The sequence below is a fragment of the Tamandua tetradactyla genome, chromosome 16 (genome assembly GCF_023851605.1).
Source record: "Tamandua tetradactyla isolate mTamTet1 chromosome 16, mTamTet1.pri, whole genome shotgun sequence".
NCBI lineage: Eukaryota > Metazoa > Chordata > Mammalia > Pilosa > Myrmecophagidae > Tamandua > Tamandua tetradactyla.
In genome coordinates, this window is record NC_135342.1 from 71,877,300 (window position 1) to 72,021,478 (window position 144,179).

The 144,179-nt window shown below is 38.2% G+C and overlaps 1 long non-coding RNA gene, 1 other non-coding gene and 1 pseudogene across 5 annotated transcripts; 1 reads left to right on the top strand and 2 right to left on the bottom strand.

Moving 5' to 3' along the window:
* Nucleotides 1-2,153: 2,153 nt before the first annotated feature.
* Nucleotides 2,154-95,903, bottom strand: LOC143659778 (uncharacterized). 4 transcript variants are annotated; one of them, XR_013163720.1, is made up of 7 exons: nucleotides 95,806-95,903; nucleotides 95,176-95,233; nucleotides 82,543-82,639; nucleotides 81,913-81,970; nucleotides 71,750-71,865; nucleotides 61,132-61,313; nucleotides 60,754-61,003 (listed from the first exon to the last, which is right to left on the bottom strand). It is a non-coding gene; the product is annotated as an uncharacterized LOC143659778 (long non-coding RNA). The 4 variants fall into 4 exon arrangements; XR_013163721.1 differs by lacking the exons at nucleotides 60,754-61,003; nucleotides 61,132-61,313; nucleotides 71,750-71,865 and adding exons at nucleotides 2,154-2,616; nucleotides 4,489-4,641; XR_013163718.1 differs by lacking the exon at nucleotides 71,750-71,865.
* LOC143660482 (U2 spliceosomal RNA) lies at nucleotides 32,949-33,132 on the bottom strand. The gene has a single exon (XR_013164079.1). It is a non-coding gene; the product is annotated as a U2 spliceosomal RNA (small nuclear RNA).
* A 9,524-nt stretch (nucleotides 95,904-105,427) lies between the features above and the next one.
* LOC143660376 (ubiquitin-conjugating enzyme E2 variant 2 pseudogene) lies at nucleotides 105,428-105,759 on the top strand (annotated as a pseudogene).
* Nucleotides 105,760-144,179: the final 38,420 nt, after the last annotated feature.

The following is a 144,179-nucleotide window of genomic DNA, read 5'->3' on the forward strand; positions in this document are numbered from 1 at the left end:
ACTGAAGCTTTTTCCAAAATGTTTCCCCCCTAAAGGGCTCCAGTAAGCAACCCCACCTCGATGGGTGGAGACGCATCTCCATGGACACTATCTAATCAAAGGTTATCACCCACAATTGAGTGGGTCACATCTCCATGGAAACAATAAAAAATATCCTACCCAGAAATATTGAATGAGGATCAGAGAACATGACTTTTCTGGGGTATATCAAGGTGTAAGATATTATTAAAGCTTATAATGAACAAGAAGTCTAATTGCTATAGAAAGGCGTATATTTTCAGGCTTTGCTACTACACATGTGTGTTAGTCAGATTCAGTTGTCAACTTGGCCAGGTGAGCATACCTAGTTCTGTTGCTGCGGACACAAGCCAATGGTACGTGAACCTCATCTGTTGCTAATTATATCTGCAGTCAGCTAGGAGGCGTGTCTGCTGCAATGAGTGACGTTTGACTTAATTGGCTGGTGCTTAAATGAGAGAATGCAATGTAGCACAGCCTAGCAGCTTGGCATTCCTCATCTCAGCACTTGCAGCTCAGCCCAGGCCTTTGGAGATGCAGAAAGAAGTCACCCCGAGGAAAGTTGTTGGAACCCAGGGGCCTGGAGAGAAGACCAGCAGAGACCATCCTGTGCCTTCCACGTAAGAAAGAACCTCAATGGAAAGTTAGCTGCCTTTCCCCTGAAGAACCAACAAAATAAATCCCCTTTTATTAAGAGCCAATCCGCCTCTGGTGTGTTGCATTCTGGCAGCTAGCAAATTAGAACAACATGAAAATGCCTATGTCTGCTACATTTTTTTTAAATTCCTTGTGTTGAATTATTTTGCCTAGGAGAGAAAACTTCAGGGAGTGACTTCCAGAGAGTTCCATCCCTGGCAAGAATTATGAATCAATGGGGTGGCATTCTAGTTAGTAAGCTGCCAGAATGCATATACCAGAAATGAAATGGCTTTTAAAAAGGGGAATTTATTAAGTCGCAAGTTTACAGTTCTAAGGCTGTGAAGATGTCCAAACTAAGGAACCAACAAGAGATTACCTTCACTCAAGAAAAGCTGACGAAGTTCAGGGTTTCTCTCTCAGCTAGAAGGGCACATGGCTATGTCTGCTAGCTTTCTCTCCAGGAATCTTCAATGGCTTCCCAGGAGCTCTGCCTGTTCTGTTGGTTCTGGTGGATCTTGTGGCTCTGAGTTTTTTCCAAAATGGCTCCCTCTTAAAGGGTTCCAGTTAGCAACCCCACCTTGAATGGGTGGAGACACTTCTCCATGGAAACTATGTAGTCAAAGTTTACCACCCACAACTGATAGGTCATATCTCCTTGGAAAAAATAAAAAAGATCCTATCCAGCAATACTGAATGTGGGTTAAAAGAGATGGCTTTTCTGTGATACATAATAGCGTCAAACCAGCTCAGGTGGGTAGACAGATATGCAGGTGTTTCCTTAGACTCCAGAATGTATGATATTAATTGCTTCATATAGATTTCCCTCCATCTGGAATACTGCTAAAGGGGGCAACTAACATTTCTGAATTATACACACACACACACACACACACACACACACACACACACACACACACACATGCACACACATTGGAAATGAAACTGAGAGGGGTCACTGGATTCAGTTTTTAAAAAGTATGTATTATGGGTGTGCTGGTTTGAAACTGTGATGTATTCCAGAAAAACCATGTTCTTCTAATCCATTCTTTTGGGTGCAATCCTATTGTGGGCAGAACCTTTAAATTACATTGTTTCCATGGAGATGTGACCCATCCAATTCCAGGTGGGTCTTAATCTTCTTTACTGGAATTCTTTATGAAAAGATAAAAAGACAGTAAAAGCCAAGAGAGCCCAGAGACATTTAGAGTGAAAAAAGAAGCACCCAGAGACATTTCTGGAGAAAGCAGATACAGAACCCAGAGAGAGAGAGAGAAATGTCCTGGAGGTGCAAAGAGTGGACCAGCAGGACACAGAGAGCTCAGAGAGGTGTTCCCAAAGGAGCAAGCAAGGACCCACAGAAGCTCAGAGAGAAAGCTCCTGGGATCAGAATCTGGAAGCAGCACAACCAGGGAGTGAAGGACCAGCAGATGCCAGTCACATGCCTTCCCACGTGGCAGAAGAACACTGGATGCCATCGGCCTTTCTTCAGAGTCGAGGTTTCTTGCAGCCTTAAGTCAGACATTTTCATGGCCTTAGAACTGTAAATTTGTAACCTAATAAATCCCCTTTGAAAAAGCGAAACCATTTCTGGTATATTGCATTCCAACAGCTTTAGCTAACTGAAACAATAGGTCTGCTGGATGCTTGAGCATTTTTCTTCTGTTTTGTTTGAAGAAAACTAACAACAACACGAAGAATTTCCCTTTTCAAGAAGCTCTGCTCTGGAACCAGAAGCTCACTGCTGGGTTAAAAACACTTCAGTGAGTATCAGTCAGATCCCTCTTCTTAAACCAGCAGTTGTCAGCACGATAAACACCACCAAAAAGGAAAAGATCACCAAAGCGGCCCTCTCCCTGTTCTGGTGGAGAGAACAGGGTCCAAATGCTGATGGTGACACCATTGCCAGCTGAGAGGCTTGGACAAAGCCAAGTAACGTCCCTCCAAATTTTGCTTCCTTACCTGCAAAATAGGAAAATAATGCTGCTCGTAGGGCAGCTGTGAGATGACACACAGATAACTCAAGGGGATGCCCTCTTGACACCCTCTCCTCAAACAACCTCCCATGGGGCCTCTGCCCCCACGTCAACATGAGATCCTTTCACCCTACTCTTATGCTGCAGTCCCCAGGACCATCTCTGGCCACAGAAATGACCAAATGATTAGAAAATAGACCTTCTACTCCTTTGATGTACAATGCGATAACTGCTAGCCACAGGTAGCTATCGAAATGCGACTGGTCTGAGTTGTGATGTACTGGAGGTATAAAATACACACCATGTTTCAAAGATTTAGTATAAAAAATGTAAACTATCTCATGAATCATTTTATACTGATTATATGTTGAATGGATAATATTTGGGATATATTGAACTAAATGAAGTATATTACTAAAATTCATTTCACCTGTCACTCTTTACTTTGCTTTTTTAGTGCGCCTTACTGGAAAATTTTTAAAGTATGTACGTGGCTGGCTGTTGTATATTGAAATGTTATTAATGATCTTGAATCCCAAAAACTTGTATTCATGTTTTGACCAGAAAATAGAACATAAACTAACTGAGAAAAACATCAAAATAATGTAAACATGTTGACCTCAAATAGAACATAAAAGCATGTATTGGTAGTAAGTGATAAGCAGACATTTGTACAAAGAAATGAAGTAGACTGGCTTAATGCCAACTCAGGCTGGCATTTATAAAACCCCAGTGAAAATTCTGCTTGAGTAAGACTCAGGTCAAGGCTGCAATGTCTGTCTGTGATATGGAGAAACTGGCTGCCTTTAGCCTCCACAGCCTGCAGTCAGACCAGTGTCTCTGACCTCTAGAAGGCTTTAGATCTGTCACTGACACTGGGACCTGCATCCCAAGTCCCTCATTAAAGGGTATTTGCCTACAATCCAGCAGCTCTCAGGTTGATAGATTTTAAAGACTTTGATATCCTCCACTTTAAATGTATTCTGTGCCCTGGCCTGGTTATTGTGCATTAGATGTATCGGAAGCTGCAATTAAGCAAGCAAATAAATTGCATTGAGCATTTAAGCCAAACTCCTGTGAGAATCTGCTTTACTTTCAGTTTCGATCTGCTTTGGGTTTGTTACAACAACACTGACAGGGCACTGGCTTTATATTTCTACTGGGACAGTGCTGATGGAGAAGAGAGGTTTTCCTTCTGGGTGTGGGTCTGATCAGCTTGCACTTGCAGCCTCTGCCTGGCATAATGAGCGCAGTACGGAGGGCATGACACGCTGGGGAGAGGTAAGGATGGAAAGAGTTCCACCATCTCAGTTTTCACCGGTTTCTGGCATCTGGCAGCTGTGATCTGAGCCACCCAGCTTCCCCCCACCCCCACCGCTTCCTCTACATCCTGTTCCCTCCCCCTTTGTCTTCCTTGCACTTTCCTTATTTTTAATTTTTTTCTAAAATCATTTGTACCACTATCATCTGCCATTGTTGCACTGTAGTGGCAGTGAGAGATCAGTCAGATAACTAGCTATAACTACTTCACTCATCATTAGCAACTGACTTATGGGAAAGCCTTATTCCAGATAAAATCATTACCCACCAGTGTGAGATGACTTGTCAGGACAGGTTTTGTCTGCCCCGGATACTTCCAATATTTTTAAAGTAACATGTCCTCTTTTATCTTTGTAAAATTGACCAAGCCTTTTGGTTAGGTCAATCAAGGTATACCACACCTTTCCTCTCCCCGCTGAACACTTCAGGGCAATCAGGCTCTTATTCCAGGGATGTGAGTCTCCAGGGGAGGGACAGAGCTCTGTAATGGAGGTGGAGCTCAGCCACTTGTTTACATCAGTGTCTGAAGGATACTGACCAAATGCTCTTTCTGATGGGTCCTTGGAACTGCCTCTGATACTGTCTCTGATTTTCAACTCTTCCTTAAATCCCTTGAGCTGGCTGGCAGTGACACTGATCAAAAGCAGTGGATTCTCTTCCTGATACGCTCAAATGACCAATTCCTGAGACACTGGGGTTTCAAAGAGAGAAAAAGTTCAATGCTAGGAGTGAAGCAGGAGAGCAGACAGTTTATCTCCCCCAACTGCAGTAACCTGAGAGTTTTATAATATCAAAAGATGGGAAGCGGCAGGCCAGGATGGCCCAGTGGCAGAGTTCTTGCCTGCCATGCCAGAGACCCGGGTTCCATTCCCGGTGCCTGCCCATGCCAAGAAAAAAACAGATGGGCAGGTTTTAGGATAATGACCACCATGGCTCCTGATGACATAATTAGAAGTGATCTAATTATTGAGCATGGGCAGACTGATTAAATGCTTAGTCATAGAATGTATGTAAGAAAATGGTGGCCTTAATATGATGATGGGTATGATTTTTAGCACTATAATGAGGTAAATCAATTAAAGTTTACCACACATGCAGACAGGCCAATTTTGGTCATATCTAGCTTCGATTATCAGGATAACTTTGGACTTGGGGTGGGTTAGTTCTTGCCTCACCCAAGGGCCTTCATTAATAAACATTAAGGACTGTCTTTAATGATCCTAAGACTGAAGTTGAAAACCAGATAAAATGGTTACTAGTAAGTGTCAGTCATAAGGTTTTCACAATCACAAGGACACAAGATAAAAGCTATACAGTCATTATCAGAGATCAAGGCAGCTGGATTGCAGTTCAGAAACTGCAGGTATCTCCCTTTGTCTACTCTAATATACTAGAAAGTAAAAATGAAATATTTATATAATGATTCAATCATAATAATCATCCTTTAAATCCTAACTTTTCAATGTTACACTAATCTTCAAATAATTTCCTTTTTCACTTAAGCTACCCAGAGTCAATTTCTATTATTTGTATCCAAAGGCTAGAATATAGCCCTCTATGCTATATTCTAATTTCACAAAACTGTGACATGCTATAAAAAGTATTGAAGGACCCAGGAATGCAAGGGTAGTTCAGTGGTAGAATTCTCACCTGCCATACGGGAGACCTGGGTTTGATTCCTGGCCCATGCTTCCCAAACAAACAAATGAAAACGCAAACAAACAAAAATTCAACAATGGTGCTGCAATAAAAGGATACACACATGGAAAAATAATGAAATGTGAACTCACCATACAGCATAACAACAAAAAAAAAAGAATTGAAGGCCCCTTATCACTGGCTGCAGATATCAGTATCAACAAGAATAATATAGGACAAAGAGATAAATTGGTTGAAATAGAGCCGTCTACTTTATCTTTTGGTAAAACTACACTCGACCTGGTTCTGAGCTATCTCAACTGAATGTGGAGATATCTATCACCAATGCCTGGCAGACCTCACCTCTGTGCCATGGGGCTGAGCTCTGGGAAATGGGAGTCAAGTGGAATGGGACGGCCTGGTTCTCTTAAGTCTTCCACTTTTGGAACACAACTAGAGTGATTTCTTCACACTCAAACTGTCCTTCAGGAATTGAGTTTTGTGATGCCTGAAGCTACATATCTCTGCATGATCTTTAAAAGTATTTCTCAAGCTTTATCCTCAAAGAAGCATCTGTTTTCTTGTGACATGTCTAACATGTCTAAGAAAGGCAATTTTGTCATTTAAGAAGAACCCTAATAGTTCTGCCAGAACTTCCTGGCTAACTGAGGCTTTCTCTCCTCAGGAAGCTGCCCAAACCTCCTCTTATTTGGAGGTTTTAAAAGTTTGACTTTAGGCTCTCACTAATTCTGATTATTACCCAAGTGAACATCTTTAGCATTTGAACAATTGGGAAAGGAGTAGGGGCTACCTAGGACTAAATCTGAGTTCTGCAGCTGTGAGCTATGAATTTGTTGTTGCTAAAATGCATTGCATTTCAAAATTAAGTATCAAGAAATTAGTCATTGCTTGGTGAACCCTATACCTATAAATATGATATTTGTTAGAAAGGTAGTTCCTAATCAGAAGAAAAGGACTCAAGGGTAAATCTAACTCCATTGCTCTGTGTAACCAAGAAACCGAAGTAATATTTATTTATACAAAAATCTCTACTGATTGCATACTAAGTTATTATCTGAACTTTACAAACAAAAGGAGGCTGAAAATCAGAGTAACTAAGTGAACTGATCAAGATTATCCAGCTAAGAAGTGGCAGAATGAGATTTCAAAGTCCAATGTTACTTAATTTCAAAGCCTATGCTTTTTTCATCAGATCTTCACTCTCATTGCTGTTACTGTTATTGTTAATAAAAGTCAGTTTTGGTTATAAAAAGCAGTTAACATTAACCAGGCATAGCCTATTTCTTATATGTTAATCTTCAGTAATATATGAAACAGGAGTTAAAGAAACAGATCCTTCAACAAAGATAACTATATTAACCCAACACATGAGTTTAGATACCACTTTTTGAAATTTAACTCCAGCTCCCAGCTACACTGAAGATATCTGACATCAGGAAGTATCTTTCACAGATACCGTAGGTTTGGGAAATTCTCCCGGGTCCTGCTGCCTGAAGTTCCTGGATCCAGGAACACTGTTCTCTTCCAACATTCTATAACTTGTTGACTGTCCTTCCTCACCGGTAAGATCGGAACACACTTACTTCTTCGCTCATCTTACCAGGTTTCTCCCTGAGACTTAAACGAAACCTGATTTTACAGGTTACCACCACCCTGCAAATTTGAACAAGCAAGAAGAGAGCAGCTGGTAGGGAAACAGGGAAGAAACAGATGTGGAAGGTAATGTGAAGTCAGAATGGTAAATCCCTTTACTAATCACCTTAATGTGCTTAAACTTCCATTTTTACTCAGGAAACTACAAAGAAGAAATAAAAAGCAACTGAGGCAGGCTGATATAACAACAATCCTTTGCAGGGCTAATTAAGACCCTTGCCTCCATGGGAAAGGAGAAACTGATAAACAAGTCATGCTGACAATAGCAAGTCTAATTGTCACCAAATAAGCCCACTCCTACAGACATCTGGCAAGCAGTACTTGCAAATTTACCCAAGGACATCCTGCCCCAGACAGCTCAAAGCTCCTGTTCTCCCTGCCACATCTTCCCCACACCTCCACACCCTTTCTTTGTTCTAAGTAACTACATAAACTGTTTCCCCACCACTTTTCTTTGAAGAATAACTTTCTTTGTGTTCCACTCCCATGCATGTCATTTATCTCAGTGCACTTATTCTGCAATTTAGTTTTCAGTCTGTTTTCAACTTAACAGCAACTAAGTCAGGTTTATTGCACAGCCCTTAGAGCAGAGATCCTATAGCTGAGGGCCTCTGCCTCCCTGTACAATCTCTGCAAGACTAGTCTCTAGCATTACCATTTTTGTATTTCTATAATGTCTGTGGTAGGCAGGGTTTCTAAACTGGCTCCCAAAGTTGGCCCTCTCTAATGAAAATAAACCATGAATATAATGGGAAAATATTGTTACATGGCAAAAGGGGCTGTACAGATGTAATTAAGCTTACTAATCATCTGACTTCAAGAGAGGGAGATAAGCCTGGATTATTCGGATGAGTCCAATGTAATTACGGGTCTTTAAAAGCAGAGAGTGGGTGTGATGTCCTGATACATCCCAGAGCAAGCTGGGCTGAAGACTAAAAAGTATTTGGAACACCCCCTTGAGGAACTGGGGAAAAAGGTGGATACATTAAACTTCCCCACCTGGGGAAGACCTGATATTCTCACAAGCATTGAGGACTGCCGATTTGATGCGCTAGGCCCATGATCTTGGGGCTTGCCTTTATGAAACTTTTCCTGCAAAGGAGAAGCTAAGCCTACTTATGATGACACCCGAGAGTCACCTGCCAGAGAAACTCTTGTTATTCAGATGTGGCCTCTCTCTCTAAGCCAACTCCACAGGTGAGCTCACTGCCCTCCCTGCTATATGTGACATGACTACCAGAGGTGTAGATCTTCTTGGAAACATGGGACATAACTTCTGGAGATGAGTCTGGCCCTGCACTGTAGAACTGAGAAAGACTTCTTGACCAAATGGGGGAAGAAAAAGGAAACAAAATTAGGTTTCAGTGGCTGAGAGATTTCAAGTAGAGTTGAGAAGTCTTTCTGGAGGCTATTCTTATAGTATTTAGATACTCCTTTTCAGTGTTTGGTGTATTGGAATAGCTAGAGGAAAGTACCTGAAACTGCCAAACTATAATCCAATAGCCTTGATTCTTGAAGATGATTAACTGTAGAGCTTTTAAGGTGTGGAAATGTGAGTGTGAAAACCTTGTAACTGACACTCCCTTTATCCAGTGTATGGACAGATGAGTAAGAATAAAAAAGACAAAAAAACAAATAAACAATAGGAGTAAGGGGTTTGTGAATGTTTTCAGTGTTCTTCACTTTTATTTTTATACCTATTTTTCTTTTTTTTGAATAATGAAAATGTTCAAAAATCTATTGTAATGATGAATGCACAGATTTGTGATTTTACTGTGAATCACTGATTATACACTTTAGATGACTACATCTCCATAAAAAATTAAAGAAAGAAGCAGAACTTCTGGTAAGATGGCCAACTAGAGTAGTTCGAGATTAGCCCTGCTCCACAGAGAAGTTAGAGAAGGGGCAGGACAGCGACTGAGGCAGCAATTTGGGAATGCAGCTGACCTGGGAGAGCCTTCTGCACTGCATGTGGCAGCCCTGGTTTCAGAGGCCAAGGAACTGAGAGGCAGAAAGCCGGAGCCTGGTGCAGAGGCACAGAGCCCACAGGAGTGCACAGACAGGAACCAGGGACTAAGAAGTCAGCCAGGTTGCATTCCTTGGGTGTGCTACCCTCACCAGTGCAACCCCATGACCAGTAACTCACCCCATACCCCACGCACCTGAACCCCATCATCCACTCCCATTTCCCATACTCCATGTGTCCCCACCCCACAGCCCCCAGTGAACGTACCTGCCCCACACCCCCATCCAAGTCCAGCCCAACCCACCTCTCTTGCACGCCTCCAGAGCACTACCTCCCCCTCCCTGTTCCTTGCAGGCCATTGCCAGCACATAAAGGTTGTGGGAACTAACCTCCATACCTAGGCTACTTTGCCCCTGCCCATAGTGTCGCACAGCATCACCCCACCCTCGCTGAGCTCAGTGCATCTGTTTATAGCACTCCCAGGCCCACACAGGCACAGTGGAATGACAGACTCAATCATGTCATTCAGCTCCAGAAACCACACTTTACAACAGTCCTAGAACCATGCACATGCACAGCCCTCAGCCTCACTTTCCAGCTCTGAGAAAGTGCTGACCTGCTCAGCCAGGTCATATCTGCCCCAGTCCATGAAAGTGTAATGCAGACCTGTGCCACAGCTCTGCACATGTGCACAAAGGGCCCCATGGCTTAGGCCAACTCAGGGCAGGGTTACGCCCCCAGACTCATGCACCCACATGGGTGGTTATGCCCCCAGTAGTGGTTACGCTACATTTCCCTGGCTGTTGGACAACCACATTCAGAAGCATCAGCATAACATACCCAACCTGCGCCCACACCTGCCCTGAAACAAATCACTGAACTGAGTGCTCCACCCGTGCCCTGCTCTCTACTGTACAACAATCCCGCAAACACAAGGCCTTAGACTACTGAAAGAAATCAACTCCCAAAGTAAATTAATCAAGATATTTACATGTGATGAAGACAGCAGAAGATCACTAAGCATATCACAATGCAGAAAGATATAGCTCTGCCTGATGACCAAATTAAAACACCAGAGGAGACACAGATGTTGGAACAACTAATCAAATATGTTCATACAACTCTACTTAGTAAAATAAGTGCAATAGCAAATGACATAAAGGAGATCAAGAAGACAGGAGAAGAGCAGAAAGAGGAATTTGAAAGAATAAATAGAAAAACAATGGAAATAACAGAGATTAAATACTCTGTTGACCAAATAAAAAACATACTAGAGGCACACAACACCAGATTTGAAGGGCCAGAAGAAAGAATAAGTGATATAGAGGACAGGATAATTGACTTTGAAGACTCAAAACAGCAAATGGCAAAAAAAGACAGAAAAAATTATTGGGAACTCAGGGAAATGATAAACAAAACAAAGTGCACAAATATAAGTATCATTGGTGTTCCAGAAAGAGAAGAGAGGAGTAAAGAGCTAGGAAGAGTAGTTGAGGGTATAATGGAGTAAAACTTCCCAATTCTCATAAAGGACATAAATATACAAGTCAAAGAAGCCCAAAGAACTCCAAATAGAATAAATCCAATAGACCTTCCCCAAGGCACATACTAATCTGTCTCTCAAATGTTGAAGAGAAGCAGAAAATCCTGAAAGTAGCAAGAGAAAAACAATCTACTACATACAAGGGAAATCAAATAAGACTGAGTTCAGATTACTCAACTAGCATCCTAGAGGCGAAAAGGCAGTGGTATGATATATTCAAGATCCTGAAAGAGAGAGACTTCCAGTCAAGAATTCTGTACCCAGCTAAACTGACTTTCAAAATTGAGGGAGAGGTTAAAGTTTTCACAGACAATGAAGTCCTGAAGAATTTGTCAACAAAAGACTGGCCCTACAAGAAATACTAAAAGACGTTCTGTCAGCTGAAAAAAAAAAAAGGACAGAAGAGGGAGGTCTGGAGGAGGACACAAAATTGAAGAGTACCGCTAAAGGTAATTTAAAGAATACAAAGAGAAAGAGGGAAATAGATCTGACAAATATAATAAAAAAGATAAGATGGTGGAATCAAGAAACACCCTTTCAGTAATAACTTCGAATGTTAATGGACTAAACTTACCAATTAAAAGATACAAACTGGCAGAATGGATTAAGAAACATAATTCAGCTATATGCTGCTTACAAGAGACTCATCTTAGACACAAAGATATAAAGAGATTGAAAGTGAAAGGACGAAAAAAGATTTTCTGTGCAAGTTGTAACCAAAAGAAAGCAGGAGTAGCTATACTAATATCAGACAAAATCGACTTTAAATGTAAAGACATCATAAGAGACAAAGAAGGACACTATATACTAATTAAAGGGTCAATTCACCAAGAAGATATAACAATCATAAATGTTTATGCTCCCAATCAAGGAGCTCCAAAGTACATGAGACAGACATTGGTAAAACTGAAGGGAGTGATAGATGTTTCAACAATAATAGTAGGAGAGTTCAATACACCACTCTATAGATAGAGCAACCAGACAGAAGATCAGCAAGGAAATAGAGAAGTTAAACAACATGATAAATGAATTAGAACTTACAGACATATATAGATCACTGCACCCCAAAGCACAAGGTTATATATTCTTCTCTAGTACTCATGGAACATTCTCCAGGATAGATCATATGCTGGGACACAAAACAGGTCTTTATAAATTTTAAAAAATTGAAATTATTCAAAGCACTTCCTCTAATCACAGTGGGATGAAGATGGATCTCAATAACCACCAAAGAACAAGAACAGTCACAAATATATGGAGATTAAATAACACACTCTTAAACAACCAGTGGGTCAAAGAAGAAATTGCTAGAGAAATCAGTAGCTATCTGGAAATGAATGAAAATGAGGATACAATTTTGTTTCTTTGGTCTGAAGCTTGAGTTTACTTCAGACAGACTTCACAACTTATCAGAAATTGTGGGATGCAGCAAAGGCTGTGCTGACAGGGAACAAAAGAAGTCCTCAAGAAATAACTCTTAGGCATGCCTATAGATAATCTAAGCTTCTCCTCTATCTACATAAGCTTCACAAGAATAAGCTTCATAATCAAAGGCATGGCCTATTGATTTGGGTGTCTCTAAAGTTTGACAAAGTATCAGGGGATTCCCTGATGGTAAGGTTCAATAGTTCCATATCCTTTCTCCTATCCATCAGGGGACTTTTTGATTATCTGCTTAATATACTCTAGGATGTATCCAGGCATTACAATAATCTATACAGGATTAAAGGACCTCTTTCTTATTCTGGGCTCCCTGCATTTCAGTTGTTTAAATGAACTATACAGACAGGTTGAATTAGAGGGGTCTCTAAAATGACAAACCTTGGTGAAGGTCATTTCTATGTGCTAGCCTGCTGGATGGGGACTTGGAACAATGATTTAAATTTTTTTCTGATCGCAACCTATATTAAGAAATACACCTTGCCTCTGTATACACATATTGATTTTCTATATTTAAGCAAATTTATTGAGCATATTTATATCCCTTATGCAAAATGCACTTTCTATTTCCTATTCAGTTTCCATTTTTAATATTGGGTACCAACCACTGAGTTGATTTCATTTCCCACAATTTGGAAAACACTGCCTTAAATAGCTTTTCATGAGACACAAAGACCTCTCAATACTAAGCAGTAAAGGAAGATGTGTCACCAGGGCAAAGGAAATAACAGATTTGGTGAGGGGGTCAAATACAGCAACCCAAATAAAAGCTCATTCCCCTAAACCCTTCTTATTATTCTTCAGTTGCTGGGCCTGATTAAAAATAAGCATTTAATCAGAAAATAATGATCACAGATACCAACCCCACCCCCAAGAAAAGGTTAAAAGAATAAAATGAGTTCTCCAGACTCAAAAAGGACAGCAGACACCCTGATGTGTTAAAACAGTTATAAGTATACAGATTCAAAGAAGAAATTAGAGAGATAGAAAATAAACTGTCTAAAGAAATGAAGATTTTAAAAATTACAGAAATGAGAGACTTATTAGAAGCCAAAAAATATGTAATAAACATCAGAAGGAACAGTTCAGAAAAAAAATAAAATAAATTCAGCAAGGTGGCAGGATATAAAATTAATGTGCAAAAATCAGTAACATTTCTATAAACAAGCAATGACCTAGCTGAGGAGTCAGTTAAGGAAAAAAAATTCCATTCAAAATAGCTATTAAAAGAATCAAATACTTAGGAATGAACTTAACTAGGGACGTAAAGGACTTGTACACAGAAAACTACATAACATAGGTAAAAGGAATCAAGGGAGATCTAAATGGGTAGAACACATTCCCTGCTCACGGACAGGAAGGCTAAATATAGTTAAGAAGTCAATTCTCCCCAAGTTGATCTACAGATTTAACACAGTACCAATCAAAATTCCAACAACCTACTTTGAAGACTTGGAAAAGGTAACTACCAAATTCATCTGAAAAGGAAAGAGATCTCAAATAGCTAAAAGCATCCTAAAAAAGAAGAACGAAGTGGGAGGATTAACACTCCCTGACTTTAAAACCTATTATAAAGCCACAGTGGTCAAAACGGCACGGTACTGGCACAAAGACAAAAGCATTGACCAATGGAATCGAATCAAGAGTGTAGAAATAGACCACCAAATTCATGGTCAACTGATTTTTCACAAGGCCCCCAAATCTTCTGAACTGGGATAAAACAGTCTTTTCAATAATTGGACATGGAAGAACTGTATGTCAATAGCCAAGAGAATGAAAGAGGACCCCTATCTTACACCCTACACAAAAATTAACTCAAAGGGATCAGATACCTTAATATAAGGACTAGCACCACAAAGCTTTTAGAACAAAATGTAGGGAAACATCTTCAAGACCTAGTAATAGGCAGTAACTTCTTGAACTTTACACACAAAGCACAAGCAACAAAACAAAAAATAGATAAATGGGAACTCCTCAAAATCAAATGCTTCTGCATCTCAAAAGACTTTGTTAAAAAAGTGAGGAGGCATTCAGTTCTCCCACTTATTGGGAGAAAATATTTGGAAATCACATATCAGACAAAGGTTTGATTTCTCGTATATAAGAAGAAATCATACAACTCAACAACAAAAGAACAAACAACCCAATTATAAAATGGGCTAAAGATATGAATAGGCATTTTTCTGAAGAGCAAATACAGATGGCTCAAAAGCACATAAAGAGATGCTCATTTTCATTGGCTGTAAGGGAAATGCAGATCAAGACTAAAATGAGATACCACCTCACACCTATAAGAATGGCTGCTATTAAACAAACAGGAAACTATAAATATTGGAGAGGGTGTGGAGAAATGGGGACACTTATGCACAGCTGGTGGGAATGTATAATGGTGCAGCCACTATGGAATACTTTTAGGTGATTCCTTAGGAAACTAAATACCAAGTTGACCTATGACCCAGCAATAGCACTACTTGCTATCTACTCAGAAGAGGTGAAAGCAATGGCAAAAACAGACATTTGCACACCGATGTTCATAGCAGCATTATTCACAATCGCCAAAGGATGGAAGCAAACCAAATGCCATTCAACAGACAAGTAGATCAACAAAATGTGGTATATACATGCAATGGAATATTATGCAGCAGTAAGACACAATGACGTCCTGAAGCACATGACAAGATGGATGAGCCTTGAGGACATAATGCTGAGCAAAACTAGGCAGACACAAAAGGACAGATACTGTATGATTCTACTATTATGACAAGCATAAAGGTATAATCAGAGACTTGTAATATAGAATACAGGGGACTTAGGGATATATAGAAGCTAGAGATGGCTGAACCATTAGCTAATAAGGATGAACTCCAATGTAAGGGAATAGATAGGAGTGAAAGTGGTTCTCTAGTGGGTCTAGAATTAATATTACCATATTGAAAATGAACAAGATTGAAATGGGGTTATAAAGACCTACGTGTCTCACTGACTCACACTAGAAATATGAATGCGTTCTCGTAAAAATTACTTCAAAGACATGATTCTTGTATAAAGAGTGTTTAAGTCCAGGGTATAGAAGGAAAATTGCTATTGCCTGCTATGAGCTATGTTCAGAAGGAAACCATCAGCACTACCACAGCAACAGCAGAGGTAAATAATGGGGGGAGGGACAAGAGTTAAGAGGAGGTTTAGATTTCCTATTTGGTGAGGGTGTGTTTATTGGTTTTCTGTCTCTTGGGAACAATGAAATTATCTAAAATTGAGAATGCTGATGGACTATGGATTTTTGGCCTTCTACATGATTTCTGATGAACGTAAGCGGTTGAAGGATGCACTGACAGAGAAGTAGATTTGGTGAACGATGGTCTATACTTATGAACGAAGGTTGTGCTGCTACAAAAAGGAACAATGCCATGAGGCAAGCAATGATGTGACTGAACATGTGGGACATTTGGTGAAACAAAATAAGCCAGAAACACTAACACAACACTGGTATGGTCACCTTTAGAAGATGCTCATAAGAAAACAGGGGCCTAGATTATAAGCTTTCAGAGCAGACATATTAAGTTCGGAGTCGTGATTATTATTTCTGGATTTTTAGAGGTTGTTTTAAATATATAACCTGATATTTAGAGATAAGAACAAAGATGAACAGGTTGGGGTTAAAGCAATTCAGAACATAGGGGCAAGGAAGACAGTATCTATATTTTAGACCTATACATACTCTTTGAGACCAATGGAAGAAAGGTTCGTTTGGTCTGGAACTGACATTTTCTGTAGTGCATAGTCGAATTCAACCTATCTGTATAGCTCATTTGAACAACTGAAACACAGGGAATCCAGAATAAGAAAGAGGTCCTTTAATCCTGTATAGATTATTGTAATGCCTGGATACATCCTAGAGTTTATCAAGCAAATAATCAAAAAGTCCCCTGAGGGAGGGGAGAAAAAATATGGAACTATTGAACCTTACCATCAGGGAATCCCCTGATACTGTGTCAAACTTTAGAGACATCTGATACTGTTTCAAACTTTAGGGACACCCAAATCAATAGGCCATGCCTCTGATCATGAAGCTTATTCTTGTGAAGCTTATGTAGATAGAGAAGAAGCTTAGACTACCTATAGGCATGCCTAAGAGTTACTTCTGGAGGACCTCTTTTGTTGCTCAGATGTGGCCTCAGTCTCTCTAAACCCAACTCTGCAAGTGAAATCATTGCCCTCCCCCTACATGGGACATGACATCCACGGGAGACTCTACTTGGTGCCATGGAAGATGACTCCTAGTGATGAATTCAGGCTTGGCACCATGGGATCAACAATTATATCCTGACCAAATGGGAGAAAAGAAGTGTAATTAAGAAAGTATCAGTGGCAGAGAGAGTTTGAGTCAAGAGGCTATGCTGAACGTTGCTCTTATGTAAGCTTCAGGTAGACCTTGCTACCTATCATAAATTGCCAAGCCCCAACCAGGACCATTCCAGCCAATCCTAAAGAACACCTAGGGCAATATATAAGATTCCACAAGGATTCCAGGCACTAGAGTAACTTTCCAGATACCTACAACCTCCAAATGGGTCTCTAGTCCAGATAAGTCCTGAAACCTAGCCCAGCCTCTCCAGAACATCAGATAGTTCCATCTCCCTACCCCATATTAGTGACAGACCCTTCCAATATAAAAAAATTTAGAATTGCCATAGCCTCAACAACCCTAAAGTGAGGTATGTAAAGATCAAAGGTGATGGTGGAATTATACAGAGAAGATAGGACTTAACAAATTAATATGAATGCTGAATCATTAAATTGATATCTCTTTTAGTCTCCAGTATTTTACAGTGGCTAGAAGTAGCCTAAAATTGTGAAACTGTAATCTATGTCAAAGTCTGAAATATGTTCTACAACTAACTGTGGTGCTGTGCTTTGAAATATACAGCTTTTTTTTGTATATATGTTATTGCTCAAAAAAAAGAAGAAGAAAAAGTTGATTGTGATGATAAAAAAGTATTTAAGCCCTCTAGTCTCCTATATTCTGGAGTAGCGAGAAGAAAAAACCCAAGAGGATCATATGGTAGCCCATGGCAAACTCTGGGATCTACCCTGTAACCACTTTTTGAAGAGTGTTTTGAAAACTATTGCTTTGCTTTGTATATATATTGTACTATAGAATAAAAAAAAAAAAAGAAAGAAAGAAAAAAGCAGAGATTGGGGCAGAAGAAGTCATAGAGTTCCAAAGTGTGAAATGAACCAGACCCAAGCAAGCTATAGCTGGCTAGAAGATGGAGAAGGCCTTCTGGAAAGCATAAGAAGAAAGTGAATTCTCCCAACAACCACTGAGCTTGGAAGAGGGCCTGAGCCTTAGATGAGAACTGTGGCTGGCATTATAATACCTTGAGTGTGAGACCCAGAGTAGCAAACTCAGTCGATCCCATAGGACTTTTAAGATACAATGTAAGACAATAAGTGATCAGTCTCTTTAGTCACAAAGATTGGGGTAATTTGTTAAACAGCAACAAAAAAATAATACAATGTCTCTTTGGCCACATATCCTTATGTAATGTAGTGAAGTATCCTGCTACCACCCATCAAGAATGGATGAAGAAATAAAATAAATGATGCAGACTTTACCAGAATGGTCAACCACAGGCAAATCTGTGGTGAGACAAAAAGTAGACATTAAGGGATAATATAGGTTTTTATTATTACAGCAGATCTAAAACAGAACAAGAAAAATATCTAATGCTACATTCACACATTGATACCAATTATCAGCTTAGGCTGCAGCGTTCCTTGGATAATTTCCTGCACAATAATGCAATAGTTAGCTCTCTCACCGAGTCTTTTTCAGAACTACCTATTCTTGTTTTGCAAACTCCTCTTCCTACTTTATCAGCAAGACTCTTTCTTATCTGTTTAAGGATATTAATTACACTAAAATTCCTATCTTAATAGTTCTACTAACAGATGTGCATGTGTTTGCTTCAAAGGTCTAATAGTAAAAGGAACAGGTATGTCTGAGGCTTCCTGTTGTAAGACTGTCAAAAGGCTATCCAATTCTGAGAAGCCCAACTAGACCAGGTAACAGATAACACTATAGCTGTGCCTGCCTACCTAAACCATACATGGGCTAACAGGCCACATGGGCTTTTGGCAGAAGTTCCATGTATTCTCCCAGCCTGGATGAGACTTGGGAGGAGGAAAGAAGGTCTCCAGAGAGTAAGACCTCTTTCTGAGAGAGTGGTATGAAGATTTGCAAGGAAGACTCAAAGAAAGAGCCACTGATGGAAGAGAAAAACCTTGAGGGACAGAGGAACTGGGAGAAGAGGGAATTCCCAAATGGACAGACAACTCCAGAGAGTTGGTAAGGCCAAACCTCCTACTTGCTGCTGTATATTACTAGAAGCTTCCATCTAGGAATGGAAAAGGGTCCAATATCTGAAGTTCTAGTTTGCTAGCCGCCAGAATGTGATATATCAGAAATGGAAAGTCTTTTAAAAAGGGGAATTTATTAAGTGGCAAATTTACACTTCTAAATAAAGCCATGAAAATGTTCAATTATGGCAAGGCTATAGAAATGTCCAATCTAAGGCATCCAGGAAAAGATACCTTGGTTCAAGAAGGCCAATGACATTCAGGGTTTCTCTCTCCAAACTGGAAATGTACCTGGTGAACATGGTAATGTCTGCTAACTTTCTCTCCAGATTTCTTGTTTCATGAAGCTGCTCCAGGGGTGTTTTCCTTCTTCACCTCCAAAAGTCTTTGGCTGTGTGGGCTCTTGTGGCCCTATGCCTCTCTCCAAAGTATTTCCTCCCTTAAAGGATCCCAGTAAACTAATCAAGACCCATGTGGAATGGGTGGGGTCACATCACCCTCTAATCAAAGGTTGATACCCACAACTGGGTGTGTCAAATCTCTGTAGAGGTAAACTAATCAAGTTTCCAACCTACAGTACTGACTGAATAGGGACTGAAAGAAATGGCTACCTCTAGAAGATGGATCAGGATTAAAATATGGCTTTTCTAGGGCACCTACGCCTTTTAAACCAGCACACTTGAGTTACCCTATAATCATCATTCTTCCTCTTTTATTTGATCTGTGTTCACTTAACTATTCACTTATGTCCATTATTCTATTAAGCTATCTATTGAGGTTTTTAAGTCAATGGTGGTAGAAATACAAGGAAAGAAAAAATGTTTTAATCATGTGAAACCATGCTAAAACAAAAAAGTTTTTAAAAAAAATACAACTACTCCTTTATGCACAACTTTTAAAGTCAAGTACAAGAAAAAAATCACCATATTCCTTAGGAATTCTCCAAAATCTGGGTTATCATTACACAGTCTATCTTTCATACTTCATTAAAAGACTGAGTTAACAAACCCAAAACTCTGGGGACAACCAGTCACATGGGATGCTGTCTTCTTTATCAATGACCTAGGATAATTAACAATATAGGATAGGGATCTGCAGCATTTCTATAAATCATGTGGTTTGTCCAGATGTTCTGTAAAATTCAGTAAGATATAACAAAACCTACATTATCTACATAGGAATTAGATCGCCTTCATTCCCAAAGCCTTCCTCATGTTGTTTACAAAAGGAGGGTCTCCTATAGTGTTGCAACAGCAAAGTATTTCCTGTCAGAGTAGGCATTTCCTGTACAATAATGCAATAGTTAACTCTCACTGAGTCTTTTTCAGAACTACCTATTCTTGTTTTGTAAACTCCTCTTCCTACTTTATCAGCAAGACTCTTTCTTATCCGTTTAAGGATATTAATTATACTAAAATTCCTATCTTAATAGTTCTAATAACAAACATCATAGACATAAGTTCTCTTTATTACATTTGTGGATTCTTTTATAGAATTAGTACTAAAGGAAATATTTTGGTGATTCTTGATAGGAAACACAACTTTCAGGGGAGAGCACCTTCTATTCTCCTCTGTGCCTGCCACTGTAGGCAGCTGCTGGAAGAAAGGGGAGAAAGTAATTTAGGGGTGTGCATTCTGCACTGTTTTCAGTGACAGTGGCACAGGCCGCTGGGTGAAGTTTCATAGTCGATGCTCCTCTCAGCCTAGCTAGTCTTGATTTTCTAAGCTCTCACTGCCACCTGGGATACTGAACTGTCTTGCCACCTTTGGTATTGTTTCCACTTAAAGAGGGACACAATTCAGGGGAGGGATGCAAAAGGGTCAACTATTCTAGTTACTCCTTATGAGGTCCCTACAATTCCCCCAGTTTCCATCAGCCCCATCATGATGGAGCATGGAGTGTCCATCTTCTCTGGCTGGGCTCTCCCTAAGAGAGCATTTAGTTCCACTATCACCCCTTCAATAGGATCGCTCTTTATTTCAGACTTCCAGAGATCGTATACAGTTTCTAGTCACCCAGTGAGTGTAGCTATAGATTCACTTATTAGGTTTTACACATTTCCTATCTTCTCTAAGGAGTGGGGCAGGGAACAGCAGAGAAGAGGCAGCCAACTGAGCTCAGTCTGTCATCTACCTCCTGACTCAAGTCTCTGCTGCTTAAGATAAAAAGAGATTGACTGAAATAGAGATTTTATAGAAAAGCATATGTATGATCTTGGAGGGAATAGGGGAAGGCAAAAAGACAAAGGTTTGAGTCAGACAGCAGGTAAATTATCTTTTCTCATCCATTCTCTCTGCTTCTGAATCATTTTTAGGGCAGTGAAGAAAAAATATATCCTGAAATCATAAAATACATGTTACTCTTATACCCCATGATACCACACCAGATTTGTTACAATTCTATGAATCTGATAAAATTGAACATTTGAATCTAGCAAGCACTGAGTACTCCTTTGAAATATAAAGCACAAAACATCCATTGTTTACAGCTATATATGCCATTAAAAATCATTCAGCAAATAATTTCAAAAAGCAAAATAAATCAAGACCCAAACTTTGCTCAGTTTAATTAGAAAATAATCACTTGATTGGCTGTTGAAAAGTAGGAACATGGAAGCCCTATGGTTCCATGGAAGGAAAATTGAGATTAGTCCTACAGTGGCAGCCAGCAGTGGATGGCAAGTGCTCTGAAAAATTTCTGAGCTATATAATCTCTAACCTTGCATCTTCATGGCTAGAAAATGAATGCAACTGGTCATTTCAATCCTGGCTCTTCTGTTTGCTAGCTGTGTGACCCTGGGCAGTGAGCTTAACCTCACTGTTAATCAATTTCATCAGCTATAAAATAGGCATGTTTATATTTGCCTCATAGGAATTTTGTAATTGTTAAACAAGGCAATACAGGTAGAATAGCTGACTCAGTCCCTGACATGGTGGATAATTAATGGATATTAGTTCTATATTCTTATAATTTGAGTATATCTAACATAGAGGGATGTTTGAAAAGAACCTGGAATTTTACTACAAATATTGTGGTCCACTGTGAGTGGACTCAGGTTGATATTCCATTCAGTTGAGACTTCTCAATTCCCTAAAAAAAAAGTCACCCTCATCAGGTTTGCAAAGCTGGTGTGCTATCAGATATTGACTATTGAGTTTTATTTTTCTGAGACTCAGAAGTGTGGTGCATTCTTACCTCAAAGGATTATGGGGGTAGAAAATTATATAAGACACCTGATCCAGTACAGAATCAGCACATGGATATGAGGGTGTGCTTGTTTCGGGTGAAGAGATTTTTGCCAACCACAAAGTCATGAAGTTATTCTCCTGTGTTATATTATAGAGACATTATTGTATCTCTTTCATATTTATATCTTCCATTCACCTGGAATTGATTTTAGTTTATGGCATAAGGAAGGGACTTTATACTTCTTAATATTTATAAGCTAAAACCAACAAGGGGGTTGAATCCCAGCTCCTTCTTCAGTAGCTTCTTCTTTATCCACATTCATAACTTTTCCTTCCGGAATTACAGGCTCTATTGTATTTTATCTTCCTTCCTCCCTACTGCCCGTCTCAAGTTTTCTTTCCCATCTTCAAGCCAATTCCCTGTTTGAACAGATATCCAATCACAGCATGAAATTGTTCTCTGTACCCCCCCCCCCCCCCCAACCACTAGAAAGGATGATTGGGTTGGGTTTAGATCATGGTGAGAAATCAGTGCGGGAAGAACCACAGCACGGGCCCTCTCTCCCAGCTTTGGTTCTTACAGGCTTGGGAGGGAAACAAGACAGGAATGACAACTGATGCAGCACAGACAACTCGGAAACTTCTTATTAAGCCCTGAAGGTAGAGTCTGACCCTTTTTGTTTGGTCTCTGGTGACTCTTTTTCTTCAGCTTTGGGTCCCACTTACTAAGGCCCAGGCAACCAGAAAAGTTCAACAGATCAAGCTCTCCCGTTACCAGGGTGGACAAGCCGGGGAGAGGCGCAATAAGAGGAGGCAGCTGGGATTCTAAACGATGATGGTGTCCATTTCTCACTTACCAAGGCTGAAACAGAGCGCATGCTTAGAGAAAGGAGGAGTGCTGGCGCCCCCTGCAGGACGGAGTCCCCTCAGACTACGGTTCGGGGTGCACGTCCACTCAAGGCCCTCCGGTTACCCCTCCAAGTACGAAAGTCACATTCTCACAGCTGAGCAACTGGAGACAGCGTTCATTAAAAACAACAAAAGAAGCTTGTGTGCTGTCGAAGAGCCGCACAACATGAGAAAGAGCAGCATTCCTGTTTGGAGAGCAGTGGGGCAAAATTAAAGCTAAAAAATTGTAAAAGCCCTTCTTCTATCTCAAAAGACAGACTTTTTTCCAATTCTAAAAATGTGAGTTACGACCAATTTATAAAGCTCCTTGAAATGAACAAGTTACGTTAAAAATGCTGATACAGCCGTATCTAAAAGTGAGCAAGAGCAGTCGCACTGCAATGAGAAAAGCAAAGCAGAGAAACTTCTAAAGCATGCTCTGCACCTAAACAATGAAAAGTTAAGGACTCTTTGCATATTATTGTCCGGACCAGAGTCCATCATATATTTTTCTGAGGAACTTGGAATTGGGCCCAAGAGTGTGAGAAGTTCCTGTAAGTTTGAACACGTAACATGGGAATTTGAGAAATGTGAGGGCCGGGATTTTTACATTGAAGCAAGAAAGGCTAAATGATGAGATAGATATATCAGAACTTTTATCTTTTTATGGCTCAATAATATTCCACTGTGTGTATATTCCACATTTTGTTTATCCATTTATCTGTTGATGGGCTCTTAAATTGTTTACACCTTTTCACTTTTCCTAATAGGTGAATAATGCTGCTATGAACATTGGTGTACAAATGAGTATCTTTCAGAGTCCCTTTTTATATTTGAATCATGTTCTCCTTTACATGGGTGAGGGGTGGTAGACTTGAGTGGGCGACTCGAAGCTGCTGGGATGCATGCTTTAACCACTCTACCGCGCTAACGGGGGCCAGGTAACCAGCAAGCCACAGGACAGTCCTGGTTTAAAATAAGTCTGCTAACATCAACCTAGATATTGTCACAGCATTGACTTGAGAATTTATGATCACACTGACTCAGGGTAACACAGTTAAAAATGTTTCCCACACCCACTCTATCCAGTGCTCCAGTGGAGGAGATTTTACCAAAAGTATCACAGGGTTAAAGGAACAATTATTTTTTTGAATTCATGAAACTCCAGTGATGCTAACAGCAAGTACCATTTTGTTATTTCCTTTTGGAATAAATAAATAAAAATAATATATTCACAGGAAAATTTAAAACGATAAGACTGAGCAAGTTGCTTAAACTTTCTGGGGTTTGTGTACTTTTTTAATGTAGAACAGGTTTAATATGTATTGCCTCATAGGGTTACTGTGGAGATTAAATAAATTTGCCTGTACATAACAAGTGCTGAACAAACATCTCATTATTATTATTAAAGATACCTAGCTGCTTCTACCAACTTGACTTCAAAGGCGGATGAACACCTCCTTACCCAAAAATATTTCATGTACTATGCCAGCCAATAGAGATTCATCGCTCTGGGTTGTCAAATCATTCCCACAGTCACTCAGAAAACTGTAGTAGGAAATGGGAAGTGCCATGTATTGGTCATCAAGTCTTTTATAAAGTAGGTTTCAAAGTAGATTACATCTTCTTAATGGGTATTAATAAAGAGGAGGGGATGATTAGCCACAGGACCCTGGAGAGAGGAACAGATGGGGGTGAGTGACGTGGGTCCTGCGGGGCTGTGTCACAGCAGAGGGCTGGGGTGGGGCAAGGCCTGAAAAGGGGAAGTCTTGATGGAGAGCTTGCTGATATCACAATGAATCCTAATTCTTAGGCAGGTGAGCTGGTCCCCTACAGGTGCCTCTGTATCAGGAACATGGCTCTTTCCTACCATCTAGTGGTCATTTTTGCAAAGGCCAACTGTCTTTATGTAAACAAAGGAGGTGGTGACCTTAGTAGGGAGTTTGAAGTCTCTTCTTTCTTATCCCACCTTAGACCTTGCTTATGAACCTTACTGGCTTTCAGGCATCTTCTTCCCAAAGAATTTCTCTGCGATGGGAAATAAAAAATACTGGATCTGCAGGGAGGCACAAGATCAGGGCAGGTCTTTAGAAGACCAATGGCTTAGCCACTGAGCCTGTGGGTGGCCCCGTGGCAAGTCTCACTTTCCTCCCAACCTGCTCTCATAAGTATAAAATGAGTCATTTTGGCTCGTCCTTGATAATACTAATATTATTGAGGTTTAGAGTCCTTCATATTTTAATTTTGTTTCAACAAGCATATCCGTACCCTTTCACAGAAAGCACTAAATCAAGGAGAAATTGTAACATTTAGACATTTTACTAATTTACTATCCTGAAAGACAACAATTGGGTATAATGTTTCTGACATCATCTTCGTTGTGCAGAAGTTGTTTTTTTTTCTCGGTGGTGGGGGATGCATGGTGTGGGAATCAAACCCAGGTCTCCTGCATGAAAGGTGAGCTTTCTACTACTGAACCACCCATGCACCCTCTTTTTTAATTTTTAATTGCCTTGAAAACACTAAGTCCATTTACTCACGCTTAAGTCCATAAGTAAAATGCAAATTAGCAGTGAGAAAGTGGCTTGTTCCTAAAATTCAAATATTCCTTGATGAATGCTAAAAAGATCTGAATTACACTGCTAGCACACTGTAATTTATTTATGTGCTGTGATTTATTTAAAAGAATGTTCCATTTTCTGTGCTGCAACACTGACAATCTCTCCCAAACTTCTACATACTCATTAGCTGCCTTACCGGTTTATACCATCTCTCCTTTCTCTCCATTATTATTAAGGATAAGAAATAATAGGCAATAAATATATAACACAAAGAAATCTTAAAATAACCTACTATCCAAAGTTCCCAGTGGCTTCCTACTGTCACCATAATTTCATCCAAACCTGCATCAAGCCATTCAGAGCCTTCTTTGTTTAGGCCCCCTAAGGCCTACTTGTTTATTGCTTCCTCAGCATTCCCCCAACCAGCTGCAGTAGCCTGAATTTCCTTTGTTAACTCTCTCTCTGAGCTATGTCTTGAGTCATAACCTCACTTTTAAGGCCAGAGTGTATCCTTTTGGTTTTTAGGCCAAATGACCCTTTCCTGGATCCAAATACTAGATCACAAGATCCCATCTGAGTCGATGAGATTTATGCTGACCACTTGGGAAATAGGCTATTTGGAACCCCTTCTTGGTTTTTACAATATATGTAGCCACAGAAGCTGCCAGAACACTCTTGGAGCCAGAGAGGAGAGGCTGCTAGAAAGTGGAGTGAACACCAAGAAAGAAGGGCAAGAAATGGACAAAGAAACCGAATCCCAGTCATTTTAGCAGAGCCCTGGATCAATCTTCTACTTCATTAATCTTCCCCCTCACTCTTCTATTAGCCAATAAAGTTATATTACTGGTTAAAGGCAGTTTAAACTGTATTTTATGCCTTTTGAAGTAAAAAACAATAATGAAATCCATAACTCATGTAGACCCCAAGATAATTTTCTCTGTATTTCCTACTGCTGCTCAGATACTGTTCTTTTCCAGTTTCATCAAATTCAAGACAGGATAGTTTGGCAAAGGCCCTGCAGTGCTCATCAAGGTTCTGAGAATCCTGACTTGATCTTTAGTAGGGTCTTTAAAGTCTCTCTTCTTTCTTATCCCACCCTAGGCCTTTCCTGTGAACCTCACTAGCTCTCAGGCATCTTCTTCAGCTTATATCTTCCAAGGATTGCTACAAAGAACCTCTCTGAGATGGGAAAAAAAAAATTGCATCTGCAGGAAGGCACAAGTTCAGGGCAGGTCTTGTCTTGACCCAGGGGTGGGGAAGAAGGCAGGGTCAAAGTATCTGACTTGAGCCACTGTTAGTCTTACTGTTGGTGCCATTAATGAAGAGAAAAACAAGATTTGGGGAAGAAGCTGAGGTTCAGTTTGGAACAGTTTGAATTTGAGTAAAATTGAACACACTGATTTGCAAAAGCTGTTGACCTCTCTGCACCACCAGGAACCTGGCAGCTCCCAGAGGGCATGGACTGTGGATTCTTCATTTTCAGCCTGTCCGCTAGGGGGCTTCCCAAGAAATGTGTTCAATTAATGAAGGCATAGAAATGAAAACTTAAGGTATCCAAAATAATCAGAGAAAAGTTAAATGCCAGTTCATTAAAATTTCAGAAAAGTTCTGAGATACTTGCTGGCAAGAATAAGTGCTGTCAACAGGGGAGATAACACTGAAGGTATATCTTGAATATTTTAGGTGGGAGAAGTGGAGGGATGCATTCTAGGCTGGGGGAAAGGTTTGAGCAAACATGCACCTTCCCCTTCCCACTTGCCCCTGACTGGTGAGTAGCACTGTACTGTGCAGAATTATAATTGTTCCACATAATCAGGGAAAGGTCTGGAGCCTGCCATAAAAGCAAATGAAGCTAATCAATAACGCTGCGTGTCCATCAAAGAACCATGACAGTGGTCAGAGGGCCAGAGGGCCAGAGGGAAGGGGTTGTGCTTGGAGAAATAGGTCATGGATAATTACATGAAAAGAGGACTCTTCACTGCAACTTTCTACCTCCCATCAGATGAGCTGGGAAACTCTTTATAGAGCATCTCTGTTGAAATCCAAGACACAGGAAATGAGGCAGCTGCTGTTGATATTTTGTGCTTCTTTCTGATGATTACATTCAAGATGGAAAGAAAGGAGAGGGGACTTTAAGTCATTCTGATAAACAAATCTAATTATCCTGAAAAGCTCATTGCGCTGTTTTGTTTTCTTTATTTTACCTCCAAAGGAATTTTCTAGAGGAAACAAAGTTACAAAGAAAATTTCTATTTAGAGAGGAAAAGTCTAACACCCATAATTGTTTCAAATTTAAGAAAATGAATATCTTCAAAAGGAACACATTACATCTAAGCTAGTTGTTCCATACGCATTTTTTTAAAAACAGAAAATATGGCACCACTTAACACAACCGTCTGTAATCTATTGAGGATTTGCATGAAAATGATCAAAAAAACCCTTTTCCCTCTCTCTGAGATATATAAACTGTTATCCGTCTCTTCTTAAAAGGCTCTCTGAGTGTAGGCAGTTACTCCCCTATCGTAACTGTTTATATCTGCAGGCAATATAATTCTAATAGCTGGTTTTATAAATTTCTTAGAAGTCTGAAAGAAAGCACTTTAAAACATGAGAAAACCCATTCAAATTGTAGTTAACTGGCACAGGTGACTTGGAAATTATTTTGTGCTCTGTCTGTTTTTTCTGATTCTCTGTAGAAAGGTGCTGTTCCCTGGCTGCCTCACTTCCACAAGGCAGCGGTCTGGAAGCCAGAGACCTGTGAAGACAGAGGGGTCCCGGTCCTCAGTCAGCCTCATCATCGTGTGATTTACACTTCCTGGGTTTTTGAAGAACAGATTAGATTTACCCAAATGAACAATGAAAAATGTGGCCTTGCATTCTGGAAAATTGCTCGTGCGTTTTCATTTCAATCTGAACGCTTTATGGTAGGAAAGATTTAGTGTGGCAAAGGGGACAAGTTTCATGAAAACTGAGCTGCAAATTCCAGTTTGACTTGACTAAATAACTTAACCTTTCGAAGATTCTGTTTACCTTACCTCTAAAATAAGACCATTATATCCATTCCAAAAGGGAGTTCTGAGGATTAAATGAGAATTATATTTCAGATGTTCCCCATGCTTGGTACATACTATTGGTTCACTGAACTATAGTTGTTGTTATTGCTGCAGTATTTATTATTATAATTATCGGATGTTAAGAATTCATCCAAAAGCAGAAAACATTTAAGAAATATAGAAGATTCCAAATTACCTAGGATAACTGTGAAGGGCTACAGTAGAAATTAATATTATAAATAGGTAATATGAAAGTGACATTTTAAAATGAAAGAATCTTTTTATTGTTTTACTGTAAAATTGATATATGCTCATTTTCAATTATTTTAAATGATACAAATGTATAGAATGAAAAGTGAAAGTTCCTTATAATTTTATATCTCCTTGTTCTGAGATATGGTGATTATCCATAAACTTCAACCTTTGGGGATATGTTTTGATTTGACAAAAATCTACAATTTAGCATACAAAAATCACCAAATAATAAAGAGTAACATCAAACAACTAATGACTAATGACTAATCCTCATACGAGACCTTTTAAATTATATATTATCTTTTGCTTTATTTCCTAGTATTGAATGTTAATTATTCTTAGTACGTATTTAGGCTTGCTCTGACTTATCACAGTCCTTATTAGATTTTGACTCACAAAAACTTCTCACCTCATGTCTTTGATTTTCTTTTCATGTCTTTCACAATATGAAAAAAAGAAACAGGATCTTAAAGCTTTTGTTCACTTAGCTTTTTATTTTGTAGACAGGTAACTTAGCAATGGAGGGATTGTTCCTTTAAATTCTCTAAATGTCAAGCTTAGGATAAATTCCTCCATGCCCTTCTGAAACCTAAAGGCTATTTAGCACCTCTTATGTGTCCCACTATATTTGTCAATCTTCCAAGAATATACAATTACAAACATATATGCATCTAATCACAGAACCCCAAAGTCTATGAAGCAAACTGATGAAAATGAAGGGCAAAATAGTTCTCCAGTAATAGTCAAGAGACCTCAATACACCATTATCAATAATGGTGAAGACATTTAGACAGAAGATCAATAGTAAAACAGACAAACTTGAACAATACTATAAGTGAAATAGACCTCAGGGACATACAAAGCACTACATCCAACAACAGCAGAATACACAATCTTATCGAATGTGCATGGAGCATTCTCTAGCATAGAACACCTGTTAGATCACAGAACAAGTCTTAATAAATTTTAAAAGATTGAAAGTATACAAAGCATCTTCTCTGACCACAATGGAATGAATCTAGAAACCAATAACAGAAAGAAAGCTGGCTAATTCACAAATATATGGAAATTAAACAACACACCGCTAAATAATTAATGGGTCAAAGAAGAAATCCCTAGGGAAATCAGGAAATATCTTCAGATGAATGAAAACAAAAGCACAGCATACCAAAACCTATGGGATTCAATGAAAGCAGTGCTCAGAGGGAAATTTAAAGCTAAATACCTATATTTAAAAGAAGACTATCAAAAATTTGTTTCCTGGTACCTGCCCATGTGGGGGAAAAAAAGGAGAAAACCAATCCTAAAGTTAGTAGAAGAGAAGAAATAATAAAGATTAAAGTGAAGATAAATGAAATAGATAATAGAAAAATAGAGAAACAATGAAACCAAAAGTTGGTTTTTTGAAAAGATTTTTTTAATTGGCAAGTCTTTAGAAAAACTGGCCAAAAAAAAAAAAATCAAAAATGAAAGGTGGGACATTACCACTGATCTTGCAGAAATTAAAAGATTTTAAGACAATAGTGTTTGGTTGCTCAGATGTGGCCTTTTTCTAAGGCCAACTCTGCAAATAAAAGCATTACCCTTCCCCCTATACGGGACATGACATCCAGGGATGAAAGTCTCCATGGCAATGTGGGTAATGAATCCTAGGGATGAGCCTGACCCTGGCACCATGGGATCAACAAGGCCGTCCTGACCAAAAGGGAGAAAGAAATGTAACAAAATAATGTATCTGTGGCTAAGAGAGTTCAAATACAGTTGAGAGGCTATTCTGGAGGCTACTCTTATGCAAGCTTCAGCTAGATAATGCTATATAGCATGATTTCCCAAAACCCAACTGTCATAGTCAGGGTCACGTGTCAACTTGGCCAGGTGGTGGTGCCCGATTGTCTGGTTGGGCAAGCACAGACCTATTTGTTGCTATGAGGACATTTCATGGACTTAAATCATGATCACTTTGGCTGCATCCACAGCTGATTGCACTTGCAATCAGCTAAGGAGAGTGTCTTCTGCAATGAGCTAAGGAGAGTGTCTTCTGCAATGAGTGATTCTTAATCTAATCACCCAGGAAGGCTTTTAAGGAGGATTCAGAAGAGACAGTCACTCTTACTGCTTCAGCCAGTGAGCCTCTCCTGTGGAGTTCATCCAGACCCTTCATCAGAGAGTCACCAGCTTCACAGCCTCCTCTGTGGATTTTGGACTCTTCCATTGCCATGGTCGTCCATCCAGCCTCTCCTGAGAATTCGAGGACTTTCATTGGAGTTGCTTGTGACCTGCCCTCCAGACCTTAGACTCTACATTCCCATGGCTATGTGAGACGTTTTATAAATTTTATATCTATGGATATCTCCTGCTGATTCTGTTTCTCTAGAGAACCCTAGCTAATACATAAACCAAAATCCATTCCTGTCAACCCTGAAGAACACCTAGGGCTTTATCTGAGATTCTACTAAAGTTTTGCGCAGTATGATTACTTTCCAGAAACCTACAACCTCCAGATGGGTTCCTAGGCCAGATAAGTCCTGAAACCCAGAAAGGGCCAGCCTCTCCAAAAACATCAACTAGTTCCATCCCCCTATCCCATATTATCGACAGCCCTTTCCAACATGAAAAAGTTAGAATGGGCATAGGCCAAATATCCCTAAAAAGTGGAAGAAGAATCAAAGAAGAAGGAGGAGTTATAATAGAGATGATAGGATTTAACAAATGAATATGACTGCTGAATCATTATATTGCTATTTCTTTTAGTCTCCAGTGTCTTGGAGCAGTTAGAAGAAAAAACCTAAAATTGTGGAACTATAACCCATATCAAACTCTGAAATCTGTTCTATAATTGTTGCAATGTACTTTGAAATTTATAACTTTTTTGTATATGTTATATTTCACAATAAAAAATGTTGAAAAAGAGTAATGTGAAAAATTCTCTGCCAACAATTTAGAGACTCTAAAGGAAATATATAAATTCCTAGAATCCTACAGAACTTATTTATACTGACTCAAGTAGAAATAAAAGATCCCAACAGACATATAACAAGAGATTGAATCAGTAATCAAAGACCTCCCTATGACAACAAAAAAAGTCCAGAACCAGATCACTTTACTGGTAAATTCTAATAAATATTCAAAGAATCAACACCAATGACTTTCAAAAGCCTCCAAAAGTTTGAAGAGGAGGGCACTCTTCCTAAATCATACTGTGAGACCAACATTACCCCCACACCAAAGTCAGATAAAGACATTTGAAAAAAAGAAGGAAAGAAAACTACAATTCCTTTTATGGATATAGATGCAAGAATCCTCCATAAAATACTAGCAAATCAAATCCTACATCTTATTAAAAGAATTATACACCATGACCAAGTGGTATTTATCCCAGGAATGAAAGGGTAGTCCAACATAAGGAAAGTAATTAAAAAACGAAGGGGAAAAAAACACACATAATCATTTCAATTGATGCAGAAAAGACATTTGACAAAATCCAATACCCTTTAATAATAAAAGCATTCAGGAAATGGAACTGAATATAAGTTTCTACATAATAGAAGATGAATGAAAAACCTACACCTAGCAATATACTCAATAGTGACAGAATAAAACCCTCCCCTGACGTCAGAAGCAAGACTAGGATTCCCACTTTCACCACTGTTCAACACACCATTATTCAATAAAGAAAGGGAAGTCCTTGCCAGAGCAATTAGGCAATGAAAAAAATTAAAAGCATCCAAATTGAAAAGGAGGTAGTAAAATCATTTCTACTTACACAACATGACCCTTTATATAGAAAGTCCTAAAGAATCCACAAGAAAACTACCTGAATAAACAAATTCAATAAAGTTTCAGGCTACATGGTAAACACACAAAAATCAGTGTGTTTCTATACAGCAACAAAAAATATTCTGAAATGGGCATTTTAAAAAATTCCATTCACAACAATCCCTTTGGAATAAAACACTGAGTAATGAATTTTACAAAGGAGGTGAAGGACTTATACACTAAAAATTATAAAACTGCTGAAATAAATTAAAGCAAACCTTAACAAATGGACATCCCATACTCATGAGTAAGAGGACTTAGAATTATTAAGAAGTCAGTACTACCCAAAGTGATATACAGATTCAGTGCAATACCTATCAAAATCCTAGCAGTTCATTTTTCAGAAATGGAAATTCCAATCCTCAAATTCATAAATAATCATAAGGGGCCTCAAACACCAAATCAATATTGCAAGGGAAGAACAAAATTCGAGTTCTCACACTTTCCAAATTCAAAGGCTACTACAAATCCACAGTAATCAAAATAGTATGGCACTGGGATAAAAATAGACATATGGACCACTGGAATAGAATTGAGAGTTTAGAAATAAATCTACACATCTATGGCCAACTGATATTTTTTTATATATGTTTATTATTCCCCCGAGGGGGAGGGTGCACCATTCCTGGAAGTACTACAATACCAGGTCAATGCACGGAGTAGACAGAGCAAGCTCCTATTCCATCTCCCAATTCCAAAAATCCATTTAATATATTGTCCTCTGATAGAGGACGTATCAGATATTAAACTGATAAGACTACACTTGATCTTAGCCAAAAGGCCGAGAAGCGATCCAACTGATTTTTTTTTAATTCTTTCATCGTATAGTATAACATATATATATACAACAAAGAAAAAAGCAATAGTTTTCAAAGCACTCTTCCACAAGAGGTTACAAGACAGATCCCAGAGTTTGTCATGGGCTACCATACAATTCTCTCAGGTTTTTCCTTCTAGCTGCTCCAGAATATAGGAGGCTAGAGGGCTTAAATAATTTGTCATCACAATCAAAATTTTTTCCTTCTGTTTTTTGTGAAAAATAACAAACAAAAAAGCTATAAATTTCAAAGCACAGCACCACAATTAGTTGTAGAATATATTCCAGACTCTCACATGGGTTACAATTTCACAATGTTAGGTTTTTTATTCTAGCTGCTCTAAGATACTGGAGACTAAAAGAGATATCAATTTAATGCATTCATATTAATTTGTTAAATCCTAGCTTCTCTGCATAACTCCATCATCATCTTTGATCTTTCCATACCTCTTTTTAGGGGCGTGTGGGCTATGGCAATTCTAAATTTTTTATATTGGAAGGGTCTGTCATTAACATGGGGTAGGGAGATGGAACTATCTGATGCTCTGGAGAGGCTGGGCTAGGTTTCAGGACTTATCTGAACCAGGGATCCATCTGGAGGTTGTAGGTTTCTGGAAAGTTACTCTAGTGCATGGAACCCTTGTGTAATCTTATATATTGCCCTAGGTGTTCTTTACGATTGGCTGGAATGGTCCTGGTTGGGGGTTGGCAGGTTATGATAGGTAGTGAAGTCTACCTGAAGCTTGCATAAAAGCAACCTCCAGAGTAGCCTCTCAACTCTATTTGAACTCTCTTTGCCACTGATACTTTATTAATTACACGGCTTTTCCCCCTTTTAGTCAGGATGGAATTGCTGATCCCACTGTGGTCAACTGAGTCTTTAGAAGGATGTCAAGTACATTGAGTGGGGAAGTTACAATCTACCTCACACCATATATAAAAATTAGCTCTAAATGGATCAGGGACCTAAACACAATAAATAAAATCACAAAACTCCCAGAAGGAAGCATAGGGGGAACCTTCACAACCTTGAATTTGGTAGTGATTTCTTAGATATTACACCAAAAACATGGGCAACAAAAGAAAAATATAAATTAAATGGACTTTATCAAAATGAAAAACTTTTCTGCATCAAAGGATACTATAAGAAAGAGAAAAGACTACCTACAGAATGGGAGGAAATAATTGCTAACACTACATCTGATAAGGACTCAATACCCAGAATATATAAAACAACTGCAATTCTACAACAAAAAGAAAAATAACCTAATTTTAAAATGGGCAAAGGAATTGAACAGACATTTCTCCAAAGAAGATGTAGAGAAGCATATGAAAAGATGGAACCACCATGGGTCATTAGGGAAATACAAGTTAAAACCACAGTGAGATACCACTTCATACCCACTAAAGATTGTTATTATTTAAAATAATAATAAGTATTGGCAAAGATGCAGAGATTAGGAACCCTTACATATTGCTAGTTACATTGTAAAATATTGCAACATCAATGAAGAGAGTTATCCCTTAATGGTTGCAGAGTTTCTCTGTGATGTGATGAAAAAGTTGGAGTAATGGATATTGGTGATGGTAGTACAATGTTGTCAGTGTAATTAATACTACTGAATTGTATATTGAAAAATGGTTAAAATGGGAAATTTTGAGTTGGATAAATGTTACTACAATGAACGTTTTTTTTTTAAAAAAATAAATTACATTTTTATATTATAGCAATGAAGAATCCAAAAAAGAAATTCAAAGTCTTTAAATATAGAAGTGGAAGACATAAAAGTCAGTGTCAGATATTGTAATGTGAGCCCTACTCAACTAGCCTGTTGCTGGATTTGAAGATAGAAGGGAGAATGAGCCAAGAAATGCAGGAAATCTCTAGAAGCCAAAAAAGGCAAGAAAACGGATTCTTCTCTACACCATCCAGAAAGGAATGCAGCCCTGCTGATGCATCAATTTTAGCTTGATAAGACCCATGTTGGACCTTTACTCTCAAATTGTAAGATAATAAATTTGGTTTCTTTTAACATATTTGGATTATTTTACAGCATCAACAGGAACATAACAATCTCTTCTCTCCCACGCTCCACCCCACCCTTGAAAAAAACTCTGCAACTAGATTGTCAAGTTGATTAAGAAGCACATTTTGAAATAATCAATATGCAGGAATGGCCAGAGAAAAAACTTAAAAAGAAGACGTAGGAGGGGACTAAGATTTTCCACCCACTAAAATATATATTCCTGACACGTGGTACCAGTGCAGGAATGGACACACAGACAGACTGAAGAAAATAGAAAATCATGATATAGACCCCAATGTATGAGGAAATTTAATATATGATGAAAGTGACATCACACTTATGTGTGGAAAAGTTATCTTTGTAATAAGTGATGTTGAATTAATTGGACACCCAAAGGGAAAAAGATAAAATTGAATCCATTCCTCACAGTAATCCCAAGATAAATTTTAAATGGGTCAGAGATCTAAATACAAAAAAGTAAAATCAAAGGCTGGCAGAAAACACTGGTAAAATCCTCAAATACCTGTTTAGTGGGGAGAATCTTTATTAACCACGACTCAAATTTTAGATGCAATAAGTCAAAACATTGTTAAACTGACCATACTAAATAATAATTTTTTGAAAATTCAAGAAAAGTAAAATTTAATAGAGAAAATATTTGCAACTACACCATAAAGAGTTAATACAAATTATTATATAGTTTCTAGAAATAGAGAAAAAGACCATTAATCTTTTGAAAAGGGCACAGTACATGAATATAAATACAAAGACACAGAAAAAGATGCTAATGGCTCTTAACCCAAACCTGTTTCTAAGAATCACTTTTAAAGATATATTTTAAAACAAGGAAATATGTATTCATAAGTTTATTCATTTCAGTACATTTGTTATAAGCAAATGTGAGAAAACTATTCAAAGGACAAATAATTAGAGACTGGTTGGAAATTTTAAGGCACATCAACAACATGGATTTCATAGAATTGGGTAAGTGTAGGGGATATATACTACTATACTGTCATCTTAGGATATATTGTAAAATAGAAAAAATGAGGTGAATAAATTCGTATACAGCATGCTACAGTTTTACCCAAAATAAGGAGGCATGTGTGTATGTTCGTATGTGTAGATGTTTAAAATTAAAAGAGCAATCAGAAGATAACAATTTTAGCAAATATCATTAATAGAAGCCTATGGGATGGGGGAGAATAGAGGTGTGGGGTAAGAATAGAAGTTGGACTTCTGAATAATCCTTGCTTTGTAGATGTGGAGTTGACGAAGATTTTTTTTCCAAAATCCTAATGGAAATCTAAATTGTATAAAAACTCTAAATAATATTTTTTAAAAAAAGAGAGAGAGAAAGACAGAGTGGGTGGAGTTGGTGGTTCTTTGTGTAACCACAAGAGACAAACTATTCTAAATGACAAGTACACCCAATACGACTATAACTTCCTGATGGATACACTTGAAGGATGAAAAGGAAATGCAGATAAGAAAAGGACAATACCAAGTGATTAGTATGCCTAGCAATCAGATCGCACCTCCATCATGGATACGCCCCAGGGTTAAAACAGAAATGCAGACGACAGTGTGGCCACGTGGGGCTGGGTGCTCAGCAGATGCTCTCACCTGCTCAGCCCGACAGAGAGGTAAGGCACTAAATGTTAGGCACAGATGTGGCACATCCTGACTACAAGCCCACGGAAGCTGGATCACCCCAACCCTTCTCCCCACATCCCTGGACATTAAGATTGGTAAAAGATCCTCCACATGCACCCTTCTTCTGTCTAAAGTAGGTGGGAGGAGCTGGTCTGGAGAAGGTTCATGCCTCAATTTATTCCCCATGTCCTCCACCGTACAGCATGGCTCCTTCATTCTTGCTGGCCTTCATTTTGCTCCCGGTCCTACCAACACCTTGTCATGGCTGTGACTGTAAAATTCTGCACCCCCAGACTATATACTGCATGTCTGACTTTGGTGAGTCTCAGGTGACCCTGGAGAAGTCCCCATAAGGTTCAGAAAAATACAGACGTGGGGGAAGTCTGGAGATATATACACCATTTCCAGGAGATTTGGAGTGGAAGAATCTTAAATCCATGAACCCATGGGGATCCTGACCCATTTTTCCCTCCTCTCAGTCATAATAGCTGATATACTGGGCCCAGGAGAAAACACCACCAAAAAGCGAGGTTTCAAAGTCAACATCACTAAGGTAAACTCAAAACCCTTTTCTTTCCTACCTGCTCCCCACTCTTCCCGCTCTCCCCACCCTAAAAAAGAAAAAAAACAAGTCTCTCCAACCCGCTCTGGCTGAGGGAATTAGAGTATCTCTTCAGTTGAACAGCTTCTGTGAAAACCAAAAACCCTAGCCCCTTTTCCCTTTCCATCAAAGATATTCAAGATTCCAAAGGGGATCACAGACATCCATGAAATCTACACACCCCTAAGTTGGCATGACTGTGGTTATCAGCTGAGGACTTCTCAACAATCACAATTACTCATTGCAGGTGAGCACCCCTGGCCACACACAGCCCCTCCCCTGAGCTACCTGCCCCTGAAAGGACCACTCTATGTCTGCAAAACTCAGCACCACTAAGGAACCAAGGCCCTTCCTCATGGTCCAGAACACTGCTCCTCAGAAACGCTGGACCAACCAATCATGGGTGATTCTGTGCTGCCCCCAGGATTTCCAGACCCTCTGGTGCTGATACCTATGAGCCACACAAGTCCTTGCCAGGGGGCATCCAGCACGCTGTGGTGGCCTTCACAGCCTGGTCTCCTATCACTGCAGGCTATCTGAGGAAGAGGTCACTACAGTTCACAAGATGCCATCTGGTGTATTTCTGGTACAAGCTCACCAGACAACAGAGATTAGGTTTCGAGTTAGCCTACAGAAGAGGATGTGACTGTCAGGTGAGTGGTCACCTCAGTTTCCCAGGCTTCTTCTCCCTGTTCTCACATCCTCCTTCCTGTTTTCTCTGCCCTCTGCCTGACCCCTACTCCCTCTCATGCTCCTATTTCCCAGTCCTCCTCCCTGTTTCTTGACCCCTCTTCTTGTTTCCTGTATGCCTCACTGTTCCCTTTAGCTTCTGCCTATAAAGACCACTGTTCTGTGTGTTCTCCTAGAACAGGGTGAGTGGACAACAGGTGGGAAGGGGGTGCCAACAAGCCTAGCATCCACTATCCACCTCTAGATTCAACCCTGCCTCCTCTGCTGGCACTCCTGCCCTCAACCTGATCCCATGGAGTGTATATGGAAGCAAAGAGACTGTATCTATGACACATGGGAAGGAGAGCTGTCCACAAACTTCATGTGTGCACCCTCAGAGACTGGTCACTGTGAATGGGTCAATGTCCAGTTGCATCACCACGCTTCAATGATTTCTTCCAAACCTCTAGCAACAATTCCTCTAACTGATGAGCCTCCAATGCTACCATAGGGTTCTAACATTCTGTTTCTTATCTGGGAAATGTTGACATAACTGGGTTAGTTTTATAAACATTCATTGAATTGTACTCTTAGTATTTGTTTACTTTCTGGGTGTAGTGTATGTATTGATAGCATTTACAAAAATAAATCCCTGGCTGACAAATCTCATCATGTGACAAATCCCTTTACTCCTCTCAGTCATCAGTCCCCTTGCAATCTATCATTTATCCAGCAGCTGTATGCCCGACCCTGATGTCTCTCATTCCAAAGTTCCTTTCATCTTCTCACTCTTCCTAAGCAAGAGCCCTGGGCACAGAAGAAGAGATACACCCAAGGGACTTGAGCTGAGATGCCCTGAACCCTCTCTAAATGATTGGCTGAGCCAAGATCCACTTGTGTTAGGGCAGGGAGGATATTTCACATCAGCAAGATATCTCTGGAAATACAGAAAATCATTCCCAGAAATATTAAAGATCTGAGAATAAAAACCAAAACTTTTAAATTTCTATAAGCACGTAGGGGAGAACATTTTAGGACTTAAGAAACAAAGGTACAAAAAATAGGAAGGAAAATGATAAATTTGACTACTTTTAAATAAAGCAGGTGTCCAAAAATAAAATAAAATACCATAAACACTATGAAAAGGTAAGATGCAGACATCAGTTGGAATTACACAGGATGACAGCTTTATGGTAAAAATGATATCGATGCAGTGAATATTTGGAGACCTGATTGCAGTTTTTCCTTTAAATATAATTTCTAAATGAAAGTTTTTCCAAAGTCCTTTCAAAACCAGTTTTCTCTCTTCACTGTCATTACTGAATTTTTTAATTTTGAATAATTTTAGATTTATAGACAAGTTGACGAGATAGTAAAAACAGAATCCCTTTAATGGTATATTTGTGGACCCTGAGAAATTAACAATACTATTGGCAAAACAACAGACCTATTCAGATTTACCAGGTTCTCCATTAGTGTCCTTTTCCTTGCCAGAATCCAATCCAGAACACTGCAGCATTTCCTCACCCACTCTCTTCAGGATCCTCCAGTCTGTGAAAGTTTCTCAGTTTTCATTTGTTTTTCATGACTTTGCAGTTTTAAAGAGAACTGGTCTGGCTTTCTGTAGAATGACTCAACTTGGAATTATCTACTGTATATTCATGATTAGATAGGGCTATGGGTTTGGGGAAAGGACACGAGAGAGAGGAAATACCCTTCTCATAGGCATCATATTATGGATGAACGGCATCCCCTGGGTTATGGTATACTTTGCTTTGTATATATGTTATACTATACAATAAAAGAAGTTGGGGGGAAAAAAAGACACTGTAAAATTGGCAAAAGTAAAAGGTACATGGGGCAATGTCCAGAGGGTACCAGGTACAGTTTTTAAGGTGTTCCCTCTGTGTGGAGTCAAATGAAATGTTTGTAATAATTTCCCCAGTAATGGCATGTGACTAATAATGTGAAATTTTGCCAGCCAAGGAAGCCCACTTGAGTTTGGGGTGTCCAGGGTTTTAAGTGAATGTTAGTTGCGTGGGCTACAGCATTAGGTGTGGTGTCTGCCAGGTTTCTCCACTGCAAAGTCACTATTATTCACTGTCCGTGCTCTATTCTTTGCAAGCGAGTCACAAAAATCAACCCACAATTAAGGGGAAAAGATCAAGTTCCACCTCATGGGGAGGGAGTATGTATTTGGAATTCTTCTAATAAAGGAGTTTAGTCCCTTCTGCCCCATTCTATTTAATTATTTATTGCTCATCCATTCTTTCACATCACAGTGCAGTGTTCTTTTTAACCATCTTTTCATGTAGCCTAAGGAACAGGAACGTGTTACCTCACAAGGACAGGGCTTCACATTGCCTGCACATTTCCAAGAATAACCTGTCTGGAGGACTGGCCCTTGGCCAGCATCTGGGAAATGCGTTCTTGGGATGTTCTCTTTCATAAGAGCACTTTTGCATCCCTGGAGCTTGAACAAATCAATGCAGTTTTTCTGACAGTTTACGCTTACACACATATAAGGAATACCAGGTTTTGCTATAGTAAGCTGGGTCTTATGCTACCCAGGTCAGTTATCAGATGCTGTAGCCCATGCAACTAACATTCACTTAAAACCCTGAACACCCCAAACTCAAGTGGGCTTCCTTGGCTGGCAAAATTTCACATTATTAATCACATGCCATTACTGGGGAAATTATTACAAACATTTCATTTGACTCCACACAGAGGGAACACCTTAAAAACTGTACCTGGTACCCTCTGGACATTGCCTCACGTGCCTTTTACTTTTGCCGATTTTACGGTGTCCTTTTTTTTTTTCCAAACTTCTTTTATTGTATAGTATAACATATATACAAAGCAAAGAAATAAAAAAACAATAGTTTTCAAAGCACTCTTCAGCAAATAGTTACAGGACAGATCCCAGAGTTTGTCATGGGTACCATACAATCCTCTCAGATTTTTCCTTCAAGCTGCTCCAGAATATAGGAGGCTAGAGGGCTTAAGCACTTTCTCATCATCGCAATCGACTTTTTTTCCTTCTTTTTTCGTGAAAAAAAAAATGTACAAAGAAGCTATAAATTCAAATCACAGCACCACAATTAGTCATAGAATATATTTCAGAATTTGACATGGGTTACAATTTCACAATTTTAGGTTTTTACTTCTAGCTGCTCTAAGATACTGGAGACTAAAAGAGATACCAATTTGCTGATACAACATTCGTATTCATTTGTTAAATCCTATCTTCTCTGTATAACTCCACCATCACCTTTGATCTTTCCATCCCTCTCTTTGGGCTATGGCAATTCTAAATTTTTTTTTATTGGAAGAGTCTGTCACTAATATGGGATAGTTGGAACTATCTGATTTTCTGGAGAAGCTAGGCTACGTTTCAGGACTTATCTGGACCAGGGACCCATCTGGAGGTTGTCAGTTTCGGGAAAGTTACTCTAGTGCCTGGAACCCTTGTGAAATCTTATATATTGCCCTAGGTGTTCTTTAGGATTGGTTGGAATGTTCCCGGTTAGGGTTTGGCAGGTTATGATAGGTAGCAAGGTCTAACTGAAGTTTGCATAAAAGCAACCTCCAAAGTAGCCTCTCAACTCTATTTGAACTCTCTTTACCACTCATACTTTATTAATTACACTTCTTGTCCCCTTTTCAGTCAGGACGGAATTGTTGATCCCAAGGTGCCAGGTCTGAATTCATCCCTGGGAGTCATCTCCCATGTCGCCAGGAGAGTTTCAACCTGATATCATATCCCATGTAGGGGGAAGGCAATGATTTCACCTGCAGAGTTGGGTTTAGAGAGACTGAGGCCACATCTGAGCAACAAAAGAGGTCCTCAAGAAGTAACTCTTAGGCATACCTATAGATAGTCTAAGTTTCTCCACTACCTACATAAGCTTCACAAGAATAAGCTTCATGATCAAGGGCATGGCCTATTGATTTGGGTGTTCCTAAAGTTTGACACAGTATCAGATGTCTCTAAAGTTTGACACAGTATCAGGGGATTCCCTGGTGGTAAGGTTCAATAGTTCCATAGTCTTTCTCCCATCCCTCAGGGACTTTTTGATTATTTGCTTGATATACTCTAGGATGTATCCAGGCATTACAATAATCTATACAGGATCAAAGGACCTCTTTCTTATTCTGGGCTCCCTGTGTTTCAGTTGTTCAAATGAGCTATACAGATAGGTTGAATTCGACTATGCACTACAGAAAATGTCAGTTCCAGACCAAACAAACCTTTCTTCCATTGGTCTCAAAGAGTATGTGTGGTTCTAAAATATAGATACTGGGTTCAATTCCCAGTGACTGCCCATGGGAAAAAATAAATAAATAAAATAAAATCTAGACATTGTCTTCCTTACCCCTATGTTCTGAATTACTGTAACCCCAACCTGTTCGGCTTCATTCTTATCTCTCAATGTCAGGTTATATATAAAAAACAGCCTCTCAAAATCCAGAAATAATAATCACCACTCTGGACTTAATGTGTCTGCTCTAAAAGCTTACAATCTAGGCCCCTGTTTTCTCATAAGCACTTTTTTAAAGGTGACCATACCATTCTTGTTCTTTTATTTCTGGCTTATTTTGTCTCACCAAATGTCCCACTTGTTCATTCACATCATTGCATGCCTCATGACTTTGTTTCTTTTTTGTAGCAGCACAATATTTGATCATATGTATATACCATTATTCGCCAATCTACTTCTCCATCAGTGCATCCTTCAGCCACCTGCATTCATCAGGCATGATGTAGAGTGCCCAAAGTACCCAGTCCAACAACATTCTCAATTTTAGATAATTTTGTTGTTTCTAAGAGAAAGAAAACCAATAAACACACCCTCACCAAATAGGAAATCTAAACCTCCTCTTAACTCTGTTCCCTCGCCCCAGTATTTACCTCTACTATTGCTGTGGTAGTGCTGATGGTTTCCTTTTTAACACAGCTCATAGCATGCAATATCAGTTTTCCTTCTGTACCCTGGACTTAAACACTCTTTATACAAGAATCATTCTTTGAAGTAATTCTTGTGAGAACTAATTCATATTTCTAATTTTAGTCAGTGGGACACGTGGGTCTATACAACCCCTTTCAATCTTGTTCATCTTCAGTATGGTAATATTACTTATAGACGCACTAGAGAACCACCTTCACTCCTATCTATTCCCTTACATTGGAGTTCAACCTCATTAGCTAACAGTTTACCCATCTCTAGCTTCTATGTATCTCTTAGTCCCCTGTATTCTGTATTACAAGCCTCTGATTATACCTTTACGCTGGCCATAAAAGTAGAATCATTCAGTATCTATCCTTTTGTGTCTGGCTAATTTCACTCAGTATTATGTCCTCAAGGCTCATCCATCTTGTCATGTGCTTCAGGACATCATTTGTCTTACTGCCGCATAAAATTACATCGTATGTATATACCACATTTTGTTGATGGGCATTTGCTTTGTTTCCATCTTTTGGCAAATGTGAATAATGCTCCTGTGCAACATCAGTGTGCAAATATCTGTTTGTGTCATTGCTTTCAGCTGTCCTGGATTGGATCCTGATGCAGCAAATGAACATAATGGAATAACTGGTGAATTTTTAATAAAGTATGCAGTTTAGTTAATAATATTGTGTCAAGGCTAATTTCTTCATTTTGTCAAATGTATCATGGAAGAATGCCATTAGGGGTGAGAAGAAAAGTATAGGAAGTCTCAGTAATATCTTCATAAGTTTTCTTTAAATCTAAAACTATTTCTAAGGATTAAAAATGCAAATGTCCTTAAGGCAAAAATAAAAACTCTAAAATATTACATTAGCATGATACAAAGAAGGAGGAAAATATGAGGCAAACACCAATAGCAAACCCTATTGTAAATGATGGACTAGAATTAACAGTACAATTATAAAAATGTTCTTTCATTAATTTTAACAAATGTACCACACTAATGCAAGATGCTAACAATGGGGTGGTATACATGAAATCTGTATTTTATGGATGATTTTTCTGTAAAGCTACAACTTCTGTAATAAAATAAATGCTTATAAAAATACGATGCATCAAAAGGAGTAAAATAAGTTAATAAAAACAAACCCAGAAATAATAGAGATGATAGAATTGACAGAAAAGAAGTTAAGACAATCATTCCAAGTATATTTCAAACTATTATGAATGTAGATGGAAATATCAACTTGATGGGGCAAGAATGGGAAAACACACCAAAGAAGCAAAAATAATTCCTAAAGGTGAAAAACATACTATCTGAAATGATATATACATTGGACATGATTAAGAGCAGATTCTACACTGTCAGTAGATACATCAGTAAATTTGAAAACATAGCTATCGTTATTAACCAAAATGAAGCACAGCATGAAGAGAGACTGAAAAGCAAATGAAGAGATTTGTAAGACAAAATAAGGATGTCATATGTTCATGTGATTGTTGTCCAAGAAGGGGAGAAGCAGAGGTGACATTAAAAAAAAATACCAAAGAAGAAATATCCAAAATGTTTTCAAATAAAAAAAAGAGCTACATACAAATGAAAGAATCTTAATGCATCCCAAGCAGAAAAAAAAAAAAAGGAAACCACCCAAAGCATATTAAAATGAAGTGTTAATCAGATTTAAAGAGAAAAATCTTCAAATGCAGCAAAAGAAAACGGTACATCTCTTACAGAGTTGCAAAGATATGACAGCATGCTTCTGGTTAGAAACGAAGCAAAACCAGAAGAAGTAGAAAGAAGAAGAGAGAACACATATCTCGATACATACAGAATTCCTTGAATAATACTGAACATGAGGATATGCTTACATAGCTCCAAACAATGAAACCAAGCAAAGAATGATCAGAGAGTGGTAAGTTAAATAATCCCCAAAGCTTACAATAGGCGGAATTGCTCAAGCTCCAATGTTCCAGCCTTGAAGGTACTCCTTGCTCAACTGGGACATTGGGCATAAGCCCAGAGGTGCCATGACTTTAGTATTATAGTTGAACAATCCCTAGGATAGAGAATATTCCATACTTATAATAACAAACTTAAAAACAAGACTTAAAAACTACCAAGCAGATCTGCAAATACCTTAGCTGACTTCCAGGGAAAATATTTCAACATACTTTAAAGGAAAAGAATACCATCTAGATCCTCAACAACAGAATATTCACAAGAGACATTGTTTAATAAAAACAATTACTAAACACGAGAAGCAGCATGCAAATGTGACTTATCATCCGATGATAAATCAGTCAATAGGAACAGTTTCAAAAATGAGAATGGGCAGAATTAGCAGAACAGTTATTATAACTACTGTCAATATTGTCAGTATTTTATTATTGTCAGGATTTTAGGTAAACATGAATAAAATGAAAAGAGAAATTGAAGATGTATAAAAGAGCAAAATGAATTTTTCAGAAATGAAAAAACATATCTGACATAAAGTTTCCCCTGGGGAGTACTTAGTGAAGACTGGACACTGCAGAAAAGATATTACTGAATTTTAAGACAGCAATAGAAGTGATGCAAACAGCAGCACAGAGAAAATAATGACTAAAAACATAGAATCTGTGACAAGAGGTACAGTGCACTTAACACTGTAACAGTACAAGTGCAGTCTGAGAAAGAAATTAAAAGAAAGTGAACACAAAACGCATGTATATGTTTATGAAAATAATAGCCAGAATATAAACAAGAACCTTAAAAACTCCAAGTAGGATAAACACCAGACAAAGTCATGTTATAATCACATTGTTGAAAAGCAGTGAAAGAGAATTTGAAGGCCGATTATGTTAATTTAAATATGCATATTTTAACCACTAAAGAACCCAATAAAATGAAGCATATATCTATTGCTAATAACACAGTAATGAGATAAAATTAAATATTCAATATAAACATACTTGATATAAATGATAAGAATAGGAGGAAATGAAAAAATGGAAAGATGGGAGGTTAATAAAATGGAAGAAAGAGGAAAGGAAGCTTTTTTTGAAAAGATTAAAATACTGATAAATTTTAACCATGATTGATTAAAGAAAAAAGAGAGCAGATACACATTATGAATATCAGGAATAAAATGAATCACTAAAGATCCTAAAGGCATTAAAATGAAAATATGGAAATATTATGAACAACTATATTTATAAATTAAATAGCTTAAATGATAAATAAAGAATTCCATAGAGGATATGAATTATAAAACTTGACTCAAGGTGAAAGAAAAGAATAGCCTTATATCTATGAAATAGATTGACATTTCAAACCCCCACTCACCTTAAAACAAAACAAAAAAAAGCAAAAACAAAATAACTTCCATGCATTGATTGCTTTACTGGTAAATAGCTATTAAAACATGTAAAGAAAAACATCATAAGTCCTATACAATCTATTTCATAAAATGGAAGAGAGGACAGATAGGACACACTAACTTGTTTTGTTGAAGCCAGAATTATACTGATAAAAAACTGACAAAATATTTTCAAAAATAGATGTACAAACCAATAACACTAAAATATACCCATACAAAATCCTTAAAAATATTAGCAAACAGAATTCATAAAATTATACTAAAAAAGACACTGTGTAATAACTTAAGTGGCATTTTATATAAAGAATGAGAGGTTAGATTTACATGCGAAAAAATGCAATTCATCATAATATGAATATAAAGGAGAAAGATACAGGACCACCGTAATCAATTCAGAAAAGGCATGTGATGAATTTAAATATTCATTATGAATGTTTCTGCAAACTAGGAATAAAAGGGAATTTCCTCAATCTTCTTAGGGGTATATAGGTAAAATATGTTCTTAAAATCTGTCTTAGACTTCAAAAGTGAATGCTCCCACTCTCCTAACATCTCTTCAGGAGTGAAGTTCTGAGTTTGGAATTGAACAGAAATTGGAATAAAATAAATGTAATCATAAAAATTCCAAATCATCATATACTGAAGGATAAATTTAATAGGCTCAAGTCTTGGATTGAAAACTACAAAATGTTGCTCAGATAAATCAAAGAACAATATATATGGAGAACTGTGAGTTTTTCTCATCAAATTGAAGATTCAGTAGTGTCAAGGTGTCAATATTCCCTCTTAGCCTACAGAATCAAAGCAATTCCAAGCAAAATCCAACTTGTTTTTTTTTCACGATAAAAATAGACAACCTTATTCTAAAACACATATGAAAATACAGTGGACAGAAAGTATCCAAATTAACTTTGAAAAACAACAATAAAACATGAAACAGTCACAGAACCTTATTTCAAAATTTGCTAGAAAGCCTCAGTATTGATATAAGAGCACTTACAATAATGAATGGAACATATGGATTGCCCAGAAATAAAACCATACTTATAGAGCCAATTAATTTTTACAAAGGTGCAAAGTTAATTCAGTGGACAGATAATACTTAACAAATACTTCTGGGGAACAAACAGATATCATACGGGATAAAGGAATCTTGACTCTAATACCATACCAAAAATTAAGTGAAAAATGGATCATATACCTTAAAGCTAAAGCCATAAAATTCTAGAGGCAAGTTTTCCATGATTTTGATATAGGCAGCAATTTCTTAGCTGGGGCACAAAAGCAAGAGCCACAAAAGACAAATTGATAAAATATATCTCATTAAAAATTTAAACCCCACTGTTCAAAAATTCTAATTAAAAAATAAAATATTAAGCCCCATAAAATGAGGTTATGTGTAAAAACAAATATACCTGATAAACATCTTGTATCCAGAATTAAAAAAAAAAAAAATTTACCACTCAATAATAAAAGTAAAAAGAAACAAGAAAAATGGACAAACTATCTGAATAGACACTTTGCAAAGATGGTATATGAATGACCAACAGTGCCCAAAAATATTTGCCACCATGAAAATGCAATTAAAATTTCTATGAGATACACTTCATAGTCACTAAAATGGCTAAAATTAAAGATGGACATGACCAAATGCTGACAAAAATTTGAAGATTGGAGGGCTTATAAGAAATTGGGGGGAATATAAATTATACAATTAGTTTAAAAAACAGTCCAGGAGTTTCTTATAAAATTAATGATACAAATATCAGATGCTCAACCAACTATATCTTTAGTATTTATACAAAGTAACAAAAATGTATGAAAACAAAAAGGCTTGTATATGAATATACCTAACAGCCTTATTCATAATGGCCAGCCCACCAAGCACAACCCATAAAAGATTTTTCCACCAGTGAGGGAGGAGGGGGTGCCTCCACCTTAGTACAATGCTGAGGCAGCACTGGGTGTAGCACTTACATCTTTTGCTGGGATGCTTTAAATTTATAACTTGAAGGTTTGACCAAACCCACCTCATAAAGGGCAGTTCTGGCCATGTCATCGCTTGAACCTTGTCTCTATCAAGGTCACACTGGGAAATAAAAAGCAGATACATTGTGGATCACAATGCCTGCATTCTTTAGGCTAGAATAGTAGCATAAATTTCTGGCATTACCCACAGATTGTGATATTAGTTTACTATCTCAGCCAGAGGGTCAATCTCAGAGGCTTTCACACTTGGTCTTATTCATTACAATGACTCATATCAGAGGGGAAAATTCCAAGATAGTGTTTATGCCCACTGGTATTTATACCTATCCCAATTGTACTTTTGGAGATCAAGATAACATCCATGGGGCATGCCTGTAGACTTAGTTGACACAAAGGAGCTATATTAGGGCCAGGACTCCATTAATTACCAGGTCCCAATCCCAATGATTGATCCCAATCAAACAGGGGTACATGATGACACATGGGTTCTCCAGAAGGACAAGCCAATTTTAACCTGTGTCCTACGTCCTTAAAACTCTTGTTCTTCTTGATCCAGCATACAGTGAACAAAAAGACCCTAAGTCCCCTTGGGAGAAGTATCATAAAAATCTTTACCATAGAAATATATCCTGATGTTGTAAGGTCCTGTCTCCTATGGATCAATCCTCATCTATACCCTCACACCACAAACTTTAAGACAGAGGAAATGATCCTGTACGAGGGACATGGCTGTGAATTCAAGTTCACAGTCTTGGTGGTGAGGTCACCCTTCTCTTCTATTTTATGGTCAGTTTTGTTTAGAGTGTCATTTCCTAACCCATAAGCAGCGCTCTACATGGCTGGCCACACATCCATGAGGTCTCAAAAGTCTCGGCCGTGACTTTCATCATTCATAAAGAGGACTGTATTTTAGGGGGTTCTTCAGTCTTACATTCACTAACCAAAGATCTTGGTGTGTTCCTATTGCACTTAAAATAAAGACAGAAATTCTCACTATTGCCCTTGACAACACACTTTTAACTTTATCAATAAAATGAAACACCTCTATACAGAAATGTGTGCATGTCATAAGCACACAGCTCCATAAAATCAACAAATCTTGCAAATTTTTCTCACCAGAACTCAAATCAAGGAGAACCCAGTTCAAATACGTATATATAGATCTGGGGAAGTTTCAGGACTCTGTGAGGGTCCTCTTTATGTGGGTTATTTCAAAATGACCCTACCCAGGGTACAGACAGGAACTTGTCTTGGTAAATGGTTGATATTTCTTGAATACAGGACAGAAGCAATTTACACAGACAAAGAATGCCTAGGTGAGCAGTGACCGATATCTGTATGGAGGCTCTCTGGAGGGTACAAAATGCAGAGTGAGGTTTGGAACCTCTCTTCTCTGTAAACAATAAAAGTAAAGTAGAACAGGAAGTGAATGACATGAAGAGAGGCCTGGCAGTGGAGAGAAGGAGCATGGAGAAGAGGGGGAGGACAGGAGAACAGGAGATGGAGCAGAATAGAGCAAGTAGGAGCAGATAGGAGTGACAGAGAAAGGGAAGATACAGGGAACTCATGGTATAGGGAGAAAGAGCAAGAAATAGAGGGGAAAGCAGGTTACAGAGGAAAGAAGAGGACAGGGAGAGGAAGCAGGAAAAGGAAATAAGAAACACGCAGAGAGAGCATGGAGAAGGAGCAAGGAATAGAGCAACAAGCAGGGAAGTGGAGACAAATAGGGAGCAGGAAACAGAGGAAGTGAATAGGCACCAAATTCTGGGCTACATAATCAGCTGGTGGATCACACACAGTAGTTACCTTTGTCCTGTAGTTCCTAAGATGCCTTTTTCCCCCTCTCAGTTGTACTCTTTTTAGAATCCCATGATACCCCTATTCAACTTTTTTTCTTTTTTCTTGGTGGGGGGGTGGGGAGGTGGGGGTTCATGGTCCGGGAATCAAACCCTGGTCTCCTGCATGGAAGGCCAGCATTCTATCACTGAACCACCTGTGCACCCCACCCCTATTCAATTTTAATTTATTATTATTCCAAATTGCTCCAGGACTAAGAAATCACATTTTTGAGAGTTAGGACACTGTGTCCACTCTGTGGTTTATGAGTTTACAGACCCCAGGGCCTCAGAATATCCTGAGCAGGGCACAAAATCAGTCAACGTTGTACAATCCTGGGAACACAGTGTCCCTAAGGTACTTGGTGGAGGGAATGCCTGAGTTTCTGCTCTACTGGTCATAATTGGGGATTTAATGCAAGAAGTCAGAGGAGGCAGAGGCTTAGGGGAGTGTGAGTTCACCCTTCATGACATGTTCCCTGCTTGCAGTCACCTACTCATGAACGCAACCACAATATTTTTCCTCATCAGGTGCGTTTTAAATAAATTAAAATTTCTCATTTGGGACCTTGAATGTCAGCAGCAGAAAGAGGAAAAATGACCTGGACTCAGGAGTATTTGTGGGACAGTGGGCTGGAGTCTTGGTATCTAACAAGGACCTGCTAGACTCCAGACACACTAACATTCTTGAAGTCAGAGCAGGAATGGAATTCTGTTTGGGTGGGGACATTTGTACGGGGAGGGGTTGGTGGGTTTGCCCTGGTAACGCGACTGTATAGACCTTCATTTCCTTGCTGACTTGGCCAGGCCCTGAATAAAGGAATAATGATTGCGGGGTATGGAAAGAGCAGTCGTCAGACCCCTTATGTTCAGATACTCAAATTTCAATTACATGGGTCGAATCAAGTCTCACTTCACTGACACCCAGGGCTGCCCCTCTCAGACACCAGACGGGGGAGAAGCCTTCCTTCTTCGGGGGGGTTTGTGAGACACCACGCCAATGCTTTTACCTGACTCACCACCTTCTAAGAAAACGGTCCAGCAGTGTCACCCTACACAAGACTGAGCCTGCCACGTATCATGACTGAAACTCAGGTGGATGCAGAGGCTAGTGGGAAGGTGAGAGCCAGGAAGGGTTTCAGGGGAAACCTGCTCGTTCACCTTCACTGATGCAACATTACAACATTGACAGGACATGGATAAATATTACTGTTGACTGTGATAATTATTCCTTTAATAATCATGAGAAACACAGAGGTTAACTAACTAGAGCCTGGACTCAATTTGTAAGGGTTAAAATCCAAGTTATATTAATTTCTGGCTGCAGAATTTCAAGGTAGGACAATTAGCAGTTCTGTATCTCAGATTCATTAACAGGTAAATGTGGTAGATGACAGAATCTATCCTATAGAGCAGTGATGAAGTTTAAATAACTTAGTACATATGATAAAATATTACCTGAAACTCAGTGAGCACTCAGTAAATTTTGTTGCTCATATTATCATTTACTACCATTACTTTCTAAGTATTTATTATTAGTAACATTTTAGCAATAATTAACAGGGCTTTCATGAATGGTATGTACCTCTTTTAAGCCATTATTATATGGATATTTCTTCCTCTTGTTTATAAGTGTCTCTCCATTTCTACTTGTAGTATTAATTTCAATTATAACATTAATAGTAATGCAAATAATAGTCATAACAATGATGCATCATATTCATGCCAAATTCACAAAGTAAAAGGGAACAACAGGATTCTCTAACGTGTTATTCATCATGATAATGATGCAATTATAACATAGCATTCATCATCCTTATAATGCAATATTAATGCAAATTAACGATGTACTAAATGCATTTCCATTTCTCAAAAGGAAACAGAAAATGCCAGTATCCTTCTAGCTACTTCCTTGGCCCAGGAGAGGTCTGGGATAAGAAAGAACTCTGTAAGATGCACCAAAGAGCTAAGAATGTAGCCACCACAATTGTTATGCCCATTGTCTCTCAGAGCTGACCATTCTCCTTGGGTAGAGCCACTCTCCAAAAAAATGGAAAGGGGAAAGTAGTGACTTTACCATAGAGAAACTTAACAACACTGTGTAACCAAGCAATCAAGATTAAGCTCAGCAATTATAATTCACATTGATATTGTGTACCCTCAGAAATGACACAACCAGATGCACACTTCATAGACTCCGCAGTATTCTCAAAAACCCATAAGCCAACACCAACCATGAGATAACACGCAATGAACCGAAACTGAGGGCCATTATACAAATATTGACCAGTACTCTTCAAAATTTTCAAGCCCATGAAAATTGAAAAAAGACTGAGAACTGTCATAGATTAAAGACTAATGGTGCATGATGAACCAATATAAGTGTTAGCCTGTATTTGATCAGAGAAGTGAAAAAGCACATGAGTGGCAAAACTGGTTAAGCCTGAAATAAAGTCTATAGCTAAGTTAATTGTACTGCACCAATGTTAAGTTCATATTTTAGACAAATGTCCATGGTCATGTAAGGTATTTGTATCATAATTCCAACCTTTCTGTAAATCTAAAGTTATTCTTAAATAATAAGCACTTTTAAAAAACTTTAATTCTAGAAGACCATAAAAAGAATAAATAAAATAAAGCAGAAGAGTCCAAGAACAGGTGGAGTCGATAGCCAGTGTATATGAAGCTAAGAAGACATTATTTACATTTTCTACTAAATGTAATTTACTGGTAAAGTAAATTATTATCTTTAACCTAATTCTGAGGATGTGAAATATAGCTAGCTTATAAAGTCCCTTGACATTAATAGATTATATTAAAAGTGTTGATAGAGCCTCATTTAAAAGTGAATAAGAATAAACCCATAATTATTTGAAAAGCAAAGCAAAATAGCTCCTAATGCCTGAGCAATGAAAAATTGAGGTTATTCATAATATAGTAAATCAATAACTACTTTGAAATTGCTCTAATAACTAAATTCATATGCAAAAGTCATGTGGGAAATATAACATGGAATTTAAAATTATAAGACACCATAAAATAAAAAAGAAGAACCAACAAAAATATGCCCTGTGAAAGGGAAATCAATATAATTAAACATGTTTTATCTAGTTTTTCAGGTATTCCTAATATTAAGGCCTATGATTTCTTGAGTGGATTTTTTCTGTCAAGTTAAGCACCCTTATAAAAATTATTTCAGGATGGGCCACAGTGGCTCAGCAGGCAGAGTTCTTGCCTGCCATGCCGGAGACCCAGGTTCAATTCCCAGTGCCTGCCCATGCAAAAAAAAAAAAAAAAAAAAGATTCATGATCTCATTCCTAAATTTTTTACCTCAGGAAAAACAGAGAATATAATATTCCTACATCTATCAGTTTATTCACCATGCAACACCAAATGCAGCACCAGATAGGGAGGCCTGGTTGAAGGGTGGTGAACGGTGAGCAATATTTTAGGACACTGTTACAAGTAATTGGAATTGGATGTTCTCCTTTGAAGATCTTTACAAATAAAATAATGAACAAATAAAAATGATTTATTTGGTCTGTGGGAACCTCAGAGCCTGTCTTGAGGTTAGACATAAAAAATAGTATATAAAGTAATAAGTGACAGATAACCAACTCAAAATAACATAAGCAAAAGCAAAGGAATATATGGGCTCTCATAATAGGGAAAACCAGAAGAGCACCTGGCTTTAAAACAAGCCTGACCTCGAGACTAAGGATTTGTATGGTTCTCAGTCTGTCTCCCTATCTCACAGTTCTGCTTGACTCTAGTTCCTCAGGTCAAGGCCTTGAAGAGGCCCCATATTCATACCTCCCAGCTCAGCAGCCCCTACGGGAAGGAGGCAGCCTTTGTCTTCTCAAGTACAGGAAGTCTCAGAGAGATGTCTCATTGCACCTTAGGTTACCTGCCCTTCCTTGAAGCAATTGCTATGGTCTGGGCTGTGTGTACAGTCCATGGGTTCCCTTCATTCCTGTGTCCAAGGAACGGAGAGCTGATGATTCATGAGCAAAAAAGGCCATGTGGCTGGGAAGGTGCAATTCCCAAAAAGGAGACGGGGCAACACTTACAGAAGACACAGAATGGAAATCAACTGAGCAGCTGAAAACTACAGCTTGCACAGCCCTATGGAGTTAGTGTGGAGTGCTCTCTGACCTAAAGATCTGTTAGGAGGAGGCAATTATCCACAGGAGCATAACAGGGCTCCCCATATGGAGCCTCCACCACCACCTGCAAGCCCTTTACTAAAGGGAACTATGTCTACCCAAAGCAAAACTGGGAAGAGAGGTTGTTCTCTGGCCATTTCTGTGCTGTCAATCTCTGCACTCAAGGTGGTGCCAATTTCCTAGAGCAACTCACACACCCAGTAGGAACAGGCTCCCCAGAAGCCACATTTGTACCACGGGGTGCTGGTCTGTCCATGCATGGTTGCTGAGGCAGCCCCAGAAATGAGTTCATCAGTTATAGGCTATGGAATGTGGAATTGGGGCCAAAAAAATCAGATGTTCCCATGTGGCTGAATGTATTACATGGGGTTTTGAGAGCTAGGGGTGGGGTGAGGCTCTTTACACAGAAGTAGAAAAGCTAGAGGCTAAGAAATAAGAATAAGGAGGATATAAAGAAACTATAGGTGGAGGGAAAGAGACAATTCTCAGGAACTTTCTGGTTTGATTGTAAACTTCCTGAAGTCTGGCTGCTCTCTACCCTCGCATGCCATAAGGTACACTTTAATTTATTTCATAATTCCCTTTTATAATGGGTTGGTTGTGGCTGGTCTCTCTTGCTTTGTTACTGAGACACTAGACATGATAAGGAGTTTTAGGAAATGGGCCAGTGAGTGGGAAGGCCCTTTTCCAGGCATAGGATTTGACACACCACACCATGTCACCCACAAAGCTCCCATGGTCCCACGGACACTGAGCTGTCACACAAAGCTCTCCAGTATCACATTACACCATCAGAGAAGCACATTGAAATGGAAGAATTTGAGTGGTATATTGCCTGTGGGGAAAATGGTAGATTTTTTGAGTTGGCGACTTGAAGCTGCTGGGATGTGTGTTTCAGCCACTCCATAGCACTAAATAGGGCCACATAACCTGGAACTTACTGTACAGTGCTGGTTGAATATTGCACTAGTATCAGCTTAGATAATGTTACAATATTCACTTAATTTGGTCACCCCTACTCAGCATAACACAGTTAAACATGTTTCTCAGATCTACTCTTTCCATCAGTCAAGGGATTAAGAGATTTTACCACAAGTGTCAAAGGTTAAAGGAGTAACTACTCTTCATTTGAATGCATAAAATTTTAACAGTTACATTGAGTAGTATAGTAGTACAAATAGATATACTTGAATATAAATAGAGAAAAAGAAAATAGCCCTGCACATTATTCTAACTGTATGACCTTGAGGAAGTTATTAAACCCTCTGGACTTGAGTGTATTTCTCAGTAAAACCGGTTTAATGTCCATCACTTTGTAGAGTTGGACACATTTACCCATACAAAGTGCTTAGCACTGTTCCTGTCACACAGAACTGCTGACCAAATATCTCTCATTATTATCAGAAGTACCTGACTGCCTCCACTGATTGGATTGAAGAGAAAGACTAATGAGCATCTGTCTTACTTTCCCAGCTGCTAAAACTAATACCATATAGTAGACTGGCTTAGACAATAGAAATTTATTGGCTCACAGTTTGGCGGCTAGGAGGAGACCACAATCAAGTGTCAGCAAGGTGACGCCTTCTCCCCAAAGACTCTAGCATTCTGGGGCTGGCTGGATGCCTGTGGTCTTCAGTCCTTGGCTTTTTCTGTCCCATAGCAAGGCACATCACAATGTCTTCTTTCTTTTCCAGGTTCTATTGTGTGTGCGTGTCTCCCTCCTCCTCCCTATACCGCCCTCTCCCCCAGCATCTTCAGACCCTACTGATGGGTCCATAACCACCAGAATACAGACAAGACCAAGGCTATGCCCAAATGGGGTATACAGCTTAATCCACAACACCATCAACTGGTCATTTAAGTCTTTCCTAAAATAGATATCTAATGAGACTATTTCCTCCCAATGGGTATTAATGAAGAGAAGGAGAAGATTAACCAAAGGACCCTGGAGAGAGGTACAAATGTGTGGCATGGGGGCATGAGGGGCTGTGTCATAGCAGAAGCCTGGGTGGGAGCAAGGCCTGAGAAGAGAAAGTCTTGATGGAGAGCTTGCTGATACCACATAAGTCCTAATTTTCTGTATTCGTCAAGCAGATGAGCTGGTGTCCTCAGAAACAAACTCAAAGCCCTATAATCTTGAAGCACAGGCCTCCATGCCAGGGATATGGAATTTTTGTGCCATCTAGTGGTCATTTTTGAGAAGCTCAACTGTCACTATCTGAACAAAGAAGGCGGTAACCCTGGTAGGGTCTTCGAAGTCTCTTCTTTCTTATCCCACCCTAGACACTGCTTAGGCACCTCACTGACTCCCAGGCAGCTTCTTCAGTTCATGCTTTCTAGGGACTTCCCCAAAGACTCGGAGGTGGAAAGACAAACAACCGCCTGGACCTGGATCACTGCTCCCTCCCAACTCATTTTCCCACCTGTAAGATGAGATAAGAAATCACTGCAGGTCTTGTAGACAAAAAAAGGTAGAATGTAGGAATGTTATGAAGAAACTTACGTGAATAAATGTGAAAGGCAAACTCAACAAAATTCCTTGAAAGATATAAATTGCCAAAATACACTCAAGAATAGAAAATTTCACAAATGGAAAATTTCAGTAGCACTGTGTCAAATTTAAAAATTGAGTTTGTAGATTGAAATTTTCTTGCAATTCAAATACAATTGCTTCACTGCTGAATTCTATTAGTTCAGAAAGAAACAATATATACCTTAATGAACTTTTTCAGAAAACGGAAGAATAAACCTTTCTCAAATTACTGTATAAGTGAAAAACTATTTTAATATCAAAATCAAAGAGATGAAAAAATAAATAACAAATATGCCTCATAAACATACACACAGAAATCCCTAAAAAATAGCACACAAAATCCAGCAATTTATGACTGAGTAGAATTTAGGCCAGAAATGAAGTTAGTTTATCTCCAGAAAACTCAAATCGTGTAATGTGCTATATTAACAGAATAAAATTTTAAAAGAAATCTATATAATTCTCTATTTTCTTTTTCAGTCTAGCTAAAGGTTTTAAACTCTTGGTTTTGTTGATTATATTTTTTGTTTTGTTCTGTTTTCTATTTATCTCCTCTCTAGTCTTTTTCATTTCTCTCCTTCAGCTTACTTTTTTGGTTTTCTCTTCTTTTCTGGTTCTTCCAGTTTGGGAGTTATGTCTGTAAATTGAAGTCTCTCTTCTTTATTAATGAAAGCATTTAGGACTAAAAATTTCCCTCTCCGCACGGAAAGGAAGAAAGGAAGGAGGGAAGGAAGAGAAAGTCATGACCAAAAATATTAATACCTCTTAAAACAATGATTCTGAGTGGAAAATAAGATTTATTCAAAAGAAAACATACTATTTGAATCCATTTACAAGATATTCCAGAAAATGTTAAATCATCTAATGTGTCAGAAGCCAAAGCTTGTTTACTTCTAGGTTGAGAAGAGGGAGTGATTGCAAATGGTCTGCAATAATATTCAGGTGTGATAAGAATGTTAAGTATCTTAATTGTGATTAGCTGTACATATGTACATTTTCAAACACCAATACAAAAAAAGGGTGCAATAAAGTTGAAAAATAAAACTATTTGAATGATAATTGCTTTTTGGAAATACAACTAAATTAAATGCCTCTAGCAATTAATCTTCTATTACACTGAGAGAATATGCTAGTAGTCTTTGTTATAATAGTCATAGCAGTAATAAATTAGGGTAGATCAGCAGTTGTTAACTAAACTCTCAGAACCATCTTACCTGCTGTTCATTACATGCAAATTCCACTATAAATTAGCCAAGAAATAAAGTATTTGATACATTTTGGGTGTTATTGAATTACTAGAGAAACATAAGACTTAATTGGTTTAAAATCTTCTAAAACCACACGTAGCATGCTTCTTTCCCTTGAATTATTCTAATTAAATTGGGGGCTCACAATAATTTAAAGATGGGAAAATTATTATTTGCATTATTAAATTAGTTACATTATAAAAGGAATGTTAATAAACTTTGGAAGTGAGATGTTGACCGTCACCATCATCCTCTACAGCTATACAAATTACCTTCCAGCCACCCTTGCTTACGAACCTGTCAGTGCCTATCCCCGGTTCAGCTCCAGGAAGACCCACTGGAACGCATTCCAGAGCCAGAATACTGAGGTGAAGTGGGTTGTTTTGCTCCCAAATCTCCATACCAGAGTTTGTGGCTCCTGCTCCTACCACCTTATTCCCATCTCATACGTCCTTGTCTGCACCTGAACTGTTGAAGGCTCCTGCCTTCCCTACTACGCCGTCCATACACAGACTACATATATCTACCTGCCCCATTTTGTGGGCAGCAATTCTGAGCCATCTTTGGGTACCTCTTTCTGCTGCTTTTACATGAGCTTCAACCCCCTGGGAATATTCTCAGGATGAAATGGCCAGGCAGAGTGACCCAGGTCCAGAGGAACCACAAATGACCTCTCACAATCCCCGAGCAAGTCTCGGCATGGCCTTTACCAGGCAGGCACCTGCTTCAAGCATCTCAGCAGAGGGTGTTTGGTAAATACAAGAGCAAAAGACAGAGGCACAAAGCACGATGGCCAGTGAGAAACATGAGTGTCCTGTCTTGAGGCAGATATCACTCTCCAGGAAATGCATGCATGGGAAGTAGTTTTTTACAACACTTTTAAAATGAGGCGTGATTGACGTACAATAAAATGCACATTCTTAAAGTGTACAATTTGATGTTTCCACAAATATAGTGAACATATCCTTTATACCCCCAAATTTCTTCAGGCTTTTTTATGATCTCTCCATCTGCTCAAGATAGCCACTGATCTGCTCACTGTCACTATCAATTTGCACATTCTAGATTTTTCTATCAATGGGATCGCATAGTACTTTTTTTTCAGCTTTAATGAGATATGATTTACGCACTCCAAAATTCACCTACCATGCGTATAATTAAATAATTTTAGTAAATTCAGAGAATGTGCAACCATCACCACATCCAATTTCAGAGCATTTCCACCTCCATAAAAATTTCCCTCATGCCTATTTACAAATTCTCAGCCATAGGCAAATGCCTGTCAATATACACCTGCCTGTTCTAGCCAATTCATACTAATGGAATTGGGCAACATGTAGTCTTTCACATGTGGTTTCTTTCATTTAGTATAATGTTTCTGAGGTTCAGCCATGTTCATCCATTGTTTGGATATACAAGACATTAAATATCCATGGAGTCAAGGGATTATGGGTCTGTGGCTTTAAGGATGAGGTTTGTACTATCAGGACTGGCTTTAGTCCTGAATTGTTGTACCCCTTTCTGGATGAATCATTCAGCAGGTTTCATGCAGGAAGCAGGCAAAAACTTGATGGATACAACTCCTGTCAAACAGGGGCAAGTACCTGACGGTAACTCAGCTGTAGTCAATCGATAGCCATACTCCCCATTGTGTCTGTTCTAAAAGGAGCATTGGGGGGGGGGGGTCTGTGCCGCTCACTAACGTTTAAACAGATCATATGATTATATGTGGAATACTCAAAAGAAAAATTGAACTATCACTCCAACCAGATACATTATTTAGTAAAATTATAGGTGACAGCAATAATATACAAATCTCAATATACATAACATATACAAAATATAAACCATGAGAAGATAGAGTGGAGGAGAATTCCCCATTTACAATAAATAAACAAATGAATAAAATGCCTAGGCAGAATGGACCAACACCAGGACACAACATTACTTTTCCATTAATATTCTTGGCAAAGCTGCATAGGTCTGAATTTATTCACAGAAAACAGAAAAACCAAAAATTGAAGGAGATTCTATACAATAACCAGTAAAACCCTTCAAAAGTGCGGAGGTCATGAAACAGAAAGCAAGACTGAGCAACTGTTTCATAGTAAAGAAGTCTACAGAGGCATGAAAACTAAATACAATATGTCATCATTGTTCAGATCCCGGGTTTAAAGACATTCAGCTATAAAGTAATTACCAGGATAAAAATATGTAAACTTGATAATATGTTAAGTTAATCTAATAAATAAATGAAAAAAAAATGAAAACTTCCTTGACCGTTAAAGAAAATATCCTGTGTCTCCTAAGACCCAGGATATTTTCTTACACAGTCAAGACATTATCAAGACATTTCACTTTTAAATATATGAAACTTTCTTGAAATTTTCCTTTTTTCTTTAAATGAAAACTTTCTTGACTGGGAAGGAAGTTTTCATTCCTAGGAAAATATCTCCTAAGACCCAGGATATTTTCTTACACAGTCAAGAAAGTTTTCATTTAAAGAAAAAAGAAAATTTTCAAGAAAGTTTCATATATTTAAAAGTGAAATGTCTTGATATTGCAATTTATGTTCAAAGTGGATCAGCAATAAACTGTATGTAATTTTCAAACAGATAAAAACATTCCATCATCCAAATAAGACATACGAATAAAAATACAGTCATTCTCATAAGACAAGAATACACTTGGATAAATGGAAACACGTACCACGTCTGATGTTCTCCAAAGTTAGATTTTGAGATGCAGATTCAGGTTCTTACTATTGATGAAGGACATACTTGAAGTAACGCAAGCCAGAGAGTTGAAGAAGCTGGACACGGAGAGAAACCAAACCGAGGGTAATGTCGGGCCAAAGCACTCTTCAGGCTTTGCCTGTGGGTTTTATCTAATAGGCCTTCTAATCTTAAGCAAGGCACCTGGGATTTTGTGCTCCCTCACCTGACTCTCATTGCCAGATGGACATTCCCAAAGGTAGGATGAGACATGCTGCTCTTCTGGCTCCCACGCAAGCTGTGCTGTTTTCAATAATGTGGCTTCCTTCACCTGGGGGACAGTCTTCCTTGAACAGCCTAACAAATGGTAATGGGATGACAGCATGGCTGGTGGAGCACTCTGATTTTCTATATCCTCGGATAGGTAGAAAACAGATATGTCAGTATTTCTTCAGTAAATATGTACATTGAAGTTCCCACCCTGCGCTGCAGAATAAAGGCACTCCAAAGGCATCCATACCCTTACCCTTGGAACATTGGAACATGCTCTTACAAGACAAGGGGGAATGAAGATTGCAGATGGATTTAAGGTTGCTAATCAGGTGACCTTAAGGTAAGGCGATCACTCTTAATTAGCAGGGTAAACCTAATGAAATCACAAATATCCTTCAAATGTGAACAAGGAAGGTAGAAGAATCAAATATACTAAAATTTGGAATAATATTTTATAGCAGAAATAGGAAATTAGTATTCCCCCACCAAAATTAGGTCTGTTTTGTTTTTTATTTTAAACTCGAACTAGAGAGCATAGTTGATTAAGAAGTTGTAGGGGATTAAATCTTGTCCCCCACAAAAGGGATGTTGTAAATAAGACCTTTAAAGATGTTATTAGTTAAGGTGTGACCAAATTGAGTGAGGGTGGGCCTTGTTACAATATGGCTTATATAATTGTAAGCAAAGGATATTGGACATGAAAAGAAAGCTAAGGGAAGGAGCAGGAAGTCAATGGAACCAGGGAAGAAAGAAAAAGATAATGCCATGCTAATTGCCATGTGACAAAAAGCCAAGGAACCAAGGATCATTAGCAACTAGCCCCAGAATGCCACATGCCTTGCTGACAAGTCAATTTTGGATTTCTCTTAGCTGCAAAAGTGCAAGGCAATAAATGAACATGTTTAAGCTGAACCATTGTATGACACTTGTTTTAGCAGCAGGGAAATTAAGACAGATACACACTTGAAATAACCAGTATGCAAGGTGAACCAGAGAAAAACCTTCAAATGAAGACAAAAAAGGAAACCATTTTTGAAAATAGGTGTGATGTCTACCCTATAGTAGTGACATCAGGGCAGAAATGGACTAACAGACAAATTGAACAGAATAGAAAATCATCAGAGAGATCCAAATGCATACAGAAATTTAGTCTATGATAAATTTGGTATTTCAATCAAGAATGGAAAGATTTCGTAATAAGTTGTGTCAGGGTAGTTGGATATTTAAAACGTAAAATTGTGTCTGTATCACATAATAACAAGAAGAATCCTAAATGGGTCAGAGATCTAAGTATAAAAAGTGAATTTACACAAATGCTGGAATGAGACATGGGTAAAATCCTCTCATCTGATTACTAAATGTACATTAAAATATTGTTAAACTTTCATCAACTGTTATTATTAAATATCTTTTTTTAAAAAGTCAAGTAAAACATTGCATAATGAATTGAAGAAAATATGTGTAATCATGCCATGAAGAGGTCATATATTTAATGTAGTATCTAAAAAAATAAAGATAAAGAACATTACCCTCAAGGAAAAACAGACCACAGGGTATAAATAGTCAAGTCACAGAAAAAATATCCAATAGGCCCTTGGCCCAGTCCTCCTTCTAGGAATCACTTTTCTAAAAAACATTTTTCATTTTGAAATATAGTATATATACACAAAAGTGACGAATTCCAAAGTAAATATAGAGCAAATTTCTAAGTATAGTCTGGGTTACAGTTCCACAATTTCAGGCTGTTCTAATACACTAGAAACTAGATACACTAGAATACACTAGAAACTAAAGGATATATTTGTATAATGCCTCAGTAGTCATAATCATGTGTTACACCCTAACTTCCCTGCTACAACTCCTGCCTCTCATTTGATCCCCCTCCCAATCTTCAGGGACATTTGGGCCATGACCATTCTAACTTCTTCATGTTGAAAAGGGGTGTCGACATTATGGGGTAAGGGGAATGTGACTGATTGGTGTCCTGGGAGAGCCTCGTATGTCTAAGTTTCAGGATTTATATGGCATAGGAACAATCTGGAGGTTTTAAGTTTCTGAAAAATAAACTTAAGTAAAACTTTTATAAAGTCTTAGCTAGAGCTCTGGGTTTTCTTTAGGGTTTCAGGAATACTGTTGGTTTGGGCTTGACATATAGGGGAAATGTGTAATATCTGGCTGAAGATTACATAAGAGTACCTCCAGAATGACCTTTCAACTGTATATGGAATTTCTTAGCCAAGGACTCCTTGTTTTGTTGCATTTCTTTTCCCCCTTTTTGTCAGGAGACATTCTCAATCCCACAGGGCCAGGGCCAGTTTCATCCCTGGTAATCATGTCCTATATTGTCAGTAAGACTTACACCCCTGGAAGTCATGTCCCATGTAGGGAGGAGGATAATGAGTTCAATTGCAGTTTGGCTTAGAAAGAAAGAGGCCACATCTGAGCTACAAAAGAAGTTCTCTGAGGGTGACTCTTAGGCATGATTTTAAGTAAGCTTAGCTTCACCATTACAGAAATAAATTTCATAAGGGCCAGCCTCATGGCTTATTAAATTGGGAGCCCCCAGTGATGGAGAGAATAGCAGGAATTTTCCAGGTAGGGAAGTTTAATACTTCCATATTTTTTCTCCAGTCCTTCAAATGACTTCACAAATATTTTTTTATCTGTTCAAAAATCTCTGGAATACATCATGATATTACATTAAGTTATACAGAATCATCAGATCTCATTCCCTATTCTAGACTCCATGTATTTAGGTTGTTTAAATAAACTGCCAGATAGGTTAATTTTAGATAGTGTGCTACAGAAAATTTAAATTTTAGACAAAATAAACATCTCTTCCTTTTGTTTCACACAGAAATTGAAGTTTTAAAATACAGAAAACATCATCCTTTATCCTGTATTCTGATTTACATTAGTCCCAACAAGATCAGCTTCATTCATATCTTTTATTGAAGTCAGATCTCTTTTTCATCTTAAGAGTTGCTGTACTGTTGAGCTGTATTCTAGCAACCTTGATTCTTAAAGACAATTGTATAATGATACACCTTTTACAATATGACTGTGTGATTGTGAAAACCTTGTGTCTGATGCTCCTTTTATCTAGGGTATGGACAGATGAATTAACAATTAAGGATAAAAAATAAAAAATAGGTGGGAAAAAGGGTAAAAAATTGGGTAGATTGAAATACTAGTGGTCAGTGAGAGGGAGGGGTAAGGGGCATGGAATGTATAAGTTTGTTTTTTATATTTCTTTTTCTGGAATGAAACAAATGTTCTAAAATGATCATGGTGATGAATACACGACTATGTGATGATCTTATGAGTCACTGGTTGTATACCATGTGTGGACTGTGTATGTGTATCCATTATATATATTTTATCCATTATATATATTTTATTTATCCACTCATCTGTTGATGGACACTTGGACTGTTTCCACCTTTTTGCAATTGTGAAGATTTCTCAATAAAAATATATATATATTTTTAAAGTTGCTGTATGGAGTAATGCTGACTTTCGGAGATGTAGAGCTCTAACTCTGAATCTTAGGTGTCACACAGGAACCCATAGATCCAGGAAACTACCAACTTATACACAAAGAGCACAATATCTCAGAATTTATACATAACACTTAAAACTCAGGAATAAATGTGACTATTATAGGAGCTTACAATCTAGGCCCTAGTTTTCTTATAAACATTTTTTAAATGAGACCATACAAAATTCATCCCTTTTTTTCTGGCTTATTTTGCTCAAGATTTATTCACCTCGTTGCATGCCTCATGACTACATTCCTTTGTGTAGCTGTACAATATTCCATTGTACGTATACATCACAGCTCGCCCTTCCACTCTTCAGACAATAAACACTTCAGCCACATGCATCCATTGGCTATCAGGAATAATGCTACTGTAAACATCAGCATGCAAATGTCTCTGCTTTCAGTTCTTCTGAGTATATTCCTAGTAATGGGATTCTCTGATCCTATAGTGACCCTATAATTGGCCTTCTGTGGGTCCATGACGTTACCCTCTGAAAGGACTGCACCATTCTACTTTCCTACCAAAACTGAATAGGTATATCTCTCTCTTCACATCTTCACATTTTCTCCATCACTTGTGTCTTTTGAATCTGCAGTTTTTGTTGAGGTATAGTCATACCTTTTATTCTATCTAAAGTATACAATCAATGTCCCACAGTATCCTCACTTAGCTGTACAATGATCCTCACTCTCAGTTTTAGGTTATTTTCATTTTCCAAAGAGAAAAGTAACAGATATACCTAGTCATGCATAAAAGACCCCATATCCCTTATCTTCCCCAATTATTAACCCCTCATATTGGTAAGGTACTAGTAAGGTATTGCTGTTAAATATAGGTAATTTGTCCCATATACCACTCTATTATTAACTATTTTTACAGGTGTCATGCATCTGAAGTAGTTCATACAAGAACTTATTTATACTTGGAGTCTTAATCGGTGGGATACATGACTTCAGACAATCCCTTTCAATCATATTTACCTTCAATAGGCACTATTACTTAGATCCCAATAATGAACTACCATCCCCTCTATATGTTTCCAAACATATAAGATCACCCTCATTAACAAATCTGTACATGTTAGGTAACTGTGCCCCCTTTTCTAGCTTTTCGTCTATCTCTACATTTTAAGATTCTGAATTTTTACTTTCTAGGGGGTTCATATTAGTAAAATTATACAATATATATTATTTCATGTCTGGGTTATGTCACTCAGCATTACGAGCTCAAGGTTCATCCATGTTAGCACATACTTCAGGGTGTTATTCATTCCTACAGCTGCATAATATTCCATTATATATATTTTATTTATCCACTCATCCGTTGATGGACACTTGGACTGTTTCCACCTTTTTGCAATTGTGAATAATGCCACCATGAACATCAGTATGTAAATGACTCTTCGTGTCACTACTTTCAGATCTTCTGAAGACATACCGAGTAGCAGAATTGCCAAGTTTTAGGGCAACTTGAGATTGAGTTTTCTGAGAAATCAACAAACTATCTTCCACAGAGACTGTACCATTTTACATTCCTACCAGCAGTGAAAAAGTGTTCTATTTTCTCCACATTCTCTCCGACATTGTGGCTTCATGATTGTTTAATACCGGCCATTTTTACAGATATGAGATATCTCATTGTGGTTTTGATATGCATTTCCCTAATAGCTAATGAAGCAGAACATCTTTTCATGTGCTTTTTAGCCATTTGTATTTTCTCTTCAGAAAAATGTCTATTCACATCTTTTGCCCACTTTAAAATTGGGTTGCTTGTCCTTCCCTTGTTAGTTATAGGACTTCTTTATATATACTGGATATCAAACCCTTATTTGATATATGGTTTCCAAATGTTTTCTCCCATTGAGTTGGTTGCCTCTTCATCTGTTTTGACAAAGTCCTTTGAAGCACAGAAGTGTTCAGTCTTGAGGAGTTCCTATTTATTTTTCTTTTCATTGCTTGTGTCAGGGTATAAGGTTGAAGAAGCCATGTCCTATTACTAGGTCTTGAAGATGTTTCCCTATATTTTCTTCTAGGAGTTTTCTGGTACTGACTTTTGTATTTAGGTCTTTGATCCACTTTAGGTTAATTTCTATATAGGGTGAAGTAGGGGTCCTCCTTCATTCCTTTGGATAAGGATACCCAATTCTCCCAGCCCCATTTATTGAAGAGACTATTCTGTCCCAATTCAGTGGATTTGAGAGTCTTGTCGAAAAATCAATTGACCATAGACCTGGGAGTATATTTCTGAGCTCTCAACTTGATTCAATTGATCATTAGGTCTATCTTTGTCCCAGAACCATGCTGTTTTGAGCATGGTGGCTTTATAATAAGCTTTAAAGTCATGAAATGTAAGCCCTCCCACTTCATTCTTCTTTTTTAGGATGTTTTTCATTGAAACCCATTTTCCTTCCAAATACATTTTATAACTAGCTTTTCTAAGTCTGAAAAATAGATTATTGGAATTTGGGTTGGTATTGTGTTGAATCTGGAGATCAATTTGGGTGGAACTGACATCTTCACCACATTTAGCCTTCCTATTCTATGAACATAGAATGTCTTCCCATATATTTTGATCTTCTTTGATTTCTTTTAGCAATGTTCTGTAGTTTTCTGTGTTTTTCTTTTAGCAATGTTCTGTAGTTTTCTGTGTTCGGGTCCTTTATGTCATTAGTTAAGTTTATGCCTAGATACCTGATTCTTTTAGTTGCTATTGTAAATGGAATTTTTTTTCTTAATTGCCTCTCCAGTTAGGTCATTACTGATGTATAGAAATATTAGTGATTTTTTAGCATTAATCTTATATTCTACCACTTTGCTGAATTTGTTTTTTAGCTCAAGTAGCTTTGTTGTGGATTACTCTAGATTTTCCAAATACAGAATCATGTCATCTGCAAATGATGAGATTTTTACTTCTTCCTTTCCAATTTGGATTACTTTTGTTTCTTTTTCTTACCTAATTGCTCTAGCTAGAACTTCTAGCACAGTGTTGAGTAATAGTGGTGATAGTGGGCATTCTTGTCTCATTCTCAATCTTAGGGGGAAGTCTTTCAATCTCTTACCATTGAGTATAATGCTGGCTGTGTGTTGTTCATAAATGCCTTTTATCAAATTGAGGAAGTTTCCTTCAATTCCTACCTTTTGAACTGTCTTTATCAGAAAAGGATGCTGAATTTTGTTGAATGCTTTTTCAGCATCGATCAAGATGATGATGTGATTTTTTTCCCTTTTGATTTGTTAATGGGTTGTATTGCATTGATGACGTTCTTGTGTTGAACCATCCATGCCAAGTGTGCCCAGATTAAAACCCTTTTGGTCAGAGTGTATAATTCTTTTAATGTGCTGTTGGATTTGATTTGCAAGTGTTTTGTGAGAATGTTTGCATCCGTATTCATTAGGGAGCCTGGCCTGCAGTTTTCCTTGCTTGTAGTATCTTTATCTGGTTTTGGTATTATAGTGATGTTAGCCTCATAAAATGACTTAGGTAGTGTTCCTTTTTCTTCTATTTTAGGAAGAGTTTGAGCAGAAATGGTCTTAGTTCTTTTTGGAATGTTTGGTAAAGATCCCCTAGGAAGGCATCTGGCCCTGGGCTTTTCTTTATAGGAAGGTTTTTGATGACTGATTGAATCTCTTTACTTGTGATTATTTTGTTGTGGTTTTCTATTTCTTCTTGAGTCAATATAAGTTGTTCATGCATTCCTAGGAAATTGTCCATTTCATCTAAGTTGTCTAGTTTGTTGGCATACAGTTGTTCATTGTATCTATTTTTGAATTTCTTTCATTTCTTCAGGGTCCAAGGTTGTGCCCCCCACCCCCATTTCTGATATTATTTATTTACATCCTCTCTCTTTTTTCTTTGTCAGACTAGCTAAGGGTTCATTGATTCTATCGATTTTCTCGAAGAACCAACTTTTGGTTTTACTGATTCTCTCTGTTGTCTTTTTTATTATATAATTTATTCATTTCTGCTTTAACCTTTGTTATTTATCTTCTTCTACTTGCTTTACAGTTAGTTTGGTTTTTTCTCTAGTTCCTCTGCATGAGCAGTTAAGTCCTAGATTTTTTATCTTTTCTTTTTTAATACAGGCATTTATATTAAATAAACTTCCCTCTCAGTGCTGCCTTTGCTGCATCCCATAGTTCTGATATGTTATAGTCTTATTTTCATTCATCTCCAGATATTTACCAATTTCTTTTACACTTTATTCTTTGACCCACTGATTGTTTAAAATTGTGTTATTTAACTTCCATATATTTGCTAAAGTTTTGGTTCTTTGATGGTTTTTGATTTCCAGCTTCATTCCAGGATGGTTAGAGAAATTGGATTTAAATTTATGAAGACCTGTTTTGTGTCCCAGCATATGACCTATCCTGGAGAGCATACCATAAGCACTAGAGAAATATGTATAAGCAGGTGTTTGGGGATGTAATGTTCTATGATATCTGTTAGGTCTAATTCATTTATCACATTGTTTAGGTTCTTTATTTCTTTAGTGTTCCTCTATCTGGTTGTTCTATCTATAGAGGAGAGTGGTGTATCGAAGTCTCCCACTCTTATTGTAGAAACATCTATTGCTCCCTTCAGTTCTGCCAATGTTTGCCTCATATATTTGGAGCTCCTTGATTGGGAGCATAAACATTTATGATTGCTGTTTCTTCTTGGTGAATTGTCCTTTTCATTAGTATGTAGTGTCCTTCCTTGTCCCTTATGACATCTTCACATTTAAAGTCTATTTTGTCTGATATTAGTATAGCTACTCCTGCTTTCTCTTGTTTACAGCTTGCATGGAATATCTTTTTCCATCCTTTCACTGTCAATCTATTTGTACCTTTGTGTCTAAGATGAGCCTCTTATAAACAGCATATAGATGGATCATATTTTTAAATCCATTTTGCCAATCAGTACCTTTAATTGGGGAGTTTAGCCTGTTAACATTCAAAGTTATTACTGTAAAGGCAGTTCTTGAATCTACCATCTTAACCTTTAGTTTTTACTTGTCAGATCAAATTTTTCCCCTCTCTTTTTATCCTTTAAGTTAACCTTACTAATGCTGTTCAATTCTGTGCCCACCTCAGACCTCCTTCTCCTGTGTTTTTTATTCAGTTGACAACACTCTCTTTAATATTTCTTGCAGGACCAGTCTCTTGTTAACAAATTCTCACACCATTTGTGAAAATTTAAAACTCTCCCTCACTTTTTAAGGACAGTTTTGCTGGATAAAGGTGGCAAAAAATTCACTGGCCATTTTTCTCCTTCAAAATCTTAAATATATCATACCACTGTCTTCTCACCTCCAAGGTGCCTGTTGACTAGCACAAACTTAGTCTTAGACTTTTTTTGTATATGCTGAATTGCTTTTTTCTTGCTACTTTCAGGACTTCCTCCTCTACAGCATTTGACAATGAGGGTCTATTTGGTTTTATTTTATTTGGAGTACGTTGACTTGCATATTTTTGTCTCTTAAAAGGGTTGGAAAATTTCCCCCAATTATCTCAAGTAAATTTCCTAGTCCTTTACTCTTCTCTTTTCTTTCTGGGACACCAATGATTCTTATATTTTTGAGCTTCATGTCCATCATTTCCCTGAGATCCAAATCCATTTTTCTCCCCATCTTTTTCACAATTTTTATTTTTGTGCATATGAATTCAGTTGTCCTGTCTGCTAGTTTGCTTTTTCTTTTTCTACCTCTTCAAATCTGCTGTTGTGTATCTCTAGTACATTTTTTATTTGATCTACAGTATCTTTCATCTCTGTGTAGATCTATTTTTCTATTTATTCTTTCAAATTCTTTATGCTCTTCTAGTTTCTTTTTTATATCCTTTATGTCTTTAGCCAAACCAATGAAGTTATTTAGGAGATTTTTATGTACTTCTTTGATTAGTTTTTCCAAACTCTGTGTCTCCTTTGGCTTTTTAATTTGGTCATTTGACTTGACTCTATCTTCTTACACTTCATATGCTTAGTGATTGTTTTGTTGATTTCTAGGCTTTTGATTATCTTGATAAGATTATTTTGAAGGTTGATTTCCTCTGCTTGTCTAAGATGTCGTAGTCACTTTGGTTTGCAATTAAGATCTCTTTTTTGTACTTGGTTTGTCATTAATTCCCAGCAAACCAAGGCCAGGCCCTCAGGCAGGAGGTGCAACTCTAATTGAAGATCCACTGAAGGCTTGGGAGAAAGGCAGTTTGCCAGAGTGCACTTTCCCTGTCTTCCCAGCAGACAGCACTCTTGGGCAACCTCTTGCCCTCAGGCCTGCCTCTCCTGGGCTGTAGCAGCTGGCTGGCAAGATCCAGACCAGGTACTAAGTCCAGTCAAGACTGCAGGTCTCGATGCATGATTAAAGCCACCAACCCTGGGGGCAGGGGATGGTACTGTGCACCTCAGTGGGTAATCCGCCCATGGGCACGATGGGTCTGGTGATTCCCAGGTTCCTGTGAAGAATGACCTCGGGCTGTGAAACTGAGAGTTTCAACCTACCCTGACCACAGCCAGCCCATGAGTACCTGGCACTGCAGTGTGGCCTGCTCTGTCGTCCCTGTCTCTCTGTTCATCCATGCTGTGAGTGCTCAGGGCCTCTCTGGAGAAAGGATAGATGTTGCAGGACCTAGAGTGTCTCTTTCACCAGCCAATTGTCAGATCAAGTCTGCCTTCCACATCCCCCTCCACTTGAGGAGAAGGACCCCCATCTTCCCCCAAAACCAGGTGCCCCCAATGGCCTGCCTCAGAGGTGGTACTATGCACTGCAACAAGGTCTCTGTGCATGGTAAACCAAGTCTGCTGGCTCCTGGGTTCTGTGTGGGAGCTCCTGACTATGGAGCAGAGAGGAAGGGTCTCCCCAGCTGGAGGCAGGGTGGGAGTATGGGAGTACACTGCTCTTTTGGCCCCCACTCTCACTCATGTGTAGTGGCCAGCCCCAGGTGTAGTCATGATTGAATAATCTCACCTTGTCCTCTCAATTGTAATGACTCTGCTTTTTTATATCCAAGTCCTCCCTATATAATGTAGAAGTCCCTCTCTAGTCACTCGTACCTTGGAACTGCTGGGCAAGTCATTCTCTGTCTTTTCTTTAGTTGTTTCATGGTGTAGGGGTGAATTCTGCCTGTCGTGTTCCACCATCTTCACAGAAGTTCACACTCTAGAAATTACTTTTAAAGACATTTTCATAAATAAAGTGATGTATTTACAAGAGAATTTATGGCAATATTATTTGTAAGAAGACATATCAGAAAAGAATTCAAAGGGCAGATAATTAGGGATTGGATGGATAAACTGTGGCACCACAAAACCATGGAGTATTGTAGAACTGCATAAAGATTGAGGCATCTATATTGCTAGGGTTTCTTTGTAGGGTAGGTTATAAATTACCAAAGGGAATGTGAGGAAATGTGTGTACATTATAGTGTGCTACAATTCTCCCCAATGAGAGGGTGGTGTGCTGGTTTGAAAGGATTTATATAACCTAGAAAAGCTATGTTTTAATCCTAATCCAATTTTGTAAAGACAGCCAGTACTTCTAATCCCTATTCAGTACTGTATATTAGAAACTTTAATTAGATTATCCCCATGGAGAGCTGACTCAATCAAGTATGGATATTAAACTTGATTAGGTGGAGATGTGTTTCCATCCATTCCAGGTGGGTCTTTATTACTGGAATACTTTAAAAGAGAAGCATTTTGGAGTAAGCTTCAGAATGACATAGCCACGAGAAGAAGAGCCCTTTGGAGATGAAGAAGGAAAACACCTCCTGGGGAGCTTCATGAAACTAGAGGCTTAGAAAGAAAGCCAGCAGATGCTGCCATGTTCACCATGTGCCTTTTCAGATGAGAGAGAAACCCTGACTGCGTTCGCATGTGCCTTTCCACTTGAGAGAGAAACCCTGAACTTCATAGGCCTTCTTGAATCAAAGTATCTTTCCCTGGAGCCTTAGATTTGACATTCTGTAGGCTTGCTTTAATTGGTTTAATTGGTTTAATTTCATGGAATTAGAAATGTAAACTTGTAACTTATTAAATTCCCCCTTTTTCAAGCCATTCTATTTCTGTTATATTGCAATCCAGCAGCTAGAAAACTAGAACAGGTGGCATGTGGGTATGTCTGCATGGGAGATGTTTAACATTGAAAGGGCAATGGCGGGGGGCGGGGCTTCCAGAAATATGGTGGAATAGGAAAAACTGAGTTCACCATGCTCTGAGAAATAGCTACAGAAGTGACAGAAAAACTATCCAGACAGAGGTTCCATGCCACAATTGGTCTGAAAGGGTCTTCTACACTACATAGGGAGGTCCTAGATGAAAAAGCTGAGGAATTGAGACACAGAGAACTGGGTGAGTGGGCTTCATCAGGACTCCATTGGGACAAGAGGTTGTGTCCAAGAAAGTGACTGACATTGCAGCTAGCTTGGGATATCAGCCCTCTCAGCTGTGCAGCCCAGAGCTCCCTTAGGGAACATGGAAACTTGATTCCCCTGCTCATAGAAATGCTCTAACTACTACACAGAGCCTCAATCCCTGCGGAGGCCTGGAGCCTTCAGGAGTGCATGGACAGGGAGGCTGGGTAGAGAGAGAACAGCAAACTAACTCCAAAGCAAACAGAAGAGAAATATCAAAGGTTAAAGCAAAATTAAATGAATTGGAGAACAAAGAAACAAATGAACAAAAAATAGAAAACAATAGAATCAATAAAACAAATTTGGTTCTTTGAGAAAATCAATAAAATTGATGGACCCCTAGTTAGATTGACAAAGAAAAAAAAAAAGAAAGGACGCAAACATATAAAATCAGAAAGGAGATGAGGGGCAATATCACGGACACCAAAGAAAAAATCATAAGAGGATACTATACATAAATATATGTCAAGAAGCTAGACAACTTAGAGGAAATGGACAAATTTCTAGAAACATATTAACAATCTATACGACTCAAGAACAAATAGAGTATCTCAACAAACCAATCAAAAGTAGAGAAATTCATAGCCATCAAAAATCTTTTTATAAAGAAAAGCCCAGGCCAGATGGCTTCAAAGGGGAATTTTATCAAACTTTCCAAAAATAACTAACACCAATCCTGCTCAAACACCTTCAAAAAAATTGAGGAGAAAGGAACACTACCTAACTCAATTTATGAAGCTAATATCACTCTAATACTAAACTGGTTAAAGATGTTATAAGAATGGAAAACTACACGCCAATGTCCCTAATGAATATAGATGCAAATTTTCTCAATAAAATACTAGCAAATCAATCCAATGACACACTAAAAGAATTATATATCATAGCCAAATGGGTTTATACCAGGAATGCAGGGGTCATTCAACAATGTAATACAGCACATTAACAAATAAAAAGGGAAGAATCACATGATCATCTTGAAGATGCTGAAAAAGCATTTGACAAAATTCAGCATCCTTTTCTCATTAAAAAAAAAAAACTTCCAAAGGTAGGAATCAAAGGAAACAATCCTCTCTTTGATAAAGGGCATATATGAAAAACCTATCACCGGCATTGTACTCAATGGTGAGAAACTGAAAACCTTCCCTTTAAGATCAGGAATGAGACAAGATGCCACTGTCACCAGTGTTACTCAACATTGTTCTAGAAGTTCTCGCTAGAGCAATCAGGCAGGAAAAGTAAAAGGCATCCAAATCAGAAAGCAAAAAGTAAAACTTTCATTATTCACAGATGACATGATACTATATTTGGAAAACCCTGAGAAGTCTATGATAAAGCTTTTTGAGGTAATAATCAAATTCAGCAAAGTGGTGAGATAGAAGATTAATGTGCAAAAATCAGTAATGTTTCTATACACAAATAATGACCCAACTGAGGAGAAATTAAGGGAAAAAAGTCCATTCAAAATAGCAAAGAACCTATACATGAACATTATCTAACATCACTAAGAGAAATAAGAGAATATTTAAACAGGTTAAAAGATATTCCCTGCTCATGGATAGGAAGGTTAAATGTAGTTAAGATGTCAATTCTATCCAAATTGATCTATCGACTCAATGCAATAACAATCAAAATTCCAACAACCTACTTTGAAGACTTGGAAAAGCTAGTTATCAAATTCATTTTGAAGAGAAAGAGAACTCAAATAGCTAAAAATATTCTTTAAAAAGAAGAGGAAAGTGGGAGGATTAATACTTTCTGATTTTGAAGCTTATTATAAAGCCACAGTGATCAAAACAGCATGGTACTAGCACAAATACAGAAGTATTCACCAATGGAATAAAAGGAAGAGTGTGGAAATAGACCACAAAATCTATGGCTGACAGATCTTTGACAAGGTCCCCAAATTCACTGAACTGCGACAGGATAATCTTTTCAATAAATGAGCATGGGAAAACTGGATATCAATAGCCAATAGAATGGAAAAGGTCTCTTGTCTTGCACCTTACACAAAAATGAACTCAAAGTGCATCAAAATCCTAAATTTAGAGCCTGCACCATCAAACTCCTAGAGCAAAATATAGGGAAATATCATAATAGGAGGCAGATTCCTAAATTTTACACTCGAAACACAAGCAGTGAAAGAAAAAAAAAAGATAAATGGGAGCTCCTCAAAATCATATGCTTCTGTGCCACAAAAGACTGTCAAAAGTTGAAGAAGCAGCCAACTCAGTAGGAAAAAATATGTGGAAATTGTGTATCAGATAAAGGTTTGAAATCCTATATACATAAAGAAATCAGACAACTCAACAAAAGAACAAACAACCCAATTTTAAAATGGGCAGAGGATATGAATAAACATTTTTCTGAAGAGCATATACAGATGGCTAAAAAGCACATGAAGAGATGCTCATTTTCATTGGCTATAAGGGAAATACAGATTCAGACCACAAAGAGATATCACCTCACACCTATAAAAATGGCTGCTATTAAACAAATTGGAAACTACAAATGTTGGAGAGGATGTGAAGAAAATGGAACATTTATGCACTGCTGGTAGGAATGGATAATGGTACAGCCTCCATGAAAGACAGTTTGGCAGTTCCTTAGAAAACTCAATATCGAGTTGCCCTATGACCAGAAATACCACTGCTCATACATAGCCAGAAGAGCTGAAAGCAGTGACACAAGCAGAGGTTTTCAGACCAGTTCATAGCAGCATTATTCACAATTGCCAAAAGATGGAAACAATCCAAGTGCCCATCAAAAGACAAGTAAATTTACAAAATGGGGCATATACACACAATGGAATGTCATGTGTCAGCAAGACAAAATGAGGTCCTGAAACATATGACAACATGGATGAACCTTGGGGACATAATGCTGAATGAAATAAGCCAGACACAAAAGGATAGATATTGGTATGATTTTGCTTTTATGACCTTGGTAAAGGCAAACTCAAAAGCTTATAATATAGAATATAGGGGACCTAGAGATACATAGAAACTAGAGATAGGTGAACAGTTAGCTAATGAGGTTGAAGTTAAATGTAAGGAAATGGATAGAAGTGAGAGCAGTTCTTTAGTGGGTCTATAAGTAATATTGGCATATGAGTGGTGAACATGATTGAAAGAAATTGTATAGAACCATGGATCCCACTGATTAATACTACAAATATAAATAATTTCTTGCATGAACATCAATGGTATGAATCTTGTACAAAGAGTAAATAATATCAATGTATGGGGGAAAACTACAATTGCATGCTATGGTCTATGTTTAATGATAAGACATCAACAGCACTACAGCAATACCAGGGGTAATTTACCATGGGTAAATAATTGGGGAGGGAGGACAAGAGTTAAGGAGAGGTTTGGATTTTTCATTTGGTGAAGGTGTGTTTATTGGTTATTTTTATCTTGGGAACGATGAAAATTGTCTAAAATTCAGAATGTTGATAATTGTACAACTAAGTGAAAATAATGGGAACCATGGAATGTTGACTTTGGACATTACATATGATGCCCAATGGATAGAAGTGGCTGAAGGATACGATGACTCTGAAGTAGAAGGCAAACTCTGGTGTATACATACAATCAAATATTGTACGGCTACAGAAAGGAATGAAGTTGTAAGGTGAATGAACCTGGGAGACATCATGTGATACAAAAATAAGCCAAAAACAAAAGAACAAATATTGTATGGTATCTCTTAGAAAATACTTTTAAGAAAATTGGGGCCTAGATTGCAAGCTCTAATAGCAGTCACATTTAGTCTGGAGCTATAATTGTTATTGCTAGATTTTGAGATGCTGTGCTATATATGTAGAAAAGATTTCTCTGAAACTTTGGGTACCTGTGTGACATCTAAAATGCAGAGTAGGGGCGGGCCACGGTGGCTCAGCAGGTAAGAATGCTTGCCTGCCAAGCCCAAGGACCTGGGTTCGATTCCCGGTGCCTGCCCATGTAAAAAAATTTAAAAAATTAAAAAAAATAAAATAAAATGCAGAGTAGAAGTTCTGCAGGTCTGAAAGTCAGCATTGTCACATACAACCACTGTTAAAGAAACAGAAAAAGAGATCAGGTTTTGGTTAGAGGTAAAAACAAAGCCAATAAAGTCAGGACCAGAGTAAATTAGAATACAAAGGTAAGGAGGACACTGTCTGTATTTTAGAACTCCTTCTCTATGAGACCAGAGAAAGAGAGGTTTATTTTGTCCTAAACCTAAATTTTCTGTAGCATATAATCTAGTTCAATCTATCTGGATAGATCATTTAAACAACACAAACACATGGAGCTGAGAATGGGAATGAGGTCTTTAATGTAATGCCCGGAGTATGTTAAGCAGATAATTAAAAAGTATTGGATAAGTCCCTTGATAGACAAGAGAAAAAATATGGAAATATTAAGCTTTACCACTGGGGAAACTCCTGATACTGTATCAAACATTTGGGACTCCCAATTCAATAGGTGAAGCCCTTGATATTGAGGTTAGCTCCTGTGAAGAGTATTTATATAGCAGAGAACCTAAGCCTATCATGGTTTGCCAAAACCCAACCAAAACCATACCTGTCAACTCTAAAGAATACCTAGCACTCTGAGATTCTACTAAAGTTTCATGCACTATAATGACTTTCCAGAAACCTACAACCTCCAGATAGGATTTCTAGGCCAGATAAGTCCCAAAACCCAGAGGGGCCAGACTCTCCAAGAACACCAACTAGTTCCATTCCCCTATCCCATATTATCAACAACCCTTTCCAAAGTGAAAAAGTTAGAATGGGTGTAGCCTAAATACCCCTAAAGATTGGGAGAAGGATCAAAGGAGAAAGAGCAGTTATAACAGTGAAGACAGGATTTAACAAATGAATATGCATGCTGAATCATTATATAGATTCCAAGATCTCCAGGGTCTTGGATCAGCTAGAAGGTAAAACCTAAAATTGTGGAACAGTAACCCATTCCAAACTTGGAAATCTGTTTTATAACTACTTGTTACAATGCACTTTTAAATTTATCACTTTCTTGTATATTTGTTATACTTCACAACAAAAATAAAATGGGAAAAAATAGATTATATTGGGATTAAAAAATCAGCATGGATGGGTAATGGAAATATGAGTACAAGTAAGAAAAGAAACAATGTACACTTTCTCACAAAACACGTGTTGATGTATTTCTCAAATATGTTATTGTGGGCATCAAATCATAACATTTAGATTCCATTAGTTACAATTAAGTGCACTGTAAACAATTTTATTTTAAAATGATAATGCTTTTATATATTGGAAATGGCATGCTTGGCAACTATTAATTCATGAAATAAATCATATTTATAATAAATGGGAGGATAAATCATATTTATAATAAATGGAAATCAACAGAGGGTCAGAGAGAGAATAGGGGTGTGAGACAGAAATAGATATTGGGCCTCTGAATAAGTCCTGCTTGACAGATTTGGGGTTGGAAGTGACTTTCTTCTCAAAAGCCTAATGTAAACAAAAAATGTAAAAAAGCACTAAATAATGGAAAGAATAATAAAACAAAGAGTCCAAGAGCATGTGGCATTGGTGGTTCTTTGTGTGACCAAGAGAAATGAACTATTCTATGCGGCTAGTTGGCTCAATAATCAGACCATAACACCATGCATGACTGATATGCTCTAAGGATGAAAAGGAAATGCAGATAAGAAAGGATTCCAAGCAACTAGTACACCTAGCAATCAGATTGTACCTCCCTCATGGATATGCCCCAGGGTTAAAATAGAAATGCAAATGATAATCTATCTTCCATGGTGTTGGGGGTTCTGCAGATGCTCTCATTAGTTGAGGCTCATAGAGTTAGACGTGAAGCACAAACAAGGTACATCTCACCAACAACACAACAGGGGCCGACAACCTCGACTCTTGCACTCAGGTCTCTGAACATTAAAAGAGGTAGAGGATCCTCCAAATCCTTTCCAATACTGTCTGAAGTTAATGGGAAAAGCTGCTCTGGAGAAGGTTCATGCCTCAATTTACATCCTATTTCCTCCAGGACCCACCATGGATCCTTCATTCCTACTGGTCTTTCCTTTGCTCCTGATTCTACCAACACCTTGTCACGCTTGTAAGTGTAAAATGCTGCATCCCCAGACGATGTACTGCATGTCCGACTTTGGTGAGTCTCGGGTGATACTGGAGAAGTCCTACCACAAGGGAGGCTTTCCCAGGTTCACAAAATGCAGAAGTATGGGAGCTCTGGTGATTTATAGTGGAGAATCTTAAATCCATGACCCCCAAGCAGACACTGACCCATTTCTTCTTCCTCTCAGTTATAGTAGCTGATATATTGCACGTGGCAAAACACACCATCACTAAAAGGGTCCTCAGAATCAACGTTACTCGGGTAAGCCTAATAGCTCTTTCTTTCCCATCTACCTTCCCACCTAAACTAATTTCAAGCCTCTCTAGACTGCTCTTGCTGTGTGAGTCGGATTATCTCTTGAATTGAACAGCTTCTGGGTACATTGAAAGCCCTAGCCCCCCATCCCTTCTGTCACAGATACTCAAGCATCCTGAGAATGGGACAGATACTACACATATCTACACACCTCTCTCTAGGCGTGCCTGTGGTTATGAGCTGAGGACTTCTCAACAATCACAATTACTCATTGCAGGTGAGCACTCTAATCCACACAGGGTACCCCACCCTCAACTACATGCCCCTGAAAGGACCACTCTACTTCTGCATCTCAACACCACTAGGACCTAGGGGCCTACCCTTGACTGAGCTCATTGTCCCTCATAAATGCTGCACCAGCCAATTGTGGGTGGTTCTGTGCCATCCTGGGATTTCCAGACCCTCTGGTACGGATATCTAGCAGCCATGGCATACCCTTGTCAGGGGACATCCAGCACGCTTTGCTGCCTTCAAGGCCTGCTCTCTGATCCTTACAGGCTATGTGAGGGGGAAAAAGCTGCAATTCACAAAATGCCATCTGGTGTATTTCTGGTACCAGCTCACCAGAGAACAGAGATTAGGTTTTGAGTCAACCTACAAAACGGGATGTGACTGTGAGGTCAGTGGCCTCCTCAGTTTCTTTTCCTACAGCCAGGCACTGATCCTTGATCCAACTCTGTGTTCCTCAATGCTTCTTCCTGTTATTTCTGCTCTCTGACTGACCACTGCTCTCTCTGCTGGTTCTATTACCCAGGCTTCTTCCCCGATTATCTCTTCCCTCTTCTGTTTAAATCACTTTTCCCATTACTTGTACCACTTTACCATTCCCTTTAGCTTCTACCTGTTCATACCACTTTAACTCTATGATCTCTAAAGCCAGGGTCGGTTGACAGGATGTGGGAAGGCAAGAAGCCCTGTGTCTAAAGGAAGGCACCAAGCCCTGTGTCTCCTCTTCATGTATAGGTTGTACCCTGTCTCCTCTGCTGGCGCCACTGCCCTCAACCTGATTCCACGGAGTGTGTTTGGGAACAAAGGGGCTGTTCTTATGATATATGGGAAGGAAAAGAGTCCATGCAGTCCATGTGTGCACCCTCAAAGACTGGTCACTGTAATTGGACAGACGTCAAGTTACGCCACCGTGTTTCAATGACTTCGGCCAAACCTCTAGCAAAAAATCTTCTGAACAGTGGGCATGCACCGCTACCATAGGGTTCCAACATTGTTTCTTAGCTTGGAAATGTTGACATAACTGGGTTAGTTATGTAAACATTCATTTGGTTGTACATTTAACATTAATTTACTTTCTACAAGTAGTGTATGTATTCATAACATTTACAGAAAAAATATTCCTGGCTGACAAATCTCACCATGTGACAAATCCCTTTATGCCTCTCACTTGTCAGTCCCCTTGCAATCTCTCATTTATCTAGCAGCTGTATACCTGACCCTGAGCTTCTCATTCCAAAGTTACTTCAATCTTCTTATCTTCCTAAGCAACAGGCATGGGTGAAGAAGAAGGGATACATTGAAGGGACTTGGTTGAACACTAGCTGAGATGCCCTGAACCCTCTCCAAATGACTGGCTGAACCAAGGTCCGCTTGCGTTAGGGCAGGGAGGAGACATCAGCAAGATGTCTTGTGGAAATATAGAAAATCATTTCCGGAAATATTAAGGAGAGTAAAAAGCAAAACTTTTAAACTTCAATAAGAGCATAGGGGAGAATATTTTAGGACTTAATAAACAAAGACAAAAAATAGGAAAGAAAATAATAAATCTGACTACATTCAAATAAAACAGGTGTCTCAATATAAGATAAAGCACCATAAGCACTATGAGAAGTTAAGATGCAGACATTGGTTGGAATTGTACAGGGTGATAGCTTTTTAGTAAAAATTAGATCTATGCAGTGAATATTTGGACTACTGTTTGCAGTTTTTCATTAAATATAATTTGTAATTGAAGGTTTTTCCAGAGTCTTTCCAAAAACATAGTCTGCCCTCTTCATTTCTTGGATTATATTAAATTTTTTTATTTTGAATTATTTTAAGTTAATAGGGAAGTTGCCAAGATAGTAAAACCTGAATCCCTTTATGCCATTCATCTAGGCCCACATATGAAAACTTATGTACTGGATAGATACTCTGCATGTAAGACTTAAAATATTTAAATAAATTTCTGTAAACACAAAAAGCAAAACAAAATAAAACAAAACATATATTATGATGGTACATGTGTGGAAACTAAAAAAGTAACACAGTTACCATAGTATTGGCAAAACCACAGATGAATCCAGATTTATCACATTGCCCTTAGCACCCTCCCTCTAACCAGAATCCAATCCAGAATACTGCAGCGATTACTCACCCCTCTCTTCAGTCTCCTCTGGTTGGGACACCTCCTCTATTTTAGTTGTTCTGCAAGACTAAGGCAATGTTAAAGAGAACTGGTCGGCATTCTGTAGAATGACTTTCAATTTGAAATTACCCGCTCTACATTCATGATTAGAAGAGGCTATACCTTTGGGGAAAGGACACCAGAGAGGGGAAATACCCTTCTCATGACATCATTTTATAGATAAATGGCATCCCTGGGTTAAAGTGGAGTCTTCCAGATTTCTCCACTGTGAAGTCACTATTGTTTACCTTCATACTCTAATCTTTGCAAGCAAGTCGCTAATATTAGCCCACAGTGAAGGGGAAATGATTAAGTTCCATCTCATGAGGAGGGGGTACCTATGTATTGAAGGATATTAGTCCCTTCTGCCCCATTCTATCTATTTATTAATGGTTCATTCATTCAATTTACAGCACAATCATATGCTCCTTTTAACCATATTTTCATATAGCTTAAGGGACAGGGAAATGTTACTTCACATGGATCAAGCTACCATTCACTGCATATTACCAAGAAAGACCTGTGGGCAGGATTGGCACTTGGCCAGCTTCTGCGAAATGCGCTCTTGGAACATTCTCTCATAAGGGAGCTTTGGTATACCTGGGACTTGAGCAATCTATGTTTTCATCCAGACAGTTCAGTCAACCCATTGCATGATGCTGGTTTCAGCAGCAGGGAAACCAAGACAGAAGCACACCTGAAATAACCAGCACACAAAATGAGCTGGAGAAAAACCTTCAAATGAAGATCAAAGAAGGAACTTATATATGTCATTTAGGACATATATAAAGGCTTGGCAGTGTGATTACAGGCAGCAGTGGACTCAAAGACTCATCTTTGAAGAAAATAGAAAATCATCGTAGAGACCCAAATGCATGTGTAAATTTACTCTATGATAAATTTGATATATCAATTAAATGTGAAAAAGATACCTTTGTAACAGGTGGTATCAAGTCAGTTGGATGTCCAAAAGGAAAAAGAAAAAATGTGTCTGTATCACTGGGTGACACCAAGATGAATATTAATAAGTCAGAAATCTAAATATAAAAGGTGAATTTATAAAAATGCTATTACAAGACATGGACAAATCCCTCTAATCACATTATTATGATTCAAATTCCAGAAGTAGTAAGTCAAAACATTGTTAATCTCTCATCACCTGTTATATTTAGACAACTTTTTAAATAGTGAAGTCAAGTAAAATCTTGTATAATAAATTGAGCAAAATACATACAATCATACCATGAAGAGGCTATATGTTTAATGTAGTATTTAAAAAAATAGAGACAAAGAATATCACCCATATATAAAAACAAAGCACAAGATATGAATAGACAAGTCAACAGAAAAAATATCCAATTGGTCCTTAGCCCAATCCTCTTTCTAGGAATTACTTTTAAAGCCACATTTTCATAAATAAATTGAGGTATTTATTAGAAAATTAATGGCAATACTATTTTAAAGAAGAAATGTCAGAAAATTATTCAAAGGCCTGATAGTTAAGGACTGGTTAGATAAACTGAAGCAGAACAAAACCACGGAGTATTGAAGGACTGTATAAAGATTGAAGCATATATACCACTAGGGTTTCTTTGTAGGTTAGGCTGTAAATTACACAAGGTAACATGAGGAAATGTGTGTACAGCACAGTGTGCTACAGTTCTCCCAATGGTAGGGTAGTTCTTCAATGGGTACATCTGCATGGGGAGATGTTTAACCTCAAAAGGGCAATGTGAGGATAAACCATAATATAATAAATGGAAGTGAAAGGAGGATTGGAGAGAATGGAGGTAAGGGACAGAAATAAATATTGGGCCTCTGAATAAATCCTGCTTGACAGATTTGGGTTTGGAAATTATTTTTGTTCTCAAAAGCCTAATGTAGACAGGGGGAATATGGCAGGTTAGTGAAGTGTGTAATTTAGTTCATCCTCCAGAGCTGGTAGTAAATAACCAGGAGCACTACAGGACAACTGCTGGAGCCACATCAGTGACTGGACACACAGTGTAAACTAGTCTGGGCAAGCTAGACTGGCTGAGACCCCATAAAAAACTGTAAGTCCCCCAAGCTGTGGAGTCCAGCATCCATCCCCCATGGGCATGGCAGGCTGGTTCCCTGAGGGGAAAGTAAAGAGACTTTACTAGCAGCAAGGGCTTAGCTCAACCAAGCTCCACTTGCAGAATTAATTAACAAATCCTAACTAGTGTAAATAGGACCCCAGCACACAGAAACCTGGAATAAGTGTTAAAGGTACTAGAAGTTTTTCTCCTGGTAGAGAGGGTGTGGGACTGACAGAAAAAAATAATAAAACACGAGATTTTTTTAGGCAGACAGCATGAAATACTGCAAAAGGGCTGGACCCAGGGTTCTGGGAACATGGCAGACTAGGAACACCTAGAGGAGGGACAGGAAAGGGACTGAGACTGTGATTTTAGGGTATAAGTGACCTGTGAGGGTCTTCTACATCACATAAAGAGTCCCTGGTTACAAAAGCTGAAGAATTGAAATGCAGAGAACCAGAGACCATCTAGCAGGTGCAAATAGCTAATACGTCCCTTTCCAAATAGAAGCCTGGAGCCCTCAGGAGTGCACAGATGGAGAGACCGGAACTAAGAATGCTCTACTTCTGTGGTCACTATGCCGCATCTTGCTCCTGCACCCCAAGGTTGGCATGAGCTGCACCACATACCCACGGCCCCTGCCCTGCACCTCTACAATCCTGCAACCTGCACCCCATGCTCAAAGACACAAGCATAGCATTCCCAACCTGTGCCTATACCTGCATTGCAACTCATCACCATGCTGTTGTGCCCTGCCCCACACCCTGCACCCTGCTCCACATCCATCCCATAAATGCAAAGCTTTAGACTTCTGAAGGAAATTAACCTACAAAGTAAACCAATCAAGATATTTACATGCTGTGAAGACAACAGAAGATTACTAAGCATATCTAGATGCAGGCAGATATAGCCCTGCCTAATGACCAAATTAAAACACACAGACTTTGGAACAACTAATCAAAGATGTTCATATAACTCTACTAAATAAAATAAATGGGATGGCTAATGGCAGAAAGGAGGTCAAGGAGACACAAGAAGAGCATAAAAAGGAATTTGAAAGAATAAACAGAAAAATAACAGATATCACAGAGATTAAAGATGCTATAGACCAAATCAAAAATATATTAGAGACACCCAACAGCAGATTTGAAGAGGCAAAAGAAAGAATAAGCAAACTAGAGGACAGGACAACTGATTTCGAACACTCAAACAGCAAATGGTAAAAAAGATGGAAAAGAAATTGAATTGGATCTCAGGGAAATGATGGACAAAACAAAGCACACAAATACAAGAATCATCAGCATCCCAGAAAGAGAGGAGAAGGGTGAAGGGCTAGGAAGATTAGTTGAGGATATAACGTGGGAAAACTTTCCAACCCTTATAAAGGACATAAATACACATATCAAAGAAGCCCAACAAACTCCAAATAGAATAAATCCAAATTAGGCCTTGCCCAAGACACATACTAATCATTCTGTCAAATGTTGAAGAGAAGCAGAAAATCCTGAAAGCATCAAGAGAAAAACAATCTACTACATACAATGGAAACCACATAAGACTGAGTTAGGACTACTCAACTGGCACTGTGGAGGTGAGAAGGCAGTATTACGGATATATTTAAGATCCTGAAAAACAAAGACTTTCAGCCAAGAATTCTGTATAACCAAATTGTCCTTCAAAACTGAGGGAAAGAAAAAAAAAACTGAGGGAGGGAGATTAAAATGTTTACAGACAAACAAATCTTGAAAGAATTTGTCAATAAGAGACCAGCCCTACAAGAAATACTAAAGGGAGTTCTGTCAGTTGAAAAAAAAAAAAAAAAAAAGACAGGAGAGGGAGATTTGGAGGAGGGCACAGAATTGAAGAGTACCAGTAAGGGTAACTTAAAGGATAAAATGAGAAAGAGGGAAAAGAATATATAGATCTAACTAATAAAATCCAAAAAATAAAATGGTGGATTCAAGAAACACCTTTTCTGTAATAACTTTGAATGTTAATGGGCTAAATTTACCAATTAAAAGATACAAATTGGCAGAATGGATTAAGAAATAGAATCCAACCATATGCTGCTTATAACAGACTCATCTTATATACAAGGATAAAATAGGTTGAAAGTGAGAGGATAGAAAAAGATGTTCCATGCAAGTTGTAACAAAAAGAAGCAGGAGTAGTGTTCTAGTTTGCTAGCTGCCAGAATGTAAGATACCAGAAATGGAATGGCTTTTAAAAAGGAGAACTTAATAAGTCTCAAGTTAACAGTTTTTAGGCCATGGCAATATCCCAATTAAAGCAAGTCTATAGAAATGCTCAGTCTAAAGGCATCCAAGGAAAGATACCTTGATTCAAGAAGGCCAATGAAATTCAGGGTTACTCTCTCATCTGGAAAGGCACATGGTGAACATGGCATCATCTGCTACCTTCTTCTCCAGCTCCCTGGGAGGCATTTTCCTTCTTGATCTCCAAAAGTTGCTGGCTGGTGGACTCTCTGCTTTGTGGTTCTGTTGTATTCTCTGCTCTCTCAGAATCTCGTGGCTTTCTCCCTTGTTGTTCTCAAAAGGCACCGTCTACTTCGTGGTTCTGCAGCAAGCTGAAGCTTTCTCTAAAATACTTCTTCTTTTATAGGATTCCAGTAAACTAATTAAGACCCACCTGGAATTTGTGGAGACACATCTCCACCTAATCAAGTTTAATATCCACACTTGAGTGAGTCACATCTCCATGGAGATAATCTAATTAAAGGATTATCTCCTTAATTAGGAAAAAGGAACACTACCTAATTTATTTTATGAAGTTAAAATCACTTTAATAACAAAACCAGGTAAAGATGCCATAAGAAAAGAAAACTACAGACCAATCTCCCTAATGAATATGGATGCCAAAATTCTCAACAAAATACTAGCAAATTGAATCCATCAACACAATAAAAGAATTATATGCCATGATCAAGTGGGCTTTATACAAGGAATGCAAGAATGGTTCAACACAAGAAAATCAATTAGCATAATATAGCACATTTACAAATCAAAAGGGAAAAAATCACATAATCATCTTGATTGATGCTGAAAAAGCATTTGTTCTAGTTTGCTAGCTGCTGGAATGCAATATACCAGAAACGGAATGGCTTTTAAAAAGGGGGATTTAATAAGTTGCTAAATCACTATTGATTTACTCACATCTCCAGGGAGATGATCTGATTAGAGTTTCAAATATACAGTATTGAATAGGGATTATTCTGCCTTTACAAAATGGGATTTAGATTAAAACATGGCTTTTCTAGGGGACATACATCCTTTCAAACCAGCACATTTCACCCTCTGGACCCTAAAAAAGACATGTTTCCCCATATACAAAATACATTAATTTTGTAACAATATCAGAAATCCTTAAACCATTTCAGTAGCAATACACATGAAATACAAAGTTAGAAACATACAAACGCCTATCAAAGTTAGTTACAGGCATAGTCTGTTCTAAGGCAAAATTTTCCTCTGTCTCTGGACCTATAAAAACTCAAAACAAGTTATTTGCTGCCAACATGCAAAGGAGGAACAGTCATGGGATACATGTATCCATTTCCATAGGGAGAAAGGAACACAGGGGTCACAGGACCCAAGCAGTTTTGAAAAGCTGCAGGGCAAAGATCATTAGATTTCAAAGTCTGAGAGTCATTTATCTTCAGGGCTTCTGAAAGCGGCAGTCCCACCATTTCCAAGGGCCTATACAGAGACCTGCCTCTCTCAGAACACAACCTTGGGGACACTGGGGAGACCACCTTTCTCTTGACTCCAAGCATTGGGGCCGCACCTGGGCTCTCTGCCATCTCCGGAGCACATGCTCAACCCCTCCATGTGGTGGCAGCCAGGCTATCCCCAAACCCCAAGGAATGTGCTTTACTTTCTCCAAGGCCTGAGATGGCATGACTCTTCCACTGCAAGGAGGTAGAGGGCCCATCCTCTGCCTTTGGGGCAAACTCACCCTCTCCACGGGCTTGGATAGGTCCACTCTCCTGGCCCGAAGCTTCTTGACCACAGCCTCCATGATTTTGCCTCTGAAGTTATTTTTCCTCCAATGTGTCCCTTAATGCCCCAATCCAGACTGGCAGCAGCTCTGTTTAGACAGGTCCCACAGCACTCTCGTTGGCTTTTTATGCAATAGCCTTGGATCATTCCCATCAGACATAAGGAGTTTCCATAAGTCCTTCCTGGATAACTCTATGTCCAATCCTGGCTTTCTCTGAAATGGCTGGCTGGTTCCACATTTGGTTAAATCCTCACACAGGGCACTATTCTCTGGGGTCTTCATTTCTGGAGGCCCAGAATTTTCCAGAACTTCAATTTCTGGTTTCTTTGTATCCAAGAGTTCAGTTTTCAGCTTATCTCTTTCCTGTTACATTTTACTATAAGCTGTGAGGAGAAACCAGGCTGCACTTTCCACATTTAAATTGGAGATCACTTTGGTTAAATATCCAAGTTCATGGCTCTTAAAATCAGCCTTCCAGCCAAAGCCACTAGTCAACTTTGCCAGATTGTCTTCAATTTTAAAACAAGGCTTACCTTCCTTCCAGTCTATAATAGTACGTGCTTCATTTCTGTCTAAGGCTTTATCAAAAGCATCTTTAGAGTCCACATTTCTACCAACAATCTCTTCAAAGCATTCTAGGCCTTCTCTATCAAGCTCCTCACAACTCCTCCAAATTCTTCCCCTTATTCATTTAAAAAGCCATTTCAACATGTTTGCTTTTGCAAACCGCAGCAGCACCCCACTCTCTAGTACCAAAATCTGTTCTAGTTTACTAACTGCTGAAATGCAATATACCAGAAATGGAATAGCCTTTAAAAAGGGGAATTTAATAAGTTGCTAAATCACTCTTGATTTAACCACATCTCCAGGGAGATGATCTGATTACAGTTTCAAACATACAGTATTTAATAGGGATTATTCTACCTTTACAAAATGAGATCTAGATTAAAACATGGCTTTTCTAGGGGACATACGTCCTTTCAAACCAGCACAGCATTCAACAAAATTCAACATCCTTTTCTGATAAAAACACATCAAAAGATAGGAATCAAAAATAACTTCCTCAATCTGATAAAGGGCATATATGAAAAACCAATAGCCAGCATCATACTCAATGGAGAAAGACTGAAATATTTTCCCCTAAGATTGGAAATGAGACAAGGATGCCCTCTGTCACCACTGTTATTCAATATTGTACTAAAAGTTCTAGCTAGAACAATCAGGCAGAACAAAGAAATAAAAGACATCCAAATTGGAAAGGAAGAAGCAAAACTGTCATTATTTGCAGACGACATGATACTATACTTGGAAAATTCTGAGAAATCTACTACAAAGTTCCTTGAGTTAATAAACAAACTCAGCAAGTAGGTGGGATATAAAATTAATCTGCAAAAATCAGTAATGTTTCTATACAAAAGCAGTGACCTAACTCAGGAGTCAGTTAAGGAAACAATTCCATTCAAAATAGCAATTAAAAGAATCAAGTACCTAAGAATGAACTTAACTAGGGATGTAAAGAACTTGTACACAGAAAATTATATAACATTGCTAAAAGAAATCAAATATATAAATAGGTGGAAAGGCATTCCCTGCTCATGGATAGGTAGGTTAAATATAGTTAAAATGGCAATTCTACCCAAATTGATCTATAGACTCAAAGCAGTACCAATCAAAATTCCAACAACCGGCTCTGAAGACTTGGAAAAGCTAGTTACAAAATTCATCTGGAATGGAAAGAGACCCCGAATAGCTAAAAGCTATTCCTAAAAAAAGAAGAGTCCTAAAAAAGAAGAATGAAGTGGTGAGAGGATTAACACTTCCCGATTTTAAACTTATAAAGTCACAGTGGTCAAAACAGCATGATACTGGCGCAAAGATAGAAGTATTGACCAATGGAATCAAACTGAGAGTACAGAAATACACCACTAAATATATGGTCAGTTGATTTTTGACAAGGCCTCCAAAAACACTGAACTGGGACAAAATAGTCTTTTCAATAAATGGTCATGGGAGAATATGATATCAATAGCCAAAAGAATGAAAGAGGACCCTTACCTCACACTCTATACAAAAATTAATTCAAAGTGGATCAAACACCTAAATATAAGAACTAGTACCATAAAGCTTCTAAGAGGAAAATGTAAGGAAACATCATCAAGACCTAGTAATAGGAAGTAGCTTCTTAAACTTTACACCCAAAGCCCAAGCAACAAAAGAAAAAAATAGGTAAATAGGGACTCCTCAAAATCAAATGCTTTTGTACCTCAAAAGACTTTCTCAAAAAGGGGAAGAAGCAGCCAACTCAATAGGAGAAAATATTCGGAAATCACTCATTGGACGAAGGTTTGATATCCTATATACATAAAGAAATCATACAACTCAACAACAAAAGAACAACCCAATTATAAAATGGGCTAAAGATATGAATAGGCATTTTTCTGAAGAGCAAATACAGATGGCTCAAAAGCACGTGAAGAGATGCTCATTAGCTATAAGGGAAATGCAGTTCAAGGCTACAATGACATAGTATCTCACACCTGTAAGACTAGCTGCGATTAAACAAACAAGAAATTACAAATATTGGAGAGGATGTGGAAAAATTGGGACACTTAGGCACTGCTGGTAGGAATGTATAATGATGCAGCCAATATGCAAGACTGTTTGACAGTTCCTTAGGAAATGAAATATCAAGTTAACCCATGACCTGGCAATAACACTACTCAGTATATACCCTGAAAAGCTGAAAGTACTGACACAAACAGACATTTGCACACCAATGTTCATAGCAGCATTATTCATGATTGCCAAAAGATGGAAACAATCCAAATGCCCATGAACAGATGAGTGGATTATATAAATACAATGGAATGCTATGCAACAGTAAGACGAAATGATGTCCTGAAGCACATGACAAGATGAATGAGCCTTGAGGACATAATGCTGAGTGAAATAACCCAGACACAAAAGGACAGATACTCTATGACTCTACTTTTATGACCATGCAGAAGGTAGGTAAAGGATGCACTGACTGAGAAGTAGATTGACGAACAATGGTGTTTATATATGATCAAACATTGTGCTACTACAAAACTGAAATATCTTGCTTTTTTGTATGTATGTTTCAGAAAGAAGAAAAAAATATTTAATCCTTCCAGCTTCCAATATTCTGAAGCAGCTAGAAGTAAAAATCTAAGATGATAGTATGGTAGCCAGTGACAACCTCTGGGACCTATCCTGTAAGTACTTGTTGAAGAGTATTTTTAAAATTTTTAAAAAAAGAAAAAAGCCTAATGTAAATGTAAATTCTATAAAAACACTAACTAATGGAAAAAATAATGAAACAAAGAGTCCAAGAGCATGTGACATTGGTGGTTTTTGTATGACCAATAGAAATCAACTATTCTATGCGGCTAGTTGGCTCAATAATCAGACCATAACACCATGACTGATATGCTCTAAGGATGAAAAGGAAATGCAGATAAGAAAGGATTCCAAGCAACTAGTACACCTAGCAATCAGATTGTACCTCCCTCACGGATATGCCCCAGGGTTAAAATAGAAATGCAAATGATAATCTATCTTCCATGGTGTTGGGGGTTCTGCAGATGCTCTCATTAGTTGAGGCTCACAGAGTTAGGAATTTTAGACGTGAAGCACAGACAAGGTACATCTCACCAACAACACAACAGGAGCGGACAATCTCGACTCTTGCACTCAGGTCTCTGATCATTAAAAGAGGTAGAGGATCCTCCAAATCCTGTCCAAATGTGTCTGAAATCGGTGGGAAGGGCTGCTCTGGAGAAGGCTCATGCCTCAATTTACATTCTATTTCCTCCAGGGCCCACCATGGATCCTTCATTCCTACTGGTCTTTCCTTTGCTCCTGATTCTATCAACACCTTGTCATGCTTGTGAGTGTAAAATACTGCATCCCCAGACGATGTACTGCATGTCTGACTTCGGTGAGTCTCAGGTTATACTGAGAAGTCCCTACCACAGGGGAGGCCTTCCCAGGTTCAGAAAATGCAGAAGTGTGGGAGCTCTGGTGATTTATAGTGGAGAATCTTAAATCCATAACCCCCAAGCAGACACTGACCCATTTCTTCTTCCTCTCAGTTATAGTAGCTGATATATTGCACGTGGCAAAACACACCATCACTAAAAGGGTCCTCAGAATCAACGTTACTCGGGTAAGCCTAATAGCTCTTTCTTTCCCATCTACCTTCCCACCTAAACTAATTTCAAGCCTCTCTAGACTGCTCTTGCTGTGTGAGTCGGATTATCTCTTGAATTGAACAGCTTCTGGGTACACTGAAAGCCCTAGCCCCCCATCCCTTCTGTCACAGATACTCAAGCATCCTGAGAATGGGACAGATACTACACATATCTACACACCTCTCTCTAGGCGTGCCTGTGGTTATGAGCTGAGGACTTCTCAACAATCACAATTACTCATTGCAGGTGAGTACTCTAATCCACACAGGGTACCCCACCCTCAACTACATGCCCCTGAAAGGACCACTCTACTTCTGCATCTCAACACCACTAGGACCTAGGGGCCTACCCTTGACTGAGTTCATTGTCCCTCATAAATGCTGCACCAGCCAATTGTGGGTGGTTCTGTGCCATCCTGGGATTTCCAGACCCTCTGGTACGGATATCTAGCAGCCATGGCATGCTCTTGTCAGGGGACATCCAGCACTCTGTGCTGCCTTCAAGGCCTGCTCTCTGATCCTTACAGGCTATGTGAGGGGGAAAAAGCTGCAATTCACAAAATGCCATCTGGTGTATTTCTGGTACCAGCTCACCAGAGAACAGAGATTAGGTTTTGAGTCAACCTACAAAGCAGGATGTGACTGTGAGGTCAGTGGCCTCCTCAGTTTCTTTTTCTGCAACCCTGGAACTGACCCATGCCCCCTCTCCCATTTCTTTTTATCCAGCTCTTTTCCCTTATTATTTCTCACTTTCCTGTTTCTAACCCTGTCCCCTCTTGGGTGGCATCTCAAGACATTAACCTGGGATCTCTAAAGGCAGGGTCAGTTGACAGGAGTAGGCGTGTAGAACAATAAGCCCTTTTTTCACTCTCCAACTATAGGTTGTGCCCTGTCTCCTCTGCTGGCGGCCCTGTCCTCAACCTGATCCCAGTGAGTGTGTGTGGAAGCAAAGAGACTGCAGGTACCATGTATGGGAAGCGGACCTCTCCTCATTCTTCATGTGTGCACCCTCAGAGACAGGTCACTGTGAGTGGAGAGACATCCTGACATACCAAAATAAGCCAACCACTTCTACTGATCTAACAATGCTGTCAACCAAGACACCTAGGTTTCTGCCGTAGGGTTCTAATATTCTGCTTCTCATTTGGGAAATGTTAACATAACTGGGTTCGTTTTGTAAGCATTCACTGAGTTGTACACTTAGGATTTGTTTACTTTCTGTGAGAACTGTGTGTATTCATAACGTTCACAAAAATAAATCCCTGGCTTACAAATCTCACCATGTGACAAATTCCTTTATGCCTCTCACTCGTCAGTCCCCTTGCAATCTCTCACTTACCCAGCAGCTGTATGCCTGACACTGAGCTTCTCGTTCCAAAGTTACTTTAATCTTCTTACTCTTCCTAAGCAACAGCCATTGGGGCAGAAGCAGGGATACATCCAAGGGACTTGGGGTGGACTCTAGCTGAGATGCCCTGAACCCTCTCTAAATGACTGGCTGAACCAAGGTCCACTTCTATTAGGGCACGGAGGAGACATCAGCAAGATGTCTTTGGAAATAAAGAAAATCATTTCCAGAAATATTAAAGACCTGAGAGTAAAAGGCAAAACTTTTAAATTTCTATAGAGCATACGGGAAAATATTTTAGGACTTAAGAAACAAAGGCACAAAAAAATAGGAAAGAAAATGATAAATTTGACTACCTTCAAGTAAAGCAGGGGTCTAAAAATAAAATAAAACACCATAAACACTATGAGAAGATAAGATGATGCACCGATTTGAATGTATATACCCCAGAAAGCCATGTTTTAATCCTGATCCAATCTTGTGGGAGCAGCCATTTCTTTTAATCCTGATTCAGTGTAGTAAGTTGGAATCTTTTGATTAGATTCTTTCCATGGAGATGGGACATGCCCAATTGTGGTTATTAACTTTTGATTAGATGGAAATGTGACTCCACCCACTCCAGGTGAGTCTTGATTAGTTCACTGGAGTCCCTTAATAGAGTAACCACTTTGGAGAGCCTATAGAAACCACAAAGCTGACAGGAATGACAGAGAGAGCCAATAGAAACGACAGAGCCTAGAGAAACAACAGAATCCTCAGAGCTGACAGAAACAGAGCTGACACAGATGCGGACATGTGAGAACAGAAACTCCGACGTTTGGAGATCTTGGAGCCCAGCAGATGTTGCCAGGAAATGTTAAGCAAACCCGAACCTGGAGAAGCAGATGCCAGCCACGTGACCACCCAGCTGACAAAGGTAGTCCCAACCCATGGACTTTCCTTCAGTTAAGGTAATCTCTTGTTGGCGCCCTGATTTGGGTGTTTTCATTGCCTTAGAACTGTAAATTTGCAATTTATTGAATTTTCCCTGTGTAAAAGCCATTTCAGTTCTGGGATATCATGCATTCTGGTAGCTTCCAAACTGACATATGAAGACATCAGTTGGAATTTTACAAGATGACAGCTCTATGGTAAAAACAAGATCTATGTAGTGAATATTTGGAGTACTGATTACAATTTTTATTTAAATATAATTTTTAACAAAGTTATTTCAGAGTCCTTCCAACAAACATGGCCTTTCCTCCTTATTAAATTTTTTATTTTGAATAACTTTAGACTAATAGGGAAGTGGCCAAGGTAGTAAAATCTGAATCCCTTTATGCCATTCATCTAGGCCCACATATGAAAACTTATATACTGGATAGATACTCTGCATGTAAGACTTAAAATATTTAAATAAATTTCTGTAAACACAAAAAGCAAAACAAAATAAAACAAAACATATATTATGATGGTACATGTGTGGAAACTAAAAAAGTAACACAGTTACCATAGTATTGGCAAAACCACAGATGAATCCAGATTTATCACATTGCCCTTAGCACCCTCCCTCTAACCAGAATCCAATCCAGAATACTGCAGCGATTACTCACCCCTCTCTTCAGTCTCCTCTGGTTGGGACACCTCCTCTATTTTAGTTGTTCTGCAAGACTAAGGCAATGTTAAAGAGAACTGGTCGGCATTCTGTAGAATGACTTTCAATTTGAAATTACCCACTCTACATTCATGATTAGAAGAGGCTATGCCTTTGGGGAAAGGACACCAGAGAGGGGAAATACCCTTCTCATGGCATCATTTTATAGATAAATGGCATCCCTGGGTTAAAGTGGAGTCTTCCAGATTTCTCCACTGTGAAGTCACTATTGTTTACCTTCATACTCTAATCTTTGCAAGCAAGTCGCTAATATTAGCCCACAGTGAAGGGGAAATGAGTAAGTTCCATCTCATGAGGAGGGGGTACCTATGTATTGAAGGATATTAGTCCCTTCTGCCCCATTCTATCTATTTATTGATGGTTCATTCATTCAATTTACAGCACAATCATATGCTCCTTTTAACCATATTTTCATATAGCTTAAGGGACAGGGAAATGTTACTTCACATGGATCAAGCTACCATTCACTGCATATTACCAAGAAAGACCTGTGGGCAGGATTGGCACTTGGCCAGCTTCTGCGAAATGCGCTCTTGGAACATTCTCTCATAAGGGAGCTTTGGTATACCTGGGACTTGAGCAATCTATGTTTTCACCCAGACAGTTCAGTCAACCCATTGCATGATGCTGGTTTCAGCAGCAGGGAAACCAAGACAGAAGCACACCTGAAATAACCAGCACACAAAATGAGCTGGAGAAAAACCTTCAAATGAAGATCAAAGAAGGAACTTATATATGTCATTTAGGACATATATAAAGGCTTGGCAGTGTGATTACAGGCAGCAGTGGACTCAAAGACTCATCTTTGAAGAAAATAGAAAATCATCGTAGAGACCCAAATGCATGTGTAAATTTACTCTATGATAAATTTGATATATCAATTAAATGTGAAAAAGATACCTTTGTGACAGGTGGTATCAAGTCAGTTGGATGTCCAAAAGGAAAAAGAAAAAATGTGTCTGTATCACTGGGTGACACCAAGATGAATATTAATAAGTCAGAAATCTAAATATAAAAGGTGAATTTATAAAAATGCTATTACAAGACATGGACAAATCCCTCTAATCACATTATTATGATTCAAATTCCAGAAGTAGTAAGTCAAAACATTGTTAATCTCTCATCACCTGTTATATTTAGACAACTTTTTAAATAGTGAAGTCAATTAAAATTTTGTATAACAAATTCAGGAAAATATGTGCAATCATACCATGAAGAGGCTATATGTTTAATGTAGTATCTAAAAAAATAAAGACAGAGAATATCACCTATATATAAAAACAAAGCACAAGATAAGTATAGACAAGTCAATGGAAAAAATGTCCAATTGGTCCTTAGCCCAATCCTCTTTCTAGGAATCACTTTTAAAGATACATTTTCATAAATAAAATGATGTATTCACAAGAATACTCTCGGCAGTATTATTTGTAAGAGAATGTGTCAAAAAAGTGTTTAGGGACTGATAATTAGGAACTGGGTGTATAAACTAAAAACCACAGAATATTGTAGAACTTCATAAAGATTGAGGTATATTTACCACTAGGGTTTCTTTGTAGGATAGGTTGTAAATTACAAAAAGTAGCATTAGGAAATGTGTGCACAGTATAGTGTGCTTAAGTTCTCCCAAAGATAGGGTGGTTTGTGGGTATGTTTACATAGAGCGATGTTTAAAAGACTATCTTAACCAAAAAGATGGTTAAAAGACCAACAGCAGGATAAACCATAATAATAAATGAAACGCTATGGGGGGTGGTCCTGGGTCACTGAGTAAATCCTGCTTGATACATTTGGGAGTGGAAGTGACTTTTTTAAAAAATTATTAATGCAAACATGATTGTATACAAACACTAAATAATGTAAAAAATAATAAAACTAAAGTGTGCAAAAGCGTGTGGAATTAGTGGCTCTTTTGTGCGACCAATATGAAAGAACTATTCTATATGACTAGTTGGCTCAATAATCAGAACATAGCAGCCTGACTGATATGCCCTAATGCCCTAAGGATGAAAAGAAATGCAGACAATAAAAGAATAACAAAGCAACTAGTACACTTAATAATCAAAATACCTCCCTCATGAATACACGTCAGAATTTAAGCAGAAAAGCAAATGACAATGAGTCTTCCTTGGTTCTGCATCTGCAGAACACAAAATATCAGTGTTCTGCAGATGCTCTCATCAGTTCAGCCTTATGGGTGTAAGTCATTTTAGACGTGAGTCATAGACTAGGTACATCTCACCCACAAGACCACAGAGGCTGGAGGAACTCAACTCTCGCACTCAGGTCTCTGGTCATTAAAAGAAATCTCCCCAGAGCAGCTCTGATTATATGAACACTGTGGTTTGGAGTAACTTAAATCCATGTCCCCCATGGGAACACTGACTCATTTCTTCCTCCTCTACGTCATAATAGCTGATATACTGGGCCAGACCATAAACACCAAGAGGAAGTGTTTCAGAATCAACATTACTCAGGTAAATCTGTATCTCTTTCTTTGCCATCCACCTTCCTTACTAAAAACAAATCCCAAATCTCTCCAACCTGCTCTCGCTGTTTGAGGTGGATAATGTCCAGAGTTGAACAGCTTCTGTGAAATCCAAATATCCTACTCCCTCATTCCTTCCTGCCATGGATATTTAAGCTTTCTGAGGAGGACACAAATACCAAACATGTCTACACACCTGTATCTAGACTTGTCTTTGGTTCTGAGCTGAGGACTTCTTATTGCAGGTGAGCACCCCTATCCACCACAGCCCCTCACCCTCAACTATGTGCCCTTGAATGGGACCACTCTACTTCTGCATACTCAATACCACTAGGACCAAGGAGCCCTACCCAGGGTTAGGCACATAGCCCCTCAGAAATGCTGGAACAGCCAATCATGGGTGATTCTGTATTGCCTCAGGTTTTCCAGACCTTCTGGTGTTGGTACATATGCACCATCACAAACCTTTGTGAGGGTACATCCAGCATGCTGTCTTCCCCAAATTTGGTTGCACCAAATTCAAACAGACAAAGGAACAAATAGAGAAAAAGGGAAAAAAATTGATCAGCATCTTAGGGAAATAACTGACAACACAAAGTGCTCCAACATATGCATCATGGGTGTTCTGTGAGCAGAAAAAAAGGGAAAAAGACCAGGAAAAATATTCAAGGAAATAATGGCTGAAATTTTCCCAATCTTTACCAAACACATAAATATGCAAAACCAAGAAGCTCAACATTCTCCAACCAGAATAAATCCTCAGAAATACACTCCAAAACAAATACTAATCAGCTGTCAAATGCCAAAGATAAGGAAAGAATTCTGAAAGCAAAAAGAAAAGTGCTTCTTCATATACAAGGGGAGCCAAATGATACTAAGTGCTGATTTCTCATCAGATGCCATGGAGGCAGGAAGGCAGTGGTATGCCCTTCCCCTGCTCAGGGCTGTTGCCATCTTAGGCTTCAGCCCACCTATGCATAGCCTCCCAATAAAGCTCCTTTGATCAGGAAAAAAAGGCAGTGGTATGATATATTTAAGATACTGAAAGAGAAAAATTGCCAGCTGAGAATTCTCAATTTAGCAAAGCTGCCTTTCAAAAATGAGGGGGAGTTCAAAATACCCACAAATGAAAAGAAGCTGAGAGAGTTTGTTAACAAGAGAACTGCCCTAAAGGAACTATAAAGGGAGTTCTGCTGACTAAAACAAAAACAAACAAACAAAAAAAGATAGGAGAGAGGGGCTTTGGAGAACAGTCTAGAAATGATGATTATTAATAAGAGTATCTAAGAGTACAAAAAAGAGAGAAAAAAATTGATCTGACAAATAAAAGACAGAAGATAAGATTGTTGAACTGAGTACTGCCTTACAGTAATAACATTGAATGTTAATGGATTAAACTTCCCAATCAAAAGTCAAAGATTGGTAAAATTGATAAAAAAGAAAAATGATCCATTTATATGCTGTTTACAAGAGACTCATTTTTGACCCAAAAATACAAATAGACTGAAAGTGAAAGGATTGAAAAAATATTCCATGCAAATAGTAACCAAAAAATAGTTGGGGTAGCTATACTAATATCAGACAAAATAGATTTTAAATGCATAAATGTTAGAAGAGATTAAGAAGAACACCATATATTAATAAAATGGGCAATTTGCCAAAAAGAAATAATAATCATAAATACCCATGTACCTAATCAAGGTGCCCCAAAGTACATGAGGCAAACACTGGAAAAACTGAAAAGAAGCAATAGATTTCTCTAGAATAATAGCAGGAAACGTCAACATGCCACTCTCTTCAATAGACAGAACATCTAAACAGAGGGTCACTAAGGAAACAGAGAACCTAAATAATATTAAAAATGAATTTGACCTAATAGACATATACAGAAAATTGTACCACAAAACAGCAATATATACACTCTTCTCAAGTGCTCATGGAACATTGTCTAGGATAAGCCATATGATGAGACACAAAATAGTTCTTAATATATTTTAAAAGATTGAAATTATACATAGCATTTCCTCTGATCATAATGAAATGAAGCTGGAGTTCAATTTCCACTGGAATTGGAAATTTCACAAATACATGGCGATTAAACAACACATTAAAAAGGAAGAAAAATAACTAAGAAAAATAACCTAATGGGACCACTGGAGAAACTAAAGAAAGAACAGCAAACTAACCCAAAGCAAGCAGAGGGAAGGAAATAACAAAGATTAGAGTGGAAATAAATGAAATGGAGAACAAAATAACAACAGAGAGAACCAGTAAAACCTTAAGTTAGTTCTTTGAGAAGATCAATAAAACCAACAAATCCTTAGTTAGACTGAGAAAGACAAGAAGAGAGAAGAGGCAAATATATGAAATTAGAAGTGAGAGGGAGGTAATTACCATGGACCCTGAAGAAATAAGAAAGATCATAAGGGGATACTATGAACAACTGTATGCCAACAAAGTAGATAACTTAGATGAAATGGACAACTTTGTAGAAATGCACAAAAAAACTTACACTGACTCTAGAAGAAACAGAACACTTCAACAAACCAATCACAAGTAAAGATATTGAGTCAGTCATCCAAAAACCTTCCCACGAAGAAAAGCCCAAGCCTGATGGCTTCATAGATGAATTTTACAAAGCACTCCAGGAAGAATTAATACCAATCCTTCTCAAACTCTTCCAAAAAATTGAAGAAGAGGGAACATTACCTAAATCATTTTATGAAGCTAATATCACCCTAATTCCAAGGCCTGCTAAAGTTACTACAAGAAGAGAAAACTACAGATCAGTATCTCTAATGAATAAAGGTACAAAAATCCTAAACAAAATGCTTGCAAATCGAATCCAATAGCACATTAAAAAAAATTATAAACCTGACCAAGTGAGTCATATTCCAGGCATATAAGGGTAGTCAAACACAAGAAAATCAACTAATATAATACACCATATTAAAAAATCAAAAGGGAAAAAACACATGATCTCTCAACTGATGGAGAAAGTCATCTGACAAAATTCAGCCTCACTTCCTCATAAAAAAACATTTTTACAGGTAGGAATTGAAGGAAACTCCCTCAATATGATAAAGGGTATATATGAAAAACCCACAGCTAACTACTTAGGTGAGAGACTGAAATCTTCCCTCTAAAACCAGGAACAAGACAAGGATGCCCACTTCACAACTGTTATTCAACACTGTGCTAGAAGCTCTAGCTAGAGCAATTATCTAAGAAAGAAAAATAAAAGGCATCCAAATTAGAAAGGAAGTAGTAAAACTTTCACTATTTGCAGACAACATGATACTCTATTTAGAAAATCCTGAAAGAAAAAAAAAAAAAAACATGACAAAGGACCTTCAGCTAGTAAATGAGTCCACCAAAGTGGTAGGAAACAAGATCAACACAAAAAAATCATTGGTGCTTCTATGCACTAGTAATGAGCTATCCAAGGATATAATCAAGAAAAACATTCCATTTATAATAGAAACTAAAAGAATGAAATATCTAGGAATAAACTTAACTAAGGATGTAAAGGACCAGTATGCAGAGAACTATAAAACACTGCTAAACGAAATAAATGGAAAGACTTCGTGCTCACGGATTGGAAGGCTAAATGTCATGAAGATGTTAATTCTACCCAAACTGATCCACATATTCAATGTATTACCAATCAAAATTCCAACAGCTTACTTTTCAGAAATGGAAAAGCCAATCAACAAATTTATTTGGAAGAAAGAGGCCTCAAACAGCCAAAAAAATATCTGAAAAAGAAAAATGAAGTAGGAGGCCTCACACTTCCTGACTTAAAAGCGTATAATGGGGGGGGGGGGGTCCAAGATGGCAGCTTAATGAGGTGTGGGATTTAGTTCATCCTGCAGAGCAGCTAGTAAATAGTCAGGTACAGTACAGGACAACTGCTGGGGCCACATCAGTGACTGGACACACAGCATACACCAGCCTGGACGAGCTGGATCAGCTGCAAGCCCACCCAGAACCATGAGTCCCCCAAGCCACCACAGCCGGTGCCCCTCCCCCACAAGCTGCTTCCCAGAGGGGATAGGAAAGAGACTTGACTAGCAGCAGGGGCTGAGTTCAACCAAGCCCCACTTGGGGAATTAATTAACACATTCTGACTACTAAAAATAGGCCCCCAGCTCAGCTGAACCTTGAATAAAAGCTGAGGTTGCTGGTTTTTGCCCCTGCTCAGAGGGGGCATGGCTGATGGGGGAAAAAAAAACAAACAAGGTTTTTTTTTATCAGACAGCACAAAATACTTGAAAGGGTCTGGGCCCCTAAGGAAAGAAGGGGGCACAAAGGACATGGAGATACACAGAGCAACGTACCAACTTAAGTTCTTGATTGGCAAACTCGAGGAACGGGGGTCCTGCTCTGAAAGGACTTTTTTCTTTTCTTTTTTATAGCTGTGTTTCTATAGCTTGACTGCTCTTTGGATACAACTGCAAGGCTACTCAAGCTCCAACTGCCCCAGGAAGAGGTGGAATTAAGCTTGTCTAAGAGCTTGTCTGGAGGCTGTGCCTTCCCATAAGAGGGGTGGGAACCAGCTCAGGTGGAATCCTTTCCTCAAGGAATTCAGGTCCCAGGATCTGGAAAACTGAAGCAATTAAAGCCAGCCTACAATCTCTCCTCTGTTTTGACCAGGCCTCCAGCAGGAAGAGTCTGCTGAACTTAAAGGTACTGTATCACTTTATGCTAGTGGGGCCTGTAGGCAGACAAGCACCACATATTGGGCAGGATAGGAAAAACACAGTCTAGAGGCTTCATAGGAAAGTCTTTCAACCTCCTAGGTCTCACTCTCAGGGAAAACTGATGCAGGTGACTCTTTCCTCCTGAAAGGAGGCAAGTTTGGTCTGGGAAAATCTGACTGGGGTCTACAGCACCTAAGTAGACCCTCCTAAGGGGGTAAAAAAGACACCATATTGGTAGGGCAAGAAACAAGAAAGCAAGAACTGAAAATTTCTGATTTGTTAAACAAAAGCTAAGTTAGAGGTCTAGAATAAGCTGAACTGAATGTCAAAGAACAGATAGACAACACAGTCATCTAGCAAGAAAATCCTACATTAAAAAAAGTGAAAACAATCTCCAGAATAAATTAATTAAGGAAATTAAGTGTCTAGATGCTAGCAAAAAATAATGAATCATACTAAGAAAATTGAAGATATGGCCCAAAGGAACAAACCAACAATTCAAATGAGATACAGGAGTTGAAACAATTAATTCAAGATGTTCAAACAGGCATGGAAAACCTCGTCAAAAATGAAATGAATGAATTGAAGGAGGGTATAAAGGAGGCAAGGGATGAACAAAAAGAAGAAATTGAAAGTCTGAAAAAACAAATCACAGAACTTATGGGAATGAAAGGCACAGTAGAAGAGATGAAAAAAAAAAACAATGGAAACCTACAATGCTACATTTCAAGAGGCAGAAGATAGAATTAGTAAACTGGAGGATGGGACATCTGAAATCCAATAAGCAAAAGAAAATATAGGGAAAAAATGAAAAAATATGAGCAGGTACTCAGGGAATTCTGTGACAACATGAAGCCCATGAATATACATGTTGTGGGTGTCACAGAAAGGGAAGAGAAGGGAAATGAACTAAAAAAAAAAAAACTAACGGAGAAAATTATCACTGAAAATTTTCCAACTCTTATGAAAGACTTAAAATTACAGATCCAAGAAGTGCAGCATACCTCAAATAGAATAGATCCAAACAGAGGTACTCCAAAACACTTACTAATCAAAATGTCAGATGTCAAAGAGAAAGAGAGAATTTTGAAAGCAGCAAGAGAAAACAATCACATACAAGGGAAGTCCAATAAGACTCTGTGTAGATTTCTCAGCAGAAACCATGGAGACAAGAAGACAGTGGTATGATACATTTAAGATACTAAAAGAGAAAAATTGCCAACCAAGAATTCTATATCCAGCAAAACTGTCCTTCAAAAATGAGGGGAAATTAAAACATTTTCAGACAAAAAACCACTGAGAGAATTTGTGGCTAAGAAACCAGCTCTGCAAGAAACACTAAAGGGGAACACTAGAGAGAGATAGGAAAAGATAGGAGAGAGAGGTTTGGAGAAGAGTGCAGAAATGAAGATTATCAGTAAAGGTAAAAAGAAGAAAAATTAGATATGACATATAAAATCCAAAAGGCAAAATGGTAGAAAGTACTGCCCTACCACAGTAATAACAATAAATGTTAATGGGCTAAACTCCCCAGGGATCAAAAGACATGGACTGGCAGAATGGATTAAAAAAACAGGACACATCTATATGCTGTCTACAGAAGACACATTTTAGACCCAAGGATAAACAGAGGTTGAAAGTGAAAGGTTTGGAAAAGATATTTCATGCAAACAACAATCAGAAAACAGTAATATCCAACAAATTACATTTCAAATGTAAAACAATTAAAAGAGACAAAGAAGAACACTGTGTATGATAAAAGGAACGAGAAGACCTAACAATCATGAATATTTGTGCACCAAGCCAGAGTGCTCCAAAATACATGAGGCAACCACTGAAAAGAGAGTTAATTTCAGAGTGGGACGTCATCAAGGCATGCTTTTCTGAGGATGGGTATCTTCATTAATGCCAGAAACCCCTTCCAGGTTCACACAGGTAAAGCCTGGAGAGAAGCCAGAAACTGACAGCTCAGACCTAAGAAGGGAAAGGCTGGGAGAGGGGCAGAGGAAAGCAAAGAGACCCAATGGGCTATTAAGATGTGGGCATCCTTAGGCTTCCCCTAGGATAGAGAAGGACAGGGAACTCCCCAAGTCCCCTGAGGTGTGGGTGCAAAGAGCTGAATGATGTGATGGGCTCTTCCCACTGTTCCACTCAGGGGGATTCCTGCCTCAACAGACAGGCAAAGAGCAAAACTGAACCCCCTACCTAATGCTGTGCTGAAGGATCACCTCAAAATAATATCTTCCCACATGGAGTGTTCTCTCCCTCCATCTTTACCAATTTTAAGACATAGGGTCACATAATTTAGCTACTAATAAAAATTAAATGGATGCTGACCAAGAGTGAATATTCTATTCACATCATATTTTTCATGTTATGGTTTAGCAAAGGAGATAAATATGAGACTATCTGTTTTATTTATTTTACTGTTTCCTATTTTAGATTAAAATGGCCACAACAATTCTCAAAGGACTTTACCTTTTAAAACCCTTCCCTAAAGGCCATATTTTTATTCCGTAAGGGCTTTAGATTTTACAGAAAAAAAATGGAGACTGGAGAGTCCAGAAATATTTGATGACTCAGGCAGTGATATGTGTGCACAATTCATCTTAAGAGGTTCAGTGTGCAGTTTCCAGTTGAACAACATGGGGGCATAAGATGCCAGGGTGCCTTTTCCCCACAGAACCTTTGAGCAACTAGCGAAAACTGACAGAGCTATCTTCCTCAAAACTCTAGAAACAGATAAGGAGTTACAGTAACCAGGGGAGGGCTGATCAAGAAAATATAGGTTTAAAAAAGATAGGAAAGTGGCTGTGTTGGACTGTAGGAGAAGATGGCAATCTCCACAGACATTTAGAGCAATAAGTTTCTCCCTGAGGACTGCCTTTGCTACATTCAGAGTTAAAGTTCCTTGTAATTTTCACACATTGGAAGAACTTAAAGAAGGCAAAAAGCAGTAGGTAATGGTACTATTAGCTGGAGCACGGAAAGATGATGAAAATATGACACTTACAAGGTGGATAGCCATGATTATTGGGCCACCAAGGACAAATTACAAGCTTAGAATACATAGCCTGAAAATAGAATGTGGACCTAAATACCTGGAAGCCCCTCCATCAGTTAGATTTATAACAAAATTTAATATGAATGGAATAAATAATTCTAGTGGGACGGTGGATGCACAGAGCATTGCTAACTGTGTTAACCAATGTTAGCAAAATGGCAAGATTTGTATGGCATTCAAGTTGTATTTCAAGAGCTAAGACATCTAACGATGTCTAAAGAAAATATGAAGCTTCCACAGCCACCAGAAGGACAAAGATACAACAATTAATAATAGCGGATCTCAAACATGTCTTAAATCAACAACCTTCTACTCATGTTAGTGACTGGATTAAGTATCACAATGCAGATTACCCACACATTAAGGAAAAGAATTCCAGCTGGTAAACATGTGGATATTTGTAAGAACACTGAAAAGAGAAATAGACACATCTACCATACTAGTTGGAAACTTCAATTCCCCACTCTCAACAATGGACAGAACATCTAGATGGAGGATCAATAAAGAAACAGAGAATTTGAATAATACAATAAATGAGCTATACTTAACAGACATTTATAGAACATCACATCCCACAATAGCGGAATACACCTTTTTCTCAAATGCTCCTGGATCATTCTCATGGATAGACCAAATGCTGGGTTCAAAAGCAAGTCTCAATACATTTAAAAAGACTGAAATCATACAAAACACTTTCTCAGATCATAAAGAAGAGAAGTTGGAAATCAATAATAGGCAGAATGCCAGAAAATTCAAAGTAAATGGAGGTTCAACAACACAATCCTAAACAACCAGTGGGTCAAGGAAGAAATTACAAGAGAAATCAGTAAATATCTCGAGGAAAATGAAAATGAAAACACAACATATCAAAATTTATGGGATGCAGCAAAGGCAGGGTTAAGAGGGAAATTTATTGCCCTAAATGCCTATATCAAAAAAGAAGAAAGAGCAAAAATCGAGGAATTAACTATCCACTTGGAAGAACTAGAGAAAGAACAGCAAATTAACCCCAAAGCAAGCAAAAGGAAAGAAATAATGAAGATTAGAGCAGAAATAAATGAAATTGAGAACATGAAAACAATCGAGAAACTCAACAAAACCAGAAGTTGGTTCTATGAGAAAATCAATAAGACTGATGGACACTTAGTGAGGTTGAACAAAAGAAGAAGAGAGAGGATGCAAATAAATAAAATCAGAAATAGAAGAGGAAACATAACCACTGATCCCACAGAAATAATGGAAGTAATGAGAGGATACTATGAACAACTTTACGCTAATAAACCAGACAACATAGATGAAATGAACAACTTCCTAGAAAGGCATGAACAACCAACATTGACTCGAGAAGAAATAGATGACTTCAACAAACCAAACACAAATAAAGAAATTGAATTAGTCATCAAGAAGCTCCCAAAAAAGAAAAGCCCAGGACCAGATGGCCTCACATGTGAATTCTACCAAACATTCAAGAAAAAAATTAGTACCAATCCCGCCCAAACGCTTCAAAAAAATTGGAGTGAAGGTTACCTCACTCATTCTATGAAGCCAACATCACCCTCATACCAAAGCCAAAGATATTACAAGAAAAGGAAATTACAGACCAATCTCTCTAATGAATACAGATGCAAAAATCCTCAACAAAATTCTTGCAAATTGAATCAAGCAACACATTGAGAGAATTACACACCATGACCAAATAGGATTCATCCCAGATATGCAAGTACAGCTCAACATAAGAAAATCAATTAATGTAATACACCATATAAGCAAACCAAAGCAGAAAAACCACATGATCATCTCAATTGATGCAGAAAAGGCATTTGACAAAATTCAACATCCTTTCTTGTTGAAAACACTTCAAAGGATAGGAATAGAAGGGAACTTCCTCAACATGATAAAGGGAATATATGAAAAACCCATAGTTATCATCCTCAATGGGGAAAAACTGAAAACTTTCCCCCTAGGATCAGGAACAAGACAAGGATGTCCACTATCACCACTGTTATTCAACATTGTGTTGGGAGTTCTAGCCAGAGCAATTAGACAAGAAAAAGAAATACAAGGCATCAAAATTGGAAAGGAAGAAGGAAAACTCTCACTGTTTGCAGATATTATGATACTATATGTTGAAAACCCTGAAAAAACCACAGCAAAACTACTAGAGCTAATAAATGAGTACAACAAAGTGGCACGTTACAAGATCAACACTCAAAAATCTGTACTGTACTATTTATATACACTAGTATTGAACAATCTGAGGGGGAAATCAAGAAAAAAATCATTTACAATTACAACCAACAGAATAAAATATTTAGGAATAAATTTAACTAAGGGTACAAAATACCTATACAAAGAAAACTACAAGAAATTGCTAAAAGAAATCACAGAAGACCTAAATAAATGGAAGGGCATTTCGTGCTCATGGACTAGAAGACTAGCTATAGTAAAGGTGTCAGTTCCACCTAAATTGATTTATACATTCAATGCAATACCAATTAAAATCCCAAAAGCTTACTTTTCAGAAATAGAAAAAACAATAACCAAATTTATCTGGAAAGGCAGGGTGCCCAAAATAGTTAAAAATATCCTGAGAAAGAAAAATGAAGTCGGAGATCTCACACTACCTGACTTAAAGGCATATTATGAAGCTACAGTGGTCAAAACAGCATGGTACTGTTATAAAGATAGATATACCAACCAATGGAATCAAATAGAGTGTTCATATACAGACCCTCTCATCTATGGACAATTGATCATTGATAAGGCGGTCAAGCCAACCCACCTGAGAGAGAACAGTTTCTTCAATAAAAATTGCCTAGAGAACTGGCTATCCACATGCAAAAGAATGAAAGAGTATCCATATCTCACACCCTATACAAAAATTAACTCAAAATGGATCAAAGACCTAAACATTAGATCTAAGACCATAAAACTTTTAGAAGAAAATGTAGGGAAATATCTCATAAATCTTATAATAGGAGGTCATTTCCTAGATCTTACACCCAAAGCATGAGCATTGAAGAAATACATAAATAAATGGGAACTCCTCAAAATTAAACACTTTTGTGCATCAAAGAACTTTGTCAAGAAAGTAAAAAGACAACCTACACAATGGGAGAATATTTGGAAACAATATCAGATAAAGGTCTCTTATCCAGAATATATAAAGAGATTCTACAACTCAACAACAAAAAGGCAAACAACACAATTACAAAATGGGCAAAAGACATGAACAGACTCTTCTTGGAAGAGGAGATACAAATGGATAAAAGGCACATGAAAAGATGCTCAACTTCCCTGCTGTTCTAGTTTGCTAGCAGCTGGAATGCAATACACCAGAAACAGAATGGCTTTCAAAAAGGGGAATTTGATAAGTTGCTAGTTTACAATTCTAAGGCAAAGAAAATGTCCCAATTAAAACAAATCTACAGAAATGTCCAATCAAAGGCATCCATCCAGGGAAAGATACCTTGGTTCAAGAAGGTTCAGGGTTTCTCTCTTAGGTGGAGAGGGGTACATGGTGAGCACAGTCAGAGTTTTTCCCTAAGCTGGAAGGGCACATGGCAAACATGATGTCATCTGCTAGCTTCTTCTCCCCTGGCTTCTGGTTTCATGAAGCACCCCGGGAGGCATTTTCCTTCTTCATCTCCAAAGGTTGCTGGCTCATGAACTCTGTTTCATGCTGTTGCAGCATTCTCTGCTCTCTCCAAATCTCTTTCATTCTTCAAAATGTTTCCTTTTTTATAGGACTCCAGTAAACCAATCAAGACCCACCCAAATGGGTGGAGACATGTCATCATCTAATCCAGCTTAACAACCACTCTTGACTAAATCATCCAGGGAGATGATCTGATTGCAGTTTCAAACATACAGTATTGAATAGGGATTATTCTACCTTTATGAAATGGGATTTTGATTAAAACATGGCTTTTCTAGGGTCCATACATCCTTTCAAACCAGCACACTGGCTATTAGGGAAATGCAAATCAAAATCACAATGAAATATCATCTCACACCCACCAGAATGGCCATTATCAATAAAACAGAAACAACAAGTGCTGGAGAGGATGTGGAGAAAGAGGCACACTTATCCACTGTTGGTGGGAATGTCAAATGGTACAACTACTGTGGTTGGTGGTTCCTAAGGAAGCTAAATATAGAATTGTCATTTGATCTGGCAATACCATTGCTAGCTATCTACTCAAAGGACATGAGGGCAAGGACACAAACAGACATTTGCACACCAATGTTTATAGAAGCATTATTTACAATTGCCAAGAGATGGAAACAGCCCAAATGTCCATCAACAGACAAGTGGCTAAACAAGCTGTGATATATACATAAGATGGAATATTATGCAACTGCAAGACAGAATAAAGTCATGCAGCATGTAACAACATGGATGGACCTTGAGGACATTATGCTGAGTGAGATTAGCTAGAAACAAAAGCAAAATTACTGTATGGTCTCACTGATATGAACTAACATTAATGAATGAATCTGGAGAATTTCAGTTAAGAACAGAGGCCATCAGGAGATAGAAATAGGGTAGATTTTAAGTAATTGGAACTGAAGGCATACAGATTGTGCAACAGGACTGATTATAAAAATTCAGAAATGGGTAGTGCAATACTACCTAACTGTAGCACAATAATGTTAGTACACTCAATGAAGCTGAATGTGAGAATGGTAGAGGGAGGAGGGCTGGGGGCACAAATGAAATCAGAAGGAAAGATAGATGATTGATTTGAACAGTGAACAAAAAGTATTTGCAAAATCCCCTTGGGGGAATGGCGAGAAACAGGAAAATTCAACTTCCCCATTTGGAGAATTCCTGATATTCTCGCAAGCAGTGGGGACAACCAAATCAATAGGCCAAGCCCTCAATCTTGGGGTTTGTTCATATGAAACTTATACCTGCAAAGGATAGACTAAGCCTACTTAAAATTAGGTCTAAGAATCACCCCCAGAGAACCTCTTTTGTTGCTCAGATGTGGCCTATCTCTCTCTCAGCCAACACGGCAAGCAAACACACAGCTCTCCCCCTCTCTATATGGGAGATGACTCTCAAGGGTGTAAACCTCGCTGGTAATGTGGGAAAGAAATCCTAGAATGAGCTTTGTCCCAGCATCAAGGGATTGAGATAACCTTCTCAACCGAAAGGAGGAAGAGAGAAATGAATCAAAATAAAGTGTCAGTGGCTGAGAGATTTCAAACAGAGTTGAGAGGTTATCCTGGAGGTTATTCTTACACATTTCATACACATCCCCTTTTCAGTTTAAGGTGTATTAGAGACCCTATAGGGAAGTGCCTGAAAATGTAGAGCTGTGTCCCAGTAGTCATGTGTTCTAGTTTGCTAGTTGCTGGAATGCAATATACCAGAAACAGAATGGCTTTCAAAAAAGGAAACTTGATAAGTTAATAGTTTACATTTCTAAGGCTGAGAAAATGTCCCAATTAAAACAAATCTATAGAAATGTCCAATCAAAGGCATCCAGGGAAAGACACCTTGGTTCAAGAAGGTCGATGAAGTTCAGAGTTTCTCTCTAGTGAGAAGGCACATGGTGAACACTGTCACATTTCTCTCATCTGGAAAGGCACATGGTAAACATGGTCAGGGTTCCTCTCTCATCTGGAGGGGCACTTGGTGAACAAGGCGTCATCTGCTAACTTCTTATCCTGGCTTCCTGTTTCATGAAGCTCCCTGGGAGGCATTTTCCTTCTTCATTTCCAAAGGTCACTGGCTCGTGGACTCTCTGCTTCGTGGTGCTGCAGCATTCTCTGCTCTCTGCGAATCTCCTTCATTCTCCAAAATGTTTCTTCTTTTATACGACTTCAGAAACTTATCAAGACCCACCAAAATAGGTGGAGACATGTCGTCACCTAATTTAGCTTAACAACCACTCCTGACTAAATCACATCATCCAGGGAGATTATCTGATTACAGTTTCAAACATATAGTATTGAATAGGGATTATTCTGCCATCACAAAATGGGATTTTGATTAAAACATGGCTTTTCTAGAGGACATACATCATTTCAAAACAGCACATTTAGTGGCTGAGAGATTTCAGAGTCCAGAGGTTGTCCTGGAGGTTATTCTTACACATTTTAAAGATATCCCCTTTTTTGTTTAAGGTGTATTAGAGAGGCTATAGGAAAGTGCCTGAAACTGTGGAGCTGTATTCCAGGACCCATGTTTCTTGAAGATGAATGTATAATGATACAGCTTATGCAATGTGACTTTGTGAGTGTGAAAACCTTGTGTCTGATTCTCCTTTTATCTACGATATTGACAGATGAGTGAAAAAAATGGATTAAAAATAAATAAGGGGAACAAATGTTAAAATTGAGTAGACTGAAATACTAGTGAACAATAAAAGGAATGGTAAGGGGTATAGAAAAAAATGGGGAAGCAAAGGTTAAAATATATTGAGTAGATGGAAATACTAGTTGTCAATGAGAGGAAGGGGTAATGGGTATGGTATGAATGAGTTTTTTCTTTTTATCTCTTTTTCTGGAGTGATCCAAATGTTCTAAAACATTATCCTGGTGATGAATATACAACTATATGATGATATTGTGAGCCACTGATTGTACACCATGCATGGAACATTTGTATGCTAAGAATGTTCATGTTTGTATGTTGTTTTGGTTTGATAATAAAAATAAAGTTTAGAAAAAAAGCATATAATAAATCCACAGTGAACCAAACGGCATTGTACTGGCATATAGATAAACATATTGATCAATTAAACTGACTTGAGAGTTCAGAAACAGATCCTCAGATCTATGGTCAATTGATATTTGACAAGGCTCCCAAGCCACACAAGTGGGACAGAACAGTCTCTTCAATAAATGGTGTTGGGAGAACTAGACTCCATATCCAAAAGAATGGAAGAGGACCCCTGTCTCACACCCCATACAAAAGTTAACTCAAAATGGATCAAAGACCTATATAAGATCCAGTACCATAAAACTCCTAGAAGAAAATGTAATAAAGCATCTTCTTAGACCTTATACCCAAAGTACAAGCAATGAAAGAAACAAATAGATAAGTAGGACCTCCTCAAAATCAAATACTTTTGTGCTTCAAAGGACTTTGTCAAAAAACGTAAAAAGGCAACCAACTCAATAGGAGAAAATATTTGGGAACCACAAATTTCATAAGGATTTAATATCATCAATATATAAAGACTCCCTACAACTCTACAATAAAAAGGCAAACAACCCAATTTTAAAAATGGCCAGAAGACAGGAATAAACATTTTTTCCAAAGAGGAAATACAAATGGCCAAAACACATGAATAGATGCTCAGCTTTACTAGCTATTAGGGAAATGGAAATCAAAACTACAATGAGATTATCATCTCACACCTACTAGAATGGCTTTTATTAAAAAAATAAATAAATAAAACAGGAAACTGCAAGTGTTGGAGAGGATGTGGAGAAACAGGAAAAACCTATGCACTTCTGGTGAAAACGTAAAGTAGCACAGCTGCTGTAGAGGTCAGTTTGGTGGTTCCTCAGGTAGCTAAGTATAAAGTTGTCTTATAACCTGGCAGTCTCACTGCTCAGGATATACCCAGAAGATTTGAAAGCATGGACATGAACAGGCATTTGCACACTGATATTCACATCAACATTGTTCACAATTGCTAAATGATGAAAACAACCCAAGTGTCCATCAACTGATGAATGGATAAACTAAATGTGGTATATATATATATACGGTGGAATATTATTCAGCAGTAAGAAGGAATGAACTCCAGAAGCACATGACAACATGGATGAACCTTGAGAACATTGTGTTATGTGAAATAAATCAGACACCAAAGGACAAATATTGCATGATCTCACTGATATGAACTAATTATAATATATAAACTCATAGACATAAAATCTACAATACAGGTTACCAGAATATAGAATGAGGCTAAACAATGGAGAACTGTTACTTATTATGTCCAGAATATTTAACTAGGTTGAATTGAAATATTTAGAAATGGATAGAGGTCATAGTAACACATTATCATGAGTACACTTACAGTTTTAAGCTGGACATTAAAACATGGGAACATAAACATTGTGAATCTTGTGGTAGACTATGAATGTGATTATCTATACAAATATAAAAAAAGTTCTTTCATGAACTAGAACAGTATTCACAACAGTATTAAAGAGAGCTAGTAATTGAGGGGTATATGGGGAAAAATGTACCTATTGCAAGCTATTGCCTATATTTAAGAGTAACATCTTAATAGCCTTTCATCAACAGTAATAAATGTACCACACCAATACTAAGGGTCAATAATAGGGGGATTTAAGGGATATGGGATGGGATGTTTGGAGTTTTCTTTTTTATTTTTATTTCTCTTTCTGGAATAATGAAAATGTTCCAAAATTGATGATGGTGATGAACACACAACTATTTAATGAGCTGATACTGTGAGCCATTGATTGTATACTTTGGATGGATTATATGGGTGCATGAACATGTATCAATAAAGTTGCATTAAAAATAATCAGGTGCACGGGTAGTTCAGTGCTTAGAATGCCCGCCTTCCATGCGGGAGACCCGGGTTTGATTCCTGGACCATGCACCCAAAAATAAATAAATAAATAAATAAATAAATAAATAAATAAATAAATAAATAAATAAAAAGTCCTCAAGTGCAGAGGGGCCAGACTCTCCAGAACATCAGCTAATTCCATCTCCCTACCTCATATTACTGACAGCCCCTTCCAACTTGAAAAAGTTAGAATGGGCATAGCCCAAACATCTCTAAAGAGAGGGATAGAAAGATCAAAGGTGATGGTGGAGTTATACAGAGAAGGTAGGGTTTAGCAAATGAGTATGACTGCTGACTCATTATATTGATGTTTCTTTTAGTCTCCAGTGTCTCAGAGCATCTCAAAGTAAAACCTAAAATTGTGGAATTGTAAACCATACTAAACTCTGAAATCTGTTCTACAACTAATTGTTACCATGTGCTTTGAAATGTATTGCTTTTTTGGTATATATGTCAGTTTTTCACAAAAAAAAAAAAGAAGAAAGAAAAAAGTCAATTGTGATGATAGAAAAGATTTGTTCCTTCTAGTTTCCAGTGTTTTGGAGCAGCTAGAAGGAAAAATCTGAGATGATGATATAGTAGCCTATGACAAACGCTGGAATCTGTCCTGTAGCTACTTGTTGAAAAGTGCTTTGAAAACTATTGCTTTTTTCTTTCTTTGCTTTGTATATATGTTTTATTATACAATATAAAAAATTTTTAAAAATTGATTATTTCAGCAAAAAAAAAGCACTGTTGAGTTTTGTCTAATGAAATCAGAGCTAATAAAGGTAAAAATAGTGTGTTGTGTAAATTTACTGTAAATAATTATTCCTGCTTTGATGTTTCAAATTTTTAAAACAGTAGCTTATTTATGTAAGTGGGTAAATACAAATATGTGGTCTATATTTTATAAAATCTACTAGTTCATATTAAAAAAATAAATAATGGGAAAAAAATTCTCATTTAATATCATGATTGTATATAACAAACATATAAATTATCTGCCAAAAATGTTACTAGGACTAACGTGTTTGTCATGGTTAGGGACAGGTGTCAACTTGGCCAAGTTGTGGTACCTGTTCATCTGATTGGGCGAGCGCTGGCCTGTCTGTTGCAATGAGGACATTTCATAGGATTAGGTCATGATCACGTCAGCTACATCCACAGCTGATTCCATTTGTAATCAGCCAAAGGGGAGTGTCTTCTGCAATTAGTGATGCTAAATCCAATCATGGGAAGCCTTTTAAGGAGGACTCAGAGGAGACAGGTTCCATTCCTGATTTGGCTGGTGAGCCTCTCCTGTGGAGTTCATCCAGGCCATCCATTGGAGTCATCAGCTTCGCAGCCTGCCCTGTGGATTTTGGACTCTGCATTCCTACGGTCACGTGAGACACTTTTATAAATTTTATATTTGCAAGTGTTCCCTGTTGATTCTGTTTCTCTAGAGAACCCTAACTAATACAGTGTTCATTTAGCAAGTTCACATGATATTCAGTAAAACAAATTCATCATATTTCTATACACAAGCCTTGAACTGAAATTGAAATAAAAGCAATCATTTAAATAGCATTTAATTTTATTAAAATTTAACAAAATATGTTGAAGACACTGTACACTGAAAACTATAAAACATTGCTAAGTGAAATCAAATAATTATATAAAAAGAGACATGAAATGGTTATTGAATAGAAGTTTCATTATTATTAAGGTTTTATAATCTACAGAATCAATGCAATTCCAAGTAAAATTAAGCTGTTTTTTCCCTGCATAAAAGCTGACAACCTTCCAATCTACAATGTATATGGAAATATCAAAACAAAGAAAAAAAGTAGCTGAAACAATCTGTACAAACAAAACCAGAAAAAATTCATGCATTCACCCAACTTTATTTCAAGATTTGCCATTAAGTTAAAGTATTGGGGTATTGAAAATTATAATGATTAATGCAACAGAATGTCTAGAAATAGAACCATGTGTACAGAGCCAATTGATTTTTTTATAAAGGTGCCAGATAATTCACTGGAAACATTGGATATCATAAAGGGAGACTTATGATTCTTACTTATACCATATACAAGAATAAAGTTGAAATGGATAACAGACCTTATTCAAGTGTTAAAACTGTAGAATTCTAGAGGAATTTCCAGAGGAAATTCTTCCATGACCTTGCCATAGGCAACAATTTCTTAAATAGAGCACAAACGACAAACAGGTGAACGTCAAACTGATAAATTGTGCCACATTAAAATTGAAAACTCCTGCCCTTCAAAAGCAATTCAGAAAGTAAAAGGCAAATCCTAAGAGAGGGCAATGTATACAAAACGCCTATATCTGACACACATTTATGTATCCAGAACATATAAAAAAAATCTTAACAATTAATAAAAGGAAAAAAACTGGAAGGCTTATAAATTATTTGGGGGGGATATTAAATATTACAACCAGTTTTGAAAACAGTCCAGCAATTTTTATGAGGTTAATCATAATTATATTACCAACCAATATCACCCTTAAAATTTACAAAAAGTAGTGATAACATTTTCAAAAAATGCTATATGGATATGCATAATAACTTTACTCATAATGGCGAAAATCCTGAAAAGAAATTTACCGTCAGTAGGTGGTGAAGGAATAAACAAAGTAACCAGAAATAAATAGTATGAATGACTGGTACACACAACAATACGGATAAATCTGAAAAGAGTTGAGCTGAAAGAAAGAAACCAGATACTGAAGAGATCATAGTGTATTAATCTAATCATATGAAATTCTAGAATAGGCAAAATTAATCCACAGCGATAGAAATCAGATCAATGTTTGTCTGAGCTGGCATGGGAGAATTAATGAATCTGACTGAGCATGAGGGAATTTCAGCAATTATGTAGCTGTTTTTGGTTGAGGTGTTGTTACACAGTGTATTCAATCATTAAACATCATGCATTAAACTGTGCAACTGAAATGTGCATATCTTATTATGCATCCATTTCCCCCTTACACATTTGGTAACATTGGTTAACTAACACTTTATTACTTCTCATGATTCTGTGGGTTGGTTGGGGGAACTTTCTGTTCCATGTGCTGCTATCTGGGGCTGCAATCAACTGTGGAATAAATGGACTGGAACATTCATTTGGCAGGGACCTAGTCTGAATGTCTTCTAACGTCCATCCACAGAAATATCACAGCTAGGAACATTTCCTGATGCTCTCTGCATTGAGAAGATTTCCCCTCACCTGTCATTCAATGTCATCCTTAAGTCAGAAGGCCATGGAGAAACCAACTCATTTCAATTACAAAACCACCAGCTTTGTTAACTAATCTTGGACTTTTTCTTCTACTATCTGGTGGGCAAAAGTTGTTAACAGAGAAAAATACCTCAGCTCAAATCCACAGAAGGATATGGGATTCTGGACTACCTGCCCATGTAGGCTTTTTGTCTTCCAAGTATGTTCATCCATAATCTTTGGTGCAGCAATTTCATCTTGTGATGATTTTTTGCAGGTTTGGCTTTAACTTATGACTTGGACCAAACCTAGTGCTAATGGGAAGTTCTGGCTATATAGCCACTTGGAATTGTTTCTACCATGGTACAGCTGCCACCCACAACCTGTTTTTAAGGGTTGGACTGAATTAAATGAAGATATGCAGATATATTTGGAACTACAATACATACCTCTTTTAGGCTTTTAGTAGCATCACCAATTCCTACCACTAAACCCAAATTGTGATGTTATTTTAGTACCTTGGTCAGAGTGTCAAGTTCAGAGTTTTCCACTGGGTCTTACTCATTCAAATAACTCTTTTACCATTGGTAAAACTCCAATATAGAGGTTATACCAATTGATATTTATACCTATTACAATAATACTTTTGAGGACCAAGATAATAACCACTGGTTGTGTATGTACACCTACGTGATAGTATGACCTGTATTTGAGCCAGGGCTCTATTAATTATCCGGCCCACATATGATCACAATCAAACAAGTATACATGATAATATGTGGGTTTTCAGGGTATAAATGTCAATTCTGATGTATGTCCCACAGTTCTTACAATTCTTGATTATTCTCCATGCCCAGTGAATAGTTACCAAAAGGTCCTAAGTCCTATTGGAAAAGTTTGATAAAATCTTTACCATCCAAACATACCCTGGTGTGGTAGGACCCTCCCTTATCTGGACCAAACATCTCCTGCATTCCATGCACAGACATAAGACACTGACTCAGGACTAGAAGGACAGCAGGGAGCAATTTCTCTCAGCCTCCTAATCGTCCATCTTGGTTATCTCTTAATTACATCGATTGAGAACTACCAATTTAGGGTTGATTGACCATCATTCAGTTTGAGAAGTACTCTATTTTCTATTACCCATCTTCATTAATTTCAGTCTTTTAAGTCTCTTGGCTGCAATTACTATTTCCTAGTTCCTTAAGTAATTCACCAGACTTTTGAGGTGAAGGCATCTTGCCCACCTGACATCAATTTCTTGGGGACCTACAAATCCCAGTGTTATTACTAATCCCAATTCTGAAATTGTATTTCCTATTGACAACTCTGTCCTACAAGGAGAGCCACAAAAGAACATTTCACGATTCTTGTGTCTCTCTACACAGAGCATTAATTTGTGATGTTGCCAGTGGTTATCTCATGCGCTCTGCCAGGGAACTGACTTATTTGGTAGATTTTCTGACCTCACAAAGTTTGGCCACTCCAATATACTCACTTATATGAATCTATGGTTCCTCTTTCTACTGTCTGCCATGGTAATTCTGGCATTTCTACCTCACATATTTTGATCATTCAATGTGTCTAAGAGCGTTCCTAGTAACATGGTCATACCATCTCAAGGAGTTCTTCCCATGGTGAAAATCCTGTGTCTCTGGACCCCCAATCCAAATGTAATCTCCCATACTAGTTGGTCAGCACCCTCAGATTCTAGTCCCATGCCCATAGTTCTTGTCAGTACATGATATCTAGCAACTGCCATTCCATTCAAATATTGTCCCTGTTGTCCCTTAGCAATCTCAGAATGTCCCTGGCTGAGCTATATTATGATTTTGTCTGAGTTGTAGGCTTAATGTTCAGGAGGGAAAATAAAGGAAATTCTTTTGGGAGGCAAAGGTGGACCAATTCTGTGGGTTTAAAAGGTCACTAGATTTCTTGGAATTTAAAGCTTTTGAATGCATCAATGCAGACATGCTCATCCCAAGTGTCAGAGGCCCAGGGCAGTGGACTCAAGAAGCTCAAATTAGGGTAGTTTTATCAAGGACTATAAAGTCACTGAAGCTGCTACCCAGCTCTCATTCATGCTGGCCTTAACTCAGAATCTGCAAAGACCCATTCAATTGTATGATCTAGTTGCTGCTCATGCCAGGGTCCCTTAAACCCTATCACTTTTTCCTCTTTTCCTAAGTGAGCAGCACCAGAAACTGAGAGCCAACTGCTTGGAGGAACATAGGAACTGCAAATATAAATGGTTTAGCACATTGAAAATATTTTTTAGGATATGTTCAATATACTGTATTTTATATTATATTCCTCCATTATTCCAAGTGTTGAAGCATTTCTGATTAGATCATTTTTATGTAAAGGCAAGAGGAGATTTGATAGTGGAATAAATAAATAATATCCTATTTTTCTAATCAGAGCATATTACCCTAGGTCTCAATTTATCAGAACTCTCATTTTACCCCAGAATATATACTACAAAAGGCATAATGTGATCAAAAGGAAGCCAATGAGATACTAAAAAGGATAAAAATCTGTTCTTATATCAGGTGACAAAACCATAAATAAGCAGCCAGGCTGAGACTACCTAACTCAAGTGTTTGGGAACTCAAGGAACAGAAGACATTTCAAGCCACAGGTCAGTGAGGGTCAAGGAGTTTGAGAAAATGTGGACAAATCTGTGCTTCCAGCCCTGGGTCCTAGTGCCCCTCACTCATCTGCGAGTGAAATAGCAGCAGAAGGCTGGATCCTTGCCTGGGGGAATGAAGTAGACTGGGGCAACTGGAGGAATCTGCTGCCACAAGGAAAGTGGGAGATACAGCTCTACACTGAGTCATATTTTGACTGGGGAAGTGAGGTCACAGGAACCCCCCAGCTTTAGCCCTGTCTGGTCAGATTTGGAGGGGCACCATGAGGTAATTCATCCCTGCCCAGTGAGAGGCAGCCTGGGGCTAGGGGATAATCCAGCCACACCCAGACAGACAGAGCCTAGGCTCGGAGGCAAACAGCTTCTGCAGAGATTAAGTCACCAAACAGTGCTATCTGCTGGGCAGGCCAGAAAGTGCAGGGGAATTAAAGGGTTTACCAAAGCCAATCCAGCCCTATCCCAGGTACAGTTGGAGCTGTCTACACACCCTGCACAGGTACCCAGCTCTGTTTTAGCTATGAAACATGGACAGCCTAACTATCAAAGCAGTGCCCTAATATATACATACCCTGGTCCAGTATGAGGCTGGAGAGATGGGATAAAGAGGTAGTCCAAGAGCACCATCTACTTGGAAGACAGGCAAACTGTTTTTCTGACTGTCAATGCAAACCCAAGTAAATAAAAATCTTAGGTGAGCAAGGGAAACCAACTTTCAAAATAGCCTTCTCAATATAATCAAATGCCTAGAACCAGCAGAAAAGCACAAAGCACATGAAGATGCAAAAAGATATGGCCAAGCCAAACGACCAAATTAAAAAGCCAAAGGTGACACAGAATTTAGAACAACTAATCAAGGAAGTACATACAAATCTCCAAAATAACTTCGATGAGTTCGCTAAAGACAAAAAGGATATTAGAAAGACACTTGAAGAGCATAAAGAAGAATTTGAAAGAATAAATAGAAAAATAGCAAATCTTATAGAAATGAAAGATACAGTAGATCAAATTAAAAATATACTAGAGAAACACAACAGCAGATTTGAAGAAGCAAAAGAAAGAATAAGTGAACTGGATGACAGGGAAATTGAATGCAAACACATAAAGGAACAAATGGTGAAAATTCTGAATTGGATCAAAGGGAAATGATAGACAATATGAAGTGCACAAATATAAGATTAATTGGTATCCCAAAAGGAGAAGAAAAGAGTAAAGAGCTAGGAAGATAATTTGAGGAGATAATTGGAGAAAACTTCCCAACCCTTATAAAATACATAAATATTCAAATCAAAGAAACCCAATGAACTCCAAATAGAATAAATCCAAATAGACTTACTCCAAGACACATCCTAATTAGATTGTTAAATACTGAAAAGAAGAAGAAAGTCCTGAAAGCAGCAAAAGTAAAGAAATTCACTGGATAAAATGGAAGCCACAGAAGACTAACTACTGACTAATCAACAACCACCATAGAGGTGGGAAGGCAGTGGTAGGACATACTTACATTTCAGCAAGAGAAGAATGACCAACCAAGATTCTTCATCCAGCAAAGCTGTCTTTCAAAAGTGAGGGTGATAAAAAATCTTCACAGACAAACAAATGTTGAAAAAAGTTGCTAACAAGAGACCTGCCCTGCAAGAAATACTAAAGGAAGTTCTATTGGCTGAAAAGAAAAAGGAAAGAGAGAGAAATCTGGACATTGTACAGAAGTGAAGAACATTAGTAAGGGCAACTTAAAGGATACAAAAGAGAGAGGGAGAAAGTAGATCTGACAAATAAAAGCAAAAGGATAAGATGGGTGTTTCAAGTATTGCCTTTATAGTAAAAACTTTAACTGTGAACAGATTAAACCCTCCAAGTAAAAGATACAGATTGGCAGAAGAAATGAAAAAATATGATCCATCTATATACTGTTACAAGAGACTCATTTTAGACCCAAGGATACAAATAGATTGAAACTGAAAGGATGGAAAAAATATTCCATGCAAATTATAACCAAAAGAAGGCAGGGATAGCTATGCAAATATCAAACAAAATAGACTTCAAACGTAAAGGTGCCATTAGAGGCAAGGAAGTACACTACATATTAATAAAAGGACAATTCACCAAGAAGATGAAACAATCATAAATGCTTATGCACCCAATCAAGGAACTCCCAAGTACATGAGGCAAACATTGGCAAAACTGAAAGGGGCAAGAAAGGTTTCTACAATAAGAGTGGGAGACCTCAATACACCATTCTCTTTAATAGGTACCGCAACCAGACAGAGGATCAATAAGGAAATACAAATCCTAAACAATATGATAAATGAAATAGACCTAACAGACATATATAGATTGTTGCATCCCACAACTCCAATATATATTCTTCTCCAGTGCTCATGGAATGTTCTCCAGGATAGATCATATACTGGGGCACAAAACAGGTCTCAGTAATTTTAAAAGATTGAAAGTATTCAACGCACCTTCTCTGACCATAATGGAATGAAGCTGGAAACCAAAACCACCCCAAAAACAGAACTTTCACAAATATATAGGGGTTGAACAACACACTCTTAATAACCAGAGGGTCAAAGAAGAAACTACAAGAAAAATCAGTAGATATCTGGAGAAAAATGAAAATGAAAAAACAACATATCAAAGCCTACAGACTGCAGTGACAGTGGTGCTGAGAGGAAAATTTATAGATCAAAACACATACATTAAAAAGGAAGAAAAAGTTAAATCCAAAGGCCTAACTGAACAACTGAAGAAGTAAGAGGGTGGGCCACGGTGGCTCAGCAGGCAAGAATGCTTGCCTGCCATGCCAGAGGACCTGGGTTCGATTCCCAGTGCCTGCCCATGTTAAAAAAAAAAAAAAAAAGTTAGAGAAAGAAAAGCAAATTAACCCTAAGACAAGTAAAAGAAATAAAGATTAAAGCAGAAATAAATGAACTTCAGAATAAAAAAAATAGAATCATAAAATCAAAAGTTGGTTCTTTGAGAAGATTAACAAGATTGACAAACACTTAACTAGAATAAGAAAGTCAAAAAGAGAGGGGATGCAAACAAAAAAAAAAATCAGAAACAAGAGGGGAGTCATTATTATGGATCCAGGAGAAATTTTTAAAAATCATAAGAGGGTACTATGAACAAAAGTATGCCAACAAACTTGATAACTTAGAGGAAATGGATAATTTCCTAGAAACACATGGATATCCCACACTAACTCAAGAAGAAATAGCAAACCTCAACAAATCAATTACAAGTGAAGAGAGTCAATCAATAACCAAAAAATCTTCCTACAAAGAAAAGCCCAGGGCCAGATGGCTTCACAAAGAAATTTTATCAAACATTCCAGAAAAAACTAACACCACCCTTGCTGATATTCTCCTGAAAATTGAAGAAAAATGAATACTACATAATTCATTTTATCAGGCTAATAGCACTCTAATATAAGAAAGGAAAACACAGGCCAGTTTCCCTAAGGAATATAGATGTAAACATTCTTAACAAAATACTTGCAAATTGAATCTAAAGACACATTAAAAGAACTATACACCAAAACAAACAAACCAAAAACTATATACCAAGTGGGGTTCATTCCAGGCATGCAAGAGTGGTTCAACAATAAGAAAATCAATCAATGTAATACAACATATTAACAAATAGAAAGGGAAAAAAATCACATGATCACTTTGATTGATGCTGAAACAGCATTTGACAAAATTCAGCACTGTTTTCTGAAGAAAGCTCTTCAAAAGGTAGAATAGAAGGAAATTTCCTCAATTTGATAAAGGGCATATATGAAAAACCCACAGCCAGTATCATACTCAATGGTTAGAGACTGAAAGCTTTCCTCCTATGATACAGAATGAGACAAGGATGCTGTGCTGGTATTATATACCCCAGAAAAGCCATGTTTTAATCCTGATCCAATCGGTCGAGACCACCATTTCTTTTAATCCTGATTCAACAGTGTAGTTGGAAACTTTGATTAGATTATCTTCATGGAGATATGACATACCCAACTGTGGGTTTGATCTTTTGATTACATGAAGATGTGACTCCATCCATTCCAGGTGGGTCTTGATTAGTTTACTGGAATCCTTTAAAAGAGGAAACATTTTAGAGAGAGACTTCAGAGATGACAGAAATGATAGAAGCCTCAGAGCCAACAAAGAATGCAGATGTAGACACTTGGAGAACAGAGGTTTCAGAGAACAGAGACACAGATGTTTAGAGATGCTTGGAGCCCAACAGACACTACCATGAGATGTTAAGCAAGACAGAACCTGGAAAGAGCCAAGGGAAGCCAAGAGATGAAAAGCATCCCACGAGAAGTAAAGTGAGGAACCCACACAGGAACAGAGGCTGAAAGCAATGGAGCCCAGAAGTAAGGGACCAGGAGATGTCAGTCACATGACTACCCAGCTGACAGAGGTGCTCCTGACCCATTGGCCTTTCTTGAATGAAGATAACCTCTTGTTGGTGCCTTAATCTGGACACTTTCATTTCCTTAGAACTGTAAACTTGTAACTTATGAAATTCCCTCTTTTAAAAGCCATTCCAGTTCTGGTAGATCACATTCTGGCAGCTTGCAAACTAGAACACATGGTAACCTGGCCCATAATTTAGAGTAAGCATACACAAGGGTCAACTGTCCTGGTTGGAAATGGATTATGATTGGTGCCCCATCCTCTATGGTTGGACTCCTTTTAAAATATGTGCATGCATTTTGATCTGATCCTTCATGATTTTTGACTTTCAGGATTCAGGTTCAATTTTTGGTTCCCAAAAATTGTGTGGCTATTGATTGATTTATTAGGTTTTAGACATATTTCCCATCATTTCTATGGACTGGAGCAAATTGGGTAAGGGAGAGGCTACTAATTGAACTCAGCCTTACATCTACTTCCTGGCTTTAGTCTCTGTTGCTTAGAAACAATTGAGAATGACAGAAAAAGGGATTTTAAAGAATAGGGGAAGGCAACAAATATGTAAGTTTGAATCAGAGTATAAGAGGAATGATCTTATCTTCATCAGTGACATCAGTGCATTCTTTCTGCTTCTGAATCTTTTTAGGACAATAAAGAAAAATATTTCCTGAAACTATAAAATATATACTATTCTTATGGCTCAGGGTATTTCTCCCAGTTACACTAATTATATTCCTGAACTGCAGTTATATAAACCTGATAAAATAAAAAATTTGAGTCCATTTCTAAAGGAAACACTGGTCACTCCTCTGAAATATGAAGCAGAGGACTTCTGTATTCCCAAGCCAGACATGTTATTTAAAATCATTCACCAAAAAATTTCCAAAAGGCTAATGAATCCAGTCCCACACAGCTCTAAGTTTATTTAGAAAATGACCCCCTGAATAGTTGTTGAAATGGAGGAATATGGAAGCCCTGCAGTACCATTATAAGAAAACTGAGATTTTCCTACAGTGGAGACCAGCAGTGGATAAAATATGATCCAAAAAACTTTCAAGCCACGCTTGCAGTTTCATGATGAGTTTCTACTTACAAGTCTTTAAATGGAGAGGGAAGACTCTAAGATTAGGCAGGGAAGGAAACACATCTTCCACTGAAAAAAATGTCAAAGGCAGAGGAAATGAGCCCGGTCAAGGGACAATGCTGTGGTTTCAAGTTCACAGTCTTGGTAGTGAGGACTCATTTATCTTTGATTTTGTAGTCCAAGGTCTTAGATCAGTGTTCTTTAAAGTGCCGTTTCCAATCACTCACTATCTGAGAGCCTGTAGCCCTCATGGATGTATTGCCAGTCTCAAAAGGCTTGGCTATGACTTTCATGGTTAGTACAGAGGATTTTAGAGGACTCCAGTCCCACCCTCACTAACCATACTTCGTATGTTCCTATTGCACTTAAAATGAAAATGAAAATTCTTACTATGGCCCTTTAGGCACTTTTAAATTTTATCAATTAAAATAAACTCTACGTAGAATGTGTATGTCATGAGTACAAATGTCTATAAAATCAACAAACCTTATGTATTCGTATCTCTGAAACTCTGATCAAGAAGGAAAACCCAGAACAGATAAATATTACTAGATTTGGGGAGGTCGGATAGAATTTTTGAGGGTCCTCTTTATGTGGATTATATCAAAATGGCCCTGCCCAGGGTATAGACAAGTTGTCTTGATTTGTCTTGATAAATAGTTGATATTTCTTGAATACAGAACAGAAGCAATTTTATCTACACAAGGAGTGTCTAGGTAAGCAGTGACCAATATCTGATGGAGGCTATCTGGAGGATGCAGAAAGAAGAATAAGGTTTAGAACCTCTCTCCTCCATGCCCCACCCGCTGCAGACAAAAAAGTAAGGAGAACAGGAAGTGAAGAACATGAGGAGAGGCCTAGCAGTGGAGAGAAGGAGCATAGAGAAGAGGGAGGGGGCAGATAAAACAGGAGATGGAGCAGAAGACAGTAAGTAGGAGCAGGTAGGAGTGACAGAGTGAATGGAAGATACTGTGGATTTATGGAATAGGAAGAAAGAACAAAAAATAGGGAGAGGAAGCAGGTTACAGAGGAAAGGAGAATAATACAGGGAGAGGAAGCAGGAAGAGGAAGAAGGGAACAGGGGAAAGGAACAAGCAAAGATTCTGTGCTGCAAGAACAGTTGGAACTCAGCAGGTAAATTCATTGCCCTTGCCCTTATGTGGGACATGACTCCCAGGGGTGTAAATCTCCCTGGCAATGTGGGACAGAACTCCCAGGATGAACCAGAATCCATTATTATGGGATTGAGAAAGCCTTCTTGACCAAAATGGGAAAGAAAGAGAAGAGAACAAATTCAAGTTTCAGTGGCTGAGTGATTTCAGAGTCAAGACCTTATCCTGGATGCAATATACAGATATCCCTTTTTGGTTTATGGTGTATTGGAGTGGCTGGAGGGAAGAACCTGAAACTGTTGAGCTGTGCTCCAGTAGCCTTGATTCTTGAAGATGACTGCATAACAATATAACTTTTACAATGTGACTGTATGATTGTGAAAACCTTGTGTCTGATGCTTCTTTTATCCAAGGTATGGACAGATAAGTAAAAAATATGGATAAAAAATAAATAAATAATAGGGGGGATATGGTGTAAAATAAATTGGGTAGTCTGAAACACTAGTGGTCAATGAGAGGGAGGAGTAAGGGGTATGGTATCCAAGAGTTTTTTCTTTTTTCTTTTTATTTCTTTTTCTGCAGTAATGCATATGTTCTAAAAATGATCATGGTGATGAATACACAATGAAATAATGATATTGTGAGTCACTGATTGTACATGATGTGTGAACTGTATGTGTGTGAAGATTTGTCAATAAAAATATTAAAAGAAAAAAACAACAGTTTGTGGCTCATACATGGTAGCGTCACTTTTGTCCTATGGACCCTAAGATCCCATTTTTTCCTCCCAGTTTTACTTTTTTCTATACTACTTTATTATTATTAATAACTGCTCAAGGACATGGAAGTCATATTTTTGAGGGTCAGCACACTGCATCCATTCTGTCATTTATGAGCGTACAGTTCCAGGGCCTTAGAATACCCTGAGCAGGGAACATGAGAAGCTGAGGTTGGGCAGACCCGGGAACACAGTGTCCCTAAGGTGCTTGGTCAAGGGAACGCCTGTGTTTCTGGTCTGTTGGCCATAATTAAGAGTTCCATGTAGGGGGTCAGAGAAGACAAAGGGCTAGGAAAGTATAAGCTCACCCTACATGAGGAGTTTCCTGCTGGGAGATATCCACTCATAAACATAAGCACAGTATTTTCCTCATCAGGTATATTTTGGATAAATTAAAATTTCTTCTCAGAGAACTTGAACATCTGTGGTGGAAAGAGGAAACATGATCTGGACTTAGAAGTATTTGTGGAGCAGGTGGCAGGAGTCCAGGTGTTTAACAAAGACCTGTTGGGACTCAAGATACCCTAACATCCTTTAAGGCAGAGCAGAATTAAAATCTTCTGCTTTGGTGGGGAGATTTGTATGGGGAGGAGTTGGTGGGTTTACCCTGGTAATGTGATTCTGTAGAGCTTCATTTCCTTGCTGACATGGTCAGGCCTGAATAAAGCAATAATGACTGAGGGGATGGAAAGAATAATCACGGGGACCCTCATATTTACATATTCAAATTCCAATTATATGTCTCCAGACAAAATTCAAATTGACAAAACATGCAGCCCCACTCCACCCACATCCAGGGCTTCCCTGCTCAGATACCAGACAAGGGAGTCATCTCACCTCTTTAGGATGGATTTGTGATTTTACCTGACTCACCACCTTCTAAGTGAACAATCCACTGAAATTATCATATGCGAGAGCAGGACTGCCCAGGCATGGTGACCAAAACTCAGGAGGATGCAGAAACCAGCAGGAAGGCAGGAGCCAGCAGAGATTAGAGAATAAGGTCGAATTTCAGGAAAGACCCCCCCACCCCCTCCTTTGCCTCACTGATATTTCATTATAATTTTGACAGTATGTGGATAAATATTATTAGTGACATGATAATTATTCCTCTCATCATTATAAAAAATAGAGTGATCAATGAGCCTAGACTCAAGGTAAGTGGATTAAAATCCAAGTTATACTAATTCCTAGCTGTAGTTTCTCAGGGCAGGTCATTTGAGCGCTGTGCCTCAGATTCCTCAACTGAGAAATGTGGATAATTACAGAACCTCTCCTACAGGATTACTGCCAAGATTAAATAATATATATAGGCATTTAAAGTAGTACCTGAACCCCAGTAGGTACACAATAATTTTTAATATTACTTTGTCTTTTATCCTAATTCTGCTGTTAGCATTTATTATCACTAACATTTTAGCAATAATGACACTGGTCTAATAAAAGAGTACGTACATTTTTAAGGCCTCACAGCATCCATGCAAAATATACATTTTTCCCCTTCGTTAACTATGATCTCTTTGTACCTAATTGTAGTATTTGTTGAAATTATAAAGTTAACATAAATACAAATAATCACAGCAATGATGCATCATAATTATTCCAATTTTACAGTGATTAAAAGGGAGTAACAGGGGCAGGCAGCAGTGGCTCAGTGACAGAGTTCTCGCCTGCTGTGTTGGAGACATGGTTTTGATTCCTAGAGCCTACCCATGCAAAAAGAAAAAAGGGAATAACAGGATTCTCCAGAGCAATATTATTCATGGATACCATGTTATTCATGGATATACTAAAAGTATCTGCATTTCTCCTTGGGAAATGGAGAATGATAATGTTCTTACAACTATACTCCTTTTCCCTAGAAATTTCCTGAAGTAGGTAGGAAAGAACTCTGTAAGATGACACAAAGAGCTCAGAGACTAGTCAACCATAATCACCATCCCCCGTATGCCTTCAAAGTTTATTCTTTCTTTAGCCCTGTCCCCAAAGTTACACTCTAAGACTGGCCACTTACTAAATTGAGGCCATGACTCTAGTCTCCCCCTGCCCTCTTCGTCTGAAAATGCCCATGTCTGGAAAGACACATCGCTGAAGCTCACTTGAAGGTCAGGGACTTATAAACATTCCACAATGTATGGCCATGCACCTGACTTTAACCAGACTTCCAAAGTTTCCCTCCAACAGGAGGTAAAAAAAAAAAAAAAAATAGGTCCATGACCAGCTGATTGTCTATTTCAAGGACTCTCAATGCCACAAATTAACTATTCCAAGTGACCTCATAGCTACGGGGAGTAAAGCTACATTGTATCTGTGGTGACAGAGTCAGAGATACCAGTGTGGTGTGAATTCGTGATTATTTTAACATATATTCAGATATATAAATACAGAAACAATTACAAGTATGCACATACACAAAGATTAGTGTACTTTCATATGCTTCCTGGCTCTGTTTACTGAGTGGCTTAAAGGCACTGACATGCTGTTATAATAAGCATATCCAATGCCCAAACCTTGGTTTCTAAACACCCATTCTCCATCAGAAGGAACCAAGACCCTTTGGCGAAACCACTGATTCCAGAGCTGATGCAGGGAAAACACAAAATTATGCTGGAGCATCATCTAGCTCCAGAAAGAAAAACGTGAAAAATACCTTAAAATAAACAAATAAATCCAATGTGAATGTATGTTAAAAGGTCACAGGAGTCAAACTGAAAGAGATCACATGGCCAAAGCTGGAAAATTTTTCCCAATATAATATGTAATGGCAACAAATAAAATAACTATTCATAAGTCCATACCAATATAAATAAAATATTAAATACATAAATAATTAGAGACAAGAGACAAATATTCCTTCCAGAAAACTTCCGAATAACATATGAGGATAACTCTCCCCTGGGAGATGGAGCTTAATTTCCCTTCCCTGAAGTATAGAGAGAATTCAGATACTCACGTCCAAAGACAGACTATCAAAGGGGGAAATAGTATTCTTTACAATAGAGAAAATTTGCAAACATTATCTTAACCAAGTGATCAAGGTTGACACCAGCGGTGACAATTTATGTCTATATTATATACCCCTTGATATGGCATAACAAGAAACATACTTCACCTTTGTGGTAGTCTTCTCAAAAACTTACGACCCAAATGCAACCATGAGATGACATCAGACAAAACCAAAATGAGCAACATTCTACAAAACAACTGAGCAGTACTCTTCAAAATTCATGAAAAACTAGGTAATACCAAGAACTGTAACAGATTATAAAAGAATAATGGCATGTGATGAGTCAATGTAACATGTTATCATGGATTTCATCAGTGAAGTGAAAAAAAGATATTAGTGGTGTGCTGGTTTGAAACTGTTGTGTAGACCAGGAGAGCCATGTTCTTTAATCCTCATTCAATATTTCTGTGTGGGATCTTTTGATAAAGTTGTTTCCATGGAGATGTGACCCACCCAATTGTGGGTAGGAACTTTTGATTAGATGGTTTCCATGGAGATGTGTCTCCACCCATTCAAGGTGGGGTTGCTTACCAGAGTACTTTAAAAGGGAACCATTTTGGAAAAAGCTTTCGAGTCCACACAGCCAGAGACCTTTGGAGATGCAGAAAGAAAATGCCCCCAGGAGAGCTGTATGGAGCAGCTGGTACAGAAAGCTAGCAGATGTCACCATGTGCTTTCCCAGCTGTGAGAGATACCCCGAACATCATCAGCCCTTTATCTGGATGCCTTATTTGGACATTTCTAGAGCCACAGAACTATAAATTTGCAACTTAATAAATTCCCTTTTAAAAAGCCATTCTGTTTCTGGAATATTGCATTATGGCAGATTTAGCAAACTAATACAAGAGGCAAAACTAGTTGAACCAAAATAAAGCTTGTAGTTTAGTTACTAGTACTGCACCAATGTGAATTTCATACTTTTTAAAATTTATTTTTTATTATTAAATATTTACTATATACCAGGCACTATTCCAAGTGTTTTACATAGGTTAGCTCATTTAACCTTAGTAATAATAATGCGCTACTTTACAGATAAGGAAATAGATACACATAACTATTAAACAACAAGATTATACAGTTAGAACACAGTGGAGCCAGAACTAGAAGGCAGGCTACCCACTTCTAGAACCCATACTCTTAACCTCAAGTAAGGTTTTTGGTTAATTAGGAATATTTGTAAAGTGTTTAGAAACAAAGAAGCAAACAAAGAAAAGTGCTACATAAAAACATATCTACTCTGAATTCCATACTTTCAATAAATATACCAAGTATATGCTTGTACTATATTTCCAAATTTTCTGTAAATCTAAAGTTATTCCAAATTGAAAATTTCCTTAAAATCAAATTGTGAGGGAAGGGTGCCCTGAATAGCTAAATATATTTTGAGAAAGAAAAATGGGGTGGGAGGTCTCATACTACCTGACTTTAAAGTATATTACAAAGCTACAGTGGTCAAAACAGCATGGTACTAGCATAAAGATAGATATACTGACCAATGGAATCAAACTGAGTCTTTAGAAATAGATCTTCTCATCAATGGACAATTGATGGTCTTTGAAAAGGCCATCAAGTCAACCCAACTATGAGAGAGAAGCCTCTTCTATAAATGGTACTTGGAGAATTGGATATCCCATATACAAAGGAATGAAAAAGGATCCATATCTCACATCCTATACAAAAATTAACTCAAAATACGTCAAAGACCTAGACATTAGAACTAAGACCATAATACTTTTAAAAAAGAAAATGTAGGGAATTATCTTATAAATCTTGTAATAGGAGGCAGTTTCCTGGACCTTACAACCAAAGCATGAGCATTGAAAAAAATAGATAAATGGGATCTCCTCAAAATTAAACAGCTTTGTGCATCAAAGAACTTGATCAGGAAAGTAAAAAGGCAGCCTACGCAATGGAAAACATATATTAGATAAGGGTTTAATATTCAGAATATAGAAAAAGATTCTTCAATTTAACAACAAAAAGACAAACAACCTAATTAGAAAATGGGTAAAAGACATGAACAGACACTTCTCAGAAGAGGAAATATAAATGGCTAAAAGGCACACGAAAAGATGCTCAACTTCCCTGGCTATAGGGAAATGCAAATCAAAACCACAATGAGATATCATCTGACACCCACTAGAATGGCCATTGTTTTAGTCTGTCAAAGCTGCCAGACTGCATCACACCAGAGACCATCAGCTGTTAATACGTGGGATTTATTTAGTTAAAATGTATAGTTCTTCAGGGGAAAGGCAACTAACTTTCATCTGAGGTTCTCTGTTACATGGGAAAGTACACAGGGGCATCTGTTGGCCTTCTCTCCTTGCTTTGCATGGGGGTAATTTCCTTCTGCATCTCCAAATGTTTGGGCTGAAATACCTGTCCTGAGGTGAAGTATGCTGAGCTTTATTTTGACCACTCTCGTTTAAGTCTCCAGCTAATTAATCACTCATTGTGGGGGACATACTGTTGCAACTGGGTATCATCACCAGGCCCAGTTGACACCTGAAACTACTTACCACAATCATTCTTAAAAAAAAAAAAAAAAAAGAAATCGACAAGTGCTGGAGAGGATATGGTGAAAGCAACACACTTATCCATGGTTTATGGGAATGCAAAATGGAACAACGACTCTGGAAGGCAGTTTGGCAGTTTCTCAGGAAGCTAAATTTAGAATTGCCATATGATCCAGCAATCCCACTACTAGGTATATATTCAGAGGAACTGAAGAAAAGGACACAAATGGACATTTGCACACTGATGTTCATAGTCACATTATTTATGATTGTCAAGAGATGGAAACACCCAAATGTCCATCAACGGAAGAGTGGCTATACAATCTGTGGTATATAGGTACGATGGAATATTATGCAGCTGTAAGACAGAATAGAGTCAGGAAGCATGTAACATGGTGGATGAACCTTGAAGACATTGTGCTGAGTGAAATTCCTTTTTATAATTATTCCTAAGAGTCACCCCAAAGAACCTCCTTTGTTTCTCAGATGTCGTCTCTCTCTGTAAGCCAACTTGGCAGGTGAACTCACTGCCCTCCCTGCTATTTTGGGACATGACTCCCAGGAGTGTAAATCTCCCTGGCAATGTGGGACAGGATTCCTGGGATGAACTGAGACCCAGGATCAAAGGATTGAGAAAGCCTTCTTGACCAAAAGGGGGAAGAGAGAAATGAGAAAAAATAAAATTTCAGTGGCTGAGAGATCCCAAACAGAGTCGAGAGGTTATCCTGGAGGTTATTTTTTTGCATTATACAGATAACCTTTTAAATTTATGGTGTATTGGAGTGGCTGGAGGGAAGTACCAGAAATTGTTGAGCTGTGTTCCAGTAGCCTTGATTGTTGAAGACGATTGTGTACCGATATAGCTTTTATAATGTGACTGTGTGGTTGTGAACACTTTCTATATGATGCTCCTTTTATCCAGAGTATGGATAAAATACTCTGGATGGACAGATGAGTAAAAAAATATATGGATAAAAAATATATAATATTTTTATATTTAAAATATATTATAAATTATTATATTATATATATAAATATATAATATTTTAATATTTTTATATAAATATATAAAAATATGAGTAAAAAAGTATGGATAAAATACTCATCTGTATGGACAGATGAGTAAAACAAATATGGATAAAAATAAATGAATTGGGGGATATGGGGTAAGATATATTAGGCAGCTTAAAATATTAGTGGTCAATGAAAGGGAGGGGTAAGAGGTATGGTATGTACGAGTTTTTTTCTTTTTTCTTTTCTTTTCTTTTTCTGTAGTGATGCAAATGTTCTACAAATGATCTTGGTGATAAATACAACTATGTGATGCTATTGTGGGTCACTGATTGTACAGGATGCATGTGTATGAAGATTCATCAATAAAAATGTTTATTACAAAAGAAAGAAATGATGCAGAAACAAGAGATAAAAATGAAGCACTCTTTAAAAAGAGACAGACATGGCTATTAACAAAATTGGAATATATTTAATCTTTAAAATGAATGTTACGGTGGCCAACATGACCTTTCATAATGATGGAATCGTGCAATAGATGGAGGGCAGGAGTGAGCATCATTCAAATTTCTAAGATCAAGGCAGAAGTTTTAAACATTTATCCAGTAATTTAGTGTAAACTGGTTTCCATTCTTTTCATATTATGAAAGCAGAATTTTTTACCATAATTTTTTTTAAAAAGTGAAAAGACCCTAAGAAGAATAAACAAGATAAAGCAAGGGAGCACAAGAGTGGACAAAGTTGATGACTGGTATAAATGAAACTGAGAAGACTGATTCCAGCTGACCTGTAGGCCCATAATCAGCCTGTATCTCCTTCACTGATGTATTAAAAAAATGGAATGACAATGAAGATGACTACTTTTTTCCTTCATGAAGCTGGTGGACCCTTCAGAAACACTGTGGAGTGCCTCAGCCAAGGCTGCAAAGGAAAAGGCACTCTAGGACAGCGATTAGATTAAGTGCATATTGTCCACACAATTATAGGAGATAGACCATCCAGCCCCTCTTCCTAGGTCCCTGGACATTAGGAGAGGTAGACGTTCCCCCAAATCCAGGCCTGTGTCTGGTGTGAGTGGAAGAAAATCTGGGCTGGGAAAGTTTTACGCCTCAAATTATCTCTTAAATTCTTCAGTGACCAACATGGACCTCTCATTTCTACTGGTTGTTGCATTGCTTCAGGCTGTATGGGGGAGAAAACATTATCATGCTTCTGAGTGCAAAATCCTGTAACTACAGGCCATTCACTGCATATCAGATGTTGGTGAGTCTTGGAGACTCCAGGGGATCCCATGAGGAAGAATCATAAACCTTTACTTGGCACACCTAGCTGGGCCACTTGTTGTTGCACACACACCCTCCCCCCATACCCATCCACTTACCAAAGACCACCAAGCTTCCAAGCCTTTCCATTCACTGTGTTGATTATGAAACAGAGTTTAATGCTTTGTTATTCCATAAAATTGTACATTAGGATTTGTGAACTTTCTGTATGTAGTTAATAGATGAATAATAATTATAAAAATAAATTGCTAGGGGGTGCAAGGGTAGTTCAGTGGTAGAATTCTTGCCTGCCATGCCAGAGACCTGGGTTTGATTCCTGGCCCATGCACGTCCCAAAAACAAACGAACAAACAAAAATAATTAAAAAACAATAAATTGCCAGGATGGCAAAACCCCCATTCCTTGACAAATCTGTACTTCTTTCACTTTTTAAATCCCCTTCGTTCTCCCAGAAAGTGCTCGCGTGACCCTCATTTTTCTCTTCACAAAGGCCCTCTTGTCTCCTTACCCTACAAAGAGCATGACCCTGGGCCAGGCCAAGGGATGGAGCCATAGATCTCTGAGTCAGACACTCCACCTGCCAGAATTAAAGTTGTGCCGAACTAGAATTTTGCTTGCATTAAGGAGCAGGGCACCCTGCTAGCACAGTACCAACACATAACACAATGAAAAGATAGGATGCAGGTGGGTACTGCAAAAGATTTTTAGTGTTCTGGTGAAAATGAGGTCTGCGCATTATGTGTTTTGTAGAATTAATTCAAGTCTTCCTTTGGGTAATTACTTAATTATAATAACGTTTTCCAGAGAACAACAAAAGTTTCCCAAGAGCCTTGGGGTTGAATATGGGAAAGGAAAGCACACTGATTCACACATGGAACCTGTATAAGTTGAGGTTCATGATAGGAATAAGTGCATTTCCCAATATAGACAGATTTTCTAGCCTGCTTTTTTTTTTAATCTAGAATCCACACCTGTTTCCCCAGCACACAGAAAAATCATAAATGGTGTCCCAAAAGTGACAAGAATTGTTGGGACTGAGAAGCTGGAAAGGTTAGGGGAGGCTGGTGAGTTTGAAGAGAAGGTTGTGTTCATCAGCAGTACTCCCCCCATCCTTCTAAGGACTGCCATTCTGCTAAAAGCCCAATTTTGATTGTTCTACTAATACACGCCTCAGGTATAAGCTCTATTGACTGAGTTGGTTGATTCTCTTTTAAAGAACTAATGCATTAAAAGTATTTTGGTGATGATTAGTGGTAAAATTTTTCATGAAATCATTATTGTTCTAGCTTTTGTATTTAGAACTACAATTTACCTGGAGTTGATTTTTGTTTATGGTACAAAGAAGAGGCTTTAAAATGACGCTTGACAATGAGAAGTTAAAGGTAACCAGGATGCTCAAGCCCAGCTCCTCCTTCAGCAGCCTTAGTCTCTGAGGGCACTTGACATCTCATGACCTTTCCCCTCCAAAACTGGGGAGGTGCACTGCAGTTTATCTTTCTTCCTTCCAGCTGCTTGTCTCAATTTCTCTTTCACATCTTCATGCCTGTTCCCTGGATAAGAAGACATCTGCCAAGAACATGAAATACTGTCTCAGTCTTCCTGAAGCCCTCCAACCTTTATAAAGGATGGTCTTGGGGACCCCTGATGTGGCATATAAGTAGGAAACCACAGTAGGAAGAGCCACGGCACAACCCCAGCCTTCTCCCTAATTTTTGTCCACATAGTCTTGGCAGGGAAATGAGACTGGAATGATAACTGAGGCAGCACAGACTGCCTAGAAACTTCGGAAGACCCTGAAGATGGGGTCTGAGCCTAGTTGTTTAGTCTCTGGTGCCTTGTTTTCTTCAGTTTTGGGTCCCAGTAAAGAATTCCAGGCCAAGGGAAATCCCCCAGAACCAACTCCCATCATGCCAGGATTGACAAGCAGTAAAGAAAGGGTAATAAAGAGAAGAGCTGGGATCCAAACACACATGGTACCCATTTCACAAATACCCAACACTGAATCTGCTAGCATGCTTAGAGAAAAAAGGAGTGCTAGTGCTCCCAGTAGCATAAAGTCCCAATAGGGCCTCAGCAAGTCAGACTATGCCATTCAAGGTGCACATTTTATAAGGGGCTCTAGATCACCCATGAAAATAAAAAAAGTTTCTCACTTGATCAGCTGGAGACAATGTTCATTAATATTAATATTAATAATTTAGTTATTATCTTGTGTGATGTCAAAGGGACACGTGGCATATGAAAGAATAACATTCCATGTTTTTAGGAGGGGTGGGTAAGCTAAGTAAAAAGAAAAAGAACTTTTCCATCTCAAAGGACACAGATTTTTCCAATTCTAATGATGTAAATAACAGCCAGCTTAAAAAAAAAAATCCCTTGACATAAGTTATATTAAAAGTGCTAACATCGCCCTATCTAAAATTGAACAAGAACAGTCCAATTAAGACTGGAAAAGGAAAAAAAAAATAACTTTTAAGCCTGAGCAATGAAAAATTGAGCTCTTTGTATAATAGTGCAAATCAATAACTGTTCTGATACTGTTCTAATATTTACATTTGTATACAAAAGCTATCTTGGAAAATTAATATGAAATTTAAAACTATAGGACACAATGGAATTAGAAAGAACAAACTATCAACCAAAAATCTGTAGACTATGCAGTGTGATGAATGATTATAACTAAATATGTTTAGCTAGATTTCCCAATATTTTGGCTTGTAATTGTTTGAATGGATTTTTTCCTCTCAAGTTAAGCAATTTGCCCTTATAGAAATTATTTCATGTTCTTGTCCCTAAAATTTTCACCTAAGAGAAATCAGATCAAAGCAAGATAACATTTCTTTCATGACTTAACAGCAAATGTTACGAATTGCAGCACTAGTTGTTGAGGTCAGATTAAAGGTTGGCAAACAATGAAATATCGGGGCTCTACTGCCAAGTAATTGGATGTTGTCCTTTTGAGATATTTACAAATATAATAATCAAACAGCAAGGAAAGGATTATATGGGTATGTGGGGGCCCCATACCAGTTAACACATTAGGTTGTAAATGGCAGATAACATAAGTATAAACAAAAGAGGAGGGATTTATGGGCTCTCATAATCAGGAAATCCAGAACTGTGCTGGCTTGACCCAAAGTCTCAGTATCTTTAGGGCTCTAAAGCTCTCTCTACCCACAGCTCTGCTTGACCCTCTGGGCTGCATTCTTCAGGTCGATTCCCTCTCTGATAGGTCAGGTACTTGGAGAGGCCCGTGCTGACACCTCCCAGAACAGCATCCCCACTGGAAAGATGCAGACTTTTCCGCTCTCAGGCATAGAATGTCCCAAAGAGAACTCTCATTGCACCGTCAATCATGTGCCCTTCCCTGAAACAAGTATAATGTTGGATTGGACTGTCTTGACCCAGAGGCTCTACTCATTCCTGTGTCCTGGGAAAGGCCAAAATGGCCATGTAGTGGGAAAGGAGCAATTCCCAAAACAGACAGAAGTAGCACTTAGAGAGGACACAGAATGGAAATCAAGTGAGCAGCTGAAAACTACAGCCCGCACAGCCCTCTGGAGCTAGCATGGAGTGCTCTCCATCCCACAGTGCTGTTAGCACGTGGCAGTCATCCCAGATGGAGCCTCATCCACCACCTGCAGCCCCTTTATTGAAGGGAGCAAGGTCTCCCCAAAGCAAAACTGGGAAGAGAAGTTGCTTTCTGGCTGTTTCTACATTGTTGGTCTCGACTCTCAAAGTGGTACCCACTTCCTAAAGTGAATCACATACAGTAGGAACAGGCTCCATAAGCCACCTTTGTACCACATGGTCCTGGTCTGTTCATGCATGGTTGCTGAGGCTGCTCCAGAAATAAGCTCATTGGTTACATGCTGAGGAACCTGGAATTGGGGCCCACAAGTCAGATGTTCCCATGTGGCTGAATGTATAAGATGGGACTTTGAGAACTGGGGGTGGGGCGTGGGGTGACAATCTTTACACAGAATCAGGAAAAGCTAGAGGCTCAGAAACAAGAATAAGGAGGATGTGTAGGGACCGTATCAACAGAGGGAGAGAAAAGAATTTTCAGGAACTTTTTGGTTTCTGATTGCTGTCTTCCTGAAGTATGACCAAAGCTACAGTTTAATTTATCTCCTAACTCACTTTTCAATGAGTTGGCTAGGGTTGGTTTCTCTTATTTGCTACCAAACACTCTAACCACTGTAGGGAGCTTTAGGAAATGAGTCAGTGAGTGGGAAGGCTTTTTTCCAGGCATAGGAAGGACACTGACACACCACACCATGTCACCAACAAAGCTCCCTCTGTCCCAAAGATGGTGAGCTGTTGCACAGCGGTCTTGAACATCATTGTACCACCAAAGAAGCACATCAGACTGTGAGACTTTAAGTGATGAGTTACCTGTGGGGGAAAGTGAGAGTAGACTTGCGCTGGTCCTTTGAAGCTGCTGGGATGAGAGATTTAACCACTTCATTGCACTAAATGAGACCACATAACCTGTAGTCTGCAAGACAATCCAAGTTTAAAATATTCTGCTAAGATCAGCCTAAATATTGTTACAAATATTCACTTAAGAATTTACAATTACTGAAAAAGGGGCAAGATGGCTGCTTAGCAATGTGCGTGTTTTAGTTCGTCCTCCAGAACAACACTAAATAACCAGAAACAGTACAGAACAGCTCCCGGAGCCATGTCAGTGACCAAACACACAGCGTACCCATCTTGACCAGCTGGACCGGCTGCAAGCCTCCCCAAAACCGTGAGTACCCCAAGCCCCAGGGGCTGGCGGCCAGCGCCCCACCCCCACAGGCGGCTTCCCAGAAGGAAAGGAAAGAGACTCTAAACTTGGTCAAGGCAGAGGTCGCTCATTGGGCTCACAGAAAAAGAGGAAAGGGGAGGAAACGGAGGTTTTAGTGACTGTGTTTCTACAGAGACTTGGCAGCCTCTGGATTCAGCGGCGGGACTTCTCGGGCTGCAACTGCACCAGGGATAGGCAGAAACGGGCTGCTTTCAGGGCTATCTCCCACCTGTGCCTTCCCCAGGGGAGGGGTGAAGCCCAACTCAGGTGGAATCACTCTCTCAAGGAATTCAGACCCCAGGGCTTGGCAATTTGAAGCCATTAAAACCAGCCTACAACCTCTCCTCCGTCTCCACCACGCCCCCAGCAGGGAGAGTCTTCCAAAGTTAAAAGTGCCGCAACATCTTTTGTTGGTGCAACTGGCAGGCAGACGTGCCACATACTGGGAAGGATAAGAAAAAGAGAGCCCAGAGACTTCACAGGAAAGTCTTTTAACCTGCTGGGTCTCACCTTCAGGGAAAACTGATGCAGGTGACTCCCTCCCCCTGATAGGAGGCCAGTTTAGTCCAGGAAAACCCGGCTGGAGTCTATAATACCTACGTAGACCCTCCTAAGGGTGGGGAGGGAAAAGGCACCGTACAAGCAGGGCAAGAAACAAGAAAACAAGAACTGAAAAGTTATCCTCTGTTAAACAAAACCTAAGCTAGAGGTCCATAGAAAGCTGAACTGAAGGTCAAAGAACAGATAGACAACAAATTCATCTAGCAAGAAAACCCTAGGTAAGAGAAGTGAAAGCAATCACCAGAATAAACTAATTAAGGTAATTAATTGTCTAGACGCCAGCAAAAAATAAAAAATCACACCAGGAAAATTGAAGATATGGCCCAGTCAAAGGAACAAACCAATAGTTCAAATAAGATACAAGAGCTGAAACAACTAATTCAGAATGTACAAACAGACATGGAAAACTTCATCAAACACCAAATCAATGAATTGAGGGAGGATATGAAGAAGGCAAGGAATGAACAAAAAGAAGAAATGAAAAGTCTGAAAAAACAAATCACAGAATTATGGGGATGAAAGGTACAGTAGAAGAGATGAAAAAATAATGGAAACCTACAATGGTAGATTTCAAGAGACAGGGGTTAGGATTAGTGAACTGGAGGATGGAACATCTGAAATCCAACAAGATACAGAAACTATACGGAAAAAAAATGGAAAAACATGAGCAGGGACCCAGGGAAATTAATGATAATATGAAGCGCACAAACATACGTGTTGTGGGTAACCCAGAAGGAGAAGAGAAGGGAAGAGGAGGAGAAAAACTAATGGAAGAAATTATCACTGAAAATTTCCCAACTCTTATGAAAGACCTAAAATTACAGACCCAAGAAGTGCAGCGTACCCCAGAGAGAATAGATCCAAATAGACATTCTCCAAGACACTTACTAGTCAGAATGTCAGAGGTCAAAGAGAAAGAGAGGATCTTGAAAGCAGCAAGAGAAAAGCAATCTATCACATACAAGGGAAACCCAATATAACTATGTGTACATTTCTCAGCAGAAACCATGGAGGCGAGAAGACAGTGGGATGATATATTTAAATTACTAAAAGAGAAAAACTGCCAACCAAGACTCCTATATCCAGCAAAATTGTCCTTCAAAAATGAGGGAGAAATTAAAACATTTTCAGACAAAAAATCACTGAGAGAATTTGTGACCAAGAGACCAGCTCTGCAAGAAATACTAAAGGGAGCACTAGAAACAGATATAAAAAGACAGAAGAGAGAGGTGTGGAGAAGAGTGTAGAAAGAAAGAAAATTAGATATGACATATAAAATACAAAAGGCAAAATGGTAGAGGAAAGTACTACCCAAACAGTAATAACACTAAATGTTAATGGATTGAACACCCAATCAAAAGACATAGACTGGCAGAATAGATTAAAAAACAGGATCCTTCTATATGCTGTCTAGATGAAACACATCTTAGACCCAAAGATAAACATAGTTTGAAAGTGAAAAGTTGGGGAAAGATATTTCATGCAAATAACAACCAGAAAAGAGCAGGAGTAGCTATACTAATATCCAACAAATTAGACTTCAAATGGAAAACAGTTAAAAGAGACAAATAAGGATACTATGTACTAATAAAAGGAACAATTCAACATGAAGACATACCAATCATAAATATCTATGCACCGAACCAGAATGCCCCAAAATATATGGGGCAAACACTGCAAACACTGAAAAAGGAAATAGACACATCTACCATACTAGTTGGAGACTTCAATTCCCCACTCTCATCAATGGACAGAACATCTAGACAGAGGATCAATAAAGAAACAGAGAATTTGAATATTACAATAAATGAGCAAGACTTAACAGACATTTATAGGACATTACACCCCAAAACAGCAGGATACACATTTTTCTCAAGTGCTCATGGATCATTCTCAAAGATAGACCATATGCTGGTCACAAAGCAAGTCTCAACAAATTTAAAAAGATTGAAATCATACAAAACACCTTCTCAGATAATAAGGGAATGAAGTTGGAAATCAATAATAGGCAGAATGTCAGAAAATTCAAAATAAATGGAGGTTCAACAACACACTGATAAACAACCAGTGGGTCAAGGAAGAAATTACAAGAGAAATCAGTAAATATCTTGAGGCAAATGAAAATGAAAACACAACATATCAAAACTTATGGGATGCAGCAAAGGCAGTGCTAAGAGGGAAATTTATTGCCCTAAATGCCTATATCAAAAAAGAAGAAAGGGCAAAAATACAGGAATTAACTGTCCACTTGGAAGAAATGGAGAAAGAACAGCAAACTAACCCCAAAGCAAGCAAAAGGAAGGAAATAACAAAGATTAGAGCAGAAATAAATGAAATTGAAAACATGAAAACAATAGAGAAAATCAATGAGACCAGAAGTTGGTTCTATGAGAAAATCAATAAGATTGATGAGCCCTTAGCAAGATTGACAAAAAGAAGAAGAGAGAGGATGCAAATAAATAAGATCAGAAATGGAAGAGGAGACATAACCACTGACCCCACAGAAATAAAGGAGGTAATAACAGAATACTATGAACAAATTTATGCAAATAAATACAACAATGTAGATGAAATGGACAAATTCCTAGGAAGGCATGAACAACCAACTTTGACTCAAGAAGAAATAGATGACCTCAACAAACCAATCACAAGTAAAGAAATTGAATCAGTCATTCAAAAGCTTCCCAAAAAGAAAAGTCCAGGACCAGACAGCTTCACATGTGAATTCTACCAAACATTCCAGAAAGAATTAGTACCAATCCTGCTTAAACTCTTCAAAAAAAAAAATGAAGTGGAGGGAAAGCTACCTAATTCATTCTATGAAGCCAACATCACCCTCATACCAAAACCAGGCAAAGATATTACAAAAAAAGAAAACTACAGACCAATCTCTCTAATGGATATAGATGCAAAAATCCTCAACAAAATTCTAGTAAATCGAATCCAGCAACACATTAAAAGAATTATACATCATTACCAAGTAGGATTCATCCCAGGTATGCAAGGATGGTTCAACATAAGAAAATCAATTAATGTAATACACCATATCAACAAATCAAAGCAGAAAAATCACATGATCATCTCAATTGATGCAGAGAAGGCATTTGACAAGATTCAACATCCTTTCCTGTTGAAAACACTTCAAAGGATAGGAATACAAGGGAACTTCCTTAAAATGATAGAGGGAATATATGAAAAACCCACAGCTAATATCATCCTCAATGGGGAAAAATTGAAAACTTTCCCCCTAAGATCAGGAACAAGACAAGGATGTCCACTATCACCACTGTTATTCAACATTGTGTTGGAAGTTATAGCCAGAGCAATTAGGCAAGAAAAAGAAATAGAAGGCATCAAAATTGGAAAGGAAGAAGTAAAACTATCACTGTTTGCAGATGATATGATACTATATGTCGAAAACCCTGAAAAATCCACAGCAAAACTACTAGAGCTAATAAACGAGTACAGCAAAGTGGCAGGTTGCAAGATCAACATTCAAAAATCTGTAGTGTTTCTATACACTAGCAATGAACAAGCTGAGGGGGAAATCAAGAAACAAATTCCATTTACAATTGCAACTAAAAGAATAAAATACTTAGGAATAAATTTAACTAAAGAGACAAAAGATCTATACAAAGAAAACTACAAGAAACTGTTAAAAGAAATCACAGAAGACCTAAATAGATGTAAGGG